The sequence below is a fragment of the Gobio gobio genome (assembly GCF_949357685.1).
Source record: "Gobio gobio genome assembly, chromosome: 7".
Taxonomy (NCBI): domain Eukaryota; kingdom Metazoa; phylum Chordata; class Actinopteri; order Cypriniformes; family Gobionidae; genus Gobio; species Gobio gobio.
In genome coordinates, this window is record NC_137103.1 from 26762937 (window position 1) to 26907115 (window position 144179).

Sequence of the window (144179 nt, forward strand, 5' to 3'; positions counted from 1 at the left end):
AGGCTTCTGAGATGCTAATAACTGTGGACAGAACTGTATGTCTCCATTTCCTCGCTTAGATGTTTTGGTGCTGGAGAAGCCTCTCTTATGTGTTTTGTCAGATGAGGGCTGATCTCTTATAAAAAAGACAATTACTGTATATCTGAACGGCTGTTGTGTGTCTGTTGAACGCTACAACTGAGAAAAGCTGCCACAGCAGTAATAACCCCCTTACCTTCCCCATGTTGGGATATTTTTGAGGGCTACAGCTGTTTATGAAATCCTATGCTTCATTTCAGATCGTTGTTTATTTGAGTCCACTTCCCTTCAGTATTTGGCTTGGCTAAAGTGGTAACAGGCTTTTACAGCAGTGGTAAAGGTTGTTTGTGCACGCAATCTGACCAACTTCCAGTGTCCAGTCTTCACTACTTAAGCCCTACTAGTTTTGGTGTTTGACATGCACTAGTAGAACGTTTCATCCTTGTCTATGTCTGTGCTGTATAGAGTGCTGCAGGGATGATGCATCTTTGTTGGCCAAAGCCCAACCCTGTAAAAGAGTTATTTTGGCATTTTCGAAGATTTTTTTTTTTTTTCCTGAAGAGAAAAGATACATGTCACATTCCCATTATTTCCTTTCCGTTTCTGTCTGAAGAGAACAAAAATCAAATCTGGACACATATGACTTGCAGTTGGTTTACAAAATAAAACCTTCTGCAGTGTAAACAAAACCATAAAGTATAATGTATGAGTATCCATCCACAAGTTTCATTCATTTAGAGTACATGACAACCTGCCATGACCGTTAATCACAGTCTGCTTTATGCAAATCAGTCAAACATCTCAGTTGTAAGGTTAATAACATTAAGTGTCACCATCTCTGAATGCTAATAGCACTCTATTTCTCTATTGTGTGATCTGGGGGAAGTCTGGGAAGTGTCCTTCCCCTGGGGCCACAATCTCTCCATTAGCTAATTTCTAATCAGCTGCACCTTCCATCATTTATTCATACTGCTGTCAGCCTAGTGGCGGAGCGTCAAGGCTGTTTATCTGATCCTGTACAAAACACTGCTCCTTCTATGCCTCGCTCTCTATTGTCAATTCAACTGTGAATTTACATGTTCTGAATTGTTAATGTTGTAAATGTATCGCTTGGACAGTACGAAAGGGCGTTTGTTGCAAACAATTCCTAAAATGTGTCCTAGAGTTTAGGAATGTTTGAGCTCACCTTCAGGAATTTTATTCTAGAAGATGCTAAACATCCATTTCGGTTGTGACCCTGATTTGAGGTGAGGCAAACCTCTCGTTGGCTTGGGTGATGTCATGCAGGTCTGGGGAGGTTGAGGACATAGGATGGGAGAGAGCTCTCTTGGTTTCACTTGGCGGTAGCTTGTGACATACAGTAGGCATCCGAAGGTACAGTTTCCTCTCTCACACTAGATTGGTCTTTTGCGTGGTTCAGTTGCTCTTGTCATGTATTTTAATGGACCACAGAGTTGTCAAAATGCCTTTTTCAGATATGTTTAGTGGATTTTTGTTGAATTTTGTGAATTAAGGGTAAGATTATAATCTTCAGATTTGTTTTCTTTTTCTTTTTTGAAAGAAATTAATACTTATTCAGCAAAGTGACAGTAAAAATGATTCAAAAGTGACAGTAAAGACATTTATAATGTTACAAAAGATTTCTACTTCAAATAAATGTTCTTTTGGAATCCTGAAAAAAGATATCATGGTTTCTATATAAGCAGCACAACTGTTTTCAACATTGATAATAATAATAATAAATGTTTCTTGAGCAGGAAATCAGCATATTAGAATGATTTCTGAAGGATCATGTGACACTGAAGACTGGAGTAATGATGCTGAAAATTCAGCTTTGCCATCACAGGAATAAATTAAAATGTAAAATATTAAAATATAAAAGTTATTTTAAATGCTAATAATATTTCACGTCACAATATTACTGTTTTTACCATTTTATTTTTTAAATCAAATAAATGCAGCCTTGGTGAGCATACTCTACAAGACTTTACAACACACACAAAAATTGCTGACCCCAAAACATTTGAAAGCTTATATTTAGGTATTTCTTATTTATTATCATTAAAATTGCTCAGAGTAGAGAATTTAAGTCTAACACTAAATTGTCTTGAAATATATTGTTGAAGACCAGTGTTGGGGGTAACGCATTACAAGTAAGTTGAGTTACGTAATAATATAACTTTTTTCCAAGTAACTAGTAAAGTAACGGATTACTTTTCAAATTTACAACAAAATATCTGAGTTACTTTTTCACATTAATTTGACTGACAGCTCTCCTGCCCCCATGTTGAGAAAAATAAATGCAGAGGCGTTGTGTGTAAACATGATGGTTATTGTAGTTCTAGACTAAATGTGAGCATTTATTTATCTCACTTGCACAATAAAGATTCTGTACTCCTCAAAATGAATAAAATCAGTCAAATGCAAAATCAGAGTACTATGCAAACCTCCAATAATTAAATGTTAAATAAAACAACTATTTGTATGCACAATCTACCTTTTATATTTAATTTACCAATGTCTTGCTGCTGACCTTTGATGATGAAAATTACTAGATTTTTTGTTTTTACTGGTAAAACTTTTTTCTCCTGCATCCTATTCTACCATTATCCAGAGCTGCGCCCTCTACTGTTCATGCGTCAATTTGCATTTTTACCTCAGCCTGGGGCTTATTATTAAAATTTTGGTATGAAGAGGTCTTTACCGTTGCACAAAAATATAACTTTATTGTTATATAATAAAAAAAACAAGCCCAGCCCAGGTGAGAAAAAGTAACGCAAAAGTAACGTAACGCATTACTTTTCTTAAAAAGTAACTAAGTAACTCAATTAGTTACTTTTTAAGGGAGTAACGCAATATTGTAATGCATTACTTTTCAAAGTAACTTTCCCCAACACTGTTGAAGACTGAGTGAATTTGTTAAAGAAATGCGGTAGTTAGCTCTAAATTCACTCAATTTCAAGCACTATAGAATATGAAAGCTAAAAAAATCTTGATAAACTCACCAGTTGACCACAGTAACCAACTAGCCAGTTGTTGACGGCCGTGACCCATCCCTACAGGTTATGTCAGCACTGTTCAAAGGACAAATGTAGATCTGAACGACTTTAAACTTGAGCCTGTGATGTCAGCAGTAATTTCAGTCCATCTAATCAGACACCAGCCAGTAAACTCACTATTTTCTTGACCAATTTCTCATTTCCACCACTCAGTATTCTGCAGTTCAAACCCCTGATCCTGGTCACATTGCTACAACTCAACGCAAAGCACCTACTGGTTTCATAGAAGAGCAGTTTTCTGTTTGCTTTGAACAATAATTTGCCATACTGCACAATAAAGGAGCAGTTGGACCAGAGGTCCTAATGATGGAGGACATTTTTTGCCAGATTGAGTTCAAAGAGATCTTTCTGTTAAATACATGCATGATTGTTGGGGAAAAAATAGCTTTTTGCTCTATATTCCACTAAGATAATTACATGAAATATAGTATAGTCTTATGCAATTCACAGATTAAACCAAGACTCGTTGAGTTGTATGTATGTGTATGTCATTTTGCAGTCTAAAGACGGTTTACTCTTCAATATCCGAGGCCCTCTGTAATGTGAAGAGCTCTTCACATCTGCACAGCTGCACTGAAGGAGAGCCAGGGGTCAGCGGAGGTGTCAGTATTGTTATGATAATCTAAATAAGTGCCACTGTTTGAGATCTAAATAGTGTGCAGGAATCTCATTGAGACAGGGTGTGAGCAGCTGCTTCGGAAAAGTCTTTATGACATTTGCGAAGTCCACAGGAGATCTTCTCAAACAAGTTTTCTCAAACAAAAAGTTCTCTGTCCTTCTTTTTTGACATCCCATGCATAATCGGTCATCCCTGGCCAAAAAGTGCAGTGTGATCGGAAAACAAAATGAGCGTCGGTCGGACTAATTGCCTAATAACATCTAATTTTGTGGAAGTTGATTCGTTTTCTTTTTTTTGAGTTGATTGGGTCACTCGATACTCTTTGTCTTGGGCTTCCTGCCACAAGGAGAAAGAGACACGCCACCTTGCGCTGTGTTAGTCTCATTAATGTTTCAGTCTCATTAATTAGCAAATCTCCTCCAAATTTGGCACCGTTAAACACACAGAGGTAATAGTAGCCCTTTGTGAGGGTTCAGAGTGACGGAGCGTTTTAAGTTGTGCTTTCTGTTTTAAAGGGCACGGGACATTTTTTTTTACTCTTCTGTTACCGGTTAACAGTTACTTTTAAGATCCTTCGAATTTTGTTCATCAACCTTTGCCTTTTTAAAAATGATTATAATTTTTTTTTAGAAAACAGAACTAGATTGAAGTTGCAATGTAATGGAAGTAGCAACAGATCATTTCTTCTATATTGTGACATACTTCTAATTTAAACGGATTATCGCAAAAGCAGAACATGTTGGGCGGGGATTTGGTTCTATCCGTTGGGTTTGTTGATTGAATAGAGGCAGATCTAAATGTTAGCTTGTATTTGATTGAGTTGATAAGAAATAGAACAGGGTTTAAGCAGACCAAATTATGCTGGAGGAATCCCGCATACAGTATGTCCATACCAAAAATGTATTCAGTTTTTATGCTTTTTGCTGCTTCTATTGAAAAGTAATAGTGTAGAAATGACAGAAAGTGTAGGGAAGATGAAGGGGGAGTGACAAATGACGTGGGGGAATGCTTAAATTAGCATTTCCCATATGAGCATCTTGGTTCCATGTTGTCCACTAGGCCAAACTGAAATTTAAGTAAATGTGCAGTCACATTTACTGTTGCTCACCCAAAATTGCATTGGAAAAACACAATCATTCCAAGAGGAATCCGATTGCAGGTTTCGCTCGTGTTCAAGTTGGTTATGTGATTTTGTGGCACTGACCAACAGAAAGCTGCTTGTTGTGAAAGTGACTTCTGTGTGCACTGTGCTCCATACATCTCTACACTATTGAAAACCCACAATGGATTTTTTTTTTTGCCTGCAGAGTTTTGATTTCTATTATCGATTCACTGGTGTTCCAGCTGAAAGGAGCTGATTCATGTCTCCGAGTATAATACGATATAATACGAAGGAGTTATTTTGTTTGCACGTGTGCTGCAGTTTGACAGACAAAACCCTGCCTCAGAGTTGCCCAGCTGGCCTTTGTTGAGGGATTTCCGCTCGGTTGCCCTCGGGGACCTGAGCATGACCATTCTGCTTTGAGACGGCCGAGGTGATGGAAAGGTGGGGGAAGGAGGGGATGAAATGATGGAAGCGGAGGAGAGAATGGAAGGAGGAGGAGGTTTGTGTTTCTGTGACCATCTGTTGACTATACAATACACCCCGTGCACAAAGCAGGTTTACGCTGCTGTCTTTTAGAGGCACACATCATGGAGCTCGCTTCTGGAAAATCTGTTAACCTCACCACATAATTGATGACATCATACAGCGGTTTCCAGCAGTGCCAGTGGAAACATGTCTGGTCTCAAACGTTGTCATTATAGTGGGGATATTATAAGCGTTTCAGAGTTCTTCTTTTCCTTGAGTTCTCTCAAAATAAATATGAAATATAGGATCTCAGGGAGGAACCCAGCGTTGCTGTTTCAGCAAGATATAAAAAAATAAAAAAAAGATTACGTGGTAATGGAGAAGTTTGGAAAGACATTTTGGGAAAAATATGAGAAGCTGAGCACAATAGCTTTACTTGATGAACTGTAATTTATGTCTGTCCATTCTGGCTTTATATGGGGTCATGGGGCAAAAGTCACATGTTGTTCTATGGTGCTACTTGACATTGAGTGTCCTTGAGTGGAGAACATCTGTTATTTGGATGCCTTTCTCTCTGTAGATTTGAAAGATCAATTGCTTGGGTGGTTGTTTGGTTGTTGTTTACCAGCCCAAGTCAAAAGATTCTCTATGATGATAATCTGCTCCCTCGATACGCCTTGGGATATGGAATATTTTTCACCGTTTTTATCATCCACTAGGCGAAATCATCAGTCGGATTGCTTTGAAAAGTAATTGCATGCCCCTCCACAAGCCACATGATTTGAAGTATTATTTTTGACCATGAAGCATGAAGTTACTTGGTGAAGTTTAATATTTTATAGTTTTTTTGTTTTGTTTTGCCTAGCACTAATTATTCTAGCATTAAGATTATCCTCATTCTTCCACCGTAAGGATAGATTTCAGCAAACTGAACCACAGTTATCTGCATCATAAGGAAGCTGATACATTGGTTGTGCCAGCATTTTGTAATTTCTTTGTAGTAATCATTAAAGTGCCCAGCAACAATACCCACTCATTCACTAAGGAATAATTGACGATGGGCTGTTGAATTATTCTAAAATAATGCCATTGAGGTGGAAATGTGGCAATGACACGAAGCGGGTGTGCATTATTTTCTAATAATTCAACAAACCGGAGTCAATTATTCCGCTTATACCAAGGTTACCAAACCTCAAGACATTGTTCAGATGTTGAATTTCAAGACATTTGTCAGGTTTTTGTCCTTAAAACGCTTGTGTGTAGGACTAATATAATTCAGAATTTTGTGAGATACCTATTTGCAACCATCATAGTTTTGTTTGGTTGTTTTCGTTTTGTTGCATGCACTAATAGTCCTATTTCCTTCATTATCTTTTATCATTTCAACACAAAAAAGATTGATAATCCCAACACTTTAATGTAGTTGATCAACTGTAGCAAAGGCTCTTATGTTTTCTTCCTTTAATCTATGAGATTAAACACAAGTAATTCAATGACACCATGTGCCATAAAGCGCGAATGCTGTAAATGAGAATTATGTAACAATGGCATCTGATCTTCTTAAATCCGTAGACCCTGCTTCGGATGTAATTCAGTTCAGTCAGGTCACGTGAAACAGCTTTTCCAAGCCCTGTGCTTGAGTAATTTTCCCCTCGTGCCAGTCACAGACCTGGCTGATCTCTCTCATCTGATCTATGATTTCAGCTCAGTAAAATTATGGCCTTCAGTTGCATTAATCGTATATATCTGTAAATATAGGTATGTGTTGTTTGGAGCTGATTGTGCTTGGGGAATGAACGCCTAAGGCACGCATTAACTGGTGGAGGTAGGCAAATTTAGTCTGACGCATATGTGATTGAACATTTAAGAGAAGTTGAATGTTAGCTTTCTTCCTCTGCTTGTCAAACAATGGGAAACACATTAGCACACAGTTTTAGCCTCCCCACCCCTTCTTTTCTTCAAGCTCTTTTAACTCATTCCCATAGGCCCCGAGCTACAATTAGCAAGGCTTTTTAAAGAAACCTGAAAAAGATACTGTTGATGATACAGAACATTACGTGGTGTGGAACATACTAAAAAAGAGGTCTCCTCAAAGATGGCATATTCTATTCTTAGTTTAAAGCTGCTGGAGATTTACAAAAATTATATAATGAGAATGTACAACATGAATCCATTTTCCAAACCGTGTTTTTGTCTTACCCTGAATCATTATGGTACACTTATAATAAGTGTTTATATTGGGACTATTTCAGACCGGTCTGGTAGGAACCGCTGCGGAGGAGCACAGTCCCTGCGTGACTCACCATAGACATTAACAGAGAGAAGTAGCTTCGGCTGGCAATGTTCTTCCGCAAAACACACGAGGTTCTGTTTATTAACCGCTATAGTGCAAAAAGTTACGGACTGCAACTTTAAATAAATGATTAAATAAACTTGGCATTCAAACATGAAGCTATTTTTAAGTTTCAATGAGTTCATTGAAAAATTAAAGATCTGTCATCATTAGTTTACTGTCATGTCGATCCAAACCTGCATGCTTTTCTTTCTTTCGCAGACATTTAGAGAAGACATTTATCAGAATGTCTGATAAATGATCAATTGTTCATACAATTGGCCCTTTTTCACATTTCCATATTTCTCAGAATCAGAAGTTGTCAAAGGTGATTACATTTTTATAGTATAGTGCACAGGAGATTACAACAAATATAAGTTTTGTGCTCCCACTACCACTAGCTTCAATAGCAAAAGAAAAATGTACAAGTGAAAATAAATAATGTTGCTGGTCTTGTAATGTTAAAGTGCCCCTATTATAGATTTTTGAAAATTACCTTTCATGTAGTGTGTAACATAGATCTAAGTGAATGAAAAAAACATCCTGCAAAGTTTGAAATCTGAGTGCACTGTATATAAAGTTATTGTCTCTCTCAAAAGTAAGAGTCGACTCTGAGTCAATTAAACAAATCCTAAGCCGGTTTGTTGTGACGTCAAGACAAAACATTAGCATATTACCCATCCTCTTATTGCGCGCACAGACACCGGGGAAACCTTGAACCCCCTCAAACACTGCAGTGGATACTGGATAGAATCACGTAGAGAAGACGCTGTACTCTAAAATGTGTTTAATGAGTGTCATATTGTGTAAGTATAACCAGCTAACTCGCGTTATTACTGTCTTACTGAAATACAACCGCAAATCAGAAAAAGTTGGGACAGTATGGAAAACGCAAAAAAAAGAAAAAAAAGAAGTGATTTCTAAATTTACTTTGACTTGTATTTCATTGCAGACAATATGAACACAAAATATTTCATGTTTTGTCTGGTCAACTTCATGTCATTTGTAAATATGCATCCTTTCCTGTCATTCAGACCTGCAACACATTTAAAAAAAAGTTGGGACAGGAGCAATTTAGGGCTAGTAATGAGGTAAAATGGTTAAATAATGATGTGATTTGAAACAGGTGATGTCAACAGGTAATTGTAATTATGATTTGGTACAAAAGCAGCATCCAAGAAAGGTCTAATCCTTTAGGAGCAAAGATGGGCCGAGGATCGCCAGTTTGCCAACAAATACGTGAGAAAATTATTGAAATGTTTAAAAACAATGTTCCTCAAAGAAAGATAGGAAGAGATTTGAATATTTCACATTCAACAGTGCATAACATAATTAAAAGATTCAAGGAATCTGGAGGAATTTCAGTGCGTAAAGGACAAGGGCGCAAGCCTAAGCTGAACCACCGTGATCTCCGATCCCTCAGGCGGCACTGCATCAAGAATCGTCATTCATCTATAAGCGATATCACCACATGGGCTCAGGACTACTTTGGCAAACCTTTGTCAAGTACCACAATACGTAGTTACATCCACAAATGCCAGTTAAAACTGTACTGTGCCAAAAGGAAGCCCTATGTTAACAGTGTCCAGAAGCGCCGTTGACTTCTCTGGGCTCGGAGGCATCTGGGATGGACCATCACACAGTGGAAACGTGTACTGTGGTCAGATGAATCAGTATTTCAGGTATTTTTTGGGAGGAATGGATGCCGTGTGCTCCGGACCAAAGAAGAAAAGGATCATCCAGACTGTTACCAGCAACAAGTCCAAAAGCCAGGGTCTGTCATGGTATGGGGTTGTGTCAGTGCCCTTGGCAAAGGTAACTTGCACTTCTGTGAAGGCACCATTAATGCTGAAAAGTACATAGAGATTTTGGAGCATAATATGCTGCCTTCAAGAAGACATCTTTTCCAGGGACGTCCATGCATATTTCAACAAGACAATGCAAAACCACATTCTGCACACATTACAAAGTCCTGGCTGGGGAGGAAGAGGGTACGGGTACTTGACTGGCCTGCCTGCAGTCCCGACCTGTCTCCAATAGAGAATGTGTGGCGCATTTTGAAGCGCAAAATGCGACAACGAAGACCCTGTACTGTTGCCCACCTTAAGACTTGTTTGCAGGAAGAATGGGACAAAATTACACCTGAAACACTTCATCACTTGGTGTCTTCAGTCCCTAAACGTCTTTTAAGTGTTGTGAAAAGGAATGGCAACATTACAAAGTGGTAAATGCTTTACTGTCCCAACTTTTTTTAAAATGTGTTGCAGGTCTGAATGACAGGAAAGGATGCATATTTACAAATGACATGAAGTTGACCAGACAAAACATGAAATATTTTGTGTTCATATTGTCTGCAATGAAATACAAGTCAAAGTAAATTTAGAAATCACTTCTTTTTTTTCTTTTTTTTGCGTTTTCCATACTGTCCCAACTTTTTCTGATTTGGGGTTGTACTACTGCAAATCAGCTGTGGGCCACTATCACCTAAAACTGTGTCTATTAATGCAGATTGTCTGTCATTCTTACTACTTTGAGTAAAGCGAAAGGATGGAGCAAGATTTGTTTTGCAAACTTTAATGTTACATGAGTCATTCACGTTAGTGCTGGGCTAAAGCACTGTTATTGATACAGTTCTCACATAAGCACCGCAATACATTACAAAACACATACGCACACACATGGGTTTGTTGATGGACGCACACTTATTAATGCTAATGGTGAGGAATTACAGTTGTAACATTGCATAATGTACATCAAACTGAGTCGTATAACTGAGAAACGCCCTGCTCAAGGTTTGGGTTGAATAACTAGTTCTTCCAATGTTTCATCGATTTGGACTTGCGCTGAGATTGGTGTAAAATCGACGTCCTTGTTACTGTCTTTACAGTGTACTATCACTGAGCTTTAGGAAGCCTCCGGATGGAGCTGAAGTTGTTATGGGCATTTGTTTCTGAAATACGTGCTGTATGCGGTAAACCAATCACAACAGACTGGGCCATCTGACCAATCAGAGCAGAGTAGGCTCATGGAAAGGAGGGATTTAGAGAGACTGATTCATCCATTGAGTCGTTTGAGAGTAATTGAACATTGTGGTGATGTACAATGTATATTATGAGAAAATGAAACTGTTTTTTGACCTTTGATGCATGTAAACCTGTTGATGAAGACCTCCAAAACTAAATGATAAAACTTTAAAATAGCACTTTAATAACTGTGGAATTGCATCATCAAAGCCTGTGGAAATGGTCCATGAAGTTAATAGTTACCAGGTGCTATCCAAGCTCCAAAAAAAGCACCACTGAGGTATAAAAGTTGTCCATACACAACTTGTGCACTGTATTCCAAGTCGTAGGAAGTCATATGATAGCTTTGTAATGAACAAACTGAAATCATTTGACCACTTTTATGATCCTTAAATGGTTTACAATTTTGGAGCTTGACAGCCTTTGGTCACTATTCACTTTCATTATAGCAGTGTGATCAGCTCAGATGGTTGACCTGCACCTAGACACGACCAAAACGCAGCCCTGCTAGACAATTCCCTGTGAAGGCCTCGTTGATCCTCAGCAGAGACCACAAGAACCACACAAGTCCTCCGCATAGACCCTATGGCCAACTTTGGCTCCATACCGGCGGGATGAATCGATCTTCAAGCTAAAGGAACTGGAAGAATATTTGAATGCTACCCATCCCAATCTGAACTCTGACTTGTGATGCAGCCTAAATACTCATACTGAGACCATGTTCGATTGTTGGCCAGAGGAGAACTGTCCCTCCGAATGAGCCATCTCTTTTTAAATACAGGGTTTAATGCTGTCAGTTTTTTTTTCTCCATTCTGTCACCTGATGGAATTTGGGTTTATTGCCACTGTTGCCTCTGGCTTGCTTAGTTGGGGGCACTTAATATTATTCTGTAATATTATTGATCTGACTAGACGGATGCTGTTTTATGAGAACTGAACTGAGCTGGACGATGACATTGCAGAACTGCTTTATAGATGAAGTGAACTACTTTAATAATTGAACACTGACTTCAGCTGTACAATAGCCGAAATGCTTCATTTTCCTGTTATCACTGTAAAGCTGCTTTGAAACTATTGTATAAAGCGCTATATACATAAAGCTGACTTGACTTGAACATTCTGCTAAAATAACGTGTTACCCGAAAGTCTTGAAACATCATGAATATGAGGATGACAGAATTATATTTTATAAGTGATCTATCCCTTTAATGATTGCCTCCACTTGAAACCTTGAGTGTGTCTGGCCTCATTATAATCCACGTCTCATTTGCAGTGTATCATGTGTCTATGATCATCTTCATACAGCGTGTTTTGGAAAGAGTGTATGTATATTGTGTGAATGCCTGCACATGTTGCCTACGGGACCCAATGCTGTTGCACATGTCAGGTCATTATTAAAAGTTAATGAGGATTGATATCCCTGAGCTCTGACCTTGGGGCTTGGGTTTCCTGGTGGAAGCTGCTCCCATTGATCCTTTAGTTCTCATGTGCTGTTGGACAAACTACTCTCTCAACACTCCATTGGCCATCTGAATGGCCGCGTTGTGAAGATTTATGGCTGTCAGTGTAAGTGTGAGGGATCAGAACCTGGCACACCATACACACTAAAGGCCCGTTCACACCAATAACCAAAACGATAACAATACTAGCGTCCACACTAATGCATGATACTTTCTGTGGTTATCATATATCCATATATATATGGTTATCGTTGTGGTGTGGACTTCCCTATTCTCAGGGAATTACAACAGTTATTAAGACTTCATAGTTATCATCCTTGGTGTGACTGTGAACGGCCATTAAGACGATGTTAGGGTTCATAACAGCAGGAAATGACAAGTGGTCTTAGCAGCCAGACTTTTGTTTTCCTGTTTTTGCATCTCCATTTCTGCATTCTTGGCCTTCCGATTGAAAACATGGAAGTTGGCGGCTTTGTTTAAAGGATGCCACACAATTAGACAAAAGAATTACTAGACCACCCTTTCGTTGCAGCTGTTTTCATCATCAGAGATTCGAACAAACGCATAAACTTAAAGACAAAGTTCAGCCAAAAATTTTAACTGTTGCCATTCACGTTGTTCCAAAGTGGTATGACTTTCTTTCTTCTGCATAACACAAAAGCAGATCATTTGAAAATGTCTTTTTTGTCCATGCATTGGAAGTCAATGTGGTCCAATGTTGTTTTGGACCCCATTGACTTTAATTATATGAACAAACAGTTAAAAATTCCTCACAATATCTTTTATGTTCCACAGACGAAAAAGTCATACAGGTTTGGAATGACTTGAAGGTGAGGGTTTGCTTTTACAATTCAGACTGGGACTTGACTCTATTTACTTGGCGACAGTAAGCAACCACCCAGAATGCCCTAGCAACGCTTTGGCATCCATTCAAAAACCGTATCATGGAGGCGAGTGCACAAGCAAAGGCCCCTTCATAACACTGACATGAGAAACAACCAACTCTTTTTAAATACAGGGTTTGATGCTGTCAAAAGGGCTTTACTTTGGTTTGCAGCATGTGCTGTTGGCATGAATAGTGTTCTGTGCTGCCCGTGTGCCCACAATGTGTGTTTAAACCCATTGGGAGGGATCTTTCTACCAGTCAAATTTATCACTGAATGTCTAAAAAATGAAGATGTAGCGGGACGGAATGGCTGTGGTGCTTTAATGATGATGATGGAAAGACCATGATGGCGTTTAAGGGTTGGGCTGTGGTTGAGATCAATTGAAATTGTTCACTGATATCCTCTTTGTATCATCTTGTTCTGTCCTCAGCTCTTTTTAGAAGCACATAATATCGCCTCCTCCATACGCAGTACATGCATATTTAATTTCTGTACCAGCAGCAATGGGAAGGAAATCTTTGTCTTAGGTCAGATCTTTAATGAGCTTGCCTTTCTCTGGCTGTATTTGATTGGTTTGCTGTATTTAATGTCTCATATGTTCTGTCTTTTAGGGAGCTCGTGTGTGGGTGCGGGATAAGGAGCAGCTCTTGCCCTCCACCGTCAGCTGCTGTGATGACAGGACTCTCATCCTCACCACAGACTATGGAGAGGTAAGAGAGACCGCCTGCAGTGAACTCATTATATAACAAAAATTTAAAAATGTACTCACCCTCAAAAAAATTAAAAGTTTGAATATTCTTTAAGAACTCTCCTTTTGTGTTATTCAGGTTTGTTAGTAAATGATAACAGAAGTTTTATTTCTCTTTAAGAGCTTTCACCTTTCGCCATTCACGTTGTTTTTGCCATTTTATTCTTTATAAAATGCATTGTCTGAGTGATAAACGTTTCACTGTAAATGTCTTCAATTGTGCGAGGTCGTGCAGGTAAAGTACGGTTTGAATTAATTTCAGATTCTCACTACTTCAGAAAGACCTTTGATATGAATGGCAGGAATGTCTATAAGGAAACCAAATTTAGCCACTGCGTTTAATCAGTATGGCCCTCTGTTAAAGCTTTGTGTCTGGAGGAAATCCTGTTCTCAAAGCACAATAGGAATACAGGTCAGAATATATTTATCAGATGTGTTTAAACATGTAGCCTGTGTGCTTTGTTCTGGTCCTACAGAATGTATGAATGTGATATACTATACTATACAGTTCAGCTCATATGTTTAAATATCTCTTGCAGACTTTGTATGGTCTGTTTTTAATCTCCGTCTCTCTCTAATCTAACTACAGTTGCCTGGTTTCCATTACAGATTTGCGCAAAAATTTTGCGATATTTTCGGAAAAACTATTGCGAAATGACACCGTTTCCATTAACCGATGGAGACAATTGGAGACATAGGCGTGTTATCCAAGCATTAATGGCAAGGAAAGCCCCTTATACTTGGGAGGTGTTTCTGGGAGGTTATAGTACGCAATTTCACAGAGGATCTGTGGATACAGATTTTTCCATTAGAGTTTTGTGAAATATTCCTTTTTCGAGTTGACTGAAAAACCACATCAAGTTTTCATTGGGCATATTTTCAATTCGCAATTTCGGTTTGCGCAATTTTAATGGTAATGGAAACACAGCTACTATCTCAATTTGTCTCTTTTAGTTGACTTAGTTTTTGTCAAAGGTTTGTGGTCAGTAAGATTATTTTTTTTTAAAGAAATGAATGCTTTTGTTAAGTGCACATTTAATTGATCAACAGTTACAGGAAAGGCATTTATAATGAGACAAAAGATTTATGTTTCAAATAAATTCTGTTCTTTTTAACTTTCATTCACCAAAGAATCCTATAAAACATATCATGTTTCCACAACATTTTTAAGCAGCACAACCATTTTCAACATTAAAATAAGAAATGTTTCTTGAGGACCAAATCAGCATATTAGGATGCTTTCCGAAGGATCATGTGACACAGAAGACTGGAATTCTTTTAAACTGTAGTAATATGTCACAATTTTACAGTTTTTTTCTGCATTTTTGCTCCAATAAATCTTTCAAACCTGTTTCACTATTTGTTTCACAATGTTTAATCTATCATTAATCCTGTTTCTATGCCAGATTTGGTAGAAAATGGATTCTTTATAACATTGGCAGAACATACAGTGTGGACTCTCTTGCTACAGGAAGCCTGCTATGAATCTGCAGGCTTTTTAGTGATCGGTGTGTGTTATTCTGAACATACAGCACCAACTGATTTCTTTCTTACTATTCATTCCTATTCCACATTTAAATCAATTCAGACTGATTACTATTTGCATATATGAGTACTTGAGTATTTCCATAAGTGCTTAAACTGGCAGTTCTGCTATTCCAGATTTAAAGCAGACTCTGAAATTCTTATATTCTATATGCATTAGCATAAATTACTTCCAGAGTGGCCCTGATCAATTTGTTTTTAGGCCAAATTCAACCAAGCATACATTATGTGACCATAGAGAGGGATTCAGAGACTATACCAACTACAGCTCATAATGAAAAATGAAATGAAACTCTAATTTTCGACCCAAACCGACAGTTAGACTCTTACGAGGCTCCCAGCATGCAGTGCAGTGCCTGGCTCATACTGTAAAACTGCATTGTAAAGTGCATGGGGACCCCGTCACATGTTTTATTTAACAAGCTTACTGTGGCATCCACGCCAAAGCAGGGGTCAGCAGAGATCAGGAGGCTGTGTGTGAGTTCAGTGAGGTGTGAAGAGACTGACACTCCATTGACACACATGTCTGGGGTGAAGCTTGAGCTTAGGCTCATTCAGGAGATTGACTTCCTCCTGCCAAAGTTCTGTCTATGTATGTATGTATGCATGCATGTGTGTGTGTGTGTGTGTGTGTGTGTGTGTGTCATATGGTCTTTGGTGCAAAAAAGTAAATTGTATTTTTATTTAAAGCTGGATAGTAACTGATGCATTAATACTGCATTTTTGTAATATTTTTAGACAGTTATCAGCAGTATTTTATAGACTCTTGGCTTTCACTAAGTCTTTAGTTAGTGTTTTGTAAAGCAAACCCTGTGTTTTTCTGGGATTGCTTTGAGCAGGGTGTGACTCAGCGCTGGTACAGCGGATGGGTTGAGAGAAGACCGCTTCCTGTGAAGAGTATAGCCGTTTCAGCTGGCCTCCATGTGTCTGCTCACTACTGGGCCGTCCCTATTGGCCAGGCCACACCCACCTCATGCATATGCATATGGTCCATACACAGCAGGGTGTGGTCTTTCAAACACAAAGCCTCATGCAGGATGCTTACACAGAAGGGCAGAGAGACAATGATGCCAGTAACTATTTTAATCACAAACCTTGAATCACTTGACAATTAATAATTTAATAAGCTGATTCACTATAGAAACAACTTGATGAAATGTAATTATAATTTTATTGCTTTAGATATACAAGGCAATGATGCATATTTTTGCATATATTGATGAAAATACAAGGCATATTTTAATGACACAGATGGTAGACAGTGCCTTGATGAGATGCCTCGTTACAAAATATATTTGCTAATATGTTTATAGTTTAAAATGATCTTTGCTTGAATAAATGATCCTTGGTTTAAACACAGTCCCAAAAATGAAACTGCGTAGTTTTATATTTAATCATGCTTTTAGATATTTTTTTCTACTTTGTTTTAGGCACATTGTTTCTGTGCATCAGTCTGCGGCCCTGCCCTCGGTGAAAAGGCCACATTAGAAAAACATTGATTGTGCGCTTTATAACTCTGGATCAATGGATTTAGCAGATGGTTTCACATGCACATACACGTTTAGGGGAGTGTGTTGGCGCTCATGTAAGTGCATTGATGTTGTGAGTGTACTTAATGTTTGGAAGACCATGAAAGCATTTATCGAATGCTAAGACTTGAGTTGCACAGTGCTTACAGGAATGAATATGCCATTTCTCATGCAAGTCATGCAAAATGAAATGAAGATTAACTAAAAATTCCTAATGCATAATCACTTTGTGCATGAGGTTTATGAGGAAGTCTTGCAGCTGAGGAAGACAGATAAACCTAGATGGACAATGGACAGTTCCGCTAAACATGTGGGAATTTGGTATCTTAAAACGATAGCCTACTGGAACACAAATAATAACTCACAAATTCCAGGAAATTCCATTTATTTGTCTAACACCAGGGCATCATATTTCAAACTGACTGCACTGGTTGTTTTTTTTCTCATTTTTATTGATGACCTCATCGTCAGGATTCCCAGTTCTCCCAGGGCTGGTCCATTGCTTAGCAACCAGAGGTAATGTTCCCGTTTCCTGGCACACTGTCAACACTGACACCCATTGTCCTGTCTGAACGGCTGTAATGTGCTAATGGCGCTATGACAAGCTGATTCCCTGCCATGTGTCAATTTGCTGAGCACAGCAGGACACTTTAACCTGGGGCGCACAGATGATCATAGATGTTAAATACACTCTTATTCTCACAAAAATGATGGCAATTTGTTGGTTATTGTAACTTTAGCACGAACTGAGTACAAAATTATATTAGTAGTATTATTTTTGATAGATTGCATCAGATTTAAATGTTGGTGTAAGAAAACCCTTGTTCACGATTTACTATGTAACTATCATGCTGCTCAGTCAGTTGTAATGTTCCTCTAATTGTGTTATATGATCATCCGACATATTGTCTGACATCAGTGAGATCACAACCATAAAGGTAGAGGACAATCAGATGAGGCATATGAAATGTTGCTTTGAGTGTCAGATTATCAGACCAAAATTGTTTCATTGAATGAAACAAGCTTAAGTTATAGTTGTTTTAATTAAAAAGTTTGGGATATGTATAAGTTTTTAAACAAATATTTGTAAAAAGTAATCTCACCAAGGCTGCATACAAATACAGTAAACACATAATGTTGTAAAATATCATTACAACTTAAAATACCTTTTTTCTATTTGAATGTTTTAAAATAATAATACTCAATGTAATGTAGAGCTGCAACTAACGATTATTTTTTCTGTCGACTAATCTAACGATTATTTTTTCGATTAGTCGACTAATCTAACAATTATTTTTCCAGATTAATCTTATTATTCTTTTTTACTGATTATTGTATTTAAAAGAGGGTAGTGAATTTGTATATTATTTTAACATGAAATCAATGAATGATGACAATATTAATTGTAGTTCAGGAAGGGTAGTGTACATAGTATGCCATTTTATAATGAAATATATGAACAAAAGAAGCTTTTTAAACATAATATATAATGATACTATTCATCATAAAATGTATACAGAGTAGGCCTAATTATGAAAAGTTGTTTACTATAGTAGTTGAGTATGATTTACTTATTGATTTGTGTCAATAGTAAACGAAAATGCACTTGTATTTATCTGCAAAAGGTTCACATACAGGAGCTTCCAGCATAGTGTTAATGTATAACTAGTCGTCTATTTTGAAGATACATGTGCATAAACAACGACTAAAGCTGCCAGAAGTTTTTGCCCAAACTTCAAAGACATATTTAAATGATTAAAGCTAGAGGCATATCTTAACTTTAATGTTACGTTAATCATGTAAACTACCTATATACAACAAGTTATTATGCATATGTGTTTGGGACAGAGCGGAACCAGGTCGCATTAACAGCAGATATATGCAGCCCATAATAAATAAAAGCACGAGACGTACTGGGGTCAGAGAAGAACACCGGAAAATGTGACCGTCTGTTGCAATACACGCGCCACGGTTCAGCTGCGCGAGAGAACACTGGCAGCAGGGTTGCCAGGTTTACACAACAAACCCCACCCAATCGTTACTCAAAACCTGCTCAAAACTAGCCCAAAACAAGCCCAATCGCGTATCGGGGAGGTTCTCTGGTAAACATCGCGTTCGGGGGGTTAAATATGTGTGTTTTTTTGCTTCAACCCGCGGACATGAGACACAGCCCGCGGCAACAGTGTAGAAGTAGCCCAATTCCGCGGAAAAAAACGGTCTTGGCAACACTGACTGCAGTGTGAAAGCTCCCGCTCTCCACGCGCACAGCTTCTGCTCTGCCACCGCGCGCAGTGTGAAACCGCCGTTACAGAGTGAACAAAGCACAGTTTTATTCGGCTTCTGTTTAAAGTACTGCCACACTTTTGAATGTCGCGGTCTGGCTTTATATGATAAATGATCATTTTCACTATGCCCGGGAGCAGAAGCTGCCATTATTCTAGATCTTCTGTTCCATTCTAGAACGTAAATAATGTGCCGCCGACGCGTCGACGCATTTCACGCACGTCGACGTATTTTCGTAGTCGACGTCATCGACGACGTCGACGCGTCGTTGCAGCCCTAATGTAATGTTATTCCTGATTTCATCACTCCAGTCTTCAGTGTCACATGATCCTTCAGAAATCATTCTAATATGATGATTTGCTGCTCCTGAAACCTTTCTTATTATTATCAATGTTGAAAATAGTTGGGCTGCTTGATGTTAAAATTAAAATTAAAATGTCTTCACTGTCATTTTTGATCAATTTAATGCATCCATATTAAATATAAAATATTAATTTATTTTTGAGAACATTTTTTGGCCCCAAACTTTCAAACAGTGACATTTGTATTACATAAATATAATTTAAAATAAGGGTTGTTATACTGTAGGTTTGAAGTTGGTTTTAAATTCCATTTTATTTTCAGATTTTCTTTATTTAAATTGTTTAAATTAATAGATTTTCTTGTATGACTGTTACCGTCAGTGTAGTATTCATTTTTGTTGTACTGTTTTATAGTTTATTTATTTAATTTTAATTTTAAATTTGCTCAAGTTAAAAAATATTAATTAAGTAGTGGCTTTAAATTTCTCAGGGTTTTTTTCGTTTTATCTTGTGCTATTTTACATTTTTTAAGAATCTATGTATACAATATTTATATTTTATTATGTTTTATTTTATTGAATGTTCTTTAATATCAGTTTTTAATTTGATCTGTTTTAACTTAGTTTTTTTAAAATAGTTTTTTAGTAGTGACATTCATTTAAGTGGATTAACATTTTAAGAGACCCTATAATCTTGCTTGAATTCACGGGGTACAGGACATCCTTTTTAGGCCCCCACCCATACACTCGGACCAACCAAAGGGGCCATTTTCCTGGTCATCCCCACGTAATGATTACCCTGCCTCTTACCACATCCTGTGAATGTTTGATTTAGATTAATTTATTGGCATGTTTAAACCTCCCACTTTGCATGTACCGAGTGCTGTTTCAACCTCCAGGCTGTTTGTTTGCCCTTAGTGGTGGGAGCGAGCATCTCATGGATAGGAATTTGGGGAATTTGTCTCCAGATCAACTGGAATGTCTTATTTAAACATCCTTGACCTCTGTGCTAGTTGTTTGCGGATGTATCAATTGGCTGGAGCTCATGTATTTCGTGGGTGAACTTTGACCCAAAGCGTGTCTGGCGTCCTTCTGTGTTGAGAAATGACCCATGGATGGCAGATTCCGGGTTGAGGCGTCACACTACGATAACGTTAACTATGAGACACATTTACACAGCTATGAGCTGCTATGCTTTTGCAACAATGACTTGATTATACACGAATGAATCATGATAAAGTCATAGCGCCCCCTAGAATGATCTCAAAATGATTCACACCCGAAACTCTTATTTGATAAACAGAGCCTCAGGTGTTGCTAAACATGGCTTTTGGGTCTCGTATCTCCATATAGATCACTATAGATTAGCTCAGATGGAGGCAGAGATTCTGTCAAAGTGCTGTTTCCTTCCTGTCATGTCTGATCAATGAATCTCATCTGTCTGGAGACAGGCCTGACGAGCCACAATGATAAGATCATTATTGTATGATGACATCATTCAATTTTAGTGGCAATTTTTACTAATGGATTTGTCATCGATCTCAGTTACAAGAATAACTATGAGCTACACACTTCGAAAGACACATTCAACACACAGAGAAAAAAAGGTGTCAATTTTACCTTTGGGGTACAACAGCCTGTCTTATGAGTTGCTAAGGTGTTCTGAGTGTTTTTTTTCTCTCCCTTCACTGGTTTTATGGTCTACTGGTTAAAGTCAGGCAATTTTCAGAGCAGGTAGCAGTAGCAAGTTATCTTTGGTCCAGGTCCATAGCACATATAGTGTTATTTCATTTCAATTCAATTTTAAACTTCAAAACTTTATTATAAACTTTATAACACAACCAACATATACTACAACAACAACAATAAAAAAAAAATACAACAGTACCAGTGTTTCCACATCTTAGACTGATAACATGTAGTGCTAAACCTTATATTTGATAGGACCCTGCTAATCTCATTTTTAGAAGCATTAAGTCGGCAGAGACATTTGTACATAATATAACAATAATCCGTAACACAGCTATAAATGTGCTAACTCCCACACTTACAAACATTTCACTTGCACTATGCCATCTAGCTCTCCTTAATAAAAACTAAAATCTAAATAATATATAATTATCAAAAAATATTATACTTTTATAGTATTTATTAAGATTTTCAATATAGCTTTTATTTTTATATTTTTAGGTTTCATTTTAATTTTAGTTTGACTAATTTGATGTGCTTTTGACATTTTTATTTTATGTAGCTTTAATAGTGTATAGTGTAATTTGTGTAATTATTAAATAGTGTAATTTCAATCTTAGCTTTAGTAAATTCAACTTATTTTATTTCAGTTAGTTGTCAATGCAAAATATATATTTTTTTAATGGATGTATTTTAGTTTTTTGCCTTTGTTTAGATAGAACAGTAGGAGGACAGACAGGAAATCATGTGAGATGAGTGAGGTGACTTGGACTGGGAAAGAACCTTAAGCCGGGATTTGAACTCGGAGCACTGCAAAAAATGCTTTTCTTACTTAGTATTTTTGTCTTGTTTTCAGTCCAAACATCTAAAAAATCTTACATTAAGAAGCATTTACTAGACAAGTAGAAGTTTTTGTCTTGTTTTGGGGGAAAATAACTCAAAATTAACTGAGTTTTTGCTTAAAATAAGCAAAATAATCTGCCAATGGGGTAAGCAAAATAATCATGTTTTTTGTTTGAATTAAGATTTTTTTTGCTTACCCCATTGGCAGATTATTTTGCTAATTTTAAGCAAAAACTCCCTTAATTTTGAGTTCTTTCCCCCAAAAACAAGACAATAATTTTTATTTGGCTGGTAAATGCTTCTTGTTTTGAGAATTTTTAGATATTTGGACTGAAAACAAGACAAAAATACTAAGTAAGAAAAGCATTTTTTGCAGTGAGCCCTTGCCCATAAGGCAATGGCACAGTCAAAATTTCAAATTTTTTAGTTTTGATTTTAGTTGACAATAACAACACTGAGCACAAACAGTGAGGGACAAGTGCTGGAGTTAAATACTACAGTTTTGTTCAAAGTCCTAACCTTGAATATGAACACAACCTTAGCAAGCACAACTAATTAAACATTGTCCTAATTAGCAGACTTTGGCTGTCTAAAGCCTGTTTAAATGTTTTCTTTTATCCACATTCTTCTTCCGCCCCATGACGCTTTGAATGCATTATGGGAGTAACTTCCGTTAAACTGTAAAAAATCAGCGAAAGGTTCTCTCTATGAAAGCATTTTCAAAAACTGGGTACAATCAGATGCATTATGGTGAAATATAAACATGGCGTACAAAGACCAAAATAATTAGGAGGAAATGAATGCGACTGAAAAGAGCTCTTGCCATAGATATTCTTATTAGACTGTTGCTTTGAAATACCAAGCATTATGCTATTCTCCTGAAAATAGAACATGAAGGAAATTTTACAGCTCATTCAGTCAAACTGAATGACAAGGATTCTTTGTGGCACAAACTTATGATTTGTTTCAGTCTTTTTGAGTGAACTTCCCCAAAGAGCCTCCCATTAAAACGCAGCAATTTTGGTTGTAAAAGGTGGATAAGAAGATAAGTAACATTGTCTCTCTGTCTGTAGTTTAACCCAATGTTCACTTGTCCGCTCAGAAATGATCTCTCTTCTAAAATAATATGAACAGTTATTTGGACATTTACTTGAAGATTTGTGTAGGATGTGTGTACAAAGTTCAATTGGTGGGATGCTTGTGCATCAGTGAATAATGACAGTGCATTACAATAGATACACAAGAAATCTATATGATTCAGCAAGCAAATCTCAAGAAATATCAATGTCAGTTAAGTAGATTAAAGAGAACTGGTTCAAGTGCGATGTGCAATGAAGATGTCAGCCTTGTGATCCAGCATAATGTAGCGTGTCCAAGGATTTCTGAGGACAATGAAAGTGAGAGGAGCAGTGTGAGGATGTCATGGGGGGTATAGTTTCAGGAATGTGAAACAACTTGGCAGAAAGATCGAGCAGGCCCGGACAAATTAGTAAGACAAGCTACAGGCACTCACGTATACTCCTGTAAATGAACCCTGTCTTATGCACGGTTGCTTCATAGCAGCATAAATCACAGCTAATTTCTTCATACTCTGGATTCCTTGGCATTTAGTTATGTCAGTTGTAGTTGGTGTACTCATACTTTCTGGTTAAACTGAAAGCACTGAAACTAATGTTCCCAGTTGCTTCTCTAATGACAGCCCTGTATAGTGTGTTGATAATGACATGGGTGTGTGTTTTTGTGTGTTGAAGGTGATGACTCTGGATCAGGGTGAGGTGAACAGGCTTAAGGTTTTCCCCATGCATCCCACCAGCATCAGTGGAGTGGAGGACATGTCCACTCTGGCCGAGTTACATGAGGCCGCCATCATGCACAACCTCTTTCTTCGCTACCAGAAAGACCTTATTTATGTAAGTTTCATTTTTGCACACACACACACACGTCTGGTTCACTATCTTTGTGGGGACTCTCCAAAGACGTAAAGGTTTTTATACTGTACAAACTGTATATTCTATCCTCTAACACTAACCCTACCCCTAAACCTACCCATCACACAAAACTTTCTGCATTTTTAAATGTTCTAAAATTTTCATTCTGTATGATTTATAAACTGTTTTTCTAATGCGGACCTCAATTTAGGTCCCCGCGGTGAAACGAGTCCCCATGAGTCAGTGTGCATTCAGGTTGAAGTCCACACGGGGATAAAAAAAACATGAACACACAATTCCACATTTTATGGTGAATTTTTTATGTATGTATTATGTAAGGATTTGTCCTATTTCTAAACCTATGCATAACAGAAACCTTTCAGCATTATTATATTTTCAAAAAACATCACTTAGTATGATTTATATGCTGTATTATTCTGAATAATTCCCTTCATTAAATTCAAATGCGAATGTGGAATTTGCAGTGTCATGTAAACAAGGGAACAATCTGTACTTTGAGAAGTCTTTTGCCTCAAAAGAACTTTGTTCTATGAAGCTTTAATGGTGTTTAATCTGAGTTTAACCCTGTGCAAAATGTTCAACTATAAGCATAAAATAAATGGAGCAAATATCAATGGCTATTCATTTTGAATATTATTCACAATAAAAGGCTGATTTTTTTTTTAAATTAATTTTGTTAAAATAGTTTTTCTGTGGATACACGGTCTTCTAGTTTTTATTTCCTCTGATGATACACTGCAAAAAATGCTTTTCTTATTTAGTATTTTTGTCTCGTTTCTAGTCTAAATATCCAAAGATTCTTAAATCAAGATGCATTTACTAGATAAGTAAAATGACATAAGATATTTTTCTTATTTTCTGAGAAAAAAACCCCCAAATGAAGTGAGTTTTTGCTTGAAACAAGTACAATTATCTTTCCATGGGGTAAGAAAAATAAGCTTGTTTCAAGATTAAAAATACAAGATTTCAAACAGAAACAAGCTTATTTTTCTTACCCCATGGACAGATAATTGTACTTGTTTCAAGCAAAAACTCAGAAAACAAAAAAAAAATATGATTTTTTTTCAGTAACATATATTTGTTATCATTTTACTTTAACTGAACTGTCAAAATGTATTTTAACATATACCAGAATGATATATCATGTTAAACTGAACTGAAAACATAACAGGCATATTGCATATTATTAGATAAGTCCACAATATTAAACAAACAAACACACAAAAAAATTTATGTGAGCATCAATCTATGAGAAAACAGTCTATTACAACGTTTCTTAGATATTATTATACTTGGAAACTTTTGAACCATTAATGATACAATACAAAATACTTTCATGGATTATTTTTCCCAGGTGAATGGTGTTAGAGTCAAAGTTAGTTCAATTGTTTATTAAGTGTAAGCTCAAACTAGTATGTTCTTATTGTTGTTCATTCTACTTTGCAGACTAACATTGGCTCCATCCTAGCGGCCGTGAACCCTTATAAGCAGATATCAGGGCTGTATGACACCGAGGCAGTGGATGTGTACAGCAGACATCATCTGGGTGAACTACCTCCACACATCTTTGCTGTGGCCAACGAGTGTTACCGCTGCCTGTGGAAGAGACACGACAGTCAGTGTGTGCTCATCAGGTAACGTGCTGCTGCTTTCAAAGGCATCGTATCACATCACATTGAGTATTATCATATTTGAAAGGAATTAAATTGTAATTTATCAATTAATCAGATCCTCTTGATGTAAAGCTCACCAGACAGCTGCTGGTGATTCGTGAGTTTCAAATGCACACAAAATCTCGTAATCACTTTTAATCACGTAATCAGTTTCTTGCGTGAATTTGTGAGAAAATGTTTTTTTCGCTGTTGGTCAGGACTGCCTCTTGACCAAATGTCTTATAGTTTGTGCACCTCATCAACGTTTTGTGTTATAACAACATGACAACAGATGACATGAAACCCAGTCCTGTAGTGTGAGCTTGGCTTTGAATCAGAAGGCCTTGGAGTGATTGGGTGTTTGTGCAAAGTCTTTATATGGTATTTGGCCACCTTAATAAAACATTTCATATTGTAGGGAGATAACATTGTGAGAGTATGCACAGTTCTAAGGGAACCACAAACTGCACAGGGAACAGTGTAGAACAATATTCACTTCACTGGACGTGGAGAGGGATATTTACCCACCAGTCCTAATGCCCTTCCTCGGTACTTCACAAAGTTTGGCTAAAATAAATGTGGTGAAAAGGGATTCATGGAATTCACCTTCATTCACCATAATTAGCAGATATTATTAAATGTAGGGGTTTAAATATACACTATAGATAAAGATATTAGTTTTTTTTTTTTTTTTAAAGAACAAGGACTCATTAAATTGATCAAAAGAGATAGTAAATACATTTATAATGTTTCAGAAGATTTCAGGATTCATCAAATAATTCTGAAAAATATTATTTCAACATTGATAATAATAAGGAATGTTTCTTGAGCAGCAAATCAGCATATTAGAATAATTTCTGAGGGATCATGTGACACTGAAGACTGGAGTAATGATGCAGAAAATTCAGCTTTGCCATCATAGGAATAAATAAAAAATTTAAATATAGTAAAATTATAGAAAACTATTTTTATTGTTTATTTTATTTGATTTATATTTCATAATATTACTGTTTAGATTTGGTTAGCATAAGAGACTTGTAACTTTAAGTAGTGATATTTTTACTTAAGTATGTTACAATATGCAAAACCTATAAAACTACAGACAAAAGTGTGCTTGTGTGTTTACTGTATGTTTCATGTGTATGTGTTCTCAGTGGGGAGAGTGGTGCTGGGAAGACGGAAAGCACCAAACTGCTTCTGAAGTTCCTGTCTGTCATGAGTCAGAACTCCACAGGCTCTCCGCTGTCAGAGAGGACCACCAGGGTGGAGCAGGCCATTGTGCAGAGCAGGTCATACATGCACACACACACACACACACACACACACACACACACACACACACACACACACACACACACACACACACACACACACACACACACACACACACACACACACACACACACACACACACACACACACACACACACACACACACACACACACACACACACACACACACACACACACACACACACACACACACACACACTCTAATACTTCGACACGTTGTTGTCTCTCTTTCCATTTTAACACCTATTCCTTCTCTTCCACTCCAGTCCAATAATGGAGGCGTTTGGAAATGCAAAAACCGTTTACAACAACAACTCCAGTCGCTTTGGCAAGTTCATTCAGCTTCACTTCTCTCAGAGTGGAAATATTCAGGGCGGCTGTATTATTGATTATTTACTTGAAAAGGTATCTTTTATTTACTCTTTTTTTATTTTGTTTATAGCCATTTATAGACCTGCAGATAAGCAGTTGTAGGCCTATTAAATGTGTTGTGCTTTAAAAATGTCATAACATTCCAGAATCGAGTTGTGCGGCAGAATCCGGGAGAGAGGAACTATCATATTTTCTACGCATTGTTGTCAGGTGCTAAGCATGAGCACAGAGGTGAGTTTAAGCCTTTTACACACTTCGGCTTTAAACCAGTTGAATCTTTCTCTCTGGCCATTGTGTTGCCATATTAATCTGTGTTCTCATCCTCAGAAATGTACATGCTGGCTGATTCTGCCGAGGCGTATCATTACCTCAACCAGTCTGGCTGTGTGAAAGACAGGAGCTTGGATGACAAACACCTCTATGATAGTGTGATGGTCAGTCAATATTTTGCATTGTCTCTGTTTGATAGCGTTCACAGTTACTTGTCTCATGAAAACACAGAGGTTAAAGGCATGCAATTGGGCTTTAATAAATGTTCCACTAGAGGGCACCATATCATCTGTTATTTTTTTCTGTAAACTGTTCAGAGCGAAGAAGGTGGAACCAAAGAGTTAAAGGGTTAGTTCACCCAAAAATTTAAATTTCCTCATGTTGTTCCAAACCTGTAAGACTTTCGTTCATCTTCGAAACCCAAATGAAGATATTTTAAAGAAATCTGAGACATTTCTGTCCCTCTGTTCACAGTCCACACACCTAAGCTTGAAATATTCATAAACGGATTGTAAAACTAATATAATTGAATTGAGCGGTTTAGTCCTAATTTTCTGAAGAGACTCGATTGCTTTATATCATGAACAGATTTAGGATTTTATTGTTTTTATTCTGTAATCTGTATTATAAGGGGAAAAAGAGATCCTCATGATTTTCTTTTCTTTAATGACTGCAGGAAGCATTGAAGGTGATGGAATTCACAGAGGAAGAGATCCGGGATGTCTTCAAACTGCTGTCTGGGGTTTTACAGATCGGCAACATTGAGTTCATGACTGCAGGGGGTGCTCAGATTACCACTAAAGGAGGTTCGATACGGATCAGTGTCACATGATCCTTCAGAAATCATTCTAATATGCTTATGTGGTGCTCAAGAAACATTTCTTATTGTTATTAATGTTGAAGACAGTTATACTTACCTTTTTCATAACATTATACATGTTTTTACTGTTACTTTTGATCAACGTATGCATCATTTATGAACAAAAGTATTAATTTCTTTAAAAAAAAAAAAACAATCTTACTGATCCCAAACTATTGAACCATTTTAGGTTTGATTTATAATTCTTTCTTTTATTTTTGTGATTTATCCTGAAATCTGACATTTTCATTGAATTTGATTTTTTTTGGAAGAGTCAATTATTTTGCTCTATGAATATTGGCAAAATATCTTTTCTATCAAGGTCGACAACATAATAAATATTAAATATCTCAATCTCAATGCAAAAGGATTTATGCATACGCACTTTCCACAGTTGTGAAGGCTTATGCAGTGTGTTTATTTGAATGACAGCTGTCAATGTCGTCAGTGATCTGCTGGGACTCGACTCCTTTCAGCTGTCTGAGGTTCTGACACAGCGGTCCATGATCCTGAGAGGAGAAGAAATCTGCTCACCCCTCACTGTGGAACAGGTAAGGAACAAGGACATCCGTCCATTTTTACGATGTTGTATAGTGTACTGGCACGTCTAGGAATAAGATCTATAGATGTCTTTGTCTATTTAAATCTGGGTTATTTGCATTTTAGAATAAGTTTGGGCAGTGGTTTCAAAAAGTCTTATATTTCTGGTGCAGATTTTTTTGTTTACTTTACCTTTCATGTTGTATCATGTCGTGGCATGTCTGTGCTGTGCCCTCAGTGTGTCCAGAGACAAGTTCCTTTCCCTGCATCCCCACACTCTCTCCACACCACACTCTTTAATGACAGACTGTCATTAAAAAACATGCTCACACCCATTCGCCTGTGTAAAAAGTGTCTTTGCGTGACTTGGTACCATTTCCTGTTTTTTGTCCCCTCGGATTCCTGCTATAATAACTCTGTGATAAAGATCTCATGAGTTAAAACACAATAGAGGCCGAGTGTGGAGACGGCGGTTAGCAGCCGCCTAATGGGGGCAGCCTACCACACAAATATGCACGGTAAACACAAGAGCTTTCGAAACGTCCTCTTAAAAATTCTTCTTTCCCGCAATGCAAGTTCATGGTCAAGTGAATAAAAATCAAAGGCTGTTTTTGTTGTATTTGGAAAGACCTAGACCAATGGGGGAAAGTGGTGAAAGTGTGTGCATGCGAAGAATAAAGAGACCCCAACCCACATTATCCCATAAATCTCGTCCAGCATGCACTACGGGCCCTGGCCTTTGTGACCGACTCGGTAGAAACACACAAGCAATCTTTTCATGAACAAAGACAATGGCCACTAACTCCAGCCTGTGTTAGCAGTCATAAAGCAGGGACACGTCTTAATGGATGCCCTTATTCCTCCTACTCTTTTTCTCATAATGCACTAACACAGTGGCCAGGACCTCAACAGCTGCCATTGGCCGTATCCTGCACAAACAGCCATTCTTTCAGGTCTTTCTGATGGAGCCAACACACAGTTTAGAATCAGGCAGAAGTGTCTCTGGCTGATGAATTATGGTGTTGCTGAAACAATAGACGGGAGTTTGGTGTTCTTAGGAATAGCAGAGGCTAATTCGTGGTTATTAACTTTCTCTCCTTATGTAATCCAGTAATGGCAGATCAGGGTTATTGCTGGGTTTATGAGTTGAACTGAAATTCCAGAAGCAGATATTTCGCAAGAGCTTCCTCGCTTTTCATCACTATTAAAAAATGAATTGGCAAATTCAGTCCAAAAAAACGTAACAATTGTTTTTCATGATGTTGAAATGCAAATAGACATTTTAGTGCTTGTTGATTTTATGGTTTTAAATCACACTGTTGGAGGCTAACTAAATGAAAAATGTCCCTGGATTAATATTTGTCTCTGGCCTACTTTCCAAAGGCAATTGATTCCCGGGACTCTGTGGCCATGGCATTGTATTCCCAGTGTTTTTCTTGGATCATCACCAGAATCAACCAGAAAATCAAAGGAAAGGACAACTTCAAGTCCATTGGCATTTTGGATATCTTTGGCTTTGAGAACTTTGAGGTGAGAGTTCGTTGAGTACAGTGAGGTGAAACGTTGCAGACAAGACAACCTGTTGATGGCATGTTGTCATGTTTTTATGTTTTTATGACTCCCTACCCCCCCATGCCTGCAGGTGAACCGGTTCGAGCAGTTCAACATTAACTATGCCAACGAGAAGCTTCAGGAGTACTTTAACAAGCACATCTTCTCCCTGGAACAGCTTGAATATAACAGGTGGGTCCTGCCAGTGACCCTGATTAGCACTGAAATCCTGACCATTTCTTAGATTTTGACCCAATTTTGCAGTAGAAACCAGCTTAGATAGTCCCACACTGCCTTTCATCCGCCATATAGCTAGATAGCTAGATAGAAAAAAATTTGGTTTATGTACAATCATAAAACCAAAACCGTACTTCACCCAAATGCTTGATCAGAGCATTGAAAGTGCACAGTCGTGTACTGAAATAGCAAACATTTGATGAAAAACGTACTTTATAGAACATGCTTCTTCAATGGTCACAAAGTATGTATGTGTGTAGTATAAATGCAATCTGGACATACTACATCATTGCTTATCCACCATTCACAAATCCTATCCCATGGCCTCATGGGTTTGTAAAGTGTCCATCAGATGCACAGTTCAGAATCTCGGCAGAAGTAGTAGGTCATCTGGGGTCTAAGACTACTATTCATTGGGACATGTACATACTGGATTTTGCTCACTATTATTGTAGGGATATGTGCATATTCAGATTCAGCCCATGAGGTCTTGCATTGCTGTGGTGATAAAATACTTTTTTACTCAAGGGGGTGATATTTTAGTTAGTAGCTTTTCAAACTGCTCAGGCATAGTGATTTGAAAGAGAAAATTGACTGTAGAAAACGTCAGTGCTTAATGGAGCGCCCTTTGTGGCCACTGTAAGAATGCAATGTGGGGTTGTTTTGAATTATGAATTGACACATTTCAAAGGCCTTGAGACCTTGGCTTAGAGAATCTTACAAACATGCGTATTGCTAGTTAACTGAATATTATATGCAGTTATCAAATATTTGTAAAGACAAACTGGATGTTCTATTACTCAGCTAGCTATAGAAATATTAACTTTAACTAGCTTTTCATTTCAATGATAGTAGTTCACCTGAAATGGCTGTAGATATATGACTAATGTTACTGTCTGCTATAGTGAGAAAATGAACTGTAGTAGACACCGCTTTGTGCAAGAAAACTGCACTCTAGAAAAGACCACTTGAGGCTAGTGTTTACGCTAATGCTAATGCTAATCGCTGCACAACCTTGAGCTAGAGGTGTTTGCGTCACATACTTGTGTACAGTGTGTTTCAGGTCTTAGAAATCTTGCTGAATTAGATATACATAGTATTATAGCTAGCTTTTGCTAACAACAACACGTACTCAGACATGTAAAAGGAGCTCTATCGTCCTCTTGAGTACGGAAGTCTGTTCCTGACACACAACGCAAAAATAAATAAGTGTATACAACTGGACTGCACACCTGTAATGCATTGACCAAGCATTTATGTGCGTGGCTGCCCTTGCGTACATTATGTCCTCAGAGTTACATCATCATCAGGACATGAAATCTCTGTGGAAAACCGAAGAGTCTGACACAGACTGGTCTGTAGACACGTAGCTTCAAGCTATCAGGTGTCACAGAGAGCTCGGGTCACAACGGGGTGAAATAGTATAGAAGGATGGAGGTGCGACGTGTCCCAGAGGTGTATATACATGATGTACATGATATGGACTGTCCTCTTTTAGGGCAGGGTGATGGAGAGATAGCAGATGAACTAAGAGAGAGGGTTTCTCTGCCTCTTCTTGCTGTAGTGGCTATGGAGGCACTCTGCCAGATGTGTGAATGGGTCTCCTCTTTCCCACACAGTTGTGTTCTTGTGTTGAAATGTGATGGCTGAGGGGGGTCAGCAGAGCCCGGTCACAGCTCATTTCATCACATGAACCCTGAGGATAATACCACCTTTGTGTACTTGTGGTGTTGTGATGTGTGTATCTGTTGCTCAAGAGGTTCTCTTGTGTCTCCACACAGGGAGGGGATACACTGGGAAGCCATCGATTGGATGGACAACGCAGAGTGTTTGGATCTGATCGAAAAGGTGGCCTTTTAACCTTTAATCAGCTCTCACTGGGACCACACGGTGCTCATTAGAAACTGTTTAATTGTTGATAACCAGTAGCACATAATCTCAAGCTACAACTACAGTCGTCATTTTTAGAAAGATTTGCAGACTATACGGTCCAGGTCAAAATAGTTTATACTGGTGATGTTCTTGTCTCCTGCATCATTTCCTACCCTCTACATCAGGGGTGTCCAATCCTGTTCCTGGAGGGCCTCTGTCCTGCAGAGTTTAGCTACAACCCCAATTAAACACACATGTACCAGCTAATCAATGTCTTATTAGGCATACTAGAAACTTCCAGACAGGTGTGTTGAGGCAAGTTGGAGCTAAACTCTGCAGGACAGTGGCCCTCCAGGACCAACTTTGGACTCCCCGGCTCTACATCATTTACACTGCCTTCTTAAGTGCAGGGTCAATAAGATTTTTTATTTTTATTAATGCTTTTATTCGGCAAGGACACATTAAATTGATGAATAGTGACAGTAAAGTCATTTATAATGGTTCAAAAGATTTCTGCTTCAAATAAATGCTGTTCTTTTCAACTTTTTATTCATCGAAGAATCCTTCAACAAAAATATTAAGTAGAACTATTTTCAACGCTGATAATAAGAAATGTTTCTTGAGCAGCAAATCAGCATATTAGAATGATTTCTGAAGGATCATGTGACACTGAAGACTGGAGTAATGAAGCTTTGCCGTCACAGGAATAAATTACATTTTAAAATAGAAACTTTAAATTGTAATATTTCACAATATTACTATTTTGGCGAAATAATTGAATTTGGCAAATTATTGCGTTTTATTTTACAGTAAAATTACTTGTTCTAGTTCTAATTGAAAAGATGTCTGAGTGCCGAATATGCTATCAGAGCATCCATATCAAGTGGCTAAAAAAAGGGCAATATAAAAAAAAAGTCTTCTTCCTGCACTGTCACTGAAAAACTTTGGACAATATCTTGCACAAAGGACTATGTGATGACATAAATAATTAAATATGTGTGTAATTTGAGAGGTAGTATTATAATGCCTGCCTGCTGTTAGAGCGATTACGATTAACACTCCTGAACGACTACGAACGAGACCCCTGTGGTTAATGTGGAGAGCCAGAGAGCATGTGCTTAGATCAGTGTGCTCTTTCCTCAGAAACTGGGCATGTTGGCTCTTATCAATGAAGAGAGCAGATTCCCTAAAGGCACGGACTACACCCTGCTGGAGAAACTCCACAGCCGGCATGCCGTAAGTCCTCCTTTTCAAAACACTCACAGACATATCCACTTTCTTCTCCTCGTCTCATTTCAGATCACAGAGAGTTAATTCTTCTTTAAACTCGCTGATAAAGACCAGCGCTGAGCCAATAGGCACCACCCAGTCACACCCCCACAGCCTCTCACACGCACATGCACAATACGGTAACATGAGCAGGCTTTCCTCAGGCCGCAGGAACAATGAGTGTGTCCTCGGAGAACCCACATACAGTCTGCCTCGACTAAAGTGTCTTTGAGTGTGCACGCTGCACAATATAATCAATGTGAAATAATGTGTTACGTGTTTCTGTCTCTGCAGACAAACCCTTACTACGTGAAACCAAGAGTGGCAGATCACCAGTTTGGTATTAAACATTATGCAGGAGAGGTAATTAAATCAACACACTGTGTTATTTTAGTATTATACTATTATTTGTGAGGTTGGAAAGATTTTATAAGGTCTGCCAAAATGTAAAGCCCAGTTTAAATGTATTTAACCGACATCAGCGACAGCAGACTTTATGTGTTGCTACAGTACATGTTGCTACGTTTTGAAACCAACAGCAGGTGGAATGACCATTTCTGTTCATACCTATAATCTCAAATATTGACCGATGTACCGGTCTATCACTATTGCACAGGTGTGATTACCTAAAGGAAGTGAGCTCTGGACGTCCCCAGTCTTCTCACTCTCTTATCATCTGCAGTGTCAGTTGCAGGCTGCAAAAGAGTCTGTTCAGGAAGACTAAGAGAAAGCAGTCAGTTCAGTATGCTGAAAAAAGTACAGAGAAATGGAAAGTGAAGAGTTGGTTTGCCCTTTCACCATGGGCACCACACGAAGCCTTCAGAGTTTAATGTGCTGGAAACCACACGGCTAACATGCAATCCCATGAGAAGCACTTGGCATGCTGTCCAGATCCTTCTCTAGTTGCAATTTTTTATTTCCTGACAGTTTTCCTTCACACTTCTACTTGCTTTTCACTTGCTTTTACTTTAAAAAAATCATTTGAATCAGCATTTTAGTTTTGTTTACCAGTTAAAGATCAGGGCCTTAACCACCATAGACCTAGAGTCCCCGATAATAATTAGAAATGGCCAAATTGTCACCCCCGATATTTGATATTCTTGATGCTGCTTTGCTGTACTCCTTTACACACCACTCTGTTTGGTGCTAGGATGAGAAAAGTAAAATGTTACATTTTTAGGTTGGTCTGCCTCAGCGGTCTAACAGCGCTTGTCACTGTCAGAATGAGTGAGATGGCCAATCAGATCAAAGAAGGCGGGGCTTTACTGTAAGTGCAAATTCCAACGCAAAACTTTAGTTATAGCAGAGAAAGAGTGCGTAGTAAGATGTGAGTAGCTTAACATTTAATATTTGACAACAGGTTTACAATAAAAACGTTTAGCGACCAACAGTAATATCGAGTGATGCAAACTACTTGACATTTTTTATGACATTTCACAGTTTTGAATTAAAAATATGACATTATTTATGTAAATCATAACTGAATTTGGCATAACTGAACATATTAGGCAGACAAAAATAAGAGTGAATGTGTGCATATTTAAAAAAATATTAGTTGCAATTTTACCATTCTTATTTCTTTTTTCCTGATTTCCTTAAATCCCTTTTAATACTTTAATAATTACATTTCTTTAAATGAAACCAATAAGACCAATAACCCCTTTAACCCCACCCCCCTGCAAAAAAAAAAGGCCTTGGCAAGATATATTTACCTGAGTAGCAACGTTGCATCTGGTATTAAGACCTGGAATTGTGCTTCTCAGGTAAATATATCTTGTTTTAAGGATATATTTTTACTGCAGAACAAGCCAAAGATACTTATTTTACCACAGTCTGAGATATGCAAGTTGCGTGCAAAATGTCTGACATGTTCCCACAATATACAGTCTTTCAAATGCGTTCAGATTGCAGCATATCTTGAGCATCTGCTCTCTTGGCCAACACAAATGAAAGATCGGACTATGAGCTCTCATTTAAATGAGAGATTGTAATTATCGAGCTGGTGATATAAATACCCCCGGCATGTGTTGTGAATGCTGCATACTGTACAGCTCAGGAGTTTATTTCATGGTGTTAAGATCAGTGGAGGAATCTGTCGCCACGGAGTTCACGACCGAGTAATACTCAACAGGTGAATGCATTAAACCTCTGCAGCACCAGCTCGATCCACCTCTCTCTTTGGTCTCTCATCAACTGGCTGAAAGTATTATGCAGGAATCATAGACTGTGTGTTTTCTTCACATACACAATTCAATTCAGTTCAGTTAGAAATGTTCCGGCAGACACATGAAGTAGGCTATATATGTAGTAGCATATTTAATACAAATATTTAAATAAAAAATAACTTTCTTTGTGTGTGTGTGTGTGTGTGGCAGGTATTGTATGATGTGCGTGGCATTCTAGAGAAGAACAGAGACACGTTCAGAGATGATATTCTCAACATGCTGAAGGACAGCAGGTGACAAATCATTCACTTAATTTCTGTCATTTTAAACAATGCTGTGGATCCTATGATTTCTAGCATGTCATGAGACCAGTGACGCATGTACTGTAAATGATACGTCTCATACTGAAAAAAATGGTACCACTGTACAATAAGGTCTCACCTGTTAGCATTAGTAAATGCATTAGCTGACATGAACTAACAATGAGCGATATATTTTTAAAGCATTTATTAATCTTTATGTGTCTTTAACTACCATGTACTTACATCAAAAAATAAGTACAATGTATTTATTGTGTTGATGTTGTATTTCAAAACACTTGTGCTGATATTGTTTGGGGACAGGTTTGGTGGTATGGGTTGGTTTAAGGGTGGGTTAAGGTGTAAGGGAAGGGTCAACAGTGTAATTATATATGTAATATATATTATATATTTTAAAAATACCTGCATGTGATTTCATCTGTAATTACTTTATTACATCTATAACACTGTTAATATAAGTATAATTATATATATTATAATATTATATACAATATAAGTACAATGTAAAAACACGTATGCACACAATAAGTGCATTGTATCAAATTATTAATTTAAATGTTATTACATAGTAGTTAAAGACACCATATATAAAGTGGGACCATCTTTGGTAATGTTAGTTAGTAAAAAATATAATTATAATTATAAAATATAAATATAATATAACAATGTTAGCAAATACCATTTTTAATTTAAATAATGTATTCCTAATTGTGACCCTGGACCTCAAAACCAGTCATAAGTCGCACGGGTATATTTGTGGCAATAGCCAACAATGCATTTTATGGGTCAAAATTATCCTTTTTTTTATGCCAAAAATCATTAGGATATTAAGTAAAGATCATGTTCCATGAAGATATTTTGTGAATTTCCTACTGTAAATATTTAAAAAATGTATTATTATTAGTATGCATTGCTAAGGACTTCATTTGGACAAATTTAAAGGCGATTTGCTCTATATTTCGATTTTTTTGCACCTTCAGATTCCAGATTTTCAAATAGTTGTATCTCGGCCAAATATTGTCATATTCTAACAAACCATACATCAATGGAAATATTATTTATTCAGAAAATATACCCTTATGATTGGTTTTGTGGTCCAGGGTCACATTTCATGTTAACTAATGTAGTTAACAAATGAAACCTTATTTTAACGTGTTAACCAAAAAATATGGGTAGTTAACACAAAATATTTTTGACACTAAATAAGTTGTCATGTCTTCTGATACTAAATTGTATCTAAAAACATTACTTTATTCATCTTTTATGAGCTTATATTAATTGAGAGATTATATGGAATATTTATTCTTCTAAAAATGAATTTGTCATACTAAAGGACCATATCAAATGATCTAGTGAAGGCAAAAGGCTGTTCAAAAAACGTTCCCATACAGTTTCCCATATGCTGTGCGTTCATGTTTTAACTTAAACATCCAAATACCCTGAAGCAGTTGTTGCTGATCTACATTTCTGCTGTTATGAATGATATCTGTGAGTGATATTATCTCTATTGTGTGTCTCTCAGACTTGACTTCATCTACGACCTGTTTGAGCGTGTTGGTAGCAGGAGTGGAGACGAGACTTTGAAGATGGGCACTGCCCGCCGCAAACCCACCGTCAGCTCTCAGTTCAGGGTGAGACACAGATCGATGATCTGAATGTGCCATGTGATGTAACTGTGTGAAACTACATTTTTGAAAGAATCCGGATGATATCATTGTGAGACACTTGCTCTTTTAAAAAACCTAATGAGCTTCCTATGTAGGCAACATAGTAAGGGATGTGCTAAAATACCTTGTTTTCACTCAATTCTAGGGAAGGATCATATCCTTCACATAAAAAGAATGCATTGAGGCAAAGTCTTTATAAAAAAATCCAAGATGCCTGATGAAGCATGAAGAATGTTAATTCAAAAACTTTTTTTTTTCCAGTACTGTAAGATATGTTAATCGCTGGCTTTTTGTTGAAGCCATCAGCCCACATTATTTTAACATATTTTTTGTAGAGGTTTTACTTCACAACATTCCAAAGAGTAATATTGTACTTTTTACTGCACTACGTTTCATATTGAATATCATTTAATACTTGATTACATTAATAATGTTGTACTTTCTTACTTTTAATCAAGTAATTCAAAGTTTTACTTGAGTACAAGTAATTTTTAATGTAATTAAGTATTATTTATAACCTTTATTTATGAAATGTAGTGCAGTTAAAAGTACAACATTATGCCTCGGAATGTAGTGAAGTAAAAGTTTTCCAAAGAAAAACACAGATGAAGTTCATATACTTCAAAAATGTACTTGAGTAGAAAGTAAAAATACTTCAATACTGCCCGCCTCTGATTTTTTGTCAATAATTGTAATTATAATTGTAATAATTTAGCAGCTAAATTCCTGGTTGATTCTGCAAAGAAATCTCCACCAAATCAGAGAAACCTGACAATCAAATCGCCACAAACATTTTGCCAACTCCCATGAAGCACTGCGAATCATGTACAGTAGCACTGCGAGTCCAAAAATTTTGTATTTTTACATTTATTTTTAATTTGATTATGTCATTCACGATGCTTCATGAGATTTTAGTTCTCATCTTTTTTCAGATTTCCTAATTATTTTTTGCTTCAAATCAAAGTTTGTAATGTTTTGCTTCACCTCATAGCTGGTTGGTTTGGTTCATGGCTTATAAGACTTTTTAAAAATCCTAATGGGAAGAATTAATGGAGAAAATGCTGGAATCAAGGTCGCTGAAAAAGTGGGTAGACACTGTTGCACTCTCCTGTGAGTCCTTTTTGTGTGACGCACGTAATTTCTGCCTATAGAATGTTCCAAATCAGTCACTTATTGGGTTTCAGTTAGGATGCTCCCTTAAAAGACAGCTGCCTGCGTAGGCAGTAGTCAGCAAGCAGCTCAGTAAGTTTTGAAATGGAGCTCCTTTGTTTTTGTGTATAGGCTTAATATTCCGGGTGGACATTCAAGGTTATGAGTGCAAACCTAGCAGAATCTGCTCTTGTGTGACTGTGCGTGTAGCTTACATGTGTGTGTTTTGTCCCCTTTGTCTAAACCCCTGTAAATCTGCTGGTTTGCGGGGTTACGGGGCTTTGCATGTCATAACTGGCGTGCAGAGGATTTGGCAGCTGCCCTTGTACTGTGGCTTTTAAAGCCAGGGGATTACCCACAAACCGGGCACAAGGGTTTGACAGGGTCCGTGCATGTTCCCCTGTTCCCCTGTCATTAAAGCCAGCCTGGAGCCTCTCAGTCTGAGACTGTGGGACAGAGTGCCAGGTTGAAGGGTCCTTGGTGTGTTTAGGTAAATACTGGCCCTGTCTGTCACTGCCTGTGTTTGCCCCCTTCAACAGGAGATGTGGGACGGACAAGCAAATAGCAGCTCTGGTTGCTGAACGGCACTTTTGGTGCTGTTACTTTCCTGTGCAGGGGTGTAATTTAGTGTTATTGTGACTGTGTTTCAGGACTCTCTTCATGCACTGATGGCCACTTTAAGTGCCTCCAACCCTTTCTTTGTGCGCTGCATCAAGCCTAACATGGAGAAGGTAGGATCGACACATTTTTTGTGCTGTCCATATCACATTCAAACCATATTTACTTTCCTTATTGAGTCAAACAGACAATAAAAACAATTCCTTCCAAAATGTCACTTTCAAAGGAATAGGTCACCCCAAAATGAAAAAAATCTTCCATTTTATAAAAATTTACAAAAGCACCTTAAAGTAGTCTATACAAATTAAATATTTCCAGTCTTAAAGGGATAGTTCACCCAAAAATGAAAATTTTACATTTATCTGCTTACCCCCAGGCCATCCAAGGTGTAGGTGTTTTTGTTTCTTCAGTAGAACACAAATGGAGATTTTTAACTTCAACCGTTGCTGTGTGTCACTCATAGAATGCTTGTCAATGGGGTCGAATTCTATTAGGGTAAAAAAAACATGCACAGACAACTTCAAATTAATCCATGCGGCTCGTGACGACACATTAATGTCTTAAGACACGAAACGATCGGTTTGTGCGATAAACCGAACAGGAAGGTCAATTTACACTATCTAGTGTAGAGACCTCACACACAGGAAGTGATGTCTCTACACTAGATCGTGTACATTGACCTTCCTTTCCGGAAGTGCTGCGCTTTCAGGGCTGTTGGACATGGTGTTGTATTTGAGGTAAAAAATGATATAAATACTGTTCGTTCGGTTTATCGCACAAACCAAACGTTTCGTGTCTTAATGTGTCGTCACAAGCCGCATGGATTAATTTGAAGTTGTCTGTGCATGTTTTTTTTTACCCTAATAGAATTAGACCCCATTGACAAGCATTCTATGAGTTACAAACAGCAACGGTTGAAGTTAAAAATCTCCATTTGTGTTCTTCTGAAGAAACAAAAACACCTACACCTTGGATGGCCTGGGGGTAAGCAGATAAATGTCACATTTTCATTTTTGGGTGAACTATCCCTTTAAGGTGCAGCCTCATCTATTGGCAATATTGTGTGGGTGAAATCCAGTCATTTTGGTAGGAATCTGTGATCGGGAGTTTCACTTGAGGGTGAACATTTACCCCACGCACATTTAGCTCACGTTCAAACTGGCCGTGTGAATTCTCACTGATCAACAGAAAGCTGCTTCCATTGAAAGTGTTTTTTGTGTGTGAGCGAAGCTTGATGCATCACTACACTATGGGCAATGGACCTTTTCACTCTGAAATTTACAGTAGCTTCGTTTGAAGAACCTACCTAAATTTGACTTTTTCACCAATAACTTTCCCTTTCACTGTAGATTGTGAATCATATTCAAGCACATCAAGATGTGTTGTGCAACGTATGGAGTCAGTAACGTCTAGCTGCGCTAGTTCCTGCTTGTCTCGTAACCAAATATTGATGCACCAAATTTGAATATGCAGAAATGCAAATGAACTTTAAGAGCAATGAGAGAACTTTTTGAACCTTGAACATCACGTAGTCCCTATATGCTTTTATTATGTGGAAAATAACAGTAAGAACATTCTATGTAATTTCTCTTTTTGTGTTAAATAAATAACAATCCATATGGGTTTGAAATAAAGACAAGTGAAGTATTACTTCATTTCAATCCTCTTACACTGCAAAAAAAACTGTTTTTACGAAGTATTTATTTAAAAAGTTATAAGTTTTGAAACAAGATACATTTTTTGAAGCAACACTGCATAAGTTATTAAGACTTGTTTTATATCTTTCTTATCTTCATTTTTTTGTCTTATACTATAATTTTTTTCACTGTTTTAAGTATGTAATGTTGCTTTTAAAGTTTTATTCATCACATAAACAGTTACAGTATATACAGAATACAACGTAGATAAAATGTAAGATTAGACAAATATAAGTGAAAATGATTTGATAATTTTTTTTTAATAATACATTTGAATAATTCATTAATCATTAAACTAGTTTTAAGGGTACTTTTACAGGACATTTTACAGGAAAACATGAGTAATCATTATTAGCAGAGAATTAGCAGAATTCCCTTGTATCACAGAACAATCTGGCATCATCTCCGTGTGAGAAGCTGTACAGCCAGCAAGTGCTCTGAGTCTGTCGTGTTCTGCACTCTGTACATAGAGTCTCTTTGTGCTGATCTGCTCAGAACGGAGCGGCCCATCCCCACCGCCAGCACATTCCTACAGCCCAAACCCGCCTGTACTGGGGTCAGAGGTCACGGCTGTCTGCTTCAGAGAGGAGAATCACACTCCTGACCTGCAGCAGAGGAATGTAGAGATAAAGGCCAGAAAATCACACAGAGCCAGAGGCAGCCTCTACCCTTCATTATAAGATACAATTGAGCTGTAATAACGCTCATTTGAGCTCCCATATTACTGGAATTATTATGATTGTACTGGTTTATCAAGGACTCTCGTTTCAGCGGGCAGAGGATCGGGTTGGCGCTTCTTTTGGGGTTGATGTATTGTGATAACTGTCCTCAGGGAGGGGAATCACATCTGTGGCCTTGTCTGGCGATCTGCCTGGCTCCGTCTGTCATTCCACACCTTTTCTTCTATAGTTTATGCCACACAACGGTTATCCCTCGCTCATCTCGCCCCACTACAGGCCCCTTTATGGACAATTGTAATGCTGCATACTTCATGCCTAACCCAAGTTGAATACCCAAATTACTCTGGGAGCCCAGAAATACACCTCAGTGTCTTGTCACATTAGCCTGACATGATCATTTCAGTTCAGATTCTGCTGATTGAAATGAAGGACAATGCAAAAGACAATAGTGGAACACTCTGTTAAGCCACACCAGATGTCCAGGCCACCAACAATGAGCCCCGCTCCTTTACATAGTGATCAAACGGCCTGATGGGACTGGACAGTGTGGGAGCAGCTGAACACCAGGCACTGACGTTACAGATCCAGCTACAGATCACCACTGAGCATGACGCAACACTTCACACAATAGACATAATCAATCCCAGTTAAAAGCTTCATGACTGGTGTTGGTGTTTCACCCCTTTTTTGCCCACAGACATCTTTAGTTTATTATGTGACAGATCAAAACAAGCATCCATATTATCTCCCTCTAGGTTATAGTTAAAGTCAGTATGAAATCAAAATCGACCCTTTAAAGGTTTCTGATCTCATGGCACATGAATCATCTGGTTTATGTTATTCCAAAGATAAAATGTTTGTCTTCGTAATCCCCATCAACAATAATCTTTTTCCCAAAAATCAGCAAAAATCAGTTTCTTCAGTTTTTTACTTCAGTATTTTTGTCAGTATTTTGCTCTGTGTATATATATATATATATATATATATATATATAATACAATACACATTTTTATTATTTAACAATGATATTGAGTCACTACTACTTGATCGTATACAGATTTTGACCATAGAACCATAGAACGTTTTGGTAATTTCTGCATTGACAAAAAAAATTTGGTAGCCAATGGGGAAACTTTAACTTTAAGCTTTATTTTGATGGTGTCCTTTAGACATTTTGTTGACTATAAGTAATGTTGCACCTACATATCAACTAACTCTCATTAGGGTATTAGTTAACTATTAGTAGACTTACGGGTAGGGTTAGGGCTAGTAGAATAAGTTGACATGTGCAGTACTTGCAAAGTTCACCATAGTCAGTAGAATGTCTATTGGCGACCATTAAAATAAAGAGTTAGCAGAAATTAAGCAGACAGTCTACTAATACTTACCGCTCTAATGAGTTAGTTGACATGTAGGTGCAAAGTTAATCATAGTTAATTGAATGTCTAAAGGGGCCATTAAAATAAAGTGTTACCCAAAGTGTTTTATCTTGCTTTTAAGGGTGTTTATATATTTTAACTGAAAATTAGACAAAAGGACTGATACTAAAAATACTTGTATAAAAATACTTTATAATATTAGAGAGAGAGAGAGGGATTATGAATGCTGTTTCTTATTGACTTGTGTTAGTGTAATAGGACCAAAATTGGGCATAGCCAGTTGGTTTCAGTGCTGAAGGACATCTCTTTCTATCTTCATCCAGAACGCAAATAAATTTGATGCAGATGTGGTTCTGAATCAGCTACGTTACTCTGGAATGCTGGAGACAGTGAAGATCCGTAGAGCAGGCTTTCCTGTACGGAGAACCTTCCAAGACTTCCTCAGCAGGTGAGAAGCCGTCAAAAAAAAAAAACTGGCTGTCCATCAAAATACAGTTTGATGCCCATATTTGGTCTCTGACAGTTTTTGTTTTTGTTAAGTTAGTTGAAGTCCTTGAAACCATAATGAACAATACCAGGGAAGTTTTTCTGAATCAGTGAACGTTTGATCAGGACATTGTTCTCTTACAGTAAAATGAGTGAGGTGGAATGTTTGTATGTATGTGTTCAAGTTGTGCCCACTTTCTGTGCAGATACACAATGATCCTGAGGGACAAAAACCACACAGCGGATGAAAGGAAGAAATGTGCAGATCTGCTTACGAAGTATGACGTCACAAAGAAAGAGTGGCAGCTGGGAAAGACTAAGGTGCGGTTGCATGATCAACATCATATGCCACACATAGTTTAAAGTAGCAATATAAATAATCTGTGCTAGAACTCAGTGCAAGAGTGCAAAGACTTTGCATAAGAGCTCGCTCTTTCTTAGTTTGAAGTACTTAACCCTTTATGTAGCCTGTGGGTTGATCCCTGACATTCATACTTTGTAGTGTTGAGAGAGTCATATATTTGAATTTAAATCTAAAATGCAAAAATGCAAAAAAGAAGATACAGACTTAGACATTTTTATGAGCTTTTCTCACATTTAACCAAAAAAATAGTTTTTTGTACTTATTTGCTTATTCACAGTTAATAACAACATTGTTTGAATGATCACTGTGTTATAATTACATTTACAGTCACAAGACTGTAATTAAATCTTTATTAAAGTCACAGTTATAGACAACCCAGCCCTAGGGAGAGTAGCAATAGTCCAGAATTTTCTACATTGGAGACAGGCTTGATGAACATCCAGGTCTTTAGAAATGCTTTGTAGCCTGATCTAGCTTTGTGTATCTCTGACATGGCCCTGTGAAAGCTTTTAGGATCCAATCGTTGTTAATGTTGGTCAGAAACCAGGTTTGTCAGAAACGAGGCTTCAAAAAAACAACAAAAACAAAAAACAATTAAACCCACTGTTTGACCCACACTTCCAATCTCATCTCCTTAAAGGGATAGTTCACCCAAAAAAGAAAATTCTGTAATTGAAATCCTTCTGCTGAACACGAAAGAAGATATTTTGGAGAATATGGGTAACCCAAATAGTTGATGAGGCCCATTGACTTCCATAGTATGGAAGTCAATATGGCCCATCAACTGTTTGGTTACTAAAATTTTTCAAAATATCATCTTTTGTGTTCAGCAGAAGGATTGGAACAACTTGAGGTTGAGTAAATGATGACAGAATTTTCATTTTTGGGTGAATTATCCCTTTAACTGGCTGAAAAGAACAGCTGTTTGTTATATTAATTCAGTCAGATTGTATTTGTCTGCAATTGTGACCACATTTAATGAGTAATTCCAGCTGAAATCCAGATATTTTCAAAGGGTTCACAAATATATATTCTTACAACTATGGTACTCTGAGGGATTTTATGTAGTGTGAACACAGATAATACCTCGATATTAACATCATGGAAGTGTCAAAAGATGAATGGTGCCATTTCCGTGGGGATGTTTTGCAACACTCATAGGGGATTTTTTTCAGTCTGGTGGTTTTTTTCCTCTCTTCTCTTTTCATTCTTTCCTCTTTCTTCCTCATACTTCCTCTGCTCTCACCCCCTTCAAAAATTCCCTCTCCACATCTTGGTAAGGAGTTTTGCGCTCCCTCACTTTACCGAAATGACTCATGTCGATCTAGTCGGCCTGAAACAAGAGCGCAGCACTTTAAGGGCGTTTGGCAACAAGAGCAGCAGCTCTGAAAAGAACACTTTCTGTTCTCTGTTCAACAGTGTCTATTCATTCTTATCTTGTAATCAGTCAATTATTCTCTCTCCTTGGTCATTCTCTGCCACACATTAAGCACGGTGGTTCAGTCAGGCTGTTTTTACAGTAAGAGGAGCTCTGAGGTTTCTGAGGAACAGGAAGGCACTGTAAATAAAAGACATTCTTGTGCCCTTTGATTCAGACCACTTTTCTTTAAATTAATTGAATCCAGCATGCTCTCTGTTATTTCCTTTGGGGTCTTGTGGTTTCTGGCTTTCCTGAGAGCTAGTTTGGGTATCTCTTTATCAGGGGTCAACTTGACGGTGCCTTAATGTGGTGTTGCCGTGATTACTTGTGTTTGAGTTGAAGAAGAGAAATTATCTCATAAATCAAACAACTTGATTTAATAAGACAGTGATGACCCGTTAGTGCTCCTTGCCGTCATGAGTGGGTCATAATGAAGGAAAGCCAATTCAAACTAAACAATTAAATGACTTCAGGACACAGGCTGTACTTCCATTATTGCAGAATAAACATCAGGACATCAGGATCACTATGCAAAGTGCATGATTCTATATTATCATACTTATGAGGTGGATAAATATCAAATTAATTACTATTAAAAGTATAAGTAAAAGGTTAAAAGGACATGAAATACTGTGTGTATATATATACACACTATATTGGCAAAAGTGTTCCCCAAACTGTTCCCACTAACTTGGGAGCATGAAATTGTCCAAAATGTATTAGTATACTGAATATATATATAAGCACACACACTACCATTTAAAAGTTTGGGGTGAGTAGAAAGTTTTATATAGTTATATAGTTTTATTCAGCAAGGACACATTAAATTGATTAAAAGTGACAGTAAAGACATTGATAAAGTTACTAAAGATTTGTATTTCAAATAAATGCTGTTCTTTTGAAGTTCTATCCATCAAAGAATCCTGAGAGTCACAATTTCCACAAAATGTTAAGCTGCACAATTATTGTCAGGAAATTATTCTTGAACATCAAATCAGCATATTAGAATGCTTTCTGAAGGATCGTGTGACACTGAAGACTGAAGAAATTCAGCTTTTCCATCAGCTTTTGCATATTAAAGTATATTGAAATAGAAAAAAACTTTTACTGTATTTTTGATAAATGCAAATAAATGCAGCCTTAATGATCATAATAGACTTTTTTCAAAATCATTAAATACGTCTTACTTACCCCAAACTTTTGTATGGTAGTGTATATTGTCAGTAATGTTATGTTTCATTGTGTTTCCCTGGGACCTAGTTTTCCTGTGTGTTTTATTTAGTCATTACATTCACCTGTTGCCCGTCAATTAGTTCATTAGTTCCTTTTGTTAGCCCCGTGTATTATGTTCTCCCTCATTCCCGGTCCGTTCTCATTTGATATCTCCCTAGTTTTGTCATTACAAGAATGTTATCTTAATGCTCCTTCGTCTTTGTGTACACACGCAAACTATGACAATTTTCAGATGAACGGCATTTTGCATTACACGGAAGATAACTTCTGAGATGGTTTTTAAGACACAAGTATGTCTATGATAATTCAGTGATATGGCATAGGGATACCTATCAATATAGTAGTGTAATTGATGGTAAAACAAATGTGCCATATCATTTAAATTTCATAGAAATTTAAAACCATTTCAGATGGAATGTGCCATTGCAATGCACAATACCTCTGAATTCATCACGGCCTCAATAGACGATTGAATGTAACGCAGTATTTCTTCTTTTTCCTAGAATGTTAGTTTCTGTCTCCCACACACACATGCATAAAGACACTGAAACAAATGAATTCAGATACACACTGGACACGCAGACTCGCTCCCTGCTGAATAGAGTCATGCTTTACAAATTGTTTAGCTGTAAAATAGCCTCATTGTTCTGTGGTGGGGTCAGGGCTGGACGGCTCCAATTTGTTCTCAGCACGTCAGAGCTCCAATGTACTCAAGGTCAGCTACTCTAACCTACAGCTTTCACTGCTCTACCAGACTCACTATCATACTTGTTAAATAGCCTAATGGACGCACGGAAAGCTGGCGTCCTCATGACAAAAGATGGACTGATGGACCACACCATGCACAGATCTTATCCCAAAATGCAATTTACCCAACACTGTCCTCCACAAAAACAATACATGTATTTGTCCCCCACCATCACCAATTGTTTATGTTTATCCCTTTCTGAAAAACCTACGTTACATCCGAAATCGAGTACTACCCTACTATATAGTATGCGAAAACGTCAAAAGAGTAGTACGTCCAAATTCATAGTATTCGAAAAATAGTAGGCAAAAAAGTATCCAGATGACCTACTACTTCCGCCGCAAATCTGAAGGACACTTTACTATCCCATGAAGCCACAGGAGAGGATTTATGAATGGCAGAGAGGTGACGCAACTAATGCTGGTAGGCCACATGACAGTAACAACATGGCGGATGTTGTACGTACGAATTTCATTCATACTACTCATATTCATACTATATAGAACATACTTTTTAAACTGTTGCAAAGTATATTCCAATTCAAAATGAAATCCATGTATGCGATTTAAGATGCAGCGCAGTATAGTTGGCTAACAGGATATGTTAGCCAACTATGCTGGATCCTTGGATGCTGGATTCCTGGATTCCTGGTTTCCACACAAAATGTCTTACCTAGTTGTCTTACCAATGTCAGCTTGAATTACCATTCACAACTCAATTTGCTTTCATAATATGACATATTTTCAAGTGAAACAAGATATTCAACTAGAACAAAATGTAGGGCAGGACCTGGTTTGTTATTATCCAATTGGCCACACTAAATTATCCAACATTAACCAATTGTCCACACTACATAACACAACACACTACATGACATTAGCAGAGAGGCAGAGCAAGTTATTATACGTCCTGTCCCGTGGCCTCATGGGATATTAAAATGTCCATTGAATGCACACTTCAGAATCTCTGCAAAAGTAGTAGGTCATCCGTATACTTTTCACCTACTGTTTTTCGAATAGTATGAATTCAGACATACTCTTTTGACGTACTGCTTTTTGCATACTATATACACCGATCAGGCATAACAGTATGACCTAATGTCCTAATATTGTGTTGGTCCCACTTTTGATGCAAAAACAGCCCTGACCCGTCGAGACTTCACTAGACCCCTGAAGGTGTGCTGTGGTATCTGGCCCCAAGATGTTAGCAACAGATCCTTTAAGTCCTGTAAGTTGCGAGGTGGGGCCTCCATGGATCGGACTTGTTTGTTCAGCACATCCCACAGATGCTCGATTGGATTAAGATCTGGGGAATTTGGAGGCCAAGTTAACGCTTTAAACTCGTTGTTGTGCTCCTCAAACCATACCTGAACCATTTTTGCTTTGTGGCAGGGCACATTATCCTGCTGAAAGAGACCACAACCACCAGGGAATACCGTTTCCATGAAAGGATGTACATGGTCTGCAACAATGCTTAGGTAGGTTGTAAGTGTAAAAGTAACATCCACATGGATGGCAGGACCCAAGGTTTCCCAGCAGAACATTGCCCAAAGCATCACACTGCCTCCGCCAACTTGCCTTCTTCCCATAGTGCATCCTGGTGCCATGTGTTCCCCAGGTAAGCGACACATATCCGGCCACTCACGTGATGTAAAATAAAATGTGATTCATCAGACCAGGCCACCTTCTTCCATTGCTCCGTGGTCCAGTTCTGATGCTCACATGCCCACTGTTGGCTCTTTTGCTGGTGGATAGGGGTCAGCATGGGCACCCTGACTGGTCTGCAGCTATGCAGCCCCATACGCAACAAACTGTGATGCACTGTGTATTCTGACACACTTAATGAGCAATTTGAGCTAAAGTAGCTCGTCTGTTTGATCGGACCACTCATGCCAGCCTTCGCTCCCCATGTGCATCAATGAGCCTTGGTTGCTGGTTCATCACTGTTCCTTCCTTGGACCACTGCAGACCGGGAACACCCCACAAGAGCTGCAGTTTTGTCAGATGCTCTGACCCAGTCGTCTAGCCATCACATTTTGGCCCTTGTCAAACTCGCTCAAATCCTTACGCTTGCCCATTTTTTCTGCCTCTAACACATCAACTTTGAGGACAAAATGTTCACTTGCTGCTTTTGAAGGCCTTTATTAACCCCTGCAGCTGTATGGATCACTTTTATGATGATGGATGTGCTTTTTTGGGCTTCAAAATCTACTATTCACTCCCATTATAAAGCTTGGAAGAGCCAGTATATTTTTTAACATAACTCTGATTGTGTTTGGCTGAAAAAATAAAGTCGTCATATACACCTTGGATGGCTTGAGGGTGAGTAAATTATGGGATAATTTTCATTCTTGGGTGAACTAACCCTTTAAGGTTGGGAATAGGCTGACTTTGTGTCCATTTTGTCTCATCAGTCAGGAATCCACAGAAAAACCACAGTCCACAATCAGGACTCTGGACCAATGTCTTTGTCGGGCAACGTGGAGTATTATTAGCAGCAGGGAGACGAAGATCAGACATTAGGCAGTGCTGTATGGAGGTTGTTTGATCAGTGTTTACCCATATGTTCCACACATGCTTTTCATGTAGCTATATAAATACAGTCTCTTGTAAAAAAATGTTTAATGTATTACAGCAAGTCTTGGTGATAGATCAAGTTGGCAGTCAAAGCTCCAGACAATGACCTATGACTGTGTCCGCCATTGCTGTACGTGTTTGGCGGTCCGCTATGGTTGTTATCATGGCTTGAGGTCTGTTTTGTTTTATGATTTCATTCAGGAGTGTGTGATTGTGATCAGTAGGGAATGCGTGTTCACTACAGGTCCTCTCGAGCGGTGGCGCTGGCTTTTGTTCGTGGTGTTTTTGTGAGTGTCAGATTTGAGGTGGAGGTAAGGGGAGGGGTGTACGATCAAGAAAGGGGTCTGGGATTGTGTTCCCTTGCTCGAAACAAAACAACGTGTGTGTAATTATATCCATACTGATTGTGTGTTGCGGAAGTGTGATCCCTAGAATCGGGGCTCAGGGTTTTTTTGCGTGGGATAAGGGAAGGATGTGGACGAGGAAACTTCCTCCTGTGTGTGCGTCTGCAGCTGTGCGTCGTGATTACAGGAACATCTGGGTCGTCGGTTCCAGGAAATCTCACAATGGGCTTAAAAGATCTGTGGGAGGCCAGACGTGACACTGTGTGTATATGTTAATGTGAATTGAAAGGACCTGATTCTGGTAACAGTAATGCCACCTATACAGACTAGTATTATCATATGATGTGCGGTAAAAAAAAATCCTTACTGACCCTAAACTTTTTAACGGGAGGTTAGACACTTACTATCCCAAGAGCCCACGAAGAGGAGTTGTCATATTCATAAAAGGCAGAGAACAGCCACTGACACTGTAGGTCATATGACAGTGCCAACATGGAAGATGATGTATGTCCTGTTGGATCATGGATCAGCATGATCGTCTCTGAGTTTTATGTAAATTACACTGATGCTAGTGAGTTTTAGAAAGTGCACACAATAATACCCTCAAAAGAAGCAATTTGGGCTTCAGTAGAATTTTCTCCATTATCAAATCTTTCCATCTTGTGTGTCGTATCAATGTTTACACTCATTTGTTTTCTTTGTTGGTCTTTCTGTCTTCTGGTTTTAGCTCTTTCCGGTTCTTTAACCGTATAGGTACTGATTCTCCGGTTGTCTCCACTGGTAAAACATTGTATTGAGTGTTTCATTGTCTAATTTTTACTCTTCACATCACCAAACAACACAGTGCTACTAGCGTATCTACAGAGCTGCCAGCCAATTCACATCACCAAACAACACAGTGCTACTAGCGTATCTACAGAGCTGCCAGCCAATGAGTGCAAGGATTAATATGTTGTTTATTCATAAATCAGTTTTTGAGAGCTGTTAGTATGATCAGGGATTTTATTTTAGTTTACTGTACGTGCATATTGTACATACTGTACATGGTTTACTGTTTGTTATCCGTAGAAGAAAAAAAAAGATAACCTGTTAAACATGAAAGTATTATGCAATTGTGCAAGGATTCTTTATAACGTGACGTTGAGTTAAACAACGTGGGCCATGTCATTTAAACACAGTGAAATACATTGAGGGGCACAATCTGCACCATACATAATTAAAACACTTTTGGTTGCACTTTATTTTACAGTACATACACTTACGTGTACTTACGGTGTACTTAACTAAGAAAGTAGTGGGTAATATAAGGTAACTGCATGGGTTAAGGTTAGGTTTAGGGGTAGGTTCAGGGTTAGTACCTAGTCATTACCCAGTTATTGTAATTACTATATTAAGTACATAGTATGTACATGGGGAACAGGGCTGTAAAATAAAGTGCTACCACACTTTTTATAGAAGGACAGTCGTCTTCTCGTGTAAGTGATGCCATTCAAATGACTCTTTACTAAAACACAATTTATTTCATAATGTGTAAAACTTTTAAATTAGCATCAAAGTACCGAATGCACCTTTAATGTCAAGTCAAGTCACCTTTTTTCAAAGCACCTCCACAGCAATAAACAGGAAAATCAACTATGGGACCAATTCAAATTGTGCTGTAAAGCAGCTCTAGTCAGTTCAGTGTTAGTTCAGTTCAGTTCAGTTCAGTTCAATAACAGTGTTGAAGCTGCAAAAATCAATTATGAAATTAATTTGATTCGACTATAAGACAGCTCTACAGAACACAAGTGTCATCATTCAGCTCAACTGTCCCTATCAAACAGTGTTAGTGCAGTCAAATAAATGGAAATTCTGTCATTGATTACTCGCCCTCATGTCGTTCCAAACCCGTAAGACCTTTGTTCATCTTTGGAACACAAATGAAGATATTTTTGATGTTTTTGCACACAAAAGTATTCTTGTCACTTCATAAAATTTAAGTTGAACCACTGGAGTCACATGGACTATTTTAACAAAAAAGTGTTTAACAAAAAGCCTTGAAAGTGTTAATTAAATAGCTGTCTATGGAGGGGCCTGAGAGCTCTCGGATTTCATCAAAAATATCTTCATTTGTGTTCCGAAGATGAACGAAGGTCTTACGGGTTTGGAATGACATGAGGGTGAGTAATCAGTGACAGAATTTTAATTTGTGAGTGAACTAACCCTATAAGTGTCTTCTAAACCACAACTAAGCGAGCCAAAGGCGACAGTGCCAAGGAACCCAAACTCCATCAGATGACTGAAATTGAGAAAGAAAAAAACCTCTGGAGAAACAAGTCAAGGGGCCAGTCCATTACTCTTTGGTATAACACTGAAGCTTAATCTTTTACATAATTTATAGATATATGGATACCATTTATCATACAGAACTTCACCTTTTCTTCAACTGTGTTCCTGAGGTTTCTCTTCCATGAGTCAGCGTAAGTGAGTAAAGGGTTAAGCCTTCATGTCTCTTGTCTTTTAGAGAGTGTGAGGGTGTGGCCTGCTCTTTGGCCAAGAGCCACTCTTTCCCCCTCCTCTTTCTCTCTCTCTCTCTCTCTCTCTCTCTCTCTCTCTCTCTCTCTCTCTCTGTCCATGCACGTCAGTCTGTCTGGAATAGCCCGAGCAGCAGCAGTAACAGGAAATCAGAGCGCTGTGGTTTCAGCACAATGGCAGAGCTCCACAGCTCAGCTCCCTGTAGCCTATAGCCTGCTGAGCACACTTGGAGACGTGCTCTCACCGTCTGGAGAGAGTTAACCATCAGTTTACCTAAACCTACCCTCTTCCCTCTCCCTCTCCTTGTCTTTCTTCTTTGGTGCCTTGCAGGTGTTCCTGAAGGAAGCTCTGGAGCAGAGGCTGGAGAAGGAAAGAGAGGAGGTGCGCACAGCGGCTGGTATGGTGATCCGGGCCCACATACTAAGTTATGTGGCAAGGTTAGTGCAGCTTTGTGTGTGTTTATGTATAAACACGCTTTGTTAAATGAGGTCGGGTGAATTACCAAAGACTGTCATTGTGACTTCAGTTACTTTTTATTGAGTTGAGTGGATGGATTGCCATAATCCAATATGTGAATGAGTTGAAAGTTGCATCGTGCAATGATTTACCAGAGCTGTGTGAATCAGTGTATTGAGAGCAAACCCTAGTGGATTAGATTCATTATGAAAGTGCAGGGAAACAAATGAGGGCTATACCATGAAAAGTCACAAAGAGTATCTTTTCACTGCAAATACTGAACAATAAGCACTACGAACAGGTAAATAAATTAACATGCAGTTTATTTATAAATCAGTTTTGAGAGCCGTTAGAATGATCAGGGATTTTATTTTGGTTTACTGTACATGCATACTGAACATGGTTTACTGTACATTATCCGTAGAAAAAAAATAAGATAACCTGTTAAACATGAAAGTATTATGCAATCATAAAAGACATTTTCTCCTTATACAGAACATTTTTGAGGTCTATAAAATTGTAGTCAAGAACTCTAGGGATCGATACAGAACCCCATTGATCCTTTTTTTAAATAAAAAATGATTGTAAATCAAACATGATTTGGCATCAAAATATCAACACCTGTTTTATGTAAAGGGCGTGCTGAGATGCTATTTTGGTTCCTGTCAATTAGTGTTCATATGCACCTCTGTACTGAAGTCTCTGTTTCGCCTTAATTTTGTATTAAGTTCAACACACATAGTCCAGCATTTATGATTTAGGTGGCCTAGTCTAAGTGCATGAGAACTGTGGCACAGCTGCTTACACAGATCAAACACAGATCTTTTATTATGACAGACAACTAACTATAGCCAGAGTGTTTTATATTAATGACCGTCTTTCATATTTGGGATTGAATCTCTGAATATTTAGAATTGTGTGGCTAATTGCTTTTTAAATGATTTAATGACATTGTTGTTTATTATATTGAGTAATTGCTATAATATAATTTATCCCTGTAAACTAATCATTAATGAAAAGCCTTGAGGGCTCGCTCTCTAATGTGTCATTCTTCTTCTCGCAGAAAACACTATAAAAAAGTCCGGACCAGCACCGTCACAATCCAAAAGAACTATCGCGCTCACTTCTGGAGACAAGCCTTCCTGCGTTTCCGCTCCGCTGCCGTGGTCCTCCAGAAACACCTCCGCGGACAGATCGCTCGGCAACTCTACCACCAGCTCTTGGAGGAAAAACAGAGGAGAGAAGAGGAGGAGAGAATAAGAAGAGAGGAAGAAGAGAGGAGATATCAAGAGGAGCTGAGGAGACTTGAGGAAGAGAGACGAATACAAGAGGAAGAAAGGAAGAGAAAGGAGGAGGAGAGACAGAAGCTTCAAGAGGAACAGAGAAGGAAAGAGGAGGAAGCTTTACGGATACAGCAGGAAGAGGAAGAGTTAAGCAGGAGACAGGAAGAGCTCAAGAGCAAACAGGAGGACAGAGAGGCAGGGCACAGCAGGTAAAACGCAATCTGGGCAAATGTTTGACTTTCAATTTAGGTCAACCAAAATCTGTGTTGCCTGCTGGACTGTGCTCTTAATCTACTCTGTCTGAAAGGATTCTCTCCTGTTTTTTTTCTCATATTAGGAGTTTAGTGGGGAAAAATCATCACAACTACAAGGTATTATTTCTATTGGATTTGATTATATATTCCTATGAGAGAGATTTCAAAAGGACACATCTCTTGTACTGTCCTAATTCTCTGCCTTCACTTACAGAAAGTCTTTGCCAATGACATGGTAATGTGTTATATGGGTCAAAAAGGCCATGTAAAAACCTTAAGTAGGTTGTAACCATAGTCATTCGGTGACTTAAAATTTGATATCACAGAGAGGATCCCTGCAGTCCCTCATGACTGTGTGTTGCAGTCAGTAAGCCTCTCAAAATATCAGATAATGTGAAAATATTAAGTTAGTTCCGGTTATAAAACATCCTTTGGCGCAACTCCCAATGTATAGATTACATCAATTATTCATCAAAAAACACTACCTTGAAAAATATATTTTCAAAATGTTTTGAAAATAACAAAGATGTCTATACCATGTATGTAACATGTAAGGGGAAAAATATCTTATTTCTTACAGTCACACTACATGACATTAAATTGAAACTTCTTAAAAGTTTATAGAGGTTTTTCAAACTTGTTTTAAACTTGAATTTTAAAATACTTGTATAGCTTATCATGAAAACTGTCATTGACCCATATACCAGAATAATTGCCATATTCATGTACCATGATGTTTACATAATACCAAAAAGAAAGTTTTGACAGAATGAACTGTATATATCATAGATGTGTTTCATCCCTGTCCCTCCACCCTATTCCAGAAGGACGTGTCCCACGGCCTGTGCCAGTATTCATCTGAAGAGGAGAGTCGTCAGATGGAGGAGATCCTGCGGTTGGAGCGAGAGATTGAGCGACTGCAGAGACAGAGAGACGAAGGAGTTTCCTTGCTAAACGACGGCTCCAGAGACGAGCTGCGGCAGAAGAGGGACGCCGAGATCTACCGCCTGGAGAAAGAGGCTTCACGTGTGGCCACGGAGTTCCTGGAGATGCTGGACTTCGGAGGCTTGGAGCAGTCGCTCTCCAGCGAGGAGAACCTTCACGACCCCTCGGAGACAACCGCTCCTCTGGCCGAGGAGGAGGTGGACGAAGGTTTCCCTGCGGAAGACGAGTGTATCCCCCTCCGTGACTTCCCTCCCCCAGCTGCCATGCCTCAGGACAAAGAGATTCTCTCCAGTCTTCCGCCTCCACCGCCCGCCTTTGCAGAAGGTCTTATGGGCACTTCCTCACCTGCACGGATGGAGCGGCCGAAATCCAATTCCTCCATTAATCGAAACAGACTCTCGGACATTCCCCCACCTCCACTTTCAGCTCCACCCCCTCCTCCACCTTCAGCTCCACCCCCTCCTCCACCTGTACTGGCACAAACCAAAGAAGACTATGGAGTGGTCTATAAAAACTCCAGAAAGTTGCTAACGGAGATTGTGCTGCCAGTGGAGGAAACCAGCTTCAGTATTCTGCCTGACACAGAGTCAGACTATGACCAAGAAGAGTTTGAGGAGGCGTTGGGGAGTTGTGGGGACGCAGGAAGTACGAATGATGGACACCTCACTGATGAGGAAGTGCTACGCAGATCTTCCTGTACCTACAACAGCACAGACTCCTTTAGGGGAAGCTCTGACTCAGTGAGTTCACTCTTTTCACACCTAGACAGGAAACGGGCATTCACACACGATTTTAAAAGAAATGAAACTTCGGCCATAATTGAATCAGCATCATGTCATTCCAAAGCTGTATGAATCACTTTCTTCTGTGGAACATTAAAGAAAATATTTTGAAGAATGTCGGTAACCAAACAGTTTCGGTTCCCATTGACTTCCATTGAGTGGACAAAAAATACCATGTAAGTCAATGGGAAACAAAAAATTTTGGTTACCGACATTCTTTTATGTTCCACAGAAGAAAGTAAGTCATGCAGGTTTGGAATTGCATGGTGGTGATTAAATGATTGGGTTAGGCTTAGAATTAAAGTTAGAATTGGGCTGATTGAGGATCATGACCACATCAGATGCGTTTCATATGGGCTGTTCATGACTAACATTTAAAAAATGTATCTGCATTTTAAACATTTTATATCACAAAATTATCATTATTCTCAGAATGAATGGAGACCTAAAACATATCTCTAAATTTACGGTGAAAAAACGGCAGCTTTGGTTGAAATTCGGCTTAAAAAATGCGGTGACATTAACGGATGGTATATTGCTACTTGTATATTTTATAACTTATAACTATACATTTCATTCATATTATATTTGATTTATATATATTTCAAGTTATATAATCTTAATTTACCAATTTGCCCTCAAATGTACCGATAACCACCATAATAATAAGTGGTAAAACAAAAAAAACCAGAAGATAAATCAGAAATCATAGTAAGTGGACTGTCCATAAAACATGGCCAATGCTCATGTATATAGGGGTACACAGGGTCAAACATACAGACAAAACACCCAGGTTACACACATTACACTGAAAATGCAACAAACATTGACTAAATAACAGAAAATGTAACACAAAACTCCATAAAATATTGTACTTTAGGGCGTTTTGTGTTATTTAGTTACCAATAACAAAAATAAGAAGAAACAATTATATTCATAAAATTTTTTATCATGCATGATGTCACACACTGACTTCTGAGAATGTAATTTGGTAATTTATAGTTTTTACTTGACAAAACCATACATTTGATGGCATTTTGCTGTAAAATTACATATAATGTATAATGATCAACCATTTATTGCTTTTCATCGTATGGTAAGGTCACTTAGTTAACTACAAGAACAAGTTGTTATGTTGAGTCTACTTTGTTAAAAAGTCACTGCTTGAGTTGCCATAGAGGTGGTGCTTTAAAGGGCATGACTTTAGAGACAACATCTCAGCATGTTTACAGTTTCATCACATTGGCAGTACATCGCAACTCTCTTGGAGAAATCACATCTATTAATTCATTTAAAGCACTGCTGCTAAAAATATTGATCTTAACCAGAATTGACAACTAGCTGACCTAAAGACCCATCTGTTGTTTGTTGTAGTGTTTCTACTCAGTTGGTGTTTTACTATCTGTACATTACATTCTGTACTAATACATACTATCTGTCACTAAACATTTGCATAAAGTTTGCTAATCTTTGTGGCATCTCCAGCGGTCACTGTCACTCACGTAGCCTGTCATTTAAAATGAGTGACTTCCAGTTGCATTGTTGCTGCAAAGTGTGAACCCCTTGTAAGGAATTCGGCTTGAAAGGAATATGCATTTCGTCATGTTTATACAGTTCAGTGTCAGGGTAGTGAGATCCGGTATTGCTTGGAGCAAAACAGAAACATTCAGCATGTTGCCCTAATTTTTTTTTTTAGCCCTTTGTTATAATGCCATAATGAATGCATCCGCACTTGCAATATGCTTTATTGCTCTGGGTTTTTTTGTAGCCGTAGGCCTACTCATGTTTTATTTTCTAGAGCAGGGTAAGGAGTATCAGGTGCATATGATTTGATATATATATCACAAAAAAAAAAGTCTTTGTCCCTCAGGGTATTCCCAGAATGTGCAGCTATTAGCCAATACATGTCACACCTGCTCCGAACACAGTCCTGCAACAGTTTGATTGTTGACTCTCGGCGAATATTTGAACGCAGAAACCTGATTCGGGTTATGTTTGGGTGTAATATGAAACTTGACATGACAGTTAACAATGGGAGCACATTTACTGATGTCATGCTCTATTTCTTTATATTAACTAGTAGGATTAGGCTGAAATGCAGATGTCCAACCGCAGCAAACACAAAAAAGTGCTCGGTTACAGAGTAAAGAAGAGCCATTTCAATGTTGATGATAATAATATTATATCTTATTATTATCAATGTAAAATTATCAATATTTTAGTTCTGCTGCTTCACGTGTTTTGTGGAACCATGATTTTTTTATGTATATAAATTGCTTGTATTTGGAATAACACTATTTTGTAACATAATAAATGGCTTTACTGTCACCTTTATTAATTGAATGCATCCTTGCTGAATAAAAGTATTAAAAATTTTTTTTAATAATAATAATAATAAATCTCAGACTTTTGAACTGTGATATGGTACATTTGAAAGCTCTTTATTGACATTTCACCCCCCCCCCCCTCAGTTCATGGACAGCAATGATGAGAACGACGGATATGTGGATACCGATGAGGAGGTGTCAAATGGAAGAGTGCATCTGCTAAATGGAAGTGGACCTCCTTATTTCCACAGCTACCTGTACATGAAAAGTGAGTGTTTCTAACCATTTACTTGCTTATTGTTTAGTTTAGTCTACACCATTGAATACTATTGCTCAAACTGATCATTTTTAATAGATAGACTGAAGTGAAAGATTAATATTTTGTTTTATTTTCCATCTTTAAGGTGGGCTGATGATCCCGTGGCGCAGGCGCTGGTGTGTTTTGAAAGACGAGACCTTCATGTGGTTCAGGGCAAAGCAGGACTCTCTCAAGTCAGGCTGGCTGTACAAGAAAGGTGGAGGGATGTCCACTCTGTCCCGCAGGAACTGGAAGATGCGCTGGTTCGTCCTTCGAGACTCTAAACTCATGTATTTCGAGAACGACAGTGAGGAGAAACTGAAGGGAACCATTGACATCAGAGCTGCCAAGTAAGAACTCAGTGCTCAATGTAAATGGCGATTCATGTCAGCCTAGTGTTTTCAAGCAAAAGACCAACACCACTGTTGCATTTCTAAGTTTTAATGTTCATAGACTGACGGTCTGTGGTGTTTCACGCAGGGAGATTGTGGACAACCATGAGAAGGAGAATGCACTGAATATTGTGACCGAGGACAGGACTTACCAGATCTATGCGGAATCCCCCGAGGATGCTAGGTACATTTCAAATCTGTATTTATTTTATGCTAGTGTGCCTGACTAAAAGGGTTTCTTCAATGTGTGTTAACTGACATATTCATCTGTTGTGCCCCCTTGTGGTGTAATATAACTAATTGCATATTGTACCTAGCCATGTTCTAATGCTTCCTGTCTGCATGCTTGTGTTTCAGTGGCTGGTTCAACGTGCTGAGCCGCGTCCACAGTGCCACTCCAGAACAGCTTCTGCAGATGCAGCACGAGCAGGCCAACCCCAAGAATGCAGTTGTGAGTGTTCACACTGATCTAACTCTTTCAGCACCTTTATGTATCATAGAATATGGTATTTACATGTCATTTTTATGATATTTCATCCTCAGGGAACACTGGATGTTGGACTTATCGACTCTGTATGTGCTTCCGACAATCCGGACAGGTAATGCATGGTATCATGACCGTTGCGCATATAGCATTATTCCAGAAACAGAATACTTTGGGTCCCACTTTATAGTAAGGGTATTTAACAACTATGTACAAACATTTAGATTTGATGCAATGCACTTATTGTGTATATACAGTGCCCACCACAATTATTGGCACCAATGTTTAAGATGTGGTCATGGACTTCTAAAAATTCTCCTTTTTTTAAAAACAACATAGAACCCAAATGCAAACAAAGAGAAAAATCCAACCTTTCATTTAAGTACATTACTTTGTTGGTAAAAAAAAATCACACATTTAGAAGAAAAAAAACAACCTTGAAATCATGTGTCCCACAATTATTGGCACCCCTAACAATTCCTCTGAAAAATTTAATTGATTTTTTTTTTTTAAATATATTTTTCTGTAGTTGCTAAAGTTGGTCAGGGTATCTATGAACTTTTAATAAGTAATTCATGACTTCCTGGGGTATAAATATGACGTGACACAGAGGCCTAATTCTCTTTCAAGTAAGGCAGATGTGTGTCGACCTTCATAAGTCAGGCAATGGCTACAAGAAAATAGCCACTCGCCTTAACTTGCCCATATCTATAGTCAGAGGAATCATTAAGAAGTTTAAAACAACTGGAACCGTGACAAACAAGGCTGGAAGAGGTCCCAAGTTTATCTTGCCACAACGCACAGTGAGGAGGATGGTAAGAGAAGTAAAAAAAATTCCTAAGCTCACTGTCAAAGAATTGCATCAAAGAGTGGCATCTTGGAGTCACAAAGTCCGCAAAACAACCATCAGATTCTCTCTACATGCCAACAAGATGTTTGGGAGGCATGCAAGGAAAAAGCCTTTTCTCACTAACACTCACAAACGTAAACGTCTGGAGTTTGCTAAGCTGGGACTTCAACTGGGATCATGTGCTTTGGTCAGATGAGACTAAGATTGAGTTTTTTGGCAACAAACACTCTAAGTGGGTCTGGCGTAAAACAAAAGACAAGTATGCCGAAAAGCACCTCATGCCCACCGTGAAGTATGGTGGAGGATCTGTGATGCTGTGGGCCTGTTTCTCTTGTTAGGGTGCATGGCATTATGAACGCTTTGAACTACCAGGACATTTGAAATAAAAACCTGATGGCCTCTGCCAGAAAGCTGAAGATGGGTTGTCATTGGGTCTTTCAGCAGGATAATGATCCAAAACATGTGGCAAAATCGACACAAAAATGGTTCAGCAGTCACAAACTCAAGGTCCTCCCATGGCCATCTCAGTCCCCAGACCTCAACCCAATCGAAAACCTGTGGGGTGAGCTAAAGAGGAGAGTGCATAAGAGAGAACCCAGGACACTGGATGATCTAGAAAGATTGTGCAAAGAAGAATGGTCAAAGATCCCTCTCTCTGTGTTCTCCAATCTTGTGAAATGTTATAGGAGGAGATTAAGTGCTGTCTTGTTGGCAAAAGGGGGGTGTACAAAGTATTAACATCAGGGGTGCCAGTAATTGTGGGACACATGATTTCAATATTTTTTTTGTTCTAAATGTGTGATTTTTTTTTTACCACCAAAGTAATGTACTTAAATGAAAGGTTGGATTTTTCTCTTTTTTTGCATTTGGGTTCCATGTTGTTTAAAAAAAAGGGAGAATTTTTAGAAGTCCACGACCACATCTTAAACAGGGGTGCCAATAATTGTGGAGGGCACTGTACATGTTTTTACATTCCATCTATAATAATCCATAATGACCCCACCGTTAAACGCAACCATAGCATCAAACCTTTCCCTAACCTTACCCGTATCCCACCTCAATAGCAGCAAAAGTAATGTAAAATACATAGTAGTTTAAGACACCTAATATAAAATGTGACCACATTTTCTATATTATCCATACTGTATGCATTTAATGTATTCATTTGGAACATTTCACTTTGTTTTATGTGATATAATGGTTGTACAGTGCTGTACTCATAAGATTTCTTTCCCTCAGGCCAAACTCATTTGTTATAATCACTGCTAATCGCGTGATCCATTGCAACACTGACACACCGGAGGAAATGCACCACTGGATCGGCCTCCTGCAGAAGCCTAAAGGAGACTCGAGAATAGATGGCCAGGAGTTCATAGTGAGAGGTGAGTCAGACCGGTCTGTACAAGATACAAAGATTTACAGAACAGCACTGTACTTGAAACATCATTGAGGTCGCGGTGAATAATTCTACAAAACTGGTGCCATTTGTGTCCTTCATACGCTACTGTTTGAAACTTTGGAATCACTAAGATTTTTGAAAGAAAGAAATTAATATTTTTATCCAGCAAGGATCAAAAGTGACATACATCTTTTTCAACATTATGAATGTCTTTACTATTTCAAAAATGTGTCCCGGTTTACACAAAAATGTAAGCAGCAACTGTTTTTAACACTGATAATAATAAGAAATGTGTCTTGAACAACAAATCAGCATATTAGAATGACTGGAGTAATGATGCTGAAAATTCAGCTTTGACATCACAGGAACAAATTTTTTTTTAAATTATAATAAAAACATAAAGCGGTTATATTTAATTGTAGTAATATTTCATAATTTGTCACATCGTATTTTTGATCAAATAAATGCAGGCCAACATGCAAAATGAATCTTTCAAAACCAAAATAAATCTTACTGACCCAAATGTTTGAATGGTAGTGTACATTTGTGTAAAAATAAATTCTCTAAACAATGAATCAAGGTGCCAAAAATCCACTTTTTAAATGTTTTGTTCTTTGGTATATTTGCAAATATGCATGTTTAAACGAAAATTGCGTTGTCTTTATTCTTTCTTTATTTTTGTAATACTATAGCTAGATATCTGTAGATCTGTAGATTTTAGTTGTTATATTATTACAATACCTAATAATATTAATGTCAACTCTGTTACCATTATATTTTCCCTTTTTGAAATGATAAAGTAATCTATAACTATTGATATTCATTAAATCATCAATTTATAGTCACTAAAATATACACTTTTAATCTTCTAGAGTATAATTTTATCATACTCTAAGTGATTTATAATTCCTTCCTCCCTCTATTTTTCCATAAGGTTGGCTGCATAAAGAGATGAAGTCCAGTGGGAAGAGCACGTCTCTCAAGCTGAAGAAACGCTGGTTTGTTCTGACCAACAACTCACTGGATTATTATAAATCATCAGAGCGCAGTGCCTCCAAACTGGGGACACTGGTGCTCAACAGCCTTTGCTCGGTTGTTCAGCCTGATGAGAAAGTCTACAAGGAGACGGGTGAGTCCAGACATTTTCAAGGAGAACAAAGATTCTGAGTGTGAAAACGAGAACTAGAGAGATTTCTTCGAATTTTCATTGGACCGTTTCCAATGTCTCTGGTTTTCCACAGGTTACTGGAACATAATAATCCATGGGAGAAAGCATTCATACCGTCTCTACACCAAACTACTGAACGAAGCCATGAGATGGGCTTCAGCCATTCAGGTGGCCATCGACAACAAAGTTCCCATAGAAACACCTACCCAACAACTCATCCGGGATATCAAGGTACATTCACACTAAAATATCAAATTGAATTCATGGTCCCATGTAGAGGGAGGCTTTTCATCTTATTAACAATCATGTTTCAGTTGTGGAAGCCGATACCTCTCAAGCCCCGACAATCCATCAGGGTCAAGAACTGTAGTGTTAAGTGAGGTACACGGATGAGTGCTCTGTGTGCTGTTCACTGTTTTTTCTTGTTTTTTCTTACTTCATTCTGTATTTGTTTGATTATTTCTGAGTGCTTACTTTCTACATCGATACAGCATATTTTCCTAGAGTAATTTTGAATTGTTAACGGTGTTCTCAGTCATTTTGGCTTATGATATGCTGGACGCCATACTGACACCTAGTGGCGTGGAAGCTCAAAAGAAATGTTCACTTAGCAGCAGGGTTGCCAGTTTTTCACAACAAAACCCGCCCAATTGCTACTCAAAACTAGCCCAAAACTTGCCCAAAACAAGCCCAATCGTTCGGGGGGTAAAATGTGTGGTTTTTTTGGCAGGGTTCCCTGCAAAAATTTGCATTCCCGGGGCTAAATATCATATAATTGGGGTCGCATCAACCCGTGGACATGCAAAACAGCCCGTGGAAACAGTGTTAAAGTAGCCCAATTCCGCGGGAAAACCGCAGACTTGGCAACACTGCTTAGCAGTGCATTGTAAAATCGCATTAGTCAGTGCTAGTTATGATTTGATTTATTTCTTTAAAAAAGTGTACAGTGACAGGTGGATATTGATCATGTGATCTCAACATGGTGACCTCCATGAAAAATAAAACTGCATTGTTTTATTAAATTAATGTAACCCAATTTTTCAAAAGTAAGTTGGAAACACAATTGAGTGGACCTTTATTCTGCTATAAAGATCCAACTTTTCAGCTAGTCGACCTGAGGTGGTTAATTAGTTTGAGGTTGTAATTTATGCTCCAAAAAATAGCTTGAACTGGTTTACTGACTTTGACTGGTATGATCTAGTTTATCAAGCATGGCAAAAACGGCAAAGCTCAAAAATCTTTTGTCACTTTTGTGTGCTGTGTTTCCACCTGCAGTGATCTGTGGATGTGCATTGTGTTATATGAGTACACAAACCCCTAATGTCATTATTGTTTTCATGGTTGTGCAGGAGAGCAGTCTTAATGTGGAGGCTGTGGAGCAGATGTACTGGAGGAACCCCATCCTGAGATACACACAGCACCCGCTGCACTCGCCGCTGCTGCCTCTGCCCTACGGAGAGGTCAATGTCAGCTGTGAGTCTCTCCTTAACACTGATTGATTCCTGTGTTTCTAGTTTTTATTTATTAAATGTCTTTAGTTGTATCAGTGTTATTGTGTCAGTGTTACAGTGTTATAACTATAAATATTAGTTACTTTATGGATTTTTTTTTTCTTCGAAAAATTAGAAATGGGTGCCATGTCAACTAACTTAAATAATGTATTAAAAATGACTGAAATAAAAATAAGCTAACACTTAAAATAGGCAAAAAAAGACAAAAGCAGATGATAAATTACTAAAACTTAAAACTAAGTATTATTGTAAGTATAGTATATACAGTAATTACTACATACTAAGTATATAGTATTATATACTGTAAAAGTATATAAATAGTTTTAAAAGTTCTGTGTGTAGTATTTATGAGGATCTATTGACAGAAATGCAATATAATATACATAACTATGTTTTCAGTATAAAGTATAAAGACCTTACATAATGAACCGTTATGTTTTTATTACCTTAGAATGAGCCATTTCTATCTCCATACACTACGGGTCCCTTTACAGTGAAACCGGCATTTAGCAGCATCATGTTTCTACAGTAGCCCTAAACAGACAAACTTCTCTACAGAGCGCTAGTCACTCTCTGCTCTCTCCGACAACAACTTTTTTGTCCTGTTTTAAGCGGTGTGTGATTGCAACTCACAACCTTACCACTAGATGCTGCTAAAATTCACACAATGCCCCTTTAAAATAATACTGTAGACAATACTATTTCTATTTAGCCTGACATCGTCATAATCAGTTCTAGTCAGAATATGAGACTGATACTGCTCCACTGGGCTGTGATTATGAGGCGTGTTTCAACCGAAACAAGAAAGACCAAAATTGGATAGACCTACAACCAATCAGAGCAACGGAGTAAGTGACGTATGTCAGGGCCGTAACCACCATAGACATTGAGGGGGACAAGTTCCCCCCAATAATTAGAAATGGCCAAATTGTCCCCCCCAATATTTGATATTCTTTCACTGCTCTCCTGCACTCCATTACGCAGCGCTCTGTATGTTAGGATGACAAAAAGGTTTAAAAGTAAAATTTTTAGTCTGGGTCTGCCTCAGGTCTAACGGCGCTTGTCAATGTCAAAATGATTGAGATGGCCAATCAAATCAAAGTAGGCGGGGTTTACATTCTCTTTTGGCTCGTTCACAGTCTTCAATCAATCTATCACTTAATGCCATTGCAGGGACTCTATTCTTTCTGGTGAAATCACAAAACAAAATGTGTCCATGCTTTTAAATACAATCATTCAACATCTTTGATTTTAATGAAGAAAAAAAACTATATGAGGGCGGATTAGAACCTGTAACCTTCGACACGGTTTACAAAAACTCTACCACCAGACCACTAAGGAACTTGATAACAGCGGATTTATGTATTTATTCACTGACAGGAAGAATCTCAAGACTAACGATATATTTGACGCAAATTAATGCAAATATTATTTGCAAATAGTCCCAAAATGATTTTTCCCTACTAGAATTAGACCTAGATTTTCGTTCACTGTTCTGTTTATTTATGCTTTACAAAAAAAATAAAAATTGCCCCCCCCAATACTCCAGACATGGTTACAGCCTTGACGTATGTTGAGCGACGCATAGTTGTCAACAGACCTCAACTGCACGCATGCTGGAAGAAGTAGAAGAAGATGATGAGTGTAAACGATCTTTGCCGGTGTTGTAAAAAGAATTTAAGGATGCACAGAGTACTTACCAACACGATCATCATTTTTGAGAGAAATAGTAAAGGTGAATGCATATACGAACAAATTCTCCATTTAGGATTAGAACGAATTCGTGATTACGTTACTGTTGATCATCTGTCCGTCATCGTATAAAGCCCGCCCTGACAATTTGATTGGTCCGAACAGTTTCTGTTCGGGCATAGTTGCTCCACCACTGTTCAACTCCAGACCGAACTTCCCGACCTCAAATGTTGTGGGCGGGGCTAAGTTCGGCTGGCATCCAGGCTAATTTCTATTACTATTCTGTTACTATAACCATTGTTAAATTAATGTTCTGGCTTTAATACAATTTGTGACATACTGTTGATTACCACAGAAAATTATTTTTTTGCTGTTGATTAATTTAGAAATAATTTGAAAATGAAAACACGCATTCCAGAGACTTCATGCAAAATACTGTTTTAAAACACTTATATTAATATATACAAATAAATATTCTATAGTGTTACCAATTCATTGAAAATATTAAAATAACAAATATAAAAATAAATAAAATAATTTGATAGATTTTTTTTTTCTTTTTTTTTCTTTCTTTTTTTTATATATATACCTTTTTTTTTTATTAAATAAATTGCGTGTATTACATCTAGTCTTAAAGGTCATAAAAGCTGCATGTATAATAATTATCCAAGAAAATTCAAATGGTTTCAAAGAAATATCATTGCATGTCAACTACCCTTTTACAAACTGATAAACAAAAGTATTTTCTGTGGGAATTGACTGCAGGCCATTTATGCTGTTAATAGAGCTTAACGTTTATTAAACCTGGGACATTCCGTAAACATTCGATTCAAACCGCAATCTCCGGTTCACACGGTTCATATACTTTGGTCCTATTGTTGGATTGTTGTTGATTAATTTGTGTAGTGACGCACATTTTTACCATTTGAACTTTGGATTGGTGGGATGATGGATTTAATCCCTTTGTCTCGGTTTCTTTCTCCATCTGTCTCCTCTTCCTGTCCTACTTACTGCAGTGCAAAAGGAAAAAGGCTACACCAGCCTGCAAGATGAGGCAGTCAAGATCTTTAACTCATTACAGGAGATGGAAGCTGTGTCAGACCCAATGCCCATCATTCAGGGCATCTTACAGACATGTCAAGATCTGCGGCCGCTCAGAGATGAAGTCTACTGTCAGCTGATCAAACAAACCAATCACGTGCCTCAGCCCAACAGCTCCGCCAACCGTGCACACTGGCATCTGCTCACCTGCATGAGCTGCACCTTCCTGCCCAGCCGTGGCATCCTCAGATACCTCAGATTCCACCTGAAAAGGTATTGTTGCTACTTCTTCAATGTGACATACTTTCATACTGTTAAATAATAGATTTTCACTGTCATTTTTCTGTAGTGTTCTAACATATGAAGGTTTGTGGTAGAGGAGAAAATATAGGAAATGGTGGAAATAACATCCTGTCCTAAGCCCTTGTACCTCAGCCTAAATAATCAAATTCATTGCATCCTCTGAAAAGTATAACAATGACTTGGTCCATCCTGGATTTGTCTTGGGTGGTCTTATGTTGACAGATTAATCGTTTGTTAAATCTGGACTCATCTAATCTGCGTGAATTATGTAAATGACATATTTTGGATGCAAAATGCTTCAATTTTGCTGTAGGCCAGTGTGTTTGCATCACTGTACACTACTTGCTATTTGGTTTATCTGTTTAATAATGAAATGATCACAAAAATTTAGTTTTTTAACTGAAATCGCGGACATTTTTAGTGTAATTTTAGTATTAGCAGTGTAATTTTAGTATTAGCAATATACTATTACAGTATTTATTCATTTATGTTTTCAGTTTATTCTAATTTCAGTTTAGGTTTTAGTAATTTTGTTATGTGCTTTTGTCCATTTTTTTTTTATAAATATCTATATAGCTTTAATTGTAGTAATTTCTGAAACATTTCTCATTTTTGTTTCTTTAATTTTTTATGTTTTTTTTTTTTTTTTTTGCTACAACTTTGTTAATTTTGTTTATATATTTTTTTTAATATATTAATCTTGCCATGAAAATAGCCAGATGGTAATATGGCAATAAAACAATAAATAAAATATATAAATAAATACATTTTATTTCAGTTAACAATAACAACACTGATTCTGACCACATAATATTTTGCATTTGGTGACATTAATATTTTCTGATATCACTCACATCTTAGGATAAAGGAGCTGTTCCCTGGAACAGAAATTGAGATGTTCGCCGTGTTCATTGGCGAGTCGCTGAAGAAGACAAAAGCGCGTGAGTTTGTGCCTTCACAAGACGAGATTATCGCCCTCCTGAACAGACGGGAGATGACGACCACCGTTTACTGCCATGGTGGAGGCTCCTGCAAGATTTCAATCAACTCTCACACTACAGCAGGAGAGGTGAGGGATGCTAACAGTTTGCAAAGCACAGCCAAACTGCAAAAATATAATGAATATAATATAATGCAATAGCTTAGTGTTTTAAGAGATTCAGAAATGCATCATTGTACCCACACAAGTAATCACAAAAATGTTATCATGCAATTATAAAACAAACAGTGCCAAAACATTTTTGGCTCTGGCAATTGAAAGGAAAAAGTCCTCCTGTGCCTTTCAACGAACAGAAAACTCATGAAAATTGATGGTGTAATTCGCTGATGGCGAAGTGTTTAATTTCTTTTCTGTGTGTAGGTGGTAGAGAAACTGATCCGAGGCTTGGCTATGGAGGACAGCAGGAACATGTTTGCTTTGTTCGAGCATAACAATATGATCGACCGGGCCGTGGAGAGCAGGGTGATCGTTGCCGATGTGCTGGCCAAGTTTGAAAGGTAAAGTTACACCACAAAGCTGCACCTATTCACTCTCAGAAATTAAACTCTGTGCCTTCAAAACTCTGCCAAGCGCATGTGTCATCACTCACTTGGTTATTAAAGCGGTAATGTATTGATAACATCCATAAAACCAATGTAAAATAAATGTATTTAATGAGTAGCACACAAAAATGTATATTTGTTTTGGTGGTTGTTTCTCAGGTTGGCAGGAAGTGAGGTGGAGGAAGACGGCCCATGGAAGCTGTACTTCAAACTGTATTGCTTCTTAGATGTTGAGAGCATGCCCAAGGAAGGAGTGGAGTTTGTCTTCATGTTTGAGCAGGTCAGTAATTTATAGTTTCACTTTTTGCCCCTTTTTTGTTCAACACAATTTGAGGAGGTGTGTAATACCTAAATATCTAAACTAACTAATGTTTCCCATTCATCTCAATGGCAGTAAGCTTTTATATGTATTTATAAAAGCTAGTATTTATTTATATTTTCATTTTTAATTTTAGTTGAAATGTATATTTTATTAAAATATTTTATATTGTTATTGTCATTTTTATATATATATATATATATATATATATATATATATATATATATATATATATATATATATATATATATATATATATATATATATATATATATATATATATATATATATATATATATATATATATATATGAATAATAAGATATTAAGTCTTGTTTTCTTAAAAATGTATCAAATTAGGCCAGTGGGTTAAGAATAATAAACTTGTTTTCCCCTTGAATTAAATACATTTTTCTTACACCATTGGCAGATATCTTTTTCATTGCTGTAGCAGAAACCCACTCCATTTTGTAATACATTTTTCAAAAAACAAGACTTAATATCTTATGTCATTTTGCTTCTCAAGTTAACATATCTTGACTTAACAATGTTTCGATATTTGTATTGGAAAACAAGACAAAAATAAGTAAGAAAATGATTTTTTGCAGTGTTCAGATGAATTCAGATGTGAGTCTTGTTCTCATTCATCTTTCCAGGCTCATGAAAGTTTAATAAGCGGTCACTTTCCTGCCCATGAGGACACCCTTCAGCACCTGGCTGCTTTACGTCTGCAGTACCTATATGGGGATGTGTCTCGGGTGAACTGGAGCCTGGACAACATCTACCCCACTGGTCGTCTGCGCAACCGCATTCTTCAGTTCACCAAAGTAGGAGGAGCAGCCGGACCAGGTCAGACCCTAGAAAGGAGGAGGACGAGCTTCCTGGATGGCACGCTGAGGCGTGGACTGAAGACGGGCACTATGAAGAAACAGCGCAGCATGCAGGAGGAACAAATGCTGGAAATGTGGATCAAGGAAGAGACTTCAGCCACCAGGGCCAAAGTTATGGAAAAGTGGAGTCGACTGCATGCTCTGGACCAACACCAAGCTATGATCAAATATATGAACATCATTAAAGAATGGCCTGGGTATGGCTCTACGCTGTTTGATGTGGAGGTAAGCACCCAGGATGGAACAAAAGGATGTTTGAGATATGAGATGAATACAATGTGGGTTCAATGGAAAATCATTCATACCTACCTTTCATGCCAAAACAAAAATGTACCTATACATAAAATCCAGCCTAAATGCAGACTCATACCTGTAAAACACCAACAACTTTTATTCCTTTTCACACAAATAATGATTTTATTCATTAGAAATTAGACTATTGATTAATAAAGACGTATGATGATTTGTAAACCAATATTTTGATATTTACTTCATATAACCAACTCCATATTGATGACTTTTTCTAGTAAACTCGCTCGGTAGCTCCCTGATACTGCGTTGCACTCGCAAAGCAAAGTGCTTGGGCATCCATGAAACACGAGTCACGATTAAAGAACTGACTGACTTGTAGAAGCAAGCTAAAATGGCATGGTTGCTTCAGAAAATGCATTTTTATCTTATTGTTTGCTTATATTACCACTATCAGTTAGGTTTAGTGTAGGTGGTACATCATTTTCAAACGTGATAGAGCTTTAAGCTTTTAGCGGCAGTCACCAGACATTACATTTCTGAAATTCTGAATTCTGAATTCAAATTATGTTTTGGGTAAACGCAATGTGCTTTTAGCGCCCCTCACTGGGCATTTCACATTGCATTTCAATATAATTTAGCATGTTTTGGGTTGGATGATTACATGAATTGAAATGGTTTAAACCTCCCCATCAAGCTATCTATTTCTAATTAGCAGTTGTGGCCTAATGGTTAGAGAGTCAGACTTGTAACCCAAAAGTCATGTATTTGATTCTCAATACCAGCAGGAAAGCGTAGGTGGGGGGAGTGAATGAACATGAATGAATGGTTATGCATTTGTGATGGTATTCTTAGAATGTTCTGGCCAGTTGCTTTACTGTCCAAGTCAAAAGAGCTCAAACTCAGACGGTATCTGGATCATTTTTCTATAGTCTAATCTGACATTTTCTGTGATTCTATGTGCAGTGTAAAGAAGGAGGTTTCCCTCATGACCTCTGGCTGAGCGTGAGTGCCGAGAACGTGTCTGTGTATAAGAGAGGAGAGGCCAAACCTCTGGAGACTTTCCCCTATGAACACATTGTCTTTTTTGGAGCTCCTCATGCCAGCACATACAAGATCACAGTGGATGGGAGAGACATGTTCTTTGAGACACCTCAGGTAAGCAAATGTCATTCTAAATGGCTAGTTCACCCAAAGATGTCATCATTTACTCATCCACATTGTCCTTCCAAACCCATAAGACTTTTGTTCATCTTGGAAAACACAAATTAAGATATTTTTAATGAAACCTGAGGAATTTGTTTCATAAAAGTAACACCAGCATTCTTCAAAAAGTTCATAAAGACAAAATCCATATGAATCGAGTGGTTTAATCCAAGTCTTCTGAAGAGGCACAATTACTTTATAAACAGCTTTAAAGGGTTGGTTCACCCAAAAATTAAAATTCTGTCATTAATTACTGACCCTCATGTCGTTCCAAACCCGTAAGACCTCCGTTCATCTTGGGAACACAAATGAAGATATTTTTGTTGAAATCCGATGGCTCAGTGAGGCCTGCATAGCCAGCAATGACATTTCCTCTCTCAAGATCCATTAATGTACTAAATACATATTTAAATCAGTTCATGTGAGTACAGTGGTTCAATATTAATATGATAAAGCACCAAGAAAATATATTCTTGGTGCTTTATCATATTAATATTGAACCACTGTACTCACATTAACTGATATATATATATATATATATCAGTTCATGTGAGTACAGTGGTGTGTGTGTGTGTGTGTGTGTATATATATATATATATATATAATTTTTTTTTTTTTTTACTAAATAACGACATATAGTGATGGCCGATTTCAAAACACTGCTTCATGAAGCTTCCAAATCAGCATATCGAATCAGCGTATCGAATCAACAAGTCGATTCAGTGGTTCGAAGCACCAAAGTCACATGATTTCAGCAGTTTGGCGATTTGACATGCGATCCGAATCATGATTCGATACGCTGTTTCGATACGCTCCGAAGCTTCACGAAGCAGTGTTTTGAAATCGGTCATCACTATATAAGTTACATGAACTGATTTAAATAAGTTTTTAGTACATTAATGGATCTTGAGAGAGGAAATGTCATTGCTGGCTATGCAGGCCTCACTTACTTGCTTGATGTGTGAGAACCACTGAGCTTTGTTTTTGTGTTTTATGCAGTGTGTTTGAATTCCGTTCACTATATTTAATGCGCTGTATGCACAGTATGTACTTGGAGTAAACCACTCGATTCATTAGAATTATGTGTATGGTCACTTCATCAACTTTTTTAATCTTCAAAGTTTGGTTTTCGAACATAAGTCTTATGAGTTTTGGAACAGCAGGAGGGTGAGTAAATGTTGGGTCAACTATTCCTTTAAGAATACATAATCAGCATATAATTAAATAGTAGTGTTTCTTGGTTTGCTGTCTTCAGTTTCCTTCACTGTGCTTAAACTGTGGCTTTTTTTCAGGTTGGAGAGATCACCAAAATAATGAAAGCCTACATCAACATGATAGTTAAGAAACGATGCAGCGTCAGATCTGTGGCCAGCTTCGGAAGCAACTGGATCAGGTGATGAGTACTGACCACTGTCAAGACATGAGAGATTTCCTTCTCACTGATGGAAAAAAGAACTCAACAGCAGGGATGCGGATTGGCAAATATAAGATGATGATACTGGAACCAGTGATCAGATCTGCATGTGTGTAGACAATCACCCCTCAAACAACCAATCATATTTGATGATTAATATACAGTTATGCGGGGTGGAACCCCAATGAGATTTCACTGTGGGCGGGGCCACCAACAGAATTGAGTTTAGCACTTGTTCCTTTATCCCATCACGTATGGTTAGTACGTGGAGCGATGCTAGTTAACCAGCAAATGTTCATCGCCAATACCTCAGAGTCCTGAACGCTTTAACATGCTCCTTTCTGGTTTTCTGATTTAGGCCATTTTCAGTTTTGAACACACTTTGAAGTGAAAAGATCAAAACAGGGTCTTAAATGTTACATACAAAACAGTGTTTTGTTGAGAGCTCTCAAAGACTTATAGCCTGAAGTGATTACACGCATCGAAAGTGTGAACAGCCATGTTAAAACTTGTCCATTTGCCTTACTCCGCACAAGGGCTGGTCTGTGCAGATTTGCGTCATTTAGATGGCTTTCTGTGTTGCTGTTTATCTGTTACTGAACCTTCACTCAGGTTCCTCGGGTTGAGAGAATTAGGAAAAGTTTTACTGCCTTTATGACTTGCCATTTTCATCCAAGCGTTCTCTCATGTATTGTGCATAAGGGGCGGCTGACATGAAATGTGTTTTTGCATTCCAGTGAGCTGCTTTGCCATTGTTTTTCTATGTAAACTTAAAAATTCCAAAAATTGAGGCCGCTTTTAATGAACCATTTCCATGGTCAGATACGCACAACTGTCAAAAAGTTCCATCTAGCGTATTTTTACATAGAAAAACAATAGAAAAACACTGTGTGAACGGCCCCTTCTGGGTTAAGCTCAGGTACAGTATAAAGACGTAAGCAATATCTCAACGTTTCAGTGCAGTGTTGTGGTTGTGGGTGTTATAGCAACAAGAGATTTGACAGGAAATACATGGAATACCACTGTACTGATATTTATTTAGCAGAAAAGCTGTAAAAAAAAAAAACTCAACTTGTGCTATTTCACACAGTAGGTCAGTTGTACATTTATTCTTTCAAGAAAAGAAAAAAAATCATTTTAGTTTATACATCAAACCTTTTTTAAGACATCATCTGGAATTAAGAATGTTTTTAAGGACGCCTGCATACTTATAACTGAAGGATGATTTTGTGTGCCTAAAAGAGAGTGAATAATTATGGGTGGGCTGGGTATTTATTCAGTGTTAGTGTTATTGTATGGATGATGATGTTGTGTTGATGGCATGTCATGTACAGACTCCCTACATCAGTGATGTAGCACACAGTGATAATATGAATGGAGGATGTCACTCATTTGTGTGGTACCACGACTTCATTCAAAGCTCTGTTCATAATTGCTCCATTAATAAATCTGGTGAGCTGCTGGTCAGTTCAATGCCAGAGTGCATCTCAATGTCATTAGTTTAGAGTCAAAATATTTCAGCTTGTGTAGAGGATGGAAATCAAAGGTTGTTTTTTTTGTAACTGGATTTACAAAATGCTTAATAAATTATTTCAGTTCCAGATGTGGCGTGGATTATTCAATGTTAAAGAATTACATTTTCCCTTAATGAATGTGATACAAAATAATAAACAACTGAAACATGCACTCATTCATTTTCCCTAAGTTACCTTGTAATAAAAATCTTTTTGAAGATTGTTTGAGTTTGTTTTTGTTCATATCGGTTATATAAAATATAGAGATATACCGATCAGGCATAACATTATGACTAATATTGTGCTGGCCCCCCTTTTACTGCCAAAACAGCCCTGACCCGTCGAGGCATGGACTCCACTTGACCCCTGAAGATGTGCTGTGGTATCTGGCTCTAAGATGTTAGCAGCAGATCCTTTAAGTCCTGTAAGTTGCGAGGTGGGGCCTCCATGGATCGGACTTGTTTGTTCAGCACATCCCACAGATGCTCGATTGGATTGAGATCTGGGGAATTTGGAGGCCATGAAAGGGTGTACATGGTCTGCAACAAAGTCAAAGTAACATCCACATGGATGGCAGGACCCAAGGTTTCCCAGCAGAAAATTGCCCAAAGAATCACACTGCCTCCGTCGGCTTACATTCTTCCCATAGTGCATCCTGGTGCCATCCAGGCAAGCGACTCACGGCCTTCCACGTGATGTAAAAGAAAACGTGATTCATCAGACTAGGCCACCTTCTCCCATTGCTCTGTGGTCCAGTTCTGATGCGCTTTCGGCGGTGGATAGGGGTCAGCATGGGTACCCTGACTGGTCTGCCGCTATGCAGCCCCATATATAATATATATATATATATATATATATATATATATATATATATATATAATTTTTTATTTATTTTTTTTACAAACGTTAATGATTAAAAATAGTGAACTAAAATAACAGATCAGTTCATGTGTATTTAAATTCGTCTTTTTATTTTAATATATATTAATTGATATTTTAGGTATTATATAATATTTGTCTAAATAATTTTAAGTAGGCCTAGCCAACATGACAGTAAATTATAATTTATTTTTATAAATGCACATTGTTTTGGTCAGAAAACAACTTATAAATCAGTGCTTCAAATCCTGCTTAACCATAAACCACTATTTCGAAACTGGGAGGTTCTTGAAAAGTCGAGGTTAAGTCATTCCAGAAAACACATGACCAACCAGGGCTGAAAGAAACCAACAGAATCAGATCCGCTGCGTTTGCCAACATGATCCAAACTCGGACTTTTTTACCATCTATTGTTTTCTTTACCTTAAGTTTTGCAGTTGTTTTTGCTCAGACGACAAGTCCAGTAACAAGTAAGTTTCAGCCACACTGCTGTTTGTTTACAAGCTTTTTAACCGTAACGAGACACTATAAAACAATGGCTAACTTACGTCAATACCTATTGAACTATACGTTACTTGGATAGCATTTTGGGGCATCAGCTCTAAGAATCGATACCAAAAATTATGTCTAGGTAACGTTTTGAAACGAAGACAATGTTCTCTTGCAGTTCGTTTGTCTAGCCAGCACACTTTCCCGAATTAATCGTCCTGCATATCGTCTATTTCCTTGGAAATAGTTTTAATAAGTCACGTATAACTGCAATGGAAAGTGACTTCGAGCAGCTGATCATATGACTCAGTAAAACATCTGGACCAAGACAATGTTTTACTAATTGAAAGACTTTTTAGAGTAGAAATGACTAAATTGGTTCAAAACGTGTAAATATTTTGTTGATATTTTAGTAAATTTTAAACAACCATGGTAAATTGGCATTTTATTCGATCATTTATCCACTTTCCATAGTTTTCTGCGGTTTATTGACGTTAAGCAGAGATTATAGCGAGTGCCCTGTTTAAATCACATGATAGCCCTAGAAAACTTAACAAAGGAGTTTTAAGAGGTCAGGGAGAATATTCAATATAACTGCTGTAAGAGGAGATGTTTTATTTTCATTTCTGTGTATGTTTTAGATTTCATTATTAAACCTCGGTTAAAATCAGCTGTAACATTAATGTCAGGCTTGTCCTTAAAACTGCGTTCTTTTCACAGACTGCACTTTAAAATCCAACACAACTTGTGAAGAATGTCTGAAGATTGTTTCGGTAGGATTTGTCAGTGTGCATATATTTTATCATTCACTGATAAAACTTCTAAACCCCATACAACAATTGGTGAAATAAAAAAAAGTTTTGTGACATGAATGTACATAATTGTTGTGTGGTTATCTCTTGTTCAGTGTTTGTGGTGCCTCTCAAGCCAGAAATGCATCGACTATCCAGTGAAGAGCATTCTACCATCTCATAGTGTTTGTCCTCTCTCAGATGCACGATGGGGAATGTGCTGGAGTAAGACTGATCATCACATACAGCAAGAAACCTCTTCATCTGTTCACTGTCTCAATAGATGTATCATGTGCATTTGTTATCATGAACATGCAGTTTACATTTCCCATTTGCAGGTTTACATTCCCTTTGCATTTTAAATCAGTAACCGGAATCTGTTATGTCAAATAGCTTTAAGTTATTTTAGTCCTCTTACATAAAACAAATAAATAATGATCTTCCATTTTGCATGGGGAATATAAACTGGTATGCTGAACTGTAAAAACTAGAACTTTATACGCCACATTCATAGTCCATAGTTCACGGTAGCTTTAACTTCATTACATTCTTGATTGTCACTTTGTTACTTTGAACTCCATTTACACTCTTGTAAAAATGATTCAAGGCAACTTTCTGCATATACTGCCTGTTTCGGAGTACTAAGCTGTGAGTTTTGGACAGGAATGATCACATCAATTATGTATTTTATGAATTGCAGTGAATTTCCAGACTCTCATCATTACCATCTCTGTGATTGCCGGGGTGATCATCATCGCCTTATTCGTCTGCTGCTTCTGCTGCTGCAAATGTGAAAACATTGGGTAAGATGAAAACTGGCGCTTGTGATTTATATATATATATATATATACACCGATCAGGCATAACATTATGACCTAATATTGTGTTATCACATAATATTGTGTTGGTCCCCCTTTTGCTGCCAAAACAGCCCTGACCCGTCAAGGCATGGACTACACTTGACCCCTGAAGGTGTGCTGTGGTATCTGGCACCAAGTTGTAAGCAGCAGGTCCTATAAGTCCTGTAAGTTGCGAGGTGGGGCCTCCATGGATCGGACTTGTTTGTTCAGCACATCCCACAAATGCTTGATTGGATTGAGATCTGGGGAATTTGGAGGCCAAGTCAACACCTCAAACTCGTTGTGATCCTCAAACCATTCCATTTTTGCTTTGTGGCAGGGCACATTATCCTGCTGAAAGAGACCACAACCACCAGGGAATACCGTTTCCATGAAAGGGTGTAAATGGTCTGCAACAATGCTTAGGGAGGTGGTATGTGTCAAAGTAACATCCACATGGATGGCAGGACCCAAGGTTTCCCAGCAGAACATTGGCCAAAGCGTCACACTGCCTCCGCCGGCTTGCCTTTTTCCCATAGTGCATCCTGGTGCACTGGTCCCCAGATAAGCCACACGCATCCAGCCATCCACGTGATGCAAAAGAAAACGTGATTCATCAGACCAGGCCACCTTCTTCCATTGCTCCTTGTTCCAGTTCTGATGCCCCTTTTTCCTGCTTCTAACACATCAACTTTGAGGACAAAATGTTCACTTGCTGCCTAATTTATCCCACCCACTAACAGTTGCCGTGATGAAGAGATACTCAGTGTTATTCACCTGTCAGTGGTCATAATGTTATGCTGTGTGTGTGTGTGTGTGTGTGTGTATACACTCACCTAAAGGATTATTAGGAACACCTGTTCAATTTCTCATTAATGCAATTATCTAATCAACCAATCACATGGCAGGTGCTTCAATGCATTTAGGGGTGTGGTCCTGGTCAAGACAATCTCCTGAACTCCAAACTGAATGTCAGAATGGGAAAGAAAGGTGATTTAAGCAATTTTGAGTGTGGCATTGTTGTTGGTGCCAGACGGGCCGGTCTGAGTATTTCACAATCTGCTCAGTTACTGGGATTTTCACGCACAACCATTTCTAGGGTTTACAAAGAATGGTGTGTAAAGGGAAAAACATCCAGTATGCGGCAGTCCTGTGGGCGAAAATGCCTTGTTGATGCTAGAGGTCAGAGGAGAATGGGCCGACTGATTCAAGCTGATAGAAGAGCAACTTTGACTGAAATAACCACTCGTTACAACCGAGGTATGCAGCAAAGCATTTGTGAAGCCACAACACGCACAACCTTGAGGCGGATGGGCTACAACAGCAGAAGACCCCACCGGGTACCACTCATCTCCACTACAAATAGGAAAAAGAGGCTACAATTTGCACAAGCTCACCAAAATTGGACAGTTGAAGACTGGAAAAATGTTGCCTGGTCTGATGAGTCTCGATTTTTGTTGAGACATTCAGATGGTAGAGTCATAATTTGGTGTAAACAGAATGAGAACATGGATCCATCATGCCTTGTTACCACTGTGCAGGCTGGTGGTGGTGGTGTAATGGTGTGGGGGATGTTTTCTTGGCACACTTTAGGCCCCTTAGTGCCAATTGGGCATTGTTTAAATGCCACGGCCTACCTGAGCATTGTTTCTGACCATGTCCATCCCTTTATGACCAGCATGTACCCATCCTCTGATGGCTACTTCCAGCAGGATAAATCACCATGTCACAAAGCTCGAATCATTTCAAATTGGTTTCTTGAACATGACAATGAGTTCACTGTACTAAAATCGCCCCCACAGTCACCAGATCTCAACCCAATAAAGCATCTTTGGGATGTGGTGGAACGGGAGCTTCGTGCCCTGGATGTGCATCCCACAAATCTCCATCAACTGCAAGATGCTATCCTATCAATATGGGCCAACATTTCTAAAGAATGCTTTCAGCACCTTGTTGAATCAATGCCACGTAGAATTAAGGCAGTTCTTAAGGCGAAAGGGGGCAAACACAGTATTAGTATGGTGTTCCTAATAATCCATTAGGTGAGTGTATGTGTATGTATGTGTATATATATATATATAATTTTTTTTTTTTTTTTTAAATGGTTTACTGCTATTAATTATTAATAACAAATGGCTATCACATTGGAGCACATAAGAAATGATTAAACAAAAATTTCTCCTAATAATCTGAAAGGTATAAGAGGAATGATGAGCGAACGGAGAGACAAACTCATTTGAGAAAGTTTCGCCAAGAGGAGAGGTATGGTTTGTTGTGGGAAAATTAATTCCATGCATTTGATTTTGTTAATATATTTGGAGACCATTGAGTCTTGTCTTGATGAAATAGTGTTACGGAAAAAAAACCCATTTAATTGCAGGAAAGCAGAGATGAAGCAAAGACATGATGAAATGCGATTGAAATATGGTAAGATTTTCCTGATGTAAAATAAATAGAAGTATACTTTATAGTTCACTTATAAATGATAGTTCTACTGTGGTTCAGAGTTTGAATTTCACTCACTCTGTTTCAGGTTTGACAAAGGATAACCAGTACTCCAGATTTGAGAACAGCTAAGAAACTCCACTGCTGGCTTTTATACCACACAACTGTAACAGATGAACACATATCCTTGCATATCCTGCACTCCATTTTTATTTGATTGTACTGGTTGCCAAGGTAGCCAGTTATCAGCTGACCACACAAGCACACGTTGTTGGCATTGGCTTGAAATGTGCTAAATTCACATGTTGATTTTAAACAAATCTGAAAGCAATTTAGACATTGTATTTATGTAGTCTTGTAAATGTAGTACCTTTATGACTTTTTGCAAATCCAAATAAGCAGCAACATTGAGTCTGCATTGGGCCAGACCTGATTTTTGGTTAGCAGTACATGGAAATTACTGCTATAGATTTTAATCAGATTAAACTAGGACTTGTCTTGCATAAATGGTAAATTGATATTTCAATATATCTTGTCTACATGTTGCATTTGACAATGTTTTAATCACTAGCTTATTGTAATTACCAAATGGTTGATTTATCAGTGCAATTTACAAAGTCAAATAAACTAGGAGAAAAAGATGAATAAAAGTGAATATTGTACATTTGTTGCTGTTTACTGTAGATTATTAACTAAGAAGTACTGATCTATTTTTAGACAAATAAGAAAGTAATTATTAATGAAAATATGAATGTAAATCATAACAAGTTTCAGGTTTGAAACTAAATTTTTTTTCAATAAATGCAACAATGTCATTCATCATGGCATCATAGGCTACTTAATTTTTTTATAATAGATTTTATAAAAATCATGACTACAGTCTTTTTAAAGTGGCACATCATTATTTACTAAAACATTTTCAAGTTTCTTGAATTTTTAAAGAATTGTACTTTATATGTAATTAAAATTTTATACACACACACACACACACACACACACACACACACACACACACACACACACACACACACACACACACACACACACACACACACACACACACACACACACACACACACACACACACACACACACACACACACACACACACATATATATATATACATATATATATATAGATATATATAAAATGATGTTTAATCATGTTTTCAGTTTTTATTCCTGACACTGCAAAAAAGAATAATGTAATATTTTTCATCAAGCAAAAGTAATGCGCACATTATCATAATTAAATGTTGTAACTTGTTCATAATTCAGTCATTTGTTGTTTGGCCAGACTTCAAACGGAACATGCGGTTTGGTCACGTGGTTTCATACTGTCCAATAAAATAGACGAGTTGATTTTGCGCGTTCACGGGCCAGAGCTGCCTGCTGGGAATCACGTGGTTTTACCCGGTCCAATCAAATGGGCGAATCCAGTTTGCGCGTTCTTGCTGAGCGCGGGGAGGACAGAAGCGGGTAGTAGCGCACTCGTGTTGCCGTCACATCCACAGTATCAGGAAAATCCTACATTTCTACAAAAATGTCAGAAGAGAAGCCAAAGGTACACGCATGTCTCTGTGTTCTGAGCTACAGCAGCCCGGAGAGGAATATTTTAATGTGATTATAATGCATGAATAGATTGTCTGGACCCTGCACTTTATATGTGGTTAGCAGGGAAACAAAGAGGTTTTCAAAAAGATTTTGCGCATTTTCCGCATGTGGCCATTTAACTCAGCCATCCGTCCAACTAATTTGAAAATCATAACATCTCTTGTCGCTAACTATCAAACCGGCGATATTTTGTTTCATTTCAGCATCAACAAGATGCTCCGATTGGCTTTCTTTCATGGCGGATAGTTGCTTCAACTTTGCGCCAAACGCAGTTGCACTAAAAGCGTCACACTGTCTGAAATCTCACGCAGTTGTTCACGTTGCTGCTCTTTTTCCAGTATTATTTGTGCTAATACGGATAATATAGGCTAAAATCTTGTTGTCTTTCGCGTCATTAATATCTCATAGCGTGTTATTCATTATTACAGGAACATCTAATGTTTAATACAGCGGCTGCATGTGAAGGACAATGTGGCTCGAGCGCAAACGACTGACCTGATGTGTGTGTGTGTGTGTGTGTGTGTGTGTGTGTGTGTGTGTGTGTGCGTGCGTGTGTGTGTGTAGACCCGCACCTTAGACCTTAAGTACGATTAAAACAACACCATGTTTATTATTAATCTTTTATCTGTATATTTTGCGCTCTGCGCATTTCATTTCAGGAGGGCGTGAAGACTGAAAATGACCACATCAACTTGAAAGTGGCAGGTCAGGATGGATCTGTGGTCCAGTTTAAAATCAAAAGGCACACCCCCCTTAGCAAACTGATGAAGGCATACTGTGAAAGACAGGTGAGACTACAGCTCGATTCGGAGCTCTTCACACATCTTGATGCATTAATGTCTGGTATGTTGATGAGCAGAACTATAAATTGGATCTTCTCCCGCCAGGGTTTATCCATAAGGCAAATACGGTTCAGGTTTGATGGTCAGCCGATCAATGAGACGGACACACCTGCGCAGGTTTGTCCTTTATTTTTGTGTTTTTTTTGGTAAAGGTGTGAGCAGTTCCATAGGAAAGTGATAACTGATTGTTAGACAAACCTTATGCATGCTAACTTGCTATGGTGACTTTTTCAAGTTAAAGGTATAGTTTACCCAAAAATGAAAATGACCCATGATTTACTCACCCTCAAGCCATCCTAGTATATGACTTAATACTTTCAGATGAATACAATCAGAGTTATATTAAAAATGTCCTGGCTAATCCAAGCATTATAATGGCAGCCCAAAATTCGAAGGCCAAAAAAGTGCATCCATCCATCATAAACGTACTCCACACGGCTCCAGGAGGTTAATAAAGGCCTTCCGAAGCGAATCGATTGGTTTGTATTAGAAAAATATCCATATTTAAAACTTTATAAAGTAAAATATCTAGCTTACAAACGCTTCGCTTCAGAAGGCTTTTATTAACCCCCGGAGCTGTGACGTTTACGTTTATGATGGATTGATTGGATGCATTTTTTTGAGCTTCAAACTCGTGGGCCCCATTCACTCCCATTAAAGAGTTTGGAAGTGTCAGAATTTTTATTAATATAACTGTTCATCAGAAAGTCATATACACCTAGGGTGGCTTGAGGGTGAGTAAATCATGGGATTCTTTTCATTTTAAAGTGAACTGATCATTTAATGGCTTTGCCATTTCTGCAAAATAAGCTGAAGCAATTCATACAAACAACTTACATTTTTGGATTATGTATTTGTCTTAGAAGGTGTGTTTGAAAACCTAGAGCTCAGGCACAAACTCAGTTTTAGGCCTCAGATAAAAATGTTTCTCGATCTTTTCGTGTCTTGTGACTTTACAGCTGGAGATGGAAGATGAAGACACTATCGATGTATTCCAGCAGCAGACGGGAGGAACGTGCTAAAGATGGAGCACATGTGGATGATGCTTTTTTTTTTTGTGTGTGTGTGCGCTCATCTTCACTTCCACTGCGGTCCAGGGCTGAAATGGAAAAGGTTTTGAAAATCTAATCTAAGTTAATAGATTCTTTCTTTCCCCTTTTTTTAATCATCCAAAGACCTCATTTCCATTTTTGCAATGTTCTCCCTGAACCGAATTGGAAATGACAATTACTAATGTAATACCCCCCCCCAACCACCACCACCTTTAGAGTTTATTGTAAGCCTGTTATATACGTTTTTGTATTACCGTATGTATGCACCTCCCCCATCTATTTTTATATACAAGGAGGGAAGTTTTGTGAAAGGATGTTTGTGACTACTTCATATGGTCTCAGATTTTCTTTAATTGGAGTAAACAACTTTAAGACTCCTTTTTTATGGACTCTCAAATGTCGACATTGCAGCATTGTGTTTCTGACACCTCAGGTTTGATAAAGCTAGATTGTGGATCGTATTCCAGTAGATGTTATTTTTAATTTTTAAAAGCTTTGCATATGTCTTTAAAATTTGCTGTCTGCTACGTTTGGCTTTCATAATATACAAATGAAGTGTTCCCCTTGTTTTTATTGTCATATACTTCCTCTACAAATACATCATATTGTAACATCCCTCTCATTTAGCCTTTCTGGCATCTCAAGAGTATTAAACACTATCCTGGTGAAATAGCAGCTCCACAGTTAACTCCACGTGTGTGAGTATTGTAATGGGAATGGCAGGGGTGTTTGGGAGAGCAGAGGATCCTGTGTTGGCCATTTACTACTGTATATAATAAATATAGTTTGATACTGATCGGTCTTGTTCTTCAGGCTGTATAGAGAAAATTAAATGTGTTGCCACTAGATGGAGCAACTGCAAAAAAGATTAAATGCAGTTCTAGAGTAACTGACAGAAAATAATCCTGAAAATGCTGGGTTGTCTCTGAAAGAGTGGATGTGTGCTAGAGGTTTTCTTAAAATGTCTAGTTGATAAGGTTCCATTTGTTGACATTACTACTTTTTAACATTTGTTTACAAATTAATAAATATTAATAACATTTAGTCATTTTCATTTCAACATTTACTGATGCACAATTAAAATCAATAAGTCATTTGTATTTAAAGGACTAAGGCTAACATTTGTAACTAAGTAGCCTACCTCCATTGACAGTCAACGCAACTACAACTTTCAAACTCCAGAAAGGTAGTAAATATATCATTAACGTAATCCATGTAGATTAATTTCTGTATTACGAAGAGACACGAGAATATAAAAACATAACACATAAAATGCAAAAAATATAATTTACCCAATATCAATCTTTATTTACACAATATCAATCTCCAATGCAGGCATGCGTCCTGGTGGTGCTCTGGTGAACGAGCGTGCGTGTTTGATTTGTGAGTCGTCAACACGCATGCGTCGTGGTGGTGCTCTTGTAAGTGGTAAATTATAAATAAATAATTTATATACTTTTTTTTCACACTTTTTTTTTTCATAAACAAAGCAGTCGCGTCGCTTCATAAAATTGGGGTTAAACCACTTGGTCACATGGATTACTTTGATGCTGTATTTACTAGGCCTACCTTTCTCCGGCTTCAAAGTGGTAGTTGCATAGGCTGTCAATGGAGGCCCAGAAAGCTCTCCGATTTCATCAAAAAGATCTTCATTTGTGTTCCGAAGATGAACGAAGATTTCACGGGTTTGGAACGACATGAGGGTGAGTAAATAATGACAGAAGTTTCATTTTTTGGTGCAACTATCTTCAATGTTAAAAAAGATAATTACAATCTGTATTGATCATTGTTCATTTTAGTTAATGCATAAATTAAAATTGACTAATGGGTAATGTAGGGAAGTTTGGAATGAAATTTTAGCTGACGCTAATGTTTCAGGTGAGGTGAGATGGCAGTCTTTGTCAAGTTCTAAAAAAAAATTATTATTATTTTAAAAAATATAAACTCAAAAAGAAAAAAAGACACGTCCTCTCTCTTTCAACTGCTTTTTATCCAGCGAATATCTTACCGTGTAAATATTTGAATGAACAGTTTCATGGACATTTGATAAACAGAAATGGAATAATGAGCCTCTGAACAAAAGGAGTGTCAATATCAAAAGTGTGGCCTACCTTGTCAGATTTTCCTACCGTAGCGCAAAATTATAGCCATATCTATCGGTTCATCCTACCACATCGTAAAATCCTACTGTGGGTTTCGGCTTCGCGTCTCTGACTACATTAAATAATTCGGTGTAACTTTGCCGAAGATTCTTATTAGGCTATGGTAGGGTGATTTTACAGTGCAAAGTAACGCTACCTCATCAGATTGTCCTATGAAATAAACGGGTAGGATAATTTTACGGTGCAAAATACCTCATCAGATTGTCCTACCAGTATGAAATAAACAGGTAGGATACTTGTACAGTGCAAAATACCTCATCAGATTGTCCTACCAGTATGAAATAAATGGGTAGGATAATTTTACGGTGCAAAATACCTCATCAGATTGTCCTACCAGTATGAAATAAACAGGTAGGATACTTTTACAATGCAAAATACCTCATCAGATTGTCTTACCAGTATGAAATAAACAGGTAGGATACTTTTACAATCCAAAATACCTCATCAGATTGTTCTACCAGTATGAAATAAACAGGTAGGATACTTTTACAATGCAAAATACCTCATCAGATTGTCTTACCAGTATGAAATAAACAGGTAGGATACTTTTACAATGCAAAATACCCACTGGCCTGTTTCCGCGGCCTTTGAGTAAGGTTGAAAGCATCTTTCTTTTTAATACATTTCTAGAATATATGTAGCTATTACAGTATAGCACACAATATACTGTAGGCCTATTATAGAGTTATGATATTTGTGCACCGGTTATGCCACTGATGCTATGGCACCTGTTACCCGTAACGAAGTGGTAAAACTTTGAGTTACCACCATGCAATTTCAAACATTTTGCTCGTCTCTGTATGTGGCAGGCTGGCAGCAATGCGTCATAATAACCTGGCGTAAAAGTTGATCATTCTTTACAGATGGCGCGGTATGTTTGGAAAGAAGACGAGTTCTTTATTAAACTCATAAAAAAAACAATAGAATATAAAATGCCACAATTTATCAAGACCTTGAAGCAGATAAGAGAGAGAAACACCTTGTATGTGCCACTCAAGTATAAGGGGCTTTCCTTGCCATCAGTGCTTGAATAACACACGCGTCTCCTTCCAGTTAAAATAATGCGTGCGGTGGCTGGGATATACATAAACCTAAAAACATACGTGGCATAATTTTTGGAATGACTTATCACGTGAGGAAAAAAAATGTTTTAGTCGCATAACATCATGATGGAAACGCTGTCATTTCGCAATATTTTTTTTATCGACTATTAGGAAATATGGCAAAAGTTTTGCAAAACTCTGTAATGGAAAAAAAAGCTTCTGACCGGCGGAAAAATGTGTTAAATGACGATTACGATTTGTAGATCGTGCCACACCTTCCGCAATCTATTTTTCAATTACTTTTAAAAAGTGGTGGGGACAATATCGAGCCTGGCAAAAAGTGGTGGGGACATGTCCCACCCGTAAATTACGCCTATGATATGTTTGCAGATATTAAAGAAACATGCTGAGTTCACAAACTCGTCTATCTGAAAAACAATGCTATAGCCAGTTATTTTACTTTGAAATGTGCGTTCCACGTCAGAATGTCTGTGTTTGTTTTGGTCTGTGCGATAACGCACATTGCCAGTTTACCCAATAGTATTTTGACACCACAGGTAGCCGGTTTGCATAGCATAATTGCTGCCATGGAAACCAGCAAATAAACTGGGTCAGAGATCGCAAAGCCTCGGCATCCATCTAAAAATCTCTATGAACGGAAGCACATTAAAATGCGGAAAAATCAACTCATCAACTTACAGTGTGTAAGTCTCCTCGCGGTCCTGTTGTGTGTCCTCACAAGCCTGGCAACCCGCTTGAGTGTCGAGTCTGAGGAGGAGGAGGGGGCGGGGCAAACAATATTTTGAATTTGGACTGCAGTACCCATTTCAAACACAAAGATGTCCTTCTTACATACAGCACCTTTAAGCATTTCAGTGGCCTTAAACAGAGCAGATTCAGTTCACAAACAATTGACAGTTGTGACCTAAATATTTTCAGTTACAATAATTAATCCTAAAATTCAAAATTAGTAACTTCCTTTTCACCATTAGCCCCGCACTCAGAGAGGATCTTGGCTAGTTTTCAGTCAGACTTGTAAATTCTGTTCACTGGAGACTCGCTCTGAACGAATCATTGAATCAATGAGTTATTGACTCGAGAACAGCTGCAATCCGATCAGTCCAATTCACAAATGAATTGTTTGATGTGATTTGCGAACTGATTTAACAGGATGATCGGACAGCGCTTTTGTGTGTCTGAGCAGCAATGGGTAACAATATCTTTTATGAAATGTAGTGGAGTAAAAAGTACGACCTTATGCTTTGGAATGTAGTGAGTTTAACAGATAGCCTACTTCAAAAAATTACTTTGTTACTGTCCACCACTATTAAAAACTAGTGATGTGAGTTGATTAAAATAATTAACCACAATTAATCACAGGCTTTGAAAGTGTTTCACACTTTCACACTAGTTTTGTGTTTCACAGATGTATAAACCTTAATTATACAATTTAATAATCAATAAAAAAGGAATTTATACCCGTTTGTTAGGAAAATGGATGGATGGATAATTCAGCTGCGGGCGCCATCTTCTGTGAGACACAGCGGCGGGAATTCATTCAGCGTGACCGTCACAGTGCATTATGGGTACTCTCTAAGAAGAAGAAGAAAAAAGAAAGTGTGAAGGCCAAGTATGTTAACCCATACTCAGAATTTGTCCTCGGCATTTAACCCTTCTAAGTAAGTGCACACACATTAGGAGCCATTTTTGCTGTGGCGCCCGTGGAGCGGTTGGGGGTTAGGTGAGAATCGAAACTGCAACCTTCGGGTTACCAGTCTGATAGTTTGAAATGTAGCAAACTGGCAGCTCCAGTAGTAATGAAAAGATTTATCTTAAACTCTATCATGGAAACTAGCACGTCAAAACCTTAATTAAACTATTTAATAATTAATAAAAAGGGATTTATGCCTGTATGATATTACGATGTACCCACATTGGACCAGCGGTTTGGAAAATGGATGGATGATTCAGGGACAGGTGCCATCTTTTGGAGAGACATGGAAATTAATTTGGCGTGACCGTCACCGTGCATTATGGGTACTCTCTAGCTATCGAGTGTGCATCGATTATACTTGTCATTGCAGTGCGCTGTGGGATTAAATGAGAGCCCTCGATAACGCCCACGTTTCTTAGACAAATGGCACTACAAGTGGCTGTTCCCTCAAATAGTGCACTTTTTAGGTGCACTATATACTGTATATATAGATTACACAGCAGAGCCAATGCTACATACACACATAGATGAGCAACACATATATATATATATATGATAAAGGTAATATAGTACATGTAACATAGAGCTCATGCTGCTCTGATAGACTTACTGCTGATATCAAGTGTTGTTTACATTTAAATGAGCCTCATCATTCTATGTCAGTTGAATAATATCGAGTTGATATTTGAAATCAACACAACTATTTCTGAAGCCTTGAAGCCTGATCACACGTGCTACAAACTCTTCACAACTCTACAATTTGGTAAGTTTTATCAGTTTGTCCAGTTTGTCCAGTGTTTCTACAGTCCTCATCATGAAGCAGCGTCGCCAGAGAAGAACCAGGGCTCTTCCCAAACACCTGAGAGATCACTCTTACAGCTGCATCTCTGAGAAAGCTCAAAGTCCCACAGGATTGGAAGAGCGCTACGTGAAGAACGCTGCTGTCCTTCCTGACATCCGTCCACGTCCAGCAGCCTGGGTCTCTTCAGTGGACGTGTGTCAGCAGGAAGAGCCTGTCTCCATCCACGGCTACAGCGTGGAGGAATACCAGGACATCTACCGCTCTGTGGTGGAGCCCATGCTGAAGACCCGCAGTGGACGGTGCCGTCGCTACAGTCTGGAACTGGGACTGAAGATCAAGCAGCGGCTGTGGGAGGCACTCAACCGCCCTTCAGTGGTGGAGACGGAGCAGCCTGATGGACACGTCCTGATCGCTGAGAGCTCCTCCACAACCAGCAGAAGCTGCGCTCCTCGAATCCATGTGGACATCAGTGAAGAGCCCGAGCCTGAGGAACCCCGAAGAAAGAAGCCCAGACACTGAATCATCCCAGCGTCACCTGGAGTCTCCCCCAGCGGGACCAACCTTTGTAAATACTGTATATAGTTATAGAGTAAGCTTATAGCTCTATGAGTAAGTTTTATTTTGTAGAGCCAATTTTATTTTTATAGAGTAAGTCTTTTGCACATTGTTGTCTGGTTGTTAGGATGTTTCTGGTGATTGTCAATGCGCTGATATGCGGTTTCTAGGTTGTTTGAAGTGGTTTTTAGCGCTTTGCGTCGTGGTTGTCGGGATGTTTTGTGTGGTTTCTTGATTGTTGACATGCGTTTGCCAAGGTTTTCTGTGCGGTTGTTAGCGTGTTGCTTTGCGGTTGCTGGACTCTTCTGAGTGGTTTTTCATGCATTGGTACGTGGTTGTCAGGATGTTTCCAGTGGTTGGTAGGGTAGGTTAGGTTAGGGTAGGTTAGGGTAGGTTAGGTTAGGGTCTCTCACACGGTTTGCAGCTTGACGTGCTGTGAGGGCTTGTGTGCATCAGTGATGCTGAGAGCTACGCCACTGGTACTTCACAACTTCTGATAGGGTCACCCCATAGTGGACAGGTCTCAGCTGAGGTGCCAGACGAAGACAAACCACCTGATTCTGGACAGCAGAAGATTGACCTGATGTTCCTGGAAGAAGATCACTGTCTTGACACAACAACAACAACATCAGAATTACCTGAATGGAAGAAAATTCAACCTGATTATGTGTGGAAGTCATCCATGGATCGATGGAAGCAACCGATGGAACAGAACAAGGTAACAAAAGTTGGTTTAATATTAGCAAAGGCTTCTTTCTTTCTTCAGCATTTCTGTAACAGCGTTCGGCCAATCAAATCTGAGGACCACTAATTATATTATAATTTCTTAAATTCTTGCATACTTGTGATAAATATGAAATAATTCACTTCAAAATTCAGGCACAATCGCATAAATAAAGGCGAGCAGAGAAAATTATTAAAATACAATTAATAACAGGTAAACACTATCACAGTAATCTGAACTTCATAAACTGTTCTTCATACATCAATAATCAAAATGAACGTTAAAAACCAGAGGTGGACGAAGTACTTAAAGTACAAAAACGTATAAAACATTCCTCCAGTAAAAGTATTTAGTACTCCTTTTCAATTTTACCTGAGCGAAAGTACAGAAGTACTTGATTTTTAATGATAATTAAGTAATGTTTATTTTGTCATTTTATACAGGCTTATACAATTTAATTTAATTTCATATTATATATATATATATATTTCTATAATCCTTTTTCTCAAAATAATTATGAATGATTATGAATTGGTAAATAGCCAGCACTAGTCAGTAGGGAAGATTAGTGGATGCAGATACATAATATGTCATGTGCGTTGACAAACAATATAAAAACAGACACTAAATGCATAACATTTGCTATAGCAGCGGGGAAGATGAACGGGCATGTGTTATTTTAATCTGTGTTAGAGATGCTCGATTTTGGATAAAATGAGAATCACAATTTTTTTTCAAATAGAGATCATGATTCTCCCACGATTCTGAACGAGATGTTCACCCCTCGGGTCCAGACTGCAAATGAATGTGGGAAGTTTAGCCACCGCTGGCTGATCCTGCCCTGGCTTACATTCAGGGCGGGATGTAAATGTAAAAACAATTAACCTGAATTTGGGTCAAACTAGTTACCATCATTTTCTCACATTGCCATTAAAAGTATTTTCTAATGTCTCTTTCTGGTCAATTTAGATTCTTAATGCAGATTTCATACAAAAAAAAAAGTTAAAATGTTATGGTTAAAAATGTTAAAAAGACCAAAAAACAAACTTAAAATAAAAACAAACAAACAAACAAAAATAAATAAATAAAATAAATAAATAAATAAATAATAAAATAAAATAATAAAATAAAATAAAATAAAATAAAATAAATAAAATAAATAAAATAAAATATAAAATAAAATAAAATAAATAAAATAAATAAAATAATAAAATAAAATAAAATAAAATAAAATAAAATAAAATAAAATAAAATAAAATAAAAACTTAGTAACTCCGCCAGAGTGTCTCTTTTGGGTCACTTTTGCCGGTCCCAAGCCCGGATAAAGGAGGAGGGTTGAAATTATAACATTAAAAAAAACAAGAATCAACAGAAGAAAGTTCATTTGTAGTTTTAAACATATTTAGGGTGTTTTTTTAGTCACTCTTTGTGTCTCTCACAACGTTACTCCTCTCTCGTACAGCGTCCATAGACTTGATAGACTAGTTTGTTTAGGCTAGACTATAAACATGAAATGCGCAGAGTCTAATGTCAAGCATTAATTTACAGCAGTACCACGTTTAACAAACATTTGTCAAAAGCCTAAAATCCAGTTATTGATGAGCTGTTTGGCATCAATGACACGGGTTTAGATCAAGTTTAGAAATCCGTCAGTTTTCGGTTGTCTTGCATATATGTGGCTTTATCTAAATATTTAAAGGTCCTATGACGTGGACTTTTTAATTCTTTTTATAATGTCTCCTGAGGTGTACTTATATTGTTAGTATGATTTTTACATCATAAAATGTCATAATTTAGAAATAAAAGGAATTTTTCTATCCTGATTTCAGCTCTGGCTTGAATGCTCTGTTTGAAGGGGCGTGTCTGCTGTGAGACTTCAGTGTAAACGCCCACTGCTGTGATTGGCTGACATTTTTGCATTTGAAATGCGTATTAAATGGAAACCCTCTCGAATACTTTGACTACTTTTTTTTTACTATTACAGCTGTCGAGATGAACGAATCGTGAAAGTGTTGATTATGGCATTATTTTTAGATCTTTCCCATCACATGAAAGTCTGCAGTGATGAGCATTGAGTACACCAGGGCCGGCCCGTGGCATAGGCGGAATAGGCAAATGCTAGGGGCGCCACTCATCCATAGGGGCGCCAAAATGTATTACTGATACTATTTTATTCATATTAATTTGAAATATTACCAAATAAAGCGCAAAAACACTTAACTAAACCCCCCGCATCCTCCCGGTCCGCTTCATCAATCTCCCCCGCCGAGCTACTTGAAGTGCGTCAGAAATATAACGCGTGATCAGTTTAACGTTGGGAATTTGTTGTGTCGCGTCGCCTCTCGCCGCATCTAATGTAGACAGGATTGCTTTCATTTTTTAGGGTGCTTGGCCGCTCGCTCCAGGTGTAGACACGGTGAAAGTTGCCTGATAATTTATGACGGATGGCCGAATTGTAGTGTCATAAAAAACAGAAGCCCTCTGATGCACGCAAGATAAGGGAAACACTGCAAAAATGCTCTTCTTATTTAGTATTTTTTGTCTTGTTTCTAGTCTAAATATCTAAAAATTCTTAAACCAAGATGCATTTACTAGATAAGTAAAATAATATTTTTTCTTAAGTGAGTTTATGCTTAAAACAAGCTAAATTATCTGCCAATGGGGTAAGAAAAATAATCTTGTTTCTTATTGAAATCTTGTTTCTTGTTTCTGTCCCAAACAGAAATAAGATCATTTTTCTCACCCCATTTGGCAGATAATTGTGCTAGGTTTAAGCTAAAACTCACTTCATTTTGATTTTTTCCCCCCAGAAAACAAGGAAAAAATGATCTAATGTCATTTTACTAGTAAATACATCTTGATTTAAGAATTTTTTGATGTTTGGACTGGACACAAGAAAAATTTACTAAATAAGAAGAGCATTTTTTGCAGTGTAAAGACAGGTAAAGTGATGAAATGAACAGTTTATTTAATTGCATAGTAGTAAAATACTAATGTACGCTAATTAATTCCAGTTTTACCTTAAACTATATGCAAGCAGCTGTTCTGGGTTCTCCAGTGGCCACAGACATTTTGTCAAAAAAAAAATCATATCTGTTTTTTTAAACGCATGTAATATCACTTTTTTAATAGCCTAATGTTTTTACTCTACAGTTGTGCAGTTTTAAGGGGACATATGGACATTTTAAAATGTATTTGCTATTAAATTAAATTAAATTTGTATTTGTATTAAATGCTTAACATTGTTTACTTTCTTTAAGGCAGTTACCGCGCATTCATTCATCTATTTATTACATGAAAATGAACCATGGTTTTTATTACAAATAAAATAAAACATGGTTATTGTAGTTTATAATGGTATTTGTAGTAAAACAAATACAAATGGTAGTCAATCCACGAAAAAAAACTTGGAGTTACTACATTCTTACTATAATAAAACCATGGTTAACTTTCGTAAGGGTGTTTATCAGTCAAATTAATTTAAAAATGTAACAACAGGTATGAAATATGATTAAGAGAAACACTGTTAATGAGAAGAAAATCACTGGACTGCGGCAGGTTAGAAATGTATTTATTATTCAGAATGCACATTTGAATGGGAACATTTCAGCAGGCTGACGATATGAGACACGTAAACATCCGCAGTTTGGAAATGCATAGGTCTACAACACACAAACATACAACTTCATCCCGCCATATCAGTCTCACCCATGCTCTCCTCTATTCTTTTAGTGTCAGGAAATGTTCAAATCTGAGGTAAGGATGTCATTATTTAGTGTTAGAGCACGGGATCGCTGCAGTTACACCCGCGTTTTGATTGAGTCGCGATGGGACCGGAAGTAGAGGTGCACTGCTTCACTTACCGGAAATAGGAAGTGTGATAAAGGCCTATTGTGCAGCATAACAGCGTCATTCATTATAACGGCAGTTTGGGCAAGTGTGCAGATACACTCGCGACGTGTGATTGACAGATCCGAACATTATAAAGAGAGTGTTCTTCGATCGGTAGTCTGGCTTGATTCACTGATGCATAAACAGTATTAAACGATTTAGAAAGAAAGTCTGTGTGAACTTGAATAATTAGCTACACATCAGAAACCACTGATCACAGATCAGGCATTAAGCCTGTGCTGACATTGCGACTGAATTAAATCTAAAAAATAAACTGAATCCATTTCTCCAAATTCTCTGGGTGGGAAAAGCAGAGAAAGGGGAGGTAACCTTTCCCCGTATGACGACATATTGGGAAGATTCTAGATTGGCCCATCTGAGCTTTCATTTTCTCAAAGGCAGAGCAGAACACCCAGGACTTGGTTTACACCCGTCACAATTTCTAGCCACTGGGGGACCATAGACAGGCTAGGGGCACTCATGATAATGTTAAAAAACCTCATAAAGTGACATTTTCATGTCATGGGACCTTTAATACGTTTTTCTTGTTGGTACAGCCATGCACAAATTCATTAGTTCAGCATTTACAGTTTACAAAGCAAATTTGGAGTTGACATGTCAGTGTCACAACATTATTCAAATTACTGACAATAGCAAAGTTTTTTTTATTAGCTTTTTAAGGCAACTGTCTTCATTAACAGACTGGGTGATTTATGAGGTAGGACATTATGTCGTGTAATATTTGGGGTAGCAGCATTTTGACAAGAAAATGTCATTCAAGTGTCGTACATGTAATGTGACTACTCATAAGCTTGAAGCACAAACATGAGCCCAGCCCTTTCCAATATGAAATAAAGAAGACTTTTGAATGATTTGTACATTAATAACCTCACGTATTCTGTCGCTAATACTCTACATCTCCCCAAGTAACACTGTGGTGATTTTCATGTTGCTCAACTGTTTTATTCTTTAATTCTGTTTTATTTGGTCATGATTTTGGCATATAATTATTAAAGAATGAAACAGTTAAGCAACATGAAAATCACCACAGTGGTTCTTGGGGAGGTGTAGAACAAGAATCATGTGATTTAATTTGATTTAATACATTTTTTATGAATTTTGAAAACATGTAATATATATTTAAAAGCGTAGATGGCGTGACCGCAGTAAGATGGCGTGGGTATTTAAACCCAGATCACAATCTTTTTATGATTAATCGTGCTGCTCTAATTTGTGTTATATTAAAGGTCCCGTTTTTGCTGTTTTTTTGAAGCTTTGATTGTGTTTACAGTGTGCAATATAACATGTGTTCATGTTTCGCGTGTAAAAAAACACAGTATTTTTCACACAATTTACTTATCTGTATACCGCTGTTTTCACTGTCCTAAAAACGGCTTGAGTATTTCCCTGTTCTATGAAGTCCCTCCTTCAGAAATACGTAACGAGTTCTGATTGTGCCAGCGGTTCCCGTGTGGTGATTCGACAGCAGCTTAGCGCACGTTGCCCGGAAAGGTCACGCCTCTTACCATAACGGGGAGATGCATGTGCTCAAAGTACAGCGTCACTGGCCAAAGAAAGGTGATTTGACTCCGGGATGAAAATAACAGCGTCTCGACGACATGGCGACAAACTCACTACAAACGCAACCGAACGCAACACTTCCTCTTCTCCACGTGGGAGAGCAACAAGACCACGCCCCCTTTTTTGCGTATTCTTGTGGGCGGAGGTTAGTCAACAAACTGTTCTACTGACGTCATTAAAGCAGGATGTATAGGGATGTAGTCCAAACCGGCCGTTCGCTGTAGGCTTTGAAAGGGAACTTCTGTTAAATAAAATATCTCTCTTGGCATTGAACTTTGAGCTTTATAATTTTACAGGTATTATTTATGCTCCATCAGCAACATTACACACTAACTAAAGTTTGAAAAATGGGATCACGAAGAACAGGACCTTTAATGTTTCGTTATTTCTTTTCTTCCTAAAACCGACACTGTAGACACATTGATGTGGACGTGTCCACATTAAAGGTGCTGTATGTATGTTTTTGACTGTACTAAAGCCTAAAAATACCTTAATATGTTTCAGTGGCGTAACTTTGCTTTGAAAAGTGGTGGGGACACCGGGACACCGCACAACTTGTTTTGCTATGTGTTTATTTAAAACACACACGTGTTTATTTAATACGGAGACGCATTTCTGCCACATACATATTATTTTTCCACTCAATTATGTAGAAGTAACGAGATCTTATGTCATAAAAACGACATAATTTTCTCGTAATAACGAGATTGTATGTTGTTAAAACTACATATTTTTCTCCTAATAAGGACATGTGTTGTATAGTGATGTGTGTATATATATATATGTCTGTATCCATATTAGAGAATTTATTTAGCCCATGCCTTTGTCACTTGTTTGAAAAGCAGAAGCAAGCTCAGCGTAAAATATCTCATCCGCTGCCTGTATCGGTGGCAATGCCCATAGCACGAAATTGTTGTAGCCTAATTTATTGATGTAGCCTATAGTTCTTAACAGAGCAGGTGGCCATGGACCGCTCATGTGGCGTAACTTTAACCTTGTAATGACGGACCCCGGTGCAGCCACAAATATCATAACTATCTATAAGGCCTACTGTAATGAAGACATTTTAGAAATGTATTAAAAAGAAAGACGCTTTCAGCCTTACTCAACGGCTGCGGAAACAGGCCAGTGGGTTCAATGCATTCCCGGCGTTCTTATTTTGCTTCCGATGTATTAAATATACAGGCAATTAGTTTATGAAACCTTGATCAAAATTAAAATACAATTCACTTTTCATCATCAACATATAAAAATTAAAACAATAATATAATAGGCTAATATTTAAACATAACTATGAATCTAAATAGGCTAAGTTTTGCATGTAGCCTACTCCACTCCAAACGCTTAAAAAATGTATTTTGTTTATTAAACAAAACTTTTTTAATTTCAAATTTAATTTCTAAATTCAGTTCATATTTCCAGCAAACGAAATTCCGAGCCAAAATAACAAAGTGGTAAGAAAAACTGCAACAATGAAAAATATTAAAGAATTCGTGGGTGGTTTCGTCGGCATGGAGTGGGGTCAGACATGATTTCTATTGAGTGTTGTTTTGCAGAAATCATTTCTTTAAAGTGAATTTCGTTTTCTATAAATTGTATTTTAATTTTGATCAAGGTTTCATAAATGAATGGCCTGTATATTTAATACATAAGAAGCAAAATAAGAACGGGATTGACGTGCGTAACGAACCCACTGGCCTGTTTCCGCGGCCTTTGAGTAAGGTTGAAAGCTTCTTTCTTTTTAATACATTTCTAGAATATATGTAGCTATTACAGTATAGCACACAATATACTGTAGGCCTATTATAGAGTTATGATATTTGTGCACCGGTTATGCCACTGATGCTATGGCACCTGTTACCCGTAACGAAGTGGTAAAACTTTGAGTTACCACCATGCAATTTCAAACATTTTGCTCGTCTCTGTATGTGGCAGGCTGGCAGCAATGCGTCATAATAACCTGGCGTAAAAGTTGATCATTCTTTACAGATGGCACGGTATGTTTGGAAAGAAGACGAGTTCTTTATTAAACTCATTAAAAAAAACAATAGAATATAAAATGCCACAATTTATCAAGACCTTGAAGCAGATAAGAGAGAGAAACACCTCGTATGTGCCGCTCAAGTATAAGGGGCTTTCCTTGCCATCAGTGCTTGAATAACACACGCGTCTCCTTCCAGTTAAAATAATGCGTGCGGTGGCTGGGATATACATAAACCTAAAAACATACGTGGCATAATTTTTGGAATGACTTATCACGTGAGGAAAAAAAATGTTTTAGTCGCATAACATCATGATGGAAACGCTGTCATTTCGCAATATTTTTTTTATCGACTATTAGGAAATATGGCAAAAGTTTTGCAAAAATCTGTAATGGAAAAAAAAGCTTCTGACCGGCGGAAAAATTTGTTAAATGACGATTACGATTTGTAGATCGTGCCACACCTTCCGCAATCTATTTTTCAATTACTTTTAAAAAGTGGTGGGGACAATATCGAGCCTGGCAAAAAGTGGTGGGGACATGTCCCACCCGTAAATTACGCCTATGATATGTTTGCAGATATTAAAGAAACATGCTGAGTTCACAAACTCGTCTATCTGAAAAACAATGCTATAGCCAGTTATTTTACTTTGAAATGTGCGTTCCACGTCAGAATGTCTGTGTTTGTTTTGGTCTGTGCGATAACGCACATTGCCAGTTTACCCAATAGTATTTTGACACCACAGGTAGCCGGTTTGCATAGCATAATTGCTGCCATGGAAACCAGCAAATAAACTGGGTCAGAGATCGCAAAGCCTCGGCATCCATCTAAAAATCTCTATGAACGGAAGCACATTAAAATGCGGAAAAATCAACTCATCAACTTACAGTGTGTAAGTCTCCTCGCGGTCCTGTTGTGTGTCCTCACAAGCCTGGCAACCCGCTTGAGTGTCGAGTCTGAGGAGGAGGAGGGGGCGGGGCAAACAATATTTTGAATTTGGACTGCAGTACCCATTTCAAACACAAAGATGTCCTTCTTACATACAGCACCTTTAAGCATTTCAGTGGCCTTAAACAGAGCAGATTCAGTTCACAAACAATTGACAGTTGTGACCTAAATATTTTCAGTTACAATAATTAATCCTAAAATTCAAAATTAGTAACTTCCTTTTCACCATTAGCCCCGCACTCAGAGAGGATCTTGGCTAGTTTTCAGTCAGACTTGTAAATTCTGTTCACTGGAGACTCGCTCTGAACGAATCATTGAATCAATGAGTTATTGACTCGAGAACAGCTGCAATCCGATCAGTCCAATTCACAAATGAATTGTTTGATGTGATTTGCGAACTGATTTAACAGGATGATCGGACAGCGCTTTTGTGTGTCTGAGCAGCAATGGGTAACAATATCTTTTATGAAATGTAGTGGAGTAAAAAGTACGACCTTATGCTTTGGAATGTAGTGAGTTTAACAGATAGCCTACTTCAAAAAATTACTTTGTTACTGTCCACCACTATTAAAAACTAGTGATGTGAGTTGATTAAAATAATTAACCACAATTAATCACAGGCTTTGAAAGTGTTTCACACTTTCACACTAGTTTTGTGTTTCACAGATGTATAAACCTTAATTATACAATTTAATAATCAATAAAAAAGGAATTTATACCCGTTTGTTATTATGCTGTACCCACATTGGAAAATGGATGGATGGATAATTCAGCTGCGGGCGCCATCTTCTGTGAGACACAGCGGCGGGAATTCATTCAGCGTGACCGTCACACTGCATTATGGGTACTCTCTAAGAAGAAGAAGAAAAAAGAAAGTGTGAAGGCCAAGTATGTTAACCCATACTCAGAATTTGTCCTCGGCATTTAACCCTTCTAAGTAAGTGCACACACATTAGGAGCCATTTTTGCTGTGGCGCCCGTGGAGCGGTTGGGGGTTAGGTGAGAATCGAAACTGCAACCTTCGGGTTACCAGTCTGATAGTTTGAAATGTAGCAAACTGGCAGCTCCAGTAGTAATGAAAAGATTTATCTTAAACTCTATCATGGAAACTAGCACGTCAAAACCTTAATTAAACTATTTAATAATTAATAAAAAGGGATTTATGCCTGTATGATATTACGATGTACCCACATTGGACCAGCGGTTTGGAAAATGGATGGATGATTCAGGGACAGGTGCCATCTTTTGGAGAGACATGGAAATTAATTTGGCGTGACCGTCACCGTGCATTATGGGTACTCTCTAGCTATCGAGTGTGCATCGATTATACTTGTCATTGCAGTGCACTGTGGGATTAAATGAGAGCCCTCGATAACGCCCACGTTTCTTAGACAAATGGCACTACAAGTGGCTGTTCCCTCAAATTTTTAGGTGCACTATATACTGTATATATAGATTACACAGCAGAGCCAATGCTACATACACACACAGATGAGCAACACATACACATACACACACATATATATATATATATATATATATATATATATATATATATATATATATATATATATGATAAAGGTAATATAGTACATGTAACATAGAGCTCATGCTGCTCTGATAGACTTACTGCTGATATCAAGTGTTGTTTACATTTAAATGAGCCTCATCATTCTATGTCAGTTGAATAATATCGAGTTGATATTTGAAATCAACACAACTATTTCTGAAGCCTTGAAGCCTGATCACACGTGCTACAAACTCTTCACAACTCTAAAAAATTTGGTAAGTTTTATCAGTTTGTCCAGTGTTTCTACAGTCCTCATCATGAAGCAGCGTCGCCAGAGAAGAACCAGGGCTCTTCCCAAACACCTGAGAGATCACTCTTACAGCTGCATCTCTGAGAAAGCTCAAAGTCCCACAGGTTTGGAAGAGCGCTACGTGAAGAACGCTGCTGTCCTTCCTGACATCCGTCCACGTCCAGCAGCCTGGGTCTCTTCAGTGGACGTGTGTCAGCAGGAAGAGCCTGTCTCCATCCACGGCTACAGCGTGGAGGAATACCAGGACATCTACCGCTCTGTGGTGGAGCCCATGCTGAAGACCCGCAGTGGACGGTGCCGTCGCTACAGTCTGGAACTGGGACTGAAGATCAAGCAGCGGCTGTGGGAGGCACTCAACCGCCCTTCAGTGGTGGAGACGGAGCAGCCTGATGGACACGTCCTGATCGCTGAGAGCTCCTCCACAACCAGCAGAAGCTGCGCTCCTCGAATCCATGTGGACATCAGTGAAGAGCCCGAGCCTGAGGAACCCCGAAGAAAGAAGCCCAGACACTGAATCATCCCAGCGTCACCTGGAGTCTCCCCCAGCGGGACCAACCTTTGTAAATACTGTATATAGTTATAGAGTAAGCTTATAGCTCTATGAGTAAGTTTTATTTTGTAGAGCCAATGTTATTTTTATAGATTAAGTCTTTTGCACATTGTTGTCTGGTTGTTAGGATGTTTCTGGTGATTGTCAATGCGCTGATATGCGGTTTCTAGGTTGTTTGAAGTGGTTTTTAGCGCTTCGCGTCGTGGTTGTCGGGATGTTTTGTGTGGTTTCTTGATTGTTGACATGCGTTTGCCAAGGTTTTCTGTGCGGTTGTTAGCGTGTTGCTTTGCGGTTGCTGGACTCTTCTGAGTGGTTTTTCATGCATTGGTACGTGGTTGTCAGGATGTTTCCAGTGGTTGGTAGGGTAGGTTAGGTTAGGGTAGGTTAGGGTAGGTTAGGTTAGGGTCTCTCACACGGTTTGCAGCTTGACGTGCTGTGAGGGCTTGTGTGCATCAGTGATGCTGAGAGCTACGCCACTGGTACTTCACAACTTCTGATAGGGTCACCCCATAGTGGACAGGTCTCAGCTGAGGTGCCAGACGAAGACAAACCACCTGATTCTGGACAGCAGAAGATTGACCTGATGTTCCTGGAAGAAGATCACTGTCTTGACACAACAACAACAACATCAGAATTACCTGAATGGAAGAAAATTCAACCTGATTATGTGTGGAAGTCATCCATGGATCGATGGAAGCAACCGATGGAACAGAACAAGGTAACACAAGTTGGTTTAATATTAGCAAAGGCTTCTTTCTTTCTTCAGCATTTCTGTAACAGCGTTCGGCCAATCAAATCTGAGGACCACTAATTATATTATAATTTCTTAAATTATTGCATACTTGTGATAAATATGAAATAATTCACTTCAAAATTCAGGCACAATCGCATAAATAAAGGCGAGCAGAGAAAATTATTAAAATACAATTAATAACAGGTAAACACTATCACAGTAATCTGAACTTCATAAACTGTTCTTCATACATCAATAATCAAAATGTACGTTAAAAACCAGAGGTGGACGAAGTACTTAAAGTACAAAAACGTATAAAACATTCCTCCAGTAAAAGTATTTAGTACTCCTTTTCAATTTTACCTGAGCGAAAGTACAGAAGTACTTGATTTTTAATGATAATTAAGTAATGTTTATTTTGTCATTTTATACAGGCTTATACAATTTAATTTAATTTCATATTATATATATATATATATTTCTATAATCCTTTTTCTCAAAATAATTATGAATGATTATGAATTGGTAAATAGCCAGCACTAGTCAGTAGGGAAGATTAGTGGATGCAGATACATAATATGTCATGTGCGTTGACAAACAATATAAAAACAGACACTAAATGCATAACATTTGCTATAGCAGCGGGGAAGATGAACGGGCATGTGTTATTTTAATCTGTGTTAGAGATGCTCGATTTTGGATAAAATGAGAATCACAATTTTTTTTCAAATAGAGATCATGATTCTCCCACGATTCTGAACGAGATGTTCACCCCTCGGGTCCAGACTGCAAATGAATGTGGGAAGTTTAGCCACCGCTGGCTGATCCTGCCCTGGCTTACATTCAGGGCGGGATGTAAATGTAAAAACAATTAACCTGAATTTGGGTCAAACTAGTTACCATCATTTTCTCACATTGCCATTAAAAGTATTTTCTAATGTCTCTTTCTGGTCAATTTAGATTCTTAATGCAGATTTCATACAAAAAAAAAAGTTAAAATGTTATGGTTAAAAATGTTAAAAAGACCAAAAAACAAACTTAAAATAAAAACAAACAAACAAACAAAAATAAATAAATAAATAAAATAAATAAATAAATAATAAAATAAAATAATAAAATAATAAAATAAAATAAATAAAATAAATAAAATAAATAAAATAAATAAAATAAATAAAATAAATAAAATAAATAAAATAAATAAAATAAATAAATAAAATAAAATAAAATAAAATAAAATAAAATAAAATAAATAAAATAAAATAAAATAAAATAAAATAAAATAAAATAAAATAAATAAAATAAAAACTTAGTAACTCCGCCAGAGTGTCTCTTTTGGGTCACTTTTGCCGGTCCCAAGCCCGGATAAAGGAGGAGGGTTGAAATTATAACATTAAAAAAACAAGAATCAACAGAAGAAAGTTCATTTGTAGTTTTAAACATATTTAGGGTGTTTTTTTAGTCACTCTTTGTGTCTCTCACAACGTTACTCCTCTCTCGTACAGCGTCCATAGACTTGATAGACTAGTTTGTTTAGGCTAGACTATAAACATGAAATGCGCAGAGTCTAATGTCAAGCATTAATTTACAGCAGTACCACGTTTAACAAACATTTGTCAAAAGCCTAAAATCCAGTTATTGATGAGCTGTTTGGCATCAATGACACGGGTTTAGATCAAGTTTAGAAATCCGTCAGTTTTCGGTTGTCTTGCATATATGTGGCTTTATCTAAATATTTAAAGGTCCTATGACGTGGACTTTTTAATTCTTTTTATAATGTCTCCTGAGGTGTACTTATATTGTTAGTATGATTTTTACATCATAAAATGTCATAATTTAGAAATAAAAGGAATTTTTCTATCCTGATTTCAGCTCTGGCTTGAATGCTCTGTTTGAAGGGGCGTGTCTGCTGTGAGACTTCAGTGTAAACGCCCACTGCTGTGATTGGCTGACATTTTTGCATTTGAAATGCGTATTACATGTGGAAACCCTCTCGAATACTTTGACTACTTTTTTTTTACTATTACAGCTGTCGAGATGAACGAATCGTGAAAGTGTTGATTATGGCATTATTTTTAGATCTTTCCCATCACATGAAAGTCTGCAGTGATGAGCATTGAGTACACCAGGGCCGGCCCGTGGCATAGGCGGAATAGGCAAATGCTAGGGGCGCCACTCATCCATAGGGGCGCCAAAATGTATTACTGATACTATTTTATTCATATTAATTTGAAATATTACCAAATAAAGCGCAAAAACACTTAACTAAACCCCCCGCATCCTCCCGGTCCGCTTCATCAATCTCCCCCGCCGAGCTACTTGAAGTGCGTCAGAAATATAACGCGTGATCAGTTTAACGTTGGGAATTTGTTGTGTCGCGTCGCCTCTCGCCGCATTTAATGTAGACAGGATTGCTTTCATTTTTTAGGGTGCTTGGCCGCTCGCTCCAGGTGTAGACACGGTGAAAGTTGCCTGATAATTTATGACGGATGGCCGAATTGTAGTGTCATAAAAAACAGAAGCCCTCTGATGCACGCAAGATAAGGGAAACACTGCAAAAATGCTCTTCTTATTTAGTATTTTTTGTCTTGTTTCTAGTCTAAATATCTAGAAATTCTTAAACCAAGATGCATTTACTAGATAAGTAAAATAATATTTTTTCTTAAGTGAGTTTATGCTTAAAACAAGCTAAATTATCTGCCAATGGGGTAAGAAAAATAATCTTGTTTCTTATTGAAATCTTGTTTCTTGTTTCTGTCCCAAACAGAAATAAGATCATTTTTCTCACCCCATTTGGCAGATAATTGTGCTAGGTTTAAGCTAAAACTCACTTCATTTTGATTTTTTTCCCCCAGAAAACAAGGAAAAAATGATCTAATGTCATTTTACTAGTAAATACATCTTGATTTAAGAATTTTTTGATGTTTGGACTGGACACAAGAAAAATTTACTAAATAAGAAGAGCATTTTTTGCAGTGTAAAGACAGAGGTAAAGTGATGAAATGAACAGTTTATTTAATTGCATAGTAGTAAAATACTAATGTACGCTAATTAATTCCAGTTTTACCTTAAACTATATGCAAGCAGCTGTTCTGGGTTCTCCAGTGGCCACAGACATTTTGTCAAAAAAAAAATCATATCTGTTTTTTTAAACGCATGTAATATCACTTTTTTAATAGCCTAATGTTTTTACTCTACAGTTGTGCAGTTTTAAGGGGACATATGGACATTTTAAAATGTATTTGCTATTAAATTAAATTACATTTGTATTTGTATTAAATGCTTAACATTGTTTACTTTCTTTAAGGCAGTTACCGCGCATTCATTCATCTATTTATTACATGAAAATGAACCATGGTTTTTATTACAAATAAAATAAAACATGGTTATTGTAGTTTATAATGGTACTTGTAGTAAAACAAATACAAATGGTAGTCAATCCACGAAAAAAAACTTGGAGTTACTACATTCTTACTATAATAAAACCATGGTTAACTTTCGTAAGGGTGTTTATCAGTCAAATTAATTTAAAAATGTAACAACAGGTATGAAATATGATTAAGAGAAACACTGTTAATGAGAAGAAAATCACTGGACTGCGGCAGGTTAGAAATGTATTTATTATTCAGAATGCACATTTGAATGGGAACATTTCAGCAGGCTGACGATATGAGACACGTAAACATCCGCAGTTTGGAAATGCATAGGTCTACAACACACAAACATACAACTTCATCCCGCCATATCAGTCTCACCCATGCTCTCCTCTATTCTTTTAGTGTCAGGAAATGTTCAAATCTGAGGTAAGGATGTCATTATTTAGTGTTAGAGCACGGGATCGCTGCAGTTACACCCGCGTTTTGATTGAGTCGCGATGGGACCGGAAGTAGAGGTGCACTGCTTCACTTACCGGAAATAGGAAGTGTGATAAAGGCCTATTGTGCAGCATAACAGCGTCATTCATTATAACGGCAGTTTGGGCAAGTGTGCAGATACACTCGCGACGTGTGATTGACAGATCCGAACATTATAAAGAGAGTGTTCTTCGATCGGTAGTCTGGCTTGATTCACTGATGCATAAACAGTATTAAACGATTTAGAAAGAAAGTCTGTGTGAACTTGAATAATTAGCTACACATCAGAAACCACTGATCACAGATCAGGCATTAAGCCTGTGCTGACATTGCGACTGAATTAAATCTAAAAAATAAACTGAATCCATTTCTCCAAATTCTCTGGGTGGGAAAAGCAGAGAAAGGGGAGGTAACCTTTCCCCGTATGACGACATATTGGGAAGATTCTAGATTGGCCCATCTGAGCTTTCATTTTCTCAAAGGCAGAGCAGAACACCCAGGACTTGGTTTACACCCGTCACAATTTCTAGCCACTGGGGGACCATAGACAGGCTAGGGGCACTCATGATAATGTTAAAAAACCTCATAGTGACATTTTCATGTCATGGGACCTTTAATACGTTTTTCTTGTTGGTACAGCCATGCACAAATTCATTAGTTCAGCATTTACAGTTTACAAAGCAAATTTGGAGTTGACATGTCAGTGTCACAACATTCTTCAAATTACTGACAATAGCAAAGTTTTTTTTATTAGCTTTTTAAGGCAACTGTCTTCATTAACAGACTGGGTGATTTATGAGGTAGGACATTATGTCGTGTAATATTTGGGGTAGCAGCATTTTGACAAGAAAATGTCATTCAAGTGTCGTACATGTAATGTGACTACTCATAAGCTTGAAGCACAAACATGAGCCCAGCCCTTTCCAATATGAAATAAAGAAGACTTTTGAATGATTTGTACATTAATAACCTCACGTATTCTGTCGCTAATACTCTACATCTCCCCAAGTAACACTGTGGTGATTTTCATGTTGCTCAACTGTTTTATTCTTTAATTCTGTTTTATTTGGTCATGATTTTGGCATATAATTATTAAAGAATGAAACAGTTAAGCAACATGAAAATCACCACAGTGGTTCTTGGGGAGGTGTAGAACAAGAATCATGTGATTTAATTTGATTTAATACATTTTTTATGAATTTTGAAAACATGTAATATATATTTAAAAGCGTAGATGGCGTGACCGCAGTAAGATGGCGTGGGTATTTAAACCCAGATCACAATCTTTTTATGATTAATCGTGCTGCTCTAATTTGTGTTATATTAAAGGTCCCGTTTTTGCTGTTTTTTTGAAGCTTTGATTGTGTTTACAGTGTGCAATATAACATGTGTTCATGTTTCGCGTGTAAAAAAACACAGTATTTTTCACACAATTTACTTATCTGTATACCGCTGTTTTCACTGTCCTAAAAACGGCTTGAGTATTTCCCTGTTCTATGAAGTCCCTCCTTCAGAAATACGTAACGAGTTCTGATTGTGCCAGCGGTTCCCGTGTGGTGATTCGACAGCAGCTTAGCGCACGTTGCCCGGAAAGGTCACGCCTCTTACCATAACGGGGAGATGCATGTGCTCAAAGTACAGCGTCACTGGCCAAAGAAAGGTGATTTGACTCCGGGATGAAAATAACAGCGTCTCGACGACATGGCGACAAACTCACTACAAACGCAACCGAACGCAACACTTCCTCTTCTCCACGTGGGAGAGCAACAAGACCACGCCCCCTTTTTTGCGTATTCTTGTGGGCGGAGGTTAGTCAACAAACTGTTCTACTGACGTCATTAAAGCAGGATGTATAGGGATGTAGTCCAAACCGGCCGTTCGCTGTAGGCTTTGAAAGGGAACTTCTGTTAAATAAAATATCTCTCTTGGCATTGAACTTTGAGCTTTATAATTTTACAGGTATTATTTATGCTCCATCAGCAACATTACACACTAACTAAAGTTTGAAAAATGGGATCACGAAGAACAGGACCTTTAATGTTTCGTTATTTCTTTTCTTCCTAAAACCGACACTGTAGACACATTGATGTGGACGTGTCCACATTAAAGGTGCTGTATGTATGTTTTTGACTGTACTAAAGCCTAAAAATACCTTAATATGTTTCAGTGGCGTAACTTTGCTTTGAAAAGTGGTGGGGACACCGGGACACCGCACAACTTGTTTTGCTATGTGTTTATTTAAAACACACACGTGTTTATTTAATACGGAGACGCATTTCTGCCACATACATATTATTTTTCCACTCAATTATGTAGAAGTAACGAGATCTTATGTCATAAAAACGACATAATTTTCTCGTAATAACGAGATTGTATGTTGTTAAAACTACATATTTTTCTCCTAATAAGGACATGTGTTGTATAGTGATGTGTGTATATATATATATGTCTGTATCCATATTAGAGAATTTATTTAGCCCATGCCTTTGTCACTTGTTTGAAAAGCAGAAGCAAGCTCAGCGTAAAATATCTCATCCGCTGCCTGTATCGGTGGCAATGCCCATAGCACGAAATTGTTGTAGCCTAATTTATTGATGTAGCCTATAGTTCTTAACAGAGCAGGTGGCCATGGACCGCTCATGTGGCGTAACTTTAACCTTGTAATGACGGACCCCGGTGCAGCCACAAATATCATAACTATCTATAAGGCCTACTGTAATGAAGACATTTTAGAAATGTATTAAAAAGAAAGACGCTTTCAGCCTTACTCAACGGCTGCGGAAACAGGCCAGTGGGTTCAATGCATTCCCGGCGTTCTTATTTTGCTTCCGATGTATTAAATATACAGGCAATTAGTTTATGAAACCTTGATCAAAATTAAAATACAATTCACTTTTCATCATCAACATATAAAAATTAAAACAATAATATAATAGGCTAATATTTAAACATAACTATGAATCTAAATAGGCTAAGTTTTGCATGTAGCCTACTCCAAACGCTTAAAAAATGTATTTTGTTTATTAAACAAAACTTTTTTAATTTCAAATTTAATTTCTAAATTCAGTTCATATTTCCAGCAAATGAAATTCCGAGCCAAAATAACAAAGTGGTAAGAAAAACTGCAACAATGAAAAATATTAAAGAATTCGTGGGTGGTTTCGTCGGCATGGAGTGGGGTCAGACATGATTTCTATTGAGTGTTGTTTTGCAGAAATCATTTCTTTAAAGTGAATTTCGTTTTCTATAAATTGTATTTTAATTTTGATCAAGGTTTCATAAATGAATGGCCTGTATATTTAATACATAAGAAGCAAAATAAGAACGGGATTGACGTGCGTAACGAACCCACTGGCCTGTTTCCGCGGCCTTTGAGTAAGGTTGAAAGCTTCTTTCTTTTTAATACATTTCTAGAATATATGTAGCTATTACAGTATAGCACACAATATACTGTAGGCCTATTATAGAGTTATGATATTTGTGCACCGGTTATGCCACTGATGCTATGGCACCTGTTACCCGTAACGAAGTGGTAAAACTTTGAGTTACCACCATGCAATTTCAAACATTTTGCTCGTCTCTGTATGTGGCAGGCTGGCAGCAATGCGTCATAATAACCTGGCGTAAAAGTTGATCATTCTTTACAGATGGCGCGGTATGTTTGGAAAGAAGACGAGTTCTTTATTAAACTCATTAAAAAAAACAATAGAATATAAAATGCCACAATTTATCAAGACCTTGAAGCAGATAAGAGAGAGAAACACCTCGTATGTGCCGCTCAAGTATAAGGGGCTTTCCTTGCCATCAGTGCTTGAATAACACACGCGTCTCCTTCCAGTTAAAATAATGCGTGCGGTGGCTGGGATATACATAAACCTAAAAACATACGTGGCATAATTTTTGGAATGACTTATCACGTGAGGAAAAAAAATGTTTTAGTCGCATAACATCATGATGGAAACGCTGTCATTTCGCAATATTTTTTTTATCGACTATTAGGAAATATGGCAAAAGTTTTGCAAAAATCTGTAATGGAAAAAAAAGCTTCTGACCGGCGGAAAAATTTGTTAAATGACGATTACGATTTGTAGATCGTGCCACACCTTCCGCAATCTATTTTTCAATTACTTTTAAAAAGTGGTGGGGACAATATCGAGCCTGGCAAAAAGTGGTGGGGACATGTCCCACCCGTAAATTACGCCTATGATATGTTTGCAGATATTAAAGAAACATGCTGAGTTCACAAACTCGTCTATCTGAAAAACAATGCTATAGCCAGTTATTTTACTTTGAAATGTGCGTTCCACGTCAGAATGTCTGTGTTTGTTTTGGTCTGTGCGATAACGCACATTGCCAGTTTACCCAATAGTATTTTGACACCACAGGTAGCCGGTTTGCATAGCATAATTGCTGCCATGGAAACCAGCAAATAAACTGGGTCAGAGATCGCAAAGCCTCGGCATCCATCTAAAAATCTCTATGAACGGAAGCACATTAAAATGCGGAAAAATCAACTCATCAACTTACAGTGTGTAAGTCTCCTCGCGGTCCTGTTGTGTGTCCTCACAAGCCTGGCAACCCGCTTGAGTGTCGAGTCTGAGGAGGAGGAGGGGGCGGGGCAAACAATATTTTGAATTTGGACTGCAGTACCCATTTCAAACACAAAGATGTCCTTCTTACATACAGCACCTTTAAGCATTTCAGTGGCCTTAAACAGAGCAGATTCAGTTCACAAACAATTGACAGTTGTGACCTAAATATTTTCAGTTACAATAATTAATCCTAAAATTCAAAATTAGTAACTTCCTTTTCACCATTAGCCCCGCACTCAGAGAGGATCTTGGCTAGTTTTCAGTCAGACTTGTAAATTCTGTTCACTGGAGACTCGCTCTGAACGAATCATTGAATCAATGAGTTATTGACTCGAGAACAGCTGCAATCCGATCAGTCCAATTCACAAATGAATTGTTTGATGTGATTTGCGAACTGATTTAACAGGATGATCGGACAGCGCTTTTGTGTGTCTGAGCAGCAATGGGTAACAATATCTTTTATGAAATGTAGTGGAGTAAAAAGTACGACCTTATGCTTTGGAATGTAGTGAGTTTAACAGATAGCCTACTTCAAAAAATTACTTTGTTACTGTCCACCACTATTAAAAACTAGTGATGTGAGTTGATTAAAATAATTAACCACAATTAATCACAGGCTTTGAAAGTGTTTCACACTTTCACACTAGTTTTGTGTTTCACAGATGTATAAACCTTAATTATACAATTTAATAATCAATAAAAAAGGAATTTATACCCGTTTGTTATTATGCTGTACCCACATTGGAAAATGGATGGATGGATAATTCAGCTGCGGGCGCCATCTTCTGTGAGACACAGCGGCGGGAATTCATTCAGCGTGACCGTCACAGTGCATTATGGGTACTCTCTAAGAAGAAGAAGAAAAAAGAAAGTGTGAAGGCCAAGTATGTTAACCCATACTCAGAATTTGTCCTCGGCATTTAACCCTTCTAAGTAAGTGCACACACATTAGGAGCCATTTTTGCTGTGGCGCCCGTGGAGCGGTTGGGGGTTAGGTGAGAATCGAAACTGCAACCTTCGGGTTACCAGTCTGATAGTTTGAAATGTAGCAAACTGGCAGCTCCAGTAGTAATGAAAAGATTTATCTTAAACTCTATCATGGAAACTAGCACGTCAAAACCTTAATTAAACTATTTAATAATTAATAAAAAGGGATTTATGCCTGTATGATATTACGATGTACCCACATTGGACCAGCGGTTTGGAAAATGGATGGATGATTCAGGGACAGGTGCCATCTTTTGGAGAGACATGGAAATTAATTTGGCGTGACCGTCACCGTGCATTATGGGTACTCTCTAGCTATCGAGTGTGCATCGATTATACTTGTCATTGCAGTGCACTGTGGGATTAAATGAGAGCCCTCGATAACGCCCACGTTTCTTAGACAAATGGCACTACAAGTGGCTGTTCCCTCAAATTTTTAGGTGCACTATATACTGTATATATAGATTACACAGCAGAGCCAATGCTACATACACACACAGATGAGCAACACATACACATACACACATATATATATATATATATATATATAATATATATATATATATATATATATATATATATATATATATATATATATATGATAAAGGTAATATAGTACATGTAACATAGAGCTCATGCTGCTCTGATAGACTTACTGCTGATATCAAGTGTTGTTTACATTTAAATGAGCCTCATCATTCTATGTCAGTTGAATAATATCGAGTTGATATTTGAAATCAACACAACTATTTCTGAAGCCTTGAAGCCTGATCACACGTGCTACAAACTCTTCACAACTCTACAATTTGGTAAGTTTTATCAGTTTGTCCAGTGTTTCTACAGTCCTCATCATGAAGCAGCGTCGCCAGAGAAGAACCAGGGCTCTTCCCAAACACCTGAGAGATCACTCTTACAGCTGCATCTCTGAGAAAGCTCAAAGTCCCACAGGTTTGGAAGAGCGCTACATGAAGAACGCTGCTGTCCTTCCTGACATCCGTCCACGTCCAGCAGCCTGGGTCTCTTCAGTGGACGTGTGTCAGCAGGAAGAGCCTGTCTCCATCCACGGCTACAGCGTGGAGGAATACCAGGACATCTACCGCTCTGTGGTGGAGCCCATGCTGAAGACCCGCAGTGGACGGTGCCGTCGCTACAGTCTGGAACTGGGACTGAAGATCAAGCAGCGGCTGTGGGAGGCACTCAACCGCCCTTCAGTGGTGGAGACGGAGCAGCCTGATGGACACGTCCTGATCGCTGAGAGCTCCTCCACAACCAGCAGAAGCTGCGCTCCTCGAATCCATGTGGACATCAGTGAAGAGCCCGAGCCTGAGGAACCCCGAAGAAAGAAGCCCAGACACTGAATCATCACAGCGTCACCTGGAGTCTCCCCCAGCGGGACCAACCTTTGTAAATACTGTATATAGTTATAGAGTAAGCTTATAGCTCTATGAGTAAGTTTTATTTTGTAGAGCCAATGTTATTTTTATAGAGTAAGTCTTTTGCACATTGTTGTCTGGTTGTTAGGATGTTTCTGGTGATTGTCAATGCGCTGATATGCGGTTTCTAGGTTGTTTGAAGTGGTTTTTAGCGCTTCGCGTCGTGGTTGTCGGGATGTTTTGTGTGGTTTCTTGATTGTTGACATGCGTTTGCCAAGGTTTTCTGTGCGGTTGTTAGCGTGTTGCTTTGCGGTTGCTGGACTCTTCTGAGTGGTTTTTCATGCATTGGTACGTGGTTGTCAGGATGTTTCCAGTGGTTGGTAGGGTAGGTTAGGTTAGGTTAGGTTAGGTTAGGGTAGGTTAGGTTAGGTTAGGGTAGGTTAGGTTAGGTTAGGTTAGGTTAGGGTAGGTTAGGTTAGGGTCTCTCACACGTTTTGCAGCTTGACGTGCTGTGAGGGCTTGTGTGCATCAGTGATGCTGAGAGCTACGCCACTGGTACTTCACAACTTCTGATAGGGTCACCCCATAGTGGACAGGTCTCAGCTGAGGTGCCAGACGAAGACAAACCACCTGATTCTGGACAGCAGAAGATTGACCTGATGTTCCTGGAAGAAGATCACTGTCTTGACACAACAACAACAACATCAGAATTACCTGAATGGAAGAAAATTCAACCTGATTATGTGTGGAAGTCATCCATGGATCGATGGAAGCAACCGATGGAACAGAACAAGGTAACACAAGTTGGTTTAATATTAGCAAAGGCTTCTTTCTTTCTTCAGCATTTCTGTAACAGCGTTCGGCCAATCAAATCTGAGGACCACTAATTATATTATAATTTCTTAAATTATTGCATACTTGTGATAAATATGAAATAATTCACTTCAAAATTCAGGCACAATCGCATAAATAAAGGCGAGCAGAGAAAATTATTAAAATACAATTAATAACAGGTAAACACTATCACAGTAATCTGAACTTCATAAACTGTTCTTCATACATCAATAATCAAAATGTACGTTAAAAACCAGAGGTGGACGAAGTACTTAAAGTACAAAAACGTATAAAACATTCCTCCAGTAAAAGTATTTAGTACTCCTTTTCAATTTTACCTGAGCGAAAGTACAGAAGTACTTGATTTTTAATGATAATTAAGTAATGTTTATTTTGTCATTTTATACAGGCTTATACAATTTAATTTAATTTCATATTATATATATATATATATTTCTATAATCCTTTTTCTCAAAATAATTATGAATGATTATGAATTGGTAAATAGCCAGCACTAGTCAGTAGGGAAGATTAGTGGATGCAGATACATAATATGTCATGTGCGTTGACAAACAATATAAAAACAGACACTAAATGCATAACATTTGCTATAGCAGCGGGGAAGATGAACGGGCATGTGTTATTTTAATCTGTGTTAGAGATGCTCGATTTTGGATAAAATGAGAATCACAATTTTTTTTCAAATAGAGATCATGATTCTCCCACGATTCTGAACGAGATGTTCACCCCTCGGGTCCAGACTGCAAATGAATGTGGGAAGTTTAGCCACCGCTGGCTGATCCTGCCCTGGCTTACATTCAGGGCGGGATGTAAATGTAAAAACAATTAACCTGAATTTGGGTCAAACTAGTTACCATCATTTTCTCACATTGCCATTAAGAGTATTTTCTAATGTCTCTTTTTGGTCAATTTAGATTCTTAATGCAGATTTCATACAAAAAAAAAAGTTAAAATGTTATGGTTAAAAATGTTAAAAAGACCAAAAAACAAACTTAAAATAAAAACAAACAAACAAACAAAAATAAATAAATAAATAAATAAATAAAATAAATAAATAAATAATAAAATAAAATAATAAAATAATAAAATAAAATAAAATAAAATAAAATAAAATAAAATAAATAAAATAAATAAATAAAATAAAATAAAATAAAATAAAATAAAATAAAATAAAATAAAATAAAATAAAATAAAATAAAATAAAATAAAATAAATAAAATAAAATAAAATAAAATAAAAACTTAGTAACTCCGCCAGAGTGTCTCTTTTGGGTCACTTTTGCCGGTCCCAAGCCCGGATAAAGGAGGAGGGTTGAAATTATAACATTAAAAAAACAAGAATCAACAGAAGAAAGTTCATTTGTAGTTTTAAACATATTTAGGGTGTTTTTTTAGTCACTCTTTGTGTCTCTCACAACGTTACTCCTCTCTCGTACAGCGTCCATAGACTTGATAGACTAGTTTGTTTAGGCTAGACTATAAACATGAAATGCGCAGAGTCTAATGTCAAGCATTAATTTACAGCAGTACCACGTTTAACAAACATTTGTCAAAAGCCTAAAATCCAGTTATTGATGAGCTGTTTGGCATCAATGACACGGGTTTAGATCAAGTTTAGAAATCCGTCAGTTTTCGGTTGTCTTGCATATATGTGGCTTTATCTAAATATTTAAAGGTCCTATGACGTGGACTTTTTAATTCTTTTTATAATGTCTCCTGAGGTGTACTTATATTGTTAGTATGATTTTTACATCATAAAATGTCATAATTTAGAAATAAAAGGAATTTTTCTATCCTGATTTCAGCTCTGGCTTGAATGCTCTGTTTGAAGGGGCGTGTCTGCTGTGAGACTTCAGTGTAAACGCCCACTGCTGTGATTGGCTGACATTTTTGCATTTGAAATGCGTATTACATGTGGAAACCCTCTCGAATACTTTGACTACTTTTTTTTTACTATTACAGCTGTCGAGATGAACGAATCGTGAAAGTGTTGATTATGGCATTATTTTTAGATCTTTCCCATCACATGAAAGTCTGCAGTGATGAGCATTGAGTACACCAGGGCCGGCCCGTGGCATAGGCGGAATAGGCAAATGCTAGGGGCGCCACTCATCCATAGGGGCGCCAAAATGTATTACTGATACTATTTTATTCATATTAATTTGAAATATTACCAAATAAAGCGCAAAAACACTTAACTAAACCCCCCGCATCCTCCCGGTCCGCTTCATCAATCTCCCCCGCCGAGCTACTTGAAGTGCGTCAGAAATATAACGCGTGATCAGTTTAACGTTGGGAATTTGTTGTGTCGCGTCGCCTCTCGCCGCATTTAATGTAGACAGGATTGCTTTAATTTTTTAGGGTGCTTGGCCACTCGCTCCAGGTGTAGACACGGTGAAAGTTGCCTGATAATTTATGACGGATGGCCGAATTGTAGTGTCATAAAAAACAGAAGCCCTCTGATGCAGGCAAGATAAGGGAAACACTGCAAAAATGCTCTTCTTATTTAGTATTTTTTGTCTTGTTTCTAGTCTAAATATCTAGAAATTCTTAAACCAAGATGCATTTACTAGATAAGTAAAATAATATTTTTTCTTAAGTGAGTTTATGCTTAAAACAAGCTAAATTATCTGCCAATGGGGTAAGAAAAATAATCTTGTTTCTTATTGAAATCTTGTTTCTTGTTTCTGTCCCAAACAGAAATAAGATCATTTTTCTCACCCCATTTGGCAGATAATTGTGCTAGGTTTAAGCTAAAACTCACTTCATTTTGATTTTTTTCCCCCAGAAAACAAGGAAAAAATTATCTAATGTCATTTTACTAGTAAATACATCTTGATTTAAGAATTTTTTGATGTTTGGACTGGACACAAGAAAAATTTACTAAATAAGAAGAGCATTTTTTGCAGTGTAAAGACAGAGGTAAAGTGATGAAATTAACAGTTTATTTAATTGCATAGTAGTAAAATACTAATGTACGCTAATTAATTCCAGTTTTACCTTAAACTATATGCAAGCAGCTGTTCTGGGTTCTCCAGTGGCCACAGACATTTTGTCAAAAAAAAAATCATATCTGTTTTTTTAAACGCATGTAATATCACTTTTTTAATAGCCTAATGTTTTTACTCTACAGTTGTGCAGTTTTAAGGGGACATATGGACATTTTAAAATGTATTTGCTATTAAATTAAATTACATTTGTATTTGTATTAAATGCTTAACATTGTTTACTTTCTTTAAGGCAGTTACCGCGCATTCATTCATCTATTTATTACATGAAAATGAACCATGGTTTTTATTACAAATAAAATAAAACATGGTTATTGTAGTTTATAATGGTACTTGTAGTAAAACAAATACAAATGGTAGTCAATCCACGAAAAAAAACTTGGAGTTACTACATTCTTACTATAATAAAACCATGGTTAACTTTCGTAAGGGTGTTTATCAGTCAAATTAATTTAAAAATGTAACAACAGGTATGAAATATGATTAAGAGAAACACTGTTAATGAGAAGAAAATCACTGGACTGCGGCAGGTTAGAAATGTATTTATTATTCAGAATGCACATTTGAATGGGAACATTTCAGCAGGCTGACGATATGAGACACGTAAACATCCGCAGTTTGGAAATGCATAGGTCTACAACACACAAACATACAACTTCATCCCGCCATATCAGTCTCACCCATGCTCTCCTCTATTCTTTTAGTGTCAGGAAATGTTCAAATCTGAGGTAAGGATGTCATTATTTAGTGTTAGAGCACGGGATCGCTGCAGTTACACCCGCGTTTTGATTGAGTCGCGATGGGACCGGAAGTAGAGGTGCACTGCTTCACTTACCGGAAATAGGAAGTGTGATAAAGGCCTATTGTGCAGCATAACAGCGTCATTCATTATAACGGCAGTTTGGGCAAGTGTGCAGATACACTCGCGACGTGTGATTGACAGATCCGAACATTATAAAGAGAGTGTTCTTCGATCGGTAGTCTGGCTTGATTCACTGATGCATAAACAGTATTAAACGATTTAGAAAGAAAGTCTGTGTGAACTTGAATAATTAGCTACACATCAGAAACCACTGATCACAGATCAGGCATTAAGCCTGTGCTGACATTGCGACTGAATTAAATCTAAAAAATAAACTGAATCCATTTCTCCAAATTCTCTGGGTGGGAAAAGCAGAGAAAGGGGAGGTAACCTTTCCCCGTATGACGACATATTGGGAAGATTCTAGATTGGCCCATCTGAGCTTTCATTTTCTCAAAGGCAGAGCAGAACACCCAGGACTTGGTTTACACCCGTCACAATTTCTAGCCACTGGGGGACCATAGACAGGCTAGGGGCACTCATGATAATGTTAAAAAACCTCATAGTGACATTTTCATGTCATGGGACCTTTAATACGTTTTTCTTGTTGGTACAGCCATGCACAAATTCATTAGTTCAGCATTTACAGTTTACAAAGCAAATTTGGAGTTGACATGTCAGTGTCACAACATTATTCAAATTACTGACAATAGCAAAGTTTTTTTTATTAGCTTTTTAAGGCAACTGTCTTCATTAACAGACTGGGTGATTTATGAGGTAGGACATTATGTCGTGTAATATTTGGGGTAGCAGCATTTTGACAAGAAAATGTCATTCAAGTGTCGTACATGTAATGTGACTACTCATAAGCTTGAAGCACAAACATGAGCCCAGCCCTTTCCAATATGAAATAAAGAAGACTTTTGAATGATTTGTACATTAATAACCTCACGTATTCTGTCGCTAATACTCTACATCTCCCCAAGTAACACTGTGGTGATTTTCATGTTGCTCAACTGTTTTATTCTTTAATTCTGTTTTATTTGGTCATGATTTTGGCATATAATTATTAAAGAATGAAACAGTTAAGCAACATGAAAATCACCACAGTGGTTCTTGGGGAGGTGTAGAACAAGAATCATGTGATTTAATTTGATTTAATACATTTTTTATGAATTTTGAAAACATGTAATATATATTTAAAAGCGTAGATGGCGTGACCGCAGTAAGATGGCGTGGGTATTTAAACCCAGATCACAATCTTTTTATGATTAATCGTGCTGCTCTAATTTGTGTTATATTAAAGGTCCCGTTTTTGCTGTTTTTTTGAAGCTTTGATTGTGTTTACAGTGTGCAATATAACATGTGTTCATGTTTCGCGTGTAAAAAAACACAGTATTTTTCACACAATTTACTTATCTGTATACCGCTGTTTTCACTGTCCTAAAAACGGCTTGAGTATTTCCCTGTTCTATGAAGTCCCTCCTTCAGAAATACGTAACGAGTTCTGATTGTGCCAGCGGTTCCCGTGTGGTGATTCGACAGCAGCTTAGCGCACGTTGCCCGGAAAGGTCACGCCTCTTACCATAACGGGGAGATGCATGTGCTCAAAGTACAGCGTCACTGGCCAAAGAAAGGTGATTTGACTCCGGGATGAAAATAACAGCGTCTCGACGACATGGCGACAAACTCACTACAAACGCAACCGAACGCAACACTTCCTCTTCTCCACGTGGGAGAGCAACAAGACCACGCCCCCTTTTTTGCGTATTCTTGTGGGCGGAGGTTAGTCAACAAACTGTTCTACTGACGTCATTAAAGCAGGATGTATAGGGATGTAGTCCAAACCGGCCGTTCGCTGTAGGCTTTGAAAGGGAACTCTTGGCATTGAACTTTGAGCTTTATAATTTTACAGGTATTATTTATGCTCCATCAGCAACATTACACACTAACTAAAGTTTGAAAAATGGGATCACGAAGAACAGGACCTTTAATGTTTCGTTATTTCTTTTCTTCCTAAAACCGACACTGTAGACACATTGATGTGGACGTGTCCACATTAAAGGTGCTGTATGTATGTTTTTGACTGTACTAAAGCCTAAAAATACCTTAATATGTTTCAGTGGCGTAACTTTGCTTTGAAAAGTGGTGGGGACACCGGGACACCGCACAACTTGTTTTGCTATGTGTTTATTTAAAACACACACGTGTTTATTTAATACGGAGACGCATTTCTGCCACATACATATTATTTTTCCACTCAATTATGTAGAAGTAACGAGATCTTATGTCATAAAAACGACATAATTTTCTCGTAATAACGAGATTGTATGTTGTTAAAACTACATATTTTTCTCCTAATAAGGACATGTGTTGTATAGTGATGTGTGTATATATATATATGTCTGTATCCATATTAGAGAATTTATTTAGCCCATGCCTTTGTCACTTGTTTGAAAAGCAGAAGCAAGCTCAGCGTAAAATATCTCATCCGCTGCCTGTATCGGTGGCAATGCCCATAGCACGAAATTGTTGTAGCCTAATTTATTGATGTAGCCTATAGTTCTTAACAGAGCAGGTGGCCATGGACCGCTCATGTGGCGTAACTTTAACCTTGTAATGACGGACCCCGGTGCAGCCACAAATATCATAACTATCTATAAGGCCTACTGTAATGAAGACATTTTAGAAATGTATTAAAAAGAAAGACGCTTTCAGCCTTACTCAACGGCTGCGGAAACAGGCCAGTGGGTTCAATGCATTCCCGGCGTTCTTATTTTGCTTCCGATGTATTAAATATACAGGCAATTAGTTTATGAAACCTTGATCAAAATTAAAATACAATTCACTTTTCATCATCAACATATAAAAATTAAAACAATAATATAATAGGCTAATATTTAAACATAACTATGAATCTAAATAGGCTAAGTTTTGCATGTAGCCTACTCCACTCCAAACGCTTAAAAAATGTATTTTGTTTATTAAACAAAACTTTTTTAATTTCAAATTTAATTTCTAAATTCAGTTCATATTTCCAGCAAATGAAATTCCGAGCCAAAATAACAAAGTGGTAAGAAAAACTGCAACAATGAAAAATATTAAAGAATTCGTGGGTGGTTTCGTCGGCATGGAGTGGGGTCAGACATGATTTCTATTGAGTGTTGTTTTGCAGAAATCATTTCTTTAAAGTGAATTTCGTTTTCTATAAATTGTATTTTAATTTTGATCAAGGTTTCATAAATGAATGGCCTGTATATTTAATACATAAGAAGCAAAATAAGAACGGGATTGACGTGCGTAACGAACCCACTGGCCTGTTTCCGCGGCCTTTGAGTAAGGTTGAAAGCTTCTTTCTTTTTAATACATTTCTAGAATATATGTAGCTATTACAGTATAGCACACAATATACTGTAGGCCTATTATAGAGTTATGATATTTGTGCACCGGTTATGCCACTGATGCTATGGCACCTGTTACCCGTAACGAAGTGGTAAAACTTTGAGTTACCACCATGCAATTTCAAACATTTTGCTCGTCTCTGTATGTGGCAGGCTGGCAGCAATGCGTCATAATAACCTGGCGTAAAAGTTGATCATTCTTTACAGATGGCGCGGTATGTTTGGAAAGAAGACGAGTTCTTTATTAAACTCATTAAAAAAAACAATAGAATATAAAATGCCACAATTTATCAAGACCTTGAAGCAGATAAGAGAGAGAAACACCTCGTATGTGCCGCTCAAGTATAAGGGGCTTTCCTTGCCATCAGTGCTTGAATAACACACGCGTCTCCTTCCAGTTAAAATAATGCGTGCGGTGGCTGGGATATACATAAACCTAAAAACATACGTGGCATAATTTTTGGAATGACTTATCACGTGAGGAAAAAAAATGTTTTAGTCGCATAACATCATGATGGAAACGCTGTCATTTCGCAATATTTTTTTTATCGACTATTAGGAAATATGGCAAAAGTTTTGCAAAAATCTGTAATGGAAAAAAAAGCTTCTGACCGGCGGAAAAATTTGTTAAATGACGATTACGATTTGTAGATCGTGCCACACCTTCCGCAATCTATTTTTCAATTACTTTTAAAAAGTGGTGGGGACAATATCGAGCCTGGCAAAAAGTGGTGGGGACATGTCCCACCCGTAAATTACGCCTATGATATGTTTGCAGATATTAAAGAAACATGCTGAGTTCACAAACTCGTCTATCTGAAAAACAATGCTATAGCCAGTTATTTTACTTTGAAATGTGCGTTCCACGTCAGAATGTCTGTGTTTGTTTTGGTCTGTGCGATAACGCACATTGCCAGTTTACCCAATAGTATTTTGACACCACAGGTAGCCGGTTTGCATAGCATAATTGCTGCCATGGAAACCAGCAAATAAACTGGGTCAGAGATCGCAAAGCCTCGGCATCCATCTAAAAATCTCTATGAACGGAAGCACATTAAAATGCGGAAAAATCAACTCATCAACTTACAGTGTGTAAGTCTCCTCGCGGTCCTGTTGTGTGTCCTCACAAGCCTGGCAACCCGCTTGAGTGTCGAGTCTGAGGAGGAGGAGGGGGCGGGGCAAACAATATTTTGAATTTGGACTGCAGTACCCATTTCAAACACAAAGATGTCCTTCTTACATACAGCACCTTTAAGCATTTCAGTGGCCTTAAACAGAGCAGATTCAGTTCACAAACAATTGACAGTTGTGACCTAAATATTTTCAGTTACAATAATTAATCCTAAAATTCAAAATTAGTAACTTCCTTTTCACCATTAGCCCCGCACTCAGAGAGGATCTTGGCTAGTTTTCAGTCAGACTTGTAAATTCTGTTCACTGGAGACTCGCTCTGAACGAATCATTGAATCAATGAGTTATTGACTCGAGAACAGCTGCAATCCGATCAGTCCAATTCACAAATGAATTGTTTGATGTGATTTGCGAACTGATTTAACAGGATGATCGGACAGCGCTTTTGTGTGTCTGAGCAGCAATGGGTAACAATATCTTTTATGAAATGTAGTGGAGTAAAAAGTACGACCTTATGCTTTGGAATGTAGTGAGTTTAACAGATAGCCTACTTCAAAAAATTACTTTGTTACTGTCCACCACTATTAAAAACTAGTGATGTGAGTTGATTAAAATAATTAACCACAATTAATCACAGGCTTTGAAAGTGTTTCACACTTTCACACTAGTTTTGTGTTTCACAGATGTATAAACCTTAATTATACAATTTAATAATCAATAAAAAAGGAATTTATACCCGTTTGTTATTATGCTGTACCCACATTGGAAAATGGATGGATGGATAATTCAGCTGCGGGCGCCATCTTCTGTGAGACACAGCGGCGGGAATTCATTCAGCGTGACCGTCACAGTGCATTATGGGTACTCTCTAAGAAGAAGAAGAAAAAAGAAAGTGTGAAGGCCAAGTATGTTAACCCATACTCAGAATTTGTCCTCGGCATTTAACCCTTCTAAGTAAGTGCACACACATTAGGAGCCATTTTTGCTGTGGCGCCCGTGGAGCGGTTGGGGGTTAGGTGAGAATCGAAACTGCAACCTTCGGGTTACCAGTCTGATAGTTTGAAATGTAGCAAACTGGCAGCTCCAGTAGTAATGAAAAGATTTATCTTAAACTCTATCATGGAAACTAGCACGTCAAAACCTTAATTAAACTATTTAATAATTAATAAAAAGGGATTTATGCCTGTATGATATTACGATGTACCCACATTGGACCAGCGGTTTGGAAAATGGATGGATGATTCAGGGACAGGTGCCATCTTTTGGAGAGACATGGAAATTAATTTGGCGTGACCGTCACCGTGCATTATGGGTACTCTCTAGCTATCGAGTGTGCATCGATTATACTTGTCATTGCAGTGCACTGTGGGATTAAATGAGAGCCCTCGATAACGCCCACGTTTCTTAGACAAATGGCACTACAAGTGGCTGTTCCCTCAAATTTTTAGGTGCACTATATACTGTATATATAGATTACACAGCAGAGCCAATGCTACATACACACACAGATGAGCAACACATACACATACACACACATATATATATATATATATATATATATATATATATATATATATATATATATATATATATATATATATATATATGATAAAGGTAATATAGTACATGTAACATAGAGCTCATGCTGCTCTGATAGACTTACTGCTGATATCAAGTGTTGTTTACATTTAAATGAGCCTCATCATTCTATGTCAGTTGAATAATATCGAGTTGATATTTGAAATCAACACAACTATTTCTGAAGCCTTGAAGCCTGATCACACGTGCTACAAACTCTTCACAACTCTACAATTTGGTAAGTTTTATCAGTTTGTCCAGTGTTTCTACAGTCCTCATCATGAAGCAGCGTCGCCAGAGAAGAACCAGGGCTCTTCCCAAACACCTGAGAGATCACTCTTACAGCTGCATCTCTGAGAAAGCTCAAAGTCCCACAGGTTTGGAAGAGCGCTACGTGAAGAACGCTGCTGTCCTTCCTGACATCCGTCCACGTCCAGCAGCCTGGGTCTCTTCAGTGGACGTGTGTCAGCAGGAAGAGCCTGTCTCCATCCACGGCTACAGCGTGGAGGAATACCAGGACATCTACCGCTCTGTGGTGGAGCCCATGCTGAAGACCCGCAGTGGACGGTGCCGTCGCTACAGTCTGGAACTGGGACTGAAGATCAAGCAGCGGCTGTGGGAGGCACTCAACCGCCCTTCAGTGGTGGAGACGGAGCAGCCTGATGGACACGTCCTGATCGCTGAGAGCTCCTCCACAACCAGCAGAAGCTGCGCTCCTCGAATCCATGTGGACATCAGTGAAGAGCCCGAGCCTGAGGAACCCCGAAGAAAGAAGCCCAGACACTGAATCATCCCAGCGTCACCTGGAGTCTCCCCCAGCGGGACCAACCTTTGTAAATACTGTATATAGTTATAGAGTAAGCTTATAGCTCTATGAGTAAGTTTTATTTTGTAGAGCCAATGTTATTTTTATAGAGTAAGTCTTTTGCACATTGTTGTCTGGTTGTTAGGATGTTTCTGGTGATTGTCAATGCGCTGATATGCGGTTTCTAGGTTGTTTGAAGTGGTTTTTAGCGCTTCGCGTCGTGGTTGTCGGGATGTTTTGTGTGGTTTCTTGATTGTTGACATGCGTTTGCCAAGGTTTTCTGTGCGGTTGTTAGCGCGTTGCTTTGCGGTTGCTGGACTCTTCTGAGTGGTTTTTCATGCATTGGTACGTGGTTGTCAGGATGTTTCCAGTGGTTGGTAGGGTAGGTTAGGTTAGGTTAGGTTAGGTTAGGGTAGGTTAGGTTAGGGTCTCTCACACGGTTTGCAGCTTGACGTGCTGTGAGGGCTTGTGTGCATCAGTGATGCTGAGAGCTACGCCACTGGTACTTCACAACTTCTGATAGGGTCACCCCATAGTGGACAGGTCTCAGCTGAGGTGCCAGACGAAGACAAACCACCTGATTCTGGACAGCAGAAGATTGACCTGATGTTCCTGGAAGAAGATCACTGTCTTGACACAACAACAACAACATCAGAATTACCTGAATGGAAGAAAATTCAACCTGATTATGTGTGGAAGTCATCCATGGATCGATGGAAGCAACCGATGGAACAGAACAAGGTAACACAAGTTGGTTTAATATTAGCAAAGGCTTCTTTCTTTCTTCAGCATTTCTGTAACAGCGTTCGGCCAATCAAATCTGAGGACCACTAATTATATTATAATTTCTTAAATTATTGCATACTTGTGATAAATATGAAATAATTCACTTCAAAATTCAGGCACAATCGCATAAATAAAGGCGAGCAGAGAAAATTATTAAAATACAATTAATAACAGGTAAACACTATCACAGTAATCTGAACTTCATAAACTGTTCTTCATACATCAATAATCAAAATGTACGTTAAAAACCAGAGGTGGACGAAGTACTTAAAGTACAAAAACGTATAAAACATTCCTCCAGTAAAAGTATTTAGTACTCCTTTTCAATTTTACCTGAGCGAAAGTACAGAAGTACTTGATTTTTAATGATAATTAAGTAATGTTTATTTTGTCATTTTATACAGGCTTATACAATTTAATTTAATTTCATATTATATATATATATATATTTCTATAATCCTTTTTCTCAAAATAATTATGAATGATTATGAATTGGTAAATAGCCAGCACTAGTCAGTAGGGAAGATTAGTGGATGCAGATACATAATATGTCATGTGCGTTGACAAACAATATAAAAACAGACACTAAATGCATAACATTTGCTATAGCAGCGGGGAAGATGAACGGGCATGTGTTATTTTAATCTGTGTTAGAGATGCTCGATTTTGGATAAAATGAGAATCACAATTTTTTTTCAAATAGAGATCATGATTCTCCCACGATTCTGAACGAGATGTTCACCCCTCGGGTCCAGACTGCAAATGAATGTGGGAAGTTTAGCCACCGCTGGCTGATCCTGCCCTGGCTTACATTCAGGGCGGGATGTAAATGTAAAAACAATTAACCTGAATTTGGGTCAAACTAGTTACCATCATTTTCTCACATTGCCATTAAGAGTATTTTCTAATGTCTCTTTTTGGTCAATTTAGATTCTTAATGCAGATTTCATACAAAAAAAAAAGTTAAAATGTTATGGTTAAAAATGTTAAAAAGACCAAAAAACAAACTTAAAATAAAAACAAACAAACAAACAAAAATAAATAAATAAATAAATAAATAAAATAAATAAATAAATAATAAAATAAAATAATAAAATAATAAAATAAAATAAAATAAAATAAAATAAAATAAAATAAATAAAATAAATAAATAAAATAAAATAAAATAAAATAAAATAAAATAAAATAAAATAAAATAAAATAAAATAAAATAAAATAAATAAAATAAAATAAAATAAAATAAAATAAAATAAATAAAATAAATAAATAAAATAAAATAAAATAAAATAAAATAAAATAAAATAAAATAAAATAAATAAAATAAAATAAAATAAAAACTTAGTAACTCCGCCAGAGTGTCTCTTTTGGGTCACTTTTGCCGGTCCCAAGCCCGGATAAAGGAGGAGGGTTGAAATTATAACATTAAAAAAACAAGAATCAACAGAAGAAAGTTCATTTGTAGTTTTAAACATATTTAGGGTGTTTTTTTAGTCACTCTTTGTGTCTCTCACAACGTTACTCCTCTCTCGTACAGCGTCCATAGACTTGATAGACTAGTTTGTTTAGGCTAGACTATAAACATGAAATGCGCAGAGTCTAATGTCAAGCATTAATTTACAGCAGTACCACGTTTAACAAACATTTGTCAAAAGCCTAAAATCCAGTTATTGATGAGCTGTTTGGCATCAATGACACGGGTTTAGATCAAGTTTAGAAATCCGTCAGTTTTCGGTTGTCTTGCATATATGTGGCTTTATCTAAATATTTAAAGGTCCTATGACGTGGACTTTTTAATTCTTTTTATAATGTCTCCTGAGGTGTACTTATATTGTTAGTATGATTTTTACATCATAAAATGTCATAATTTAGAAATAAAAGGAATTTTTCTATCCTGATTTCAGCTCTGGCTTGAATGCTCTGTTTGAAGGGGCGTGTCTGCTGTGAGACTTCAGTGTAAACGCCCACTGCTGTGATTGGCTGACATTTTTGCATTTGAAATGCGTATTACATGTGGAAACCCTCTCGAATACTTTGACTACTTTTTTTTTTACTATTACAGCTGTCGAGATGAACGAATCGTGAAAGTGTTGATTATGGCATTATTTTTAGATCTTTCCCATCACATGAAAGTCTGCAGTGATGAGCATTGAGTACACCAGGGCCGGCCCGTGGCATAGGCGGAATAGGCAAATGCTAGGGGCGCCACTCATCCATAGGGGCGCCAAAATGTATTACTGATACTATTTTATTCATATTAATTTGAAATATTACCAAATAAAGCGCAAAAACACTTAACTAAACCCCCCGCATCCTCCCGGTCCGCTTCATCAATCTCCCCCGCCGAGCTACTTGAAGTGCGTCAGAAATATAACGCGTGATCAGTTTAACGTTGGGAATTTGTTGTGTCGCGTCGCCTCTCGCCGCATTTAATGTAGACAGGATTGCTTTAATTTTTTAGGGTGCTTGGCCGCTCGCTCCAGGTGTAGACACGGTGAAAGTTGCCTGATAATTTATGACGGATGGCCGAATTGTAGTGTCATAAAAAACAGAAGCCCTCTGATGCAGGCAAGATAAGGGAAACACTGCAAAAATGCTCTTCTTATTTAGTATTTTTTGTCTTGTTTCTAGTCTAAATATCTAGAAATTCTTAAACCAAGATGCATTTACTAGATAAGTAAAATAATATTTTTTCTTAAGTGAGTTTATGCTTAAAACAAGCTAAATTATCTGCCAATGGGGTAAGAAAAATAATCTTGTTTCTTATTGAAATCTTGTTTCTTGTTTCTGTCCCAAACAGAAATAAGATCATTTTTCTCACCCCATTTGGCAGATAATTGTGCTAGGTTTAAGCTAAAACTCACTTCATTTTGATTTTTTTCCCCCAGAAAACAAGGAAAAAATGATCTAATGTCATTTTACTAGTAAATACATCTTGATTTAAGAATTTTTTGATGTTTGGACTGGACACAAGAAAAATTTACTAAATAAGAAGAGCATTTTTTGCAGTGTAAAGACAGAGGTAAAGTGATGAAATGAACAGTTTATTTAATTGCATAGTAGTAAAATACTAATGTACGCTAATTAATTCCAGTTTTACCTTAAACTATATGCAAGCAGCTGTTCTGGGTTCTCCAGTGGCCACAGACATTTTGTCAAAAAAAAAATCATATCTGTTTTTTTAAACGCATGTAATATCACTTTTTTAATAGCCTAATGTTTTTACTCTACAGTTGTGCAGTTTTAAGGGGACATATGGACATTTTAAAATGTATTTGCTATTAAATTAAATTACATTTGTATTTGTATTAAATGCTTAACATTGTTTACTTTCTTTAAGGCAGTTACCGCGCATTCATTCATCTATTTATTACATGAAAATGAACCATGGTTTTTATTACAAATAAAATAAAACATGGTTATTGTAGTTTATAATGGTACTTGTAGTAAAACAAATACAAATGGTAGTCAATCCACGAAAAAAAACTTGGAGTTACTACATTCTTACTATAATAAAACCATGGTTAACTTTCGTAAGGGTGTTTATCAGTCAAATTAATTTAAAAATGTAACAACAGGTATGAAATATGATTAAGAGAAACACTGTTAATGAGAAGAAAATCACTGGACTGCGGCAGGTTAGAAATGTATTTATTATTCAGAATGCACATTTGAATGGGAACATTTCAGCAGGCTGACGATATGAGACACGTAAACATCCGCAGTTTGGAAATGCATAGGTCTACAACACACAAACATACAACTTCATCCCGCCATATCAGTCTCACCCATGCTCTCCTCTATTCTTTTAGTGTCAGGAAATGTTCAAATCTGAGGTAAGGATGTCATTATTTAGTGTTAGAGCACGGGATCGCTGCAGTTACACCCGCGTTTTGATTGAGTCGCGATGGGACCGGAAGTAGAGGTGCACTGCTTCACTTACCGGAAATAGGAAGTGTGATAAAGGCCTATTGTGCAGCATAACAGCGTCATTCATTATAACGGCAGTTTGGGCAAGTGTGCAGATACACTCGCGACGTGTGATTGACAGATCCGAACATTATAAAGAGAGTGTTCTTCGATCGGTAGTCTGGCTTGATTCACTGATGCATAAACAGTATTAAACGATTTAGAAAGAAAGTCTGTGTGAACTTGAATAATTAGCTACACATCAGAAACCACTGATCACAGATCAGGCATTAAGCCTGTGCTGACATTGCGACTGAATTAAATCTAAAAAATAAACTGAATCCATTTCTCCAAATTCTCTGGGTGGGAAAAGCAGAGAAAGGGGAGGTAACCTTTCCCCGTATGACGACATATTGGGAAGATTCTAGATTGGCCCATCTGAGCTTTCATTTTCTCAAAGGCAGAGCAGAACACCCAGGACTTGGTTTACACCCGTCACAATTTCTAGCCACTGGGGGACCATAGACAGGCTAGGGGCACTCATGATAATGTTAAAAAACCTCATAGTGACATTTTCATGTCATGGGACCTTTAATACGTTTTTCTTGTTGGTACAGCCATGCACAAATTCATTAGTTCAGCATTTACAGTTTACAAAGCAAATTTGGAGTTGACATGTCAGTGTCACAACATTCTTCAAATTACTGACAATAGCAAAGTTTTTTTTATTAGCTTTTTAAGGCAACTGTCTTCATTAACAGACTGGGTGATTTATGAGGTAGGACATTATGTCGTGTAATATTTGGGGTAGCAGCATTTTGACAAGAAAATGTCATTCAAGTGTCGTACATGTAATGTGACTACTCATAAGCTTGAAGCACAAACATGAGCCCAGCCCTTTCCAATATGAAATAAAGAAGACTTTTGAATGATTTGTACATTAATAACCTCACGTATTCTGTCGCTAATACTCTACATCTCCCCAAGTAACACTGTGGTGATTTTCATGTTGCTCAACTGTTTTATTCTTTAATTCTGTTTTATTTGGTCATGATTTTGGCATATAATTATTAAAGAATGAAACAGTTAAGCAACATGAAAATCACCACAGTGGTTCTTGGGGAGGTGTAGAACAAGAATCATGTGATTTAATTTGATTTAATACATTTTTTATGAATTTTGAAAACATGTAATATATATTTAAAAGCGTAGATGGCGTGACCGCAGTAAGATGGCGTGGGTATTTAAACCCAGATCACAATCTTTTTATGATTAATCGTGCTGCTCTAATTTGTGTTATATTAAAGGTCCCGTTTTTGCTGTTTTTTTGAAGCTTTGATTGTGTTTACAGTGTGCAATATAACATGTGTTCATGTTTCGCGTGTAAAAAAACACAGTATTTTTCACACAATTTACTTATCTGTATACCGCTGTTTTCACTGTCCTAAAAACGGCTTGAGTATTTCCCTGTTCTATGAAGTCCCTCCTTCAGAAATACGTAACGAGTTCTGATTGTGCCAGCGGTTCCCGTGTGGTGATTCGACAGCAGCTTAGCGCACGTTGCCCGGAAAGGTCACGCCTCTTACCATAACGGGGAGATGCATGTGCTCAAAGTACAGCGTCACTGGCCAAAGAAAGGTGATTTGACTCCGGGATGAAAATAACAGCGTCTCGACGACATGGCGACAAACTCACTACAAACGCAACCGAACGCAACACTTCCTCTTCTCCACGTGGGAGAGCAACAAGACCACGCCCCCTTTTTTGCGTATTCTTGTGGGCGGAGGTTAGTCAACAAACTGTTCTACTGACGTCATTAAAGCAGGATGTATAGGGATGTAGTCCAAACCGGCCGTTCGCTGTAGGCTTTGAAAGGGAACTCTTGGCATTGAACTTTGAGCTTTATAATTTTACAGGTATTATTTATGCTCCATCAGCAACATTACACACTAACTAAAGTTTGAAAAATGGGATCACGAAGAACAGGACCTTTAATGTTTCGTTATTTCTTTTCTTCCTAAAACCGACACTGTAGACACATTGATGTGGACGTGTCCACATTAAAGGTGCTGTATGTATGTTTTTGACTGTACTAAAGCCTAAAAATACCTTAATATGTTTCAGTGGCGTAACTTTGCTTTGAAAAGTGGTGGGGACACCGGGACACCGCACAACTTGTTTTGCTATGTGTTTATTTAAAACACACACGTGTTTATTTAATACGGAGACGCATTTCTGCCACATACATATTATTTTTCCACTCAATTATGTAGAAGTAACGAGATCTTATGTCATAAAAACGACATAATTTTCTCGTAATAACGAGATTGTATGTTGTTAAAACTACATATTTTTCTCCTAATAAGGACATGTGTTGTATAGTGATGTGTGTATATATATATATGTCTGTATCCATATTAGAGAATTTATTTAGCCCATGCCTTTGTCACTTGTTTGAAAAGCAGAAGCAAGCTCAGCGTAAAATATCTCATCCGCTGCCTGTATCGGTGGCAATGCCCATAGCACGAAATTGTTGTAGCCTAATTTATTGATGTAGCCTATAGTTCTTAACAGAGCAGGTGGCCATGGACCGCTCATGTGGCGTAACTTTAACCTTGTAATGACGGACCCCGGTGCAGCCACAAATATCATAACTATCTATAAGGCCTACTGTAATGAAGACATTTTAGAAATGTATTAAAAAGAAAGACGCTTTCAGCCTTACTCAACGGCTGCGGAAACAGGCCAGTGGGTTCAATGCATTCCCGGCGTTCTTATTTTGCTTCCGATGTATTAAATATACAGGCAATTAGTTTATGAAACCTTGATCAAAATTAAAATACAATTCACTTTTCATCATCAACATATAAAAATTAAAACAATAATATAATAGGCTAATATTTAAACATAACTATGAATCTAAATAGGCTAAGTTTTGCATGTAGCCTACTCCACTCCAAACGCTTAAAAAATGTATTTTGTTTATTAAACAAAACTTTTTTAATTTCAAATTTAATTTCTAAATTCAGTTCATATTTCCAGCAAATGAAATTCCGAGCCAAAATAACAAAGTGGTAAGAAAAACTGCAACAATGAAAAATATTAAAGAATTCGTGGGTGGTTTCGTCGGCATGGAGTGGGGTCAGACATGATTTCTATTGAGTGTTGTTTTGCAGAAATCATTTCTTTAAAGTGAATTTCGTTTTCTATAAATTGTATTTTAATTTTGATCAAGGTTTCATAAATGAATGGCCTGTATATTTAATACATAAGAAGCAAAATAAGAACGGGATTGACGTGCGTAACGAACCCACTGGCCTGTTTCCGCGGCCTTTGAGTAAGGTTGAAAGCTTCTTTCTTTTTAATACATTTCTAGAATATATGTAGCTATTACAGTATAGCACACAATATACTGTAGGCCTATTATAGAGTTATGATATTTGTGCACCGGTTATGCCACTGATGCTATGGCACCTGTTACCCGTAACGAAGTGGTAAAACTTTGAGTTACCACCATGCAATTTCAAACATTTTGCTCGTCTCTGTATGTGGCAGGCTGGCAGCAATGCGTCATAATAACCTGGCATAAAAGTTGATCATTCTTTACAGATGGCGCGGTATGTTTGGAAAGAAGACGAGTTCTTTATTAAACTCATTAAAAAAAACAATAGAATATAAAATGCCACAATTTATCAAGACCTTGAAGCAGATAAGAGAGAGAAACACCTCGTATGTGCCGCTCAAGTATAAGGGGCTTTCCTTGCCATCAGTGCTTGAATAACACACGCGTCTCCTTCCAGTTAAAATAATGCGTGCGGTGGCTGGGATATACATAAACCTAAAAACATACGTGGCATAATTTTTGGAATGACTTATCACGTGAGGAAAAAAAATGTTTTAGTCGCATAACATCATGATGGAAACGCTGTCATTTCGCAATATTTTTTTTATCGACTATTAGGAAATATGGCAAAAGTTTTGCAAAAATCTGTAATGGAAAAAAAAGCTTCTGACCGGCGGAAAAATTTGTTAAATGACGATTACGATTTGTAGATCGTGCCACACCTTCCGCAATCTATTTTTCAATTACTTTTAAAAAGTGGTGGGGACAATATCGAGCCTGGCAAAAAGTGGTGGGGACATGTCCCACCCGTAAATTACGCCTATGATATGTTTGCAGATATTAAAGAAACATGCTGAGTTCACAAACTCGTCTATCTGAAAAACAATGCTATAGCCAGTTATTTTACTTTGAAATGTGCGTTCCACGTCAGAATGTCTGTGTTTGTTTTGGTCTGTGCGATAACGCACATTGCCAGTTTACCCAATAGTATTTTGACACCACAGGTAGCCGGTTTGCATAGCATAATTGCTGCCATGGAAACCAGCAAATAAACTGGGTCAGAGATCGCAAAGCCTCGGCATCCATCTAAAAATCTCTATGAACGGAAGCACATTAAAATGCGGAAAAATCAACTCATCAACTTACAGTGTGTAAGTCTCCTCGCGGTCCTGTTGTGTGTCCTCACAAGCCTGGCAACCCGCTTGAGTGTCGAGTCTGAGGAGGAGGAGGGGGCGGGGCAAACAATATTTTGAATTTGGACTGCAGTACCCATTTCAAACACAAAGATGTCCTTCTTACATACAGCACCTTTAAGCATTTCAGTGGCCTTAAACAGAGCAGATTCAGTTCACAAACAATTGACAGTTGTGACCTAAATATTTTCAGTTACAATAATTAATCCTAAAATTCAAAATTAGTAACTTCCTTTTCACCATTAGCCCCGCACTCAGAGAGGATCTTGGCTAGTTTTCAGTCAGACTTGTAAATTCTGTTCACTGGAGACTCGCTCTGAACGAATCATTGAATCAATGAGTTATTGACTCGAGAACAGCTGCAATCCGATCAGTCCAATTCACAAATGAATTGTTTGATGTGATTTGCGAACTGATTTAACAGGATGATCGGACAGCGCTTTTGTGTGTCTGAGCAGCAATGGGTAACAATATCTTTTATGAAATGTAGTGGAGTAAAAAGTACGACCTTATGCTTTGGAATGTAGTGAGTTTAACAGATAGCCTACTTCAAAAAATTACTTTGTTACTGTCCACCACTATTAAAAACTAGTGATGTGAGTTGATTAAAATAATTAACCACAATTAATCACAGGCTTTGAAAGTGTTTCACACTTTCACACTAGTTTTGTGTTTCACAGATGTATAAACCTTAATTATACAATTTAATAATCAATAAAAAAGGAATTTATACCCGTTTGTTATTATGCTGTACCCACATTGGAAAATGGATGGATGGATAATTCAGCTGCGGGCGCCATCTTCTGTGAGACACAGCGGCGGGAATTCATTCAGCGTGACCGTCACAGTGCATTATGGGTACTCTCTAAGAAGAAGAAGAAAAAAGAAAGTGTGAAGGCCAAGTATGTTAACCCATACTCAGAATTTGTCCTCGGCATTTAACCCTTCTAAGTAAGTGCACACACATTAGGAGCCATTTTTGCTGTGGCGCCCGTGGAGCGGTTGGGGGTTAGGTGAGAATCGAAACTGCAACCTTCGGGTTACCAGTCTGATAGTTTGAAATGTAGCAAACTGGCAGCTCCAGTAGTAATGAAAAGATTTATCTTAAACTCTATCATGGAAACTAGCACGTCAAAACCTTAATTAAACTATTTAATAATTAATAAAAAGGGATTTATGCCTGTATGATATTACGATGTACCCACATTGGACCAGCGGTTTGGAAAATGGATGGATGATTCAGGGACAGGTGCCATCTTTTGGAGAGACATGGAAATTAATTTGGCGTGACCGTCACCGTGCATTATGGGTACTCTCTAGCTATCGAGTGTGCATCGATTATACTTGTCATTGCAGTGCACTGTGGGATTAAATGAGAGCCCTCGATAACGCCCACGTTTCTTAGACAAATGGCACTACAAGTGGCTGTTCCCTCAAATTTTTAGGTGCACTATATACTGTATATATAGATTACACAGCAGAGCCAATGCTACATACACACACAGATGAGCAACACATACACATACACACACATATATATATATATATATATATATATATATATATATATATATATATATATATATATATATATATATATATATATATATATATATATATATATATATATGATAAAGGTAATATAGTACATGTAACATAGAGCTCATGCTGCTCTGATAGACTTACTGCTGATATCAAGTGTTGTTTACATTTAAATGAGCCTCATCATTCTATGTCAGTTGAATAATATCGAGTTGATATTTGAAATCAACACAACTATTTCTGAAGCCTTGAAGCCTGATCACACGTGCTACAAACTCTTCACAACTCTACAATTTGGTAAGTTTTATCAGTTTGTCCAGTGTTTCTACAGTCCTCATCATGAAGCAGCGTCGCCAGAGAAGAACCAGGGCTCTTCCCAAACACCTGAGAGATCACTCTTACAGCTGCATCTCTGAGAAAGCTCAAAGTCCCACAGGTTTGGAAGAGCGCTACATGAAGAACGCTGCTGTCCTTCCTGACATCCGTCCACGTCCAGCAGCCTGGGTCTCTTCAGTGGACGTGTGTCAGCAGGAAGAGCCTGTCTCCATCCACGGCTACAGCGTGGAGCAATACCAGGACATCTACCGCTCTGTGGTGGAGCCCATGCTGAAGACCCGCAGTGGACGGTGCCGTCGCTACAGTCTGGAACTGGGACTGAAGATCAAGCAGCGGCTGTGGGAGGCACTCAACCGCCCTTCAGTGGTGGAGACGGAGCAGCCTGATGGACACGTCCTGATCGCTGAGAGCTCCTCCACAACCAGCAGAAGCTGCGCTCCTCGAATCCATGTGGACATCAGTGAAGAGCCCGAGCCTGAGGAACCCCGAAGAAAGAAGCCCAGACACTGAATCATCCCAGCGTCACCTGGAGTCTCCCCCAGCGGGACCAACCTTTGTAAATACTGTATATAGTTATAGAGTAAGCTTATAGCTCTATGAGTAAGTTTTATTTTGTAGAGCCAATGTTATTTTTATAGAGTAAGTCTTTTGCACATTGTTGTCTGGTTGTTAGGATGTTTCTGGTGATTGTCAATGCGCTGATATGCGGTTTCTAGGTTGTTTGAAGTGGTTTTTAGCGCTTCGCGTCGTGGTTGTCGGGATGTTTTGTGTGGTTTCTTGATTGTTGACATGCGTTTGCCAAGGTTTTCTGTGCGGTTGTTAGCGCGTTGCTTTGCGGTTGCTGGACTCTTCTGAGTGGTTTTTCATGCATTGGTACGTGGTTGTCAGGATGTTTCCAGTGGTTGGTAGGGTAGGTTAGGTTAGGTTAGGTTAGGTTAGGTTAGGGTAGGTTAGGTTAGGGTCTCTCACACGGTTTGCAGCTTGACGTGCTGTGAGGGCTTGTGTGCATCAGTGATGCTGAGAGCTACGCCACTGGTACTTCACAACTTCTGATAGGGTCACCCCATAGTGGACAGGTCTCAGCTGAGGTGCCAGACGAAGACAAACCACCTGATTCTGGACAGCAGAAGATTGACCTGATGTTCCTGGAAGAAGATCACTGTCTTGACACAACAACAACAACATCAGAATTACCTGAATGGAAGAAAATTCAACCTGATTATGTGTGGAAGTCATCCATGGATCGATGGAAGCAACCGATGGAACAGAACAAGGTAACACAAGTTGGTTTAATATTAGCAAAGGCTTCTTTCTTTCTTCAGCATTTCTGTAACAGCGTTCGGCCAATCAAATCTGAGGACCACTAATTATATTATAATTTCTTAAATTATTGCATACTTGTGATAAATATGAAATAATTCACTTCAAAATTCAGGCACAATCGCATAAATAAAGGCGAGCAGAGAAAATTATTAAAATACAATTAATAACAGGTAAACACTATCACAGTAATCTGAACTTCATAAACTGTTCTTCATACATCAATAATCAAAATGTACGTTAAAAACCAGAGGTGGACGAAGTACTTAAAGTACAAAAACGTATAAAACATTCCTCCAGTAAAAGTATTTAGTACTCCTTTTCAATTTTACCTGAGCGAAAGTACAGAAGTACTTGATTTTTAATGATAATTAAGTAATGTTTATTTTGTCATTTTATACAGGCTTATACAATTTAATTTAATTTCATATTATATATATATATATATTTCTATAATCCTTTTTCTCAAAATAATTATGAATGATTATGAATTGGTAAATAGCCAGCACTAGTCAGTAGGGAAGATTAGTGGATGCAGATACATAATATGTCATGTGCGTTGACAAACAATATAAAAACAGACACTAAATGCATAACATTTGCTATAGCAGCGGGGAAGATGAACGGGCATGTGTTATTTTAATCTGTGTTAGAGATGCTCGATTTTGGATAAAATGAGAATCACAATTTTTTTTCAAATAGAGATCATGATTCTCCCACGATTCTGAACGAGATGTTCACCCCTCGGGTCCAGACTGCAAATGAATGTGGGAAGTTTAGCCACCGCTGGCTGATCCTGCCCTGGCTTACATTCAGGGCGGGATGTAAATGTAAAAACAATTAACCTGAATTTGGGTCAAACTAGTTACCATCATTTTCTCACATTGCCATTAAGAGTATTTTCTAATGTCTCTTTTTGGTCAATTTAGATTCTTAATGCAGATTTCATACAAAAAAAAAAGTTAAAATGTTATGGTTAAAAAAGTTAAAAAGACCAAAAAACAAACTTAAAATAAAAACAAACAAACAAACAAAAATAAATAAATAAATAAAATAAATAAATAATAAAATAAAATAATAAAATAAAATAAAATAAATAAAATAAATAAAATAAATAAAATAAAATAAAATAAAATAAAATAAAATAAAATAAAATAAAATAAAATAAATAAAATAAAATAAAATAAAATAAAATAAATAAAATAAAAACTTAGTAACTCCGCCAGAGTGTCTCTTTTGGGTCACTTTTGCCGGTCCCAAGCCCGGATAAAGGAGGAGGGTTGAAATTATAACATTAAAAAAACAAGAATCAACAGAAGAAAGTTCATTTGTAGTTTTAAACATATTTAGGGTGTTTTTTTAGTCACTCTTTGTGTCTCTCACAACGTTACTCCTCTCTCGTACAGCGTCCATAGACTTGATAGACTAGTTTGTTTAGGCTAGACTATAAACATGAAATGCGCAGAGTCTAATGTCAAGCATTAATTTACAGCAGTACCACGTTTAACAAACATTTGTCAAAAGCCTAAAATCCAGTTATTGATGAGCTGTTTGGCATCAATGACACGGGTTTAGATCAAGTTTAGAAATCCGTCAGTTTTCGGTTGTCTTGCATATATGTGGCTTTATCTAAATATTTAAAGGTCCTATGACGTGGACTTTTTAATTCTTTTTATAATGTCTCCTGAGGTGTACTTATATTGTTAGTATGATTTTTACATCATAAAATGTCATAATTTAGAAATAAAAGGAATTTTTCTATCCTGATTTCAGCTCTGGCTTGAATGCTCTGTTTGAAGGGGCGTGTCTGCTGTGAGACTTCAGTGTAAACGCCCACTGCTGTGATTGGCTGACATTTTTGCATTTGAAATGCGTATTACATGTGGAAACCCTCTCGAATACTTTGACTACTTTTTTTTTTACTATTACAGCTGTCGAGATGAACGAATCGTGAAAGTGTTGATTATGGCATTATTTTTAGATCTTTCCCATCACATGAAAGTCTGCAGTGATGAGCATTGAGTACACCAGGGCCGGCCCGTGGCATAGGCGGAATAGGCAAATGCTAGGGGCGCCACTCATCCATAGGGGCGCCAAAATGTATTACTGATACTATTTTATTCATATTAATTTGAAATATTACCAAATAAAGCGCAAAAACACTTAACTAAACCCCCCGCATCCTCCCGGTCCGCTTCATCAATCTCCCCCGCCGAGCTACTTGAAGTGCGTCAGAAATATAACGCGTGATCAGTTTAACGTTGGGAATTTGTTGTGTCGCGTCGCCTCTCGCCGCATTTAATGTAGACAGGATTGCTTTAATTTTTTAGGGTGCTTGGCCGCTCGCTCCAGGTGTAGACACGGTGAAAGTTGCCTGATAATTTATGACGGATGGCCGAATTGTAGTGTCATAAAAAACAGAAGCCCTCTGATGCACGCAAGATAAGGGAAACACTGCAAAAATGCTCTTCTTATTTAGTATTTTTTGTCTTGTTTCTAGTCTAAATATCTAGAAATTCTTAAACCAAGATGCATTTACTAGATAAGTAAAATAATATTTTTTCTTAAGTGAGTTTATGCTTAAAACAAGCTAAATTATCTGCCAATGGGGTAAGAAAAATAATCTTGTTTCTTATTGAAATCTTGTTTCTTGTTTCTGTCCCAAACAGAAATAAGATCATTTTTCTCACCCCATTTGGCAGATAATTGTGCTAGGTTTAAGCTAAAACTCACTTCATTTTGATTTTTTTCCCCCAGAAAACAAGGAAAAAATGATCTAATGTCATTTTACTAGTAAATACATCTTGATTTAAGAATTTTTTGATGTTTGGACTGGACACAAGAAAAATTTACTAAATAAGAAGAGCATTTTTTGCAGTGTAAAGACAGAGGTAAAGTGATGAAATGAACAGTTTATTTAATTGCATAGTAGTAAAATACTAATGTACGCTAATTAATTCCAGTTTTACCTTAAACTATATGCAAGCAGCTGTTCTGGGTTCTCCAGTGGCCACAGACATTTTGTCAAAAAAAAAATCATATCTGTTTTTTTAAACGCATGTAATATCACTTTTTTAATAGCCTAATGTTTTTACTCTACAGTTGTGCAGTTTTAAGGGGACATATGGACATTTTAAAATGTATTTGCTATTAAATTAAATTAAATTTGTATTTGTATTAAATGCTTAACATTGTTTACTTTCTTTAAGGCAGTTACCGCGCATTCATTCATCTATTTATTACATGAAAATGAACCATGGTTTTTATTACAAATAAAATAAAACATGGTTATTGTAGTTTATAATGGTACTTGTAGTAAAACAAATACAAATGGTAGTCAATCCACGAAAAAAAACTTGGAGTTACTACATTCTTACTATAATAAAACCATGGTTAACTTTCGTAAGGGTGTTTATCAGTCAAATTAATTTAAAAATGTAACAACAGGTATGAAATATGATTAAGAGAAACACTGTTAATGAGAAGAAAATCACTGGACTGCGGCAGGTTAGAAATGTATTTATTATTCAGAATGCACATTTGAATGGGAACATTTCAGCAGGCTGACGATATGAGACACGTAAACATCCGCAGTTTGGAAATGCATAGGTCTACAACACACAAACATACAACTTCATCCCGCCATATCAGTCTCACCCATGCTCTCCTCTATTCTTTTAGTGTCAGGAAATGTTCAAATCTGAGGTAAGGATGTCATTATTTAGTGTTAGAGCACGGGATCGCTGCAGTTACACCCGCATTTTGATTGAGTCGCGATGGGACCGGAAGTAGAGGTGCACTGCTTCACTTACCGGAAATAGGAAGTGTGATAAAGGCCTATTGTGCAGCATAACAGCGTCATTCATTATAACGGCAGTTTGGGCAAGTGTGCAGATACACTCGCGACGTGTGATTGACAGATCCGAACATTATAAAGAGAGTGTTCTTCGATCGGTAGTCTGGCTTGATTCACTGATGCATAAACAGTATTAAACGATTTAGAAAGAAAGTCTGTGTGAACTTGAATAATTAGCTACACATCAGAAACCACTGATCACAGATCAGGCATTAAGCCTGTGCTGACATTGCGACTGAATTAAATCTAAAAAATAAACTGAATCCATTTCTCCAAATTCTCTGGGTGGGAAAAGCAGAGAAAGGGGAGGTAACCTTTCCCCGTATGACGACATATTGGGAAGATTCTAGATTGGCCCATCTGAGCTTTCATTTTCTCAAAGGCAGAGCAGAACACCCAGGACTTGGTTTACACCCGTCACAATTTCTAGCCACTGGGGGACCATAGACAGGCTAGGGGCACTCATGATAATGTTAAAAAACCTCATAAAGTGACATTTTCATGTCATGGGACCTTTAATACGTTTTTCTTGTTGGTACAGCCATGCACAAATTCATTAGTTCAGCATTTACAGTTTACAAAGCAAATTTGGAGTTGACATGTCAGTGTCACAACATTCTTCAAATTACTGACAATAGCAAAGTTTTTTTTATTAGCTTTTTAAGGCAACTGTCTTCATTAACAGACTATTTATAGACTATATATTTGGGGTAGCAGCATTTTGACAAGAAAATGTCATTCAAGTGTCGTACATGTAATGTGACTACTCATAAGCTTGAAGCACAAACATGAGCCCAGCCCTTTCCAATATGAAATAAAGAAGACTTTTGAATGATTTGTACATTAATAACCTCACGTATTCTGTCGCTAATACTCTACATCTCCCCAAGTAACACTGAGGTGATTTTCATGTTGCTCAACTGTTTTATTCTTTAATTCTGTTTTATTTGGTCATGATTTTGGCATATAATTATTAAAGAATGAAACAGTTAAGCAACATGAAAATCACCACAGTGGTTCTTGGGAAGGTGTAGAACAAGAATCATGTGATTTAATTTGATTTAATACATTTTTTATGAATTTTGAAAACATGTAATATATATTTAAAAGCGTAGATGGCGTGACCGCAGTAAGATGGCGTGGGTATTTAAACCCAGATCACAATCTTTTTATGATTAATCGTGCTGCTCTAATTTGTGTTATATTAAAGGTCCCGTTTTTGCTGTTTTTTTTGAAGCTTTGATTGTGTTTACAGTGTGCAATATAACATGTGTTCATGTTTCGCGTGTAAAAAAACACAGTATTTTTCACACAATTTACTTATCTGTATACCGCTGTTTTCACTGTCCTAAAAACGGCTTGAGTATTTCCCTGTTCTATGAAGTCCCTCCTTCAGAAATACGTAACGAGTTCTGATTGTGCCAGCGGTTCCCGTGTGGTGATTCGACAGCAGCTTAGCGCACGTTGCCCGGAAAGGTCACGCCTCTTACCATAACGGGGAGATGCATGTGCTCAAAGTACAGCGTCACTGGCCAAAGAAAGGTGATTTGACTCCGGGATGAAAATAACAGCGTCTCGACGACATGGCGACAAACTCACTACAAACGCAACCGAACGCAACACTTCCTCTTCTCCACGTGGGAGAGCAACAAGACCACGCCCCCTTTTTTGCGTATTCTTGTGGGCGGAGGTTAGTCAACAAACTGTTCTACTGACGTCATTAAAGCAGGATGTATAGGGATGTAGTCCAAACCGGCCGTTCGCTGTAGGCTTTGAAAGGGAACTTCTGTTAAATAAAATATCTCTCTTGGCATTGAACTTTGAGCTTTATAATTTTACAGGTATTATTTATGCTCCATCAGCAACATTACACACTAACTAAAGTTTGAAAAATGGGATCACGAAGAACAGGACCTTTAATGTTTCGTTATTTCTTTTCTTCCTAAAACCGACACTGTAGACACATTGATGTGGACGTGTCCACATTAAAGGTGCTGTATGTATGTTTTTGACTGTACTAAAGCCTAAAAATACCTTAATATGTTTCAGTGGCGTAACTTTGCTTTGAAAAGTGGTGGGGACACCGGGACACCGCACAACTTGTTTTGCTATGTGTTTATTTAAAACACACACGTGTTTATTTAATACGGAGACGCATTTCTGCCACATACATATTATTTTTCCACTCAATTATGTAGTAGTAACGAGATCTTATGTCATAAAAACGACATAATTTTCTCGTAATAACGAGATTGTATGTTGTTAAAACTACATATTTTTCTCCTAATAAGGACATGTGTTGTATAGTGATGTGTGTATATATATATATGTCTGTATCCATATTAGAGAATTTATTTAGCCCATGCCTTTGTCACTTGTTTGAAAAGCAGAAGCAAGCTCAGCGTAAAATATCTCATCCGCTGCCTGTATCGGTGGCAATGCCCATAGCACGAAATTGTTGTAGCCTAATTTATTGATGTAGCCTATAGTTCTTAACAGAGCAGGTGGCCATGGACCGCTCATGTGGCGTAACTTTAACCTTGTAATGACGGACCCCGGTGCAGCCACAAATATCATAACTATCTATAAGGCCTACTGTAATTAAGACATT

At 37.7% G+C, this 144179-nt stretch overlaps 3 protein-coding genes across 4 annotated transcripts; all 3 read left to right on the plus strand.

The window, feature by feature from the left end:
- Nucleotides 1-13580: 13580 nt before the first annotated feature.
- Nucleotides 13581-75671, plus strand: myo10l3 (myosin X, like 3). The gene is made up of 39 exons (XM_079821949.1): nt 13581-13678; nt 23658-23816; nt 25302-25489; nt 26662-26796; nt 27067-27205; nt 27319-27403; nt 27500-27606; nt 28119-28248; nt 28734-28852; nt 30225-30371; nt 30484-30584; nt 32411-32477; nt 33645-33737; nt 34065-34133; nt 36146-36228; nt 37778-37886; nt 39722-39802; nt 43769-43893; nt 44138-44252; nt 53461-53567; nt 54650-55078; nt 55207-55240; nt 55948-56808; nt 59322-59445; nt 59582-59825; nt 59956-60051; nt 60225-60318; nt 60411-60466; nt 62441-62583; nt 63535-63729; nt 63842-63999; nt 65118-65241; nt 67988-68285; nt 69177-69384; nt 69676-69812; nt 70017-70137; nt 70832-71290; nt 72281-72472; nt 73813-75671. Exons 2-39 carry the CDS (start codon nt 23661-23663, stop codon nt 73915-73917), a joined length of 6234 nt encoding a protein of 2077 aa, XP_079678075.1. The 5' UTR covers nt 13581-13678; nt 23658-23660; the 3' UTR covers nt 73918-75671.
- A 971-nt stretch (nt 75672-76642) lies between these two features.
- On the plus strand, nt 76643-81709 carry pttg1ipb (PTTG1 interacting protein b). Its single transcript, XM_079821365.1, has 7 exons — nt 76643-76797; nt 77537-77589; nt 77724-77832; nt 78308-78410; nt 80643-80708; nt 80827-80873; nt 80980-81709. Exons 1-7 carry the CDS (start codon nt 76707-76709, stop codon nt 81021-81023), a joined length of 513 nt encoding a protein of 170 aa, XP_079677491.1. The 5' UTR covers nt 76643-76706; the 3' UTR covers nt 81024-81709.
- Nucleotides 81710-82337: 628 nt separating this feature from the next.
- sumo3b (small ubiquitin like modifier 3b) lies at nt 82338-85195 on the plus strand. Of its 2 annotated transcripts, XM_079820641.1 has the most exons (4): nt 82338-82455; nt 83165-83293; nt 83393-83464; nt 84307-85195. In XM_079820641.1, exons 1-4 carry the CDS (start codon nt 82435-82437, stop codon nt 84367-84369), a joined length of 285 nt encoding a protein of 94 aa, XP_079676767.1. In that variant the 5' UTR covers nt 82338-82434; the 3' UTR covers nt 84370-85195. The 2 variants fall into 2 exon arrangements, with proteins under 2 accessions (XP_079676767.1, XP_079676766.1); XM_079820640.1 differs by having other exon boundaries at nt 83165-83464.
- Nucleotides 85196-144179: the final 58984 nt, after the last annotated feature.

Coding starts and splice junctions, on each gene's coding strand:
- myo10l3 (XM_079821949.1), top strand. CDS start 23,661: ATGACTCTGGATCAGGGTGAGGTGAACAGGCTTAAGGTTTTCCCCATG. Junction 37,887..39,721: donor CCGTCAGCTCTCAGTTCAGG/GTGAGACACAGA, acceptor ACTGTGTTTCAG/GACTCTCTTCATGCACTGAT. Junction 71,291..72,280: donor CTACGCTGTTTGATGTGGAG/GTAAGCACCCAG, acceptor TTCTATGTGCAG/TGTAAAGAAGGAGGTTTCCC.
- pttg1ipb (XM_079821365.1), top strand. CDS start 76,707: ATGATCCAAACTCGGACTTTTTTACCATCTATTGTTTTCTTTACCTTA. Junction 76,798..77,536: donor GACGACAAGTCCAGTAACAA/GTAAGTTTCAGC, acceptor TTCTTTTCACAG/ACTGCACTTTAAAATCCAAC. Junction 80,874..80,979: donor TGAAATGCGATTGAAATATG/GTAAGATTTTCC, acceptor ACTCTGTTTCAG/GTTTGACAAAGGATAACCAG.
- sumo3b (XM_079820640.1), top strand. CDS start 82,435: ATGTCAGAAGAGAAGCCAAAG. Junction 82,456..83,164: donor TGTCAGAAGAGAAGCCAAAG/GTACACGCATGT, acceptor ATTTCATTTCAG/GAGGGCGTGAAGACTGAAAA. Junction 83,465..84,306: donor AGACGGACACACCTGCGCAG/GTTTGTCCTTTA, acceptor GTGACTTTACAG/CTGGAGATGGAAGATGAAGA.